Genomic DNA, 143,523 nt, shown 5'->3' on the forward strand with positions numbered 1-143,523 from the left:
GGGGGGCCCCCGAGCCCTGCGGCAGGGCCGTGGCCGGGCTGTGTCGGCCCCGTCCCCGCTCCGCGCCGGGCCCCGACGGGGCGCACGGGGGCCCGGGGGGCGTGGCCGCCGGGCGGCTTCCCCGGGCGGCGCGCGCCGCCTGGCAGCCCCGCTGCGATTGGCGGAGGGCCGCGCAGTGACGTCAGCCGGCCCACTTCCCATTGGCCGCCCGGTTGCTGGGACGGCCGGGCTCCCAGCCGGCCACTTAACCCGCCCGGCGCCGCTGCCGCTGCCGGGGGGGCGGCATCGCCGCTTTAAGGGCGGCGCGGCGGGGCGCGCGGGCTCGCACGCGGCCCGGCGCAGGCGGCGCGGCGATTGGCGGGCGGGCCGGCGGGCGGGCACGCCCCCCTGCCAAAAGGCGCCCGCGAGCGAGCGGCTGGGGCGGGGAGGGGCGGGGGCGGGAGGTTGGAGGGGGGGGGGGGAGAAGGTAAACACGGCGTCCGGCCCTGCCCGCTGACCAATCGGGGGGGCGGGCGGGGGGCTCCGAACCTGACGTGATGGGACGCGGCGCGGCCGTTCCCCGGCACGAGCGCGCGGGGCGCGGGGCGGGCGGCGCCAGGCGGGCGCTCTGCTCTCGGCTCCCCCCGCGCAGCCCCGGCCCCGCCGGCCCCGCCGGGCCGCTGCCGCTGCCGCTGCCGGCGCTGCCGGTGCTGCTGGTGCTGGTGCTGCCGGTGGTGCCGCTGCCGCTGCCGCTCCCCGCCGCCGCCGCCGCCGCCCGCCCCCCGCCCCGCCGCCCTGTCCCGCTCGGCGCAGGACGCCCCGCCCCCGGCGCCCGACGGCGGGCAGCGGCGGGGAGCGGCGCCGGGAGCAGCGGCTGAGGGCCCCGGGCCCCCCGCGGGGCGCGGCCGCGGCATGTCGGCCGTGGCCTACGTGGACTTCGTGGCGGCGCAGTGCCTCGTGTCCATCTCCAACCGCGCCGCCGCCGCCGGCAGCGGCACCGGCTCCGGCTCCGGCAGCGGCAGCGGCGCAGGGGGAGGCAGCGGCAGCGGCAGCGGGGCCGCCCCGCGGCTGAAGGCGGCGGGCGAGGGGGAGGCGGGCGCCCGGGACCCGCGGGACGCCTGGCAGGACTACTGCGCCCTGCTGGCCATCGCCAAGAGCCTGCTGGAGCTGAACAAGTACCGGCCGCTGCCCGCCCCCTCGGTCTGCAGCGACAGCCTCGAGAGCCCCGACGACGACGCCGGCTCCGACAGCGACGCGGCCACCGAGCCGGGCTCCAGCCCGCCCCGCAGCCCCGCGCCCGGGCCGCCCCCGCGGGCGCCCCCCGACAGCGCCAGCGCCGCCGGCACCGCCACCAGCGCCGCCGCCGCCGCCGCCTCCTCCGCCGCTGCCGGCGGCGGCGGCAAGGGGAAGCCGTCGGGCGAGAAGCGGCACAAGTGCCCGTACAGCGGCTGCGGCAAGGTGTACGGCAAGTCCTCCCACCTGAAGGCGCACTACCGGGTGCACACAGGTCAGCCGCGCCGGGCGGGGCGGCCGCGGGGAGCCGCGTGTCCTCGGGTGAACCCTGCCGGCAGCGCCGCGCCGCCCCCCGCGCCGCCCCCTCGCCCCGCCCGCCGCTTTCCGCCCGCTCCTTTCTTCCCTCGGCTTCCTCGCATTTCGCTCGTTTCGTGTCGTTTGTCTCACGCCGGCCCTTCCCCGGGCAGCACCGAGGGCAGGGGTCCCCCCCGGGGGAGAACGGGGGGATGAGGGGGGGGGGGGGCGTGACACCCCCCCACACCCCTCCCCCGGGGCGGTCTGCGGCAGCGGGGGGACGGGAACGGGGCTGCGGGGAAATGGGGAGGGTCCGGGGGATTTGGGGAAATGGGGAGGGTCCGGGTCATTTGGGGAAATGGGGTGCCCGGGGGTCGCAGCCAAGCCCCGTCGGGGGGCGGCCCCGCTCCCGCAGCGCCCCGCGCCCGGCCGCTGCCCTTGGCACGCCCCCGCCGGGGACGCGGGAGGGGGCGGGCGGGCACCGGGGACACCGGGTCCCGGGGGGCAGGCAGGAGGGGTCCAAGGGTCTTGTCCCGGCGGAGCGGCCCCGTCCCGGCTCGTCCCCCCCCCGCCGCCGTCGGGGACGGGCGCCCCGGGTGCCGCGGAGGGTGTGTCGGGGCGGCAGCCCGGCCGTGAGGCGTTATCTGCCGCGGCCGTGCCCGGTCGTGGGCTTTTTTATTATTATTATTTTTTTAATCATCATTTTTCGGTGTGCTTCAGCCCTTCGGTGCGAGGGGCTGAGTTCAAACAGCACCGCGCGTCCCAGCCGGGCTGCCCCACCGCCGCTCCCCGTGGACGGCAGGGAGGCAGAGGGGGGAGGCCAGGACCCCCCCCGACCGGGCGCACCGCGGTGCTTGGCACCGGTCTGCGCCTTCCCCGGGCCCCGTCTGTCGGCGTGGAGCACGGAGCGAGGCTGCCTGCGAGGGGAGGGAGCTCCGAGGGCTCGGCTGTGCCGCGGTGGGACGGGAGCGGGGGCTGGCAGGGGGCCGCAGGGCGGTGCAGGAGCCGTGCCGGGGGCTGCTGGGTTTATCAGCGCGGGGACCCGAGCCCCGGTGCTCATCTGGGGGCTGGATGTAAGCGATGCCTTGCCAAAAATCTGGCTCGCGAGTGGCAAACGCAATGGACGGGTGCCGGTTCCACCTACTGCCCGGTGCTCGGGTACCCACCCCGATCCGACACAGGCGCCAGCCGGGGTATGGTGCTGGGTGAGGACGGGCAGGTTGATGCACAGCACAGCCCTAACAGCTCGCTGCAAGCAGCAGCGTTACAACAGGGACCCCTGGGGCTCACCGTGCACCCCTGGGAGCAGGGGGCCAAGCTCCAAGCACGAGATGCCCGAGGTGGGCGCACGGCCGCGCCGCCGTGGCAGCCCCGTGTGATTAAGGACACTGCAAACATGCAGCAGTAATAAACTTTCAGAGCTTCCTAATGCGAGCAGTTAATTGGAGCCAACCGAAATGCTGAATGATACCGCTAATGCTAATTATCTTTATAGATGGCAGAACAATTCCTTAGCAACAGTGGGGCTTGATTGGATCGCCAGAGTTATTCATAGCGGTGTTTCTGCGGAGCACTAATACTCCCTCCTTCCTCAGTACCGTTTTCTTCCCTTTTTTGTATCAAGTTATTTCTGTCATTTCTGAGCCTTTTGAATCGCTTCCATCGGGCAACCAAACTGCCTTCTTGCTGCTTTGCAGCCCTTGGTTGAAGTACGTGCACAGCCGCTGGTGGAGGCTTCCTGGTCTTCAGTTTTCAGTACTTGTCCCCCAATCTCTCGATCCTGGGAAACGACTTCACTGTTTCTGTTCACACCCATGAGCGTGCTTGTGGCAACGCCTGTCTGTACTCGTGGACACTCACTGAGCTGGTTGGAAAGCTCTGCTCTGTGCAGTGTAATATATTGGAACCTAAAAGCTCATTAGAATAACGTTGGTGAGCTAATGGAAAGCGAGACGTGAAATACCAAATGAAGGTAGAAGACCAAAGGCTTGATGCTCAGAGGTTGCAGGTCTGGATCTTATTAATCACACTTTAAACTTGCTGGTTCAAAGGCACCCCTGACTTCAGAAACAAAAAGTATCCATCTTTGTCTTCTTGGAGTTTGAGCCTCTGAGTGTAGTTCAATTTCCAGAAGACCCAGGTCTACAAAGTGACCTTACCTTGGTCTCTGAAGTATCCATCCCGTCCCTCCTGGGACAGTGCTGTGGGAGCACGGGACGTGCACGCTCAGCTGAAGTTTGCATGCAGAGGCAGGGATTGCAGGAGCATCCTCTCCGCAGGAGAGGGGGCATGACCACGCCTTGCAGATGTTCCCCTGGGGGCCTCCAGAGCAGAGAAAAAGGCCCAGGCTCATTCTCGAGATGTGAACAAGACCGGAGCCCTGGAAGCAGTGCAAGAGGCCAGGAGAAAACAGATGTCCGTGCCGCACAGGAAAGCAATGAGTAGCAACAGATAGACAGAAGGTTGCCTTGAAAATTCAGGGTCTTCTCTGAACAGCTTGATTCGGAGGTTTGGTTATGGTTGGTAATGTGCAGCGTTATTACGAGCCTCAGAAATGTAGGGAGGGAGAGGGAAGCTTAGCAGAGAAGGATGTGCAGGGAGTGTTTCCAGGGGCAATGGGGAGAGGCATGCGAGAGCAAACAAGCCGCCTCGGTCAGAAGGGCAGGGCAGGGAGCACGGAGCAAAGAACAAGATCCTGAAAGGCAGAAGCAGAAAAACTGTCAGGAGAAGCTTAATTTAAGGAATGTACGCCTGCTTACAGTGTGAATACAGCCAGCTAGAGGGCTTGTGGCTGCCAGGAACAGGCCCTCCTGGCTAGGAGCAGAGCAGGTACCACGAAGCTGGTTCACGAGGTGCCTCTTACAGGACCTACAGGAGTTCACTTGCCTGGGGAGGCGAATCCCAAATGCTTCTCAACAATTTGTTTTCGTGGTTTGAAGAGAAATTCACGTTTACATCAGGTGCCCCTCGTGAAGAGGTTAGACACTCAAAAACCAGCAGTCGTGCTTCAAGTCCTGCCTTGTCAACCAGGCTTTTCACCCAACTTTCCCATCATGAAGACCAGGTCCGAGCCAGACAAAGGGTTTCGTGACATCAGGCAGTCGGCAGACCCCGGAGCTCCCCCAGCTCTTGGCTCTGGTGGAGATTCAGCAGCAGGCTGTGAGCAGAGGCGTGGGGCCGTGGGTCAGCATCTGGCACAGCGAAGCTCAGGAGCGATCCTGGTAGAAAGGGGAGATGAGCGCTGCAGCTGCCTGGTGCTGCGATCTGGATGCGATGGTGTCGATCCAGCCCCCGTATCAGCTTGGTTCCGACTGTGCTGCTTTGTTAGTTGTGTTCTAGGTTATCGCTAGCTTGACAGACTGCACGGATGATGATCAGTTGACAATCCTCTGCCTGCCGAGAGCTTTTTTGGGTGTTTTATGGGAGCATAATCTGAAATTTAGCATTTTAAGCCCCCCTTTCCCAGCTCATGCAATGTCACATTGCCAGTTCCTTTTAAAATAAGACTGAAGAGCAGGAAGTGGAGCCAGCAGGACACTTTTGCCAAAACCAGGCCTCCATCTGAAACCCCCGTTCTCAAGGGTTCACAAAATGTGTAAATTGCTAGAGCTCTGCTAGGCTCACTTCCAGGCCTTGGGGAAACATGACTGTGCTGACTGGAAGCCCTGCCAGCCGAGTAAGGTAGGCGCAGATCCTCAAGATTAAGTTCAGTGTTTGCTCAGTTGTTTTTATTCCCCCAGTTTTAAAAACACAAACACTAAGCAAGTGCGCGTGTCGCGGTGTGAAAGCACCCCAGGAAGGTGTTTATGGGTTACTTTAAACCAAAAATGAAGATTTAGAGCTGTGTAGGGCAGAAGCAGTGGGCAGGACGGGACTCCCGTTTCTGGAGGGACGTGCTGGGAAGGCAGCTCTGCCAGGCTGTGCACGCTGTGGCACCGACGGCCCCATAGTAGGTGTCAGCTGCTTCTGGTAGCTTGTACGTCTCACAGTCCTGGCAGCATGGATCCGAGCAGGAACAACCATTCCCCGCAATGGGCAGCCGTGCTTCTGCACTGTGCTGTCGTTCCTCGCCTCGCCGAGCCCCCAGGCTGGTGGCTGGAGGAGCAGGGAGGAGGCAAGGCACAGACCAAAAGGCCGGGCTGGAGGCAAGGCAGCTTCCAATGCCGGGTATTTGTGGTGCATAGTTCATCATCCAGCATCGAGCGAGGGCGGACAGCCTGGGAACACTGGCTGTAAATGCCTCAACCTGAGGGAAGAGTCAGCTGAATTATTGGCTAATAAATTCACACTAGATTAATGAGAATTATCTCCCTGAATGCATGTGAAGACGAGAGCCGTGACACGCTCGGTTTACTCAGGGTCAGTGGGAATGCATTAAGCACAGTGGCCGCCTGCGCTGCCGGCCCCCAGCACTACCCCGAGCTACACACAAGCAGTTTGGAAAGGCAGCCACCAAAAACCTTCCCTCCCACGTGTGTTTGGTCCAGCCCCACAGATGGTTGCAGTGCTGGTCTCTGAAGAGCCGGGTCACCCTGTGGAGGCCAAAGAAAGTCCTTCATCTGCCACCTGAGGGCACGGGCAGGGGCAGGGAGCCCCAGCTGTGTGCAGGGCTGTCGTGCCAGCAATTGGTGCCTGGCTGGAGAGAGGGGCTCCTCCAGGACATAAACCTCCTCCCGAGGCAAAGTGCCCGTGCCAAACTCTTCCTTTCTGTGCTAGAGGGGAGGAGTGGGGAAAGTCCAGGGTGCTGTGGTATCCAGCAGCTCGGTATCTGAGGGAATGGCCGTGGTCACTGGAAGACGTGTTCCCTGGTCCCCGCTCTGCTGGAGTTCGGAGAGAGGCTGCTCTGACTCAGAAAGTTTCTGCTCCTTCTGTCAGAGCTGTTCCCCCTTAGCAAGTACTCGGTCACTCAGACAGGACAGCAGCCCACGTCCAGTGCTCTGCGATCCCAGCTAAGTGCCCTGTGCACCAGATGAGGAGTTGGTCTCCCTGCATTGCTCAGTTAATGTTTAAGTATTACTGCAAGGCAGGGGAAGTTCACATGGAGGTAAGATAGAAAAGGGTAAGAGGTAGAAGCTTATTCCAAGTACCTAGGAGTCTACTGCTGAGGACACTCCTCTCAGCTACGAGAAGTGTGTGTTTAACTCTCTGGTGAGACCTGAAGAGGTCTCTCACAGCCCAGGTACCCTGCCTGACTGATAGATACAAGGAGGTACAATCCCAGAAGGAAAGCCTGTTGTAGGAAGGGGTGCTGGTAGAGAGGCTGCAGGGGTGCATCCCTTACTGCTGTTATCAGGTGTATCTGTGGCAGGACTGCGTCTCTCTGGGCTGTCGGCGCGAGCTGGGGCGCTCAGCAGTGGTGGGTTGTAGCAGGTGGTTTTGCATCTGCTCTTTTGAAAGAGACTCAGGCACCTGCAGATGGATAAAAGCAGTTGTTGGGTGGTGGCTTCGAGGATGTCACAGCAGCGTAAGAACATTTTTAGCAGCATTTTAACACCTGAGTTTTCCTGTGGTGTTCAGTCCTGGTGCTGGTGGAATAAACCCCTTGGTGCAACCCCTCTGTCCATCGTCCATCCTGTAGGCAGCATCTGATCTTCTTGCCAGACTGGCTGGCCATGGTTGACGTGTTCCGGGAACCCTTGTTCTGTACCGAGTCTCCTCTCTGCTGGACTTGCTCTGTGCTGTTTCTCACCAGCATCTCTACCCTGTGATTGCCATGCGTTTTAACACTCCAGTTCTGGAGTATCTGTCTTGGAAGAGTAAAAAAGGCAGTTTGAAAGCCTGTCAGCCCAGAACTGGGAGTACAGATGTCTGTAAGAGCCATCTTCATCAGAACACCTTGCGAGAGAACACTGGGTCAGCATCCAGTGTCTCACAGGGATCTGCTCCTTCAGGTATGCAGGGAAAGCAATGACACTCGAGGGAAAAAGAGGCCTGAAATACAGCTGTCTTGTGGCAAAAAGGAGTGACTGCCCTTATTCCTTTTTTTTTTTTTTTCTTGCAATATGCTTGGCCATGTTTTTGACACTTATCCATCTACAGGACCTGTGATACTTCAGGAGACACTGTGACGCTCGGGAGTGGTGGCTGAGTGGGGTCATAGAAGGGGGTCGTGGAGGGAAGCGTTATCCTTGTTGTATCTAAGCCAAGGATCATTGTTCAGGACCAGATCTTCCCAGGGTACCAAGATTGCTTTGGAAAGTTCAAGGTCCAGCAGCCACAGGGGTTCAGGAGGATCTCAGAAGATGAAGGTGGAGATTACATTTTTTTTATTTATTTGAACCATAAGGAGTTGGTCATGCCCACTGAAGCTCTAGGAATGCCTTTTTTCCCCCCTATTTTTGTCTTCTGCCTTCCTGCAAACAGCAGTCCTGTTTTCCTAAGTAATTTTGCTCTTGCCTGATGGAAAAAAGACAAATTCTTTGAGCTTTCCTCGTTTGTGTGCTTTCCCTTCTCAGCCTTTCCCCCCTCATCTCTGATGGGACGGGTCAGTGCAGCTGTCATGCAGTACGGCTGGGCTTTTGGGCAGGTGCCACGGGCAGAGGTGGGTGTTGCTGTGGCAGGAGATGTTGGCTAGCTGTGATGTGTCCTGTGGCCAGAGAGAGGGTGGGAGTCAAGCACAGGCACTGCATCCCAGAAGTCCAACTTGGCCCCGTTCTTCAGTTTTGGTACCTTAGTGTAGGTGCTGCTATGAGTACCTGGCAGAGCAGTCCTGTCCTACCGTGTTCCCGGTGGTCTCCTCTTTAACATGCAGGTCAGTCAGCAGTGTCTAATTAGCGGTCCATTCCTGCAGCTGTAGATACAGTCCATTTGGCTTTCTAATTAATATGTGAAGCATCATCATCATCATTATTTGATGGCAAACTGTTCTGTGTTAGCTAGCGTAGATCCCAGGCTCTGCTCATGGCTGCACCTAACTTCGTCTCTGTCAGCCAGAAAAACAATACAAGGCTAGCAAAGCGTTCATCTTGGCCAGACTTCCATCCACACCAACAGCAGTCTCTGAGCATCTTCCATAAAGTCAGTGCTCAAAGCGATTTAGCAATTCTCTTAAAATTAGTACTTCATCACAGAAACTCAGTTTGCTCCACTCCTAGGACGTGCCCTGCTAAAAGCCAAGAGAATAGCTCAAGTGTATGATAATAAACTTTGTCTTCAGCTTTGTCAAAAAACACAGCATTTTTTTTCCCCTGGGACAAAAAAAAGACACTCCAGACCTTCTCTATCACTTGTTTGCCTGAATGAAGTCATCTTTTCTAAAGCCAACACGAACTGCAGCTCCTAACCTCAGTCACCCATCCACATCTAGATCAGCACTTTTAGTGAGAAGGCAAACAACAAGTCAGGATACCAGTACTATCTGCCCTGTTAATGAGTCTGCTAATGCCCACTCCGTATTCTTATTTTCAGAAACGCTTCCTGCACAAGACTACCATGTGGGAAAATCTGGAATGTCTCTGGGCAGGGCAAAAAGCTGAATAGTTTTCAATCTAGTCAGGATAAAATGGAAAAAGAATAACGTTGAGTTGCCTCAGGTTTTACAAATCAGCCTAGACAGAGAGCTTAAACTCCCCAGAAGAAGTGAACCATGTATAGTGAAGAGTGGGGAGGATGAACAGGGAGAGAAGACTGGGTGAAGTGAGAGAGCACAGTTCGAAAGGATCTGCGATGGCCTTCGTATTTATGTGGGATTTAAAGCAAGTCAGGGCTCAGGAGCAGGGAAGGAGCTGTGCGCAGCCAACATCAGCTTGTGCTGTTGTGCCATCTCAGTGTAAACTGTGCCTCCCGCTGCACCCTGGTGTCAAACAGGACAAAGGGGAATTCTGCAATGAGTCGATTCCTGTAAACCAGTTTGTTTCAGTGGTTACTTCTGTGAGCTGCCACGGATACGTCTGGTGAAGAGAATTATTTACACCTTTTATCTCTGCGGTCAGATTCTGTTGCACACAGTTCTAATGTCTTGTGATCCATCAGTGGCCTTTCCCTCATCGATTGATAGAAATTCGCTCTCAGGCATGTCTTAAAATCGAAGTAGCATACTGCCACCAAAGGCAGCAGTGCATAACAGCACCCTGTTTTAGTGGTTCGTTTTGTTCTTTTCAAGCCCTAGCGGTACTGCTCCCAAAACCCAGGGGGAAGAATCATATGGAAAAAATACCTCTGGCTTGGACATGGCACAGACAGGGATGTCCCCCGGTGGAGGCAGCACTATGGGCATCACATCTTTGTGTCATGGCAGCTCGCCTCTGCGCTCCTGTGCTCCTCTGCTGCTTTAAGGAATGGCATGTCAAATACCACCAGCAACTGCAAGGTCCAGCTCTGCTGAGCACACAGTCATCGCATGCTATCAGGCGTCTCTGCGTTGCACAAAAACCCTTCCAAATTCACGCTCCACCACTGTGCTGCATCTGTTCAGTTGGTCACTGAAGCACCATCTCTCTGGGCTTGTGCAACGGGTTATGGCTTTGTAACCGAGGAGAACAGATCTTCAGGCTTGGAGACAAACACCCAGGGCCTGGAGAAGTCTCTCTCTTCCCCCTCGTCTCTCTGCTCTTTGAGTTTTAACACTTCCTGGTGTCACGGATTATGCCTGGCCTACTTTTTTTTTTTTTTAATGTGCGCGTTTCCAAAGCGTTTGTGACAGCCTCCTGGAGCTCGTACCACTGAGGTGATGAAATCACTTTCCATCGCTGTACTCGGTGGCAGAAGGTGGCCTGCAGTGGGTTCCCCTTCTCGCATGCTTCAGGACGCGTGACCGTCCCTGTCCTTTGGTGACAGCCGCTATGCTCGCCACCCTGAGCACCAAGCATGCCTCCACCCTGCTTCCTTCAGACCTCCGTGGCTGGGAGGTTCCCACAGGGAAGCTGTTTCCCCCTGCTCCCTGGGGGCAGTGATCTTGTCATCTTGTGATCACTGCGGTGCTGTGAACCGATGTGAGGGATCCCGGGCGAGAGCTGCCTCAGCCCGTGGCCTCGTGGATGCCTCGCAGCTCAACCATTTCCCCCGGCAGGTGAAGTGGTGGTGCCAGGCCACAATGGCGGAGGTCACCGCTCCCCGTGCGTTTCGGGAGGAACCAGAAAGCAGGCTCTGTTTCTTCTTCCCTTCTGCAAGTATTTAAAATAAAACACTGCTTTCAAGCAACCAGTTTGCATACTCCACCGCCTAACAAGCAGACACTGAGCACCAAAGGTCCATGTTACCCAGCCTAGGTACTCGGTCTCACTCTTGGTCTCTGTGAGTTAGGCACTTTGGCAGGCCGACGAGCTGTCCTGAGGTAGATGGTGGGAATGCAGCTTCTGGGGAAGGGTCAAGATGCCTGAGCTGCCCCCAGTGCTCTGGACAGAGCTATATATGAGATGCTTCCACACACGCGTGATGTACCGCACTTCTCCCACGTCCCCTCGGGATCTGGAAAGCTTTTCTGCACCGCCCACTGCTGCCTGTTTTGCAAAGCCATGACAGAAACCATAAGATGGATACTAAGAGTAGTACCCATAAAATGCTTGCCTGGGAGGCCAGATGTGGGCGCTGGGCAGAACAAAGGCAGATGAGATCTGTGAGACCATCGCATGGCACCTCCTGGTGCTGCGGTCTTGTAGCTATGGCCATGGCCTTCAAGCATGTGTGAGGGAATGCACAGCTTTAATTTCATTCACAAGGGCAGTGGCTGTTCAGAAGGGCTTCCAACCATGTTTAAAGGAATATAGCAGGGAGCCTGTACTTAAAAACAATTATAAAGCCCCATGGGTCAGGACCTATCTCCTCCGGGTTAACATGCAGGCACAGCTGGCGTCGTGCTACTTCTGCTTTCCCCTTCCCTGACCAGAGGCCAGCACTGCTGCCAGGTGAGGAGAGGAAACATGCAGGAAGCAGCTGTGCTATGGCTGGCCTGGCCCTAGAGGCTGCTTTGACACATTTGGTCTTGATCATCTGCCTAAAACTGAACCAAAAGCATGTCAGTCTGGGACAGAGCAGTCTGCCTGGCAAGGAGCACCACATAATTGGAAACTTAAGCCAGTATAGTGTCTGCTTTATTTCAGAGACTTTCACTAGGCTTTCAGGGCCAGTTGTGTGGCATAATCTCAGCACATCTGTCCTGCCGTCATCCTCCTTGGTGTGGCATCTCTTGGATGCCAGCAGACTGCCCCCCCAGCCCCCTCCCCACACCCCCATTCTCCTCCCAAGAGCTCTGCAGTACTTCCTGCTCGTGGTCGTCCTCCTGGCTGCTGGGGTGTTCATCCCAGTCTTCAGTCTTTTGTCCAGGCTGTTGTGTCTGGGGAGTTTTCCAAGGCACACTTCCTTGTAAATAACGCCTTTTCTTGCAATCTGCAAATGTAAAGTGAGCTTGCGTGTTGTGCCAAATTGCACCGTACCAAGAAGTACTGGAGCTCTTGAATTTCTTTCCAACTCTTCCAAGCTGGAAATCTCCTGGGATAGTTTCTATATTTCATGGTTGACTATAAATAGCTGTCACATAGCTGTCATTTATATTCCCTTCAGGAGGCTCTTGAGAAAAGGAATTAAGGCATCAAATGGCTCTGGTACATGATGTATCCTGAGCGTTTTTGATTTCCTTCTGTGACATGGAGTAGTCAGCTTTGCAGGTTGGGAGGTGCTGGGCCTGTGGCTGTGCGCGGGGTGCAGGCAGCCCGCAGGGCTGAGCCACACGGATCTGGGGTGCCAGGAGGATGCTGGTATCACTTGCTCCTCACACCCTGGGTTTTAAAACAAAGGTGTTCTAGGTTAAGGCATTTGGTTTGGTTCTTCGCCACCACAGCAAACATTTCTACTGATAGGGCCGCAAGTAACATCACAGTTTTCCTGTCCTCAAACTGGACATGTAGGAGATCGAGGGGAGACCATCATCTGCTGGCACAGCCCCGGGGAAGGGAGGAGAGGGGGGCAGAGGGCCTCTGCCAGCAGGCGCAGCCTTTCTGCTCTGCAGATTTACAGCTCTGAGGCTGCTCTGCTCTCCCAGCTCTCTTCCCCCCTCATCCCTTCCCAGGCAGGTAGTAAGTACGTCTTGTAGGTGAGGGTTTTTTTGGCTGCTTTTCTAGTGGTTGTGGATGATTTTATCCAGTCGAATGGAAGTGCCAGAGGAATAATAATGGTGTGCTCCTCTCAAACTAGCATAGTGCATTTGATATAAGAAGCGTGGGTGCATGGGCAGTGCTCATCCGTTGGGGTCAGTGTGGATGGAGGGTTTTTCGGCTTGAGAGTGGCGAGGCTGAAACCTGCCAAGCGAATCGGCAGCAGCTCGGCAGACCTGACATAAAGCAAGAGCTGTGTCCCTTCGGCAGCACGCTGCCCCCTTCTCTAAACACCTTCTTGTCCTTTCCTCCCTGCAGGCGAGCGTCCGTTCCCCTGCACGTGGCCCGACTGCCTTAAAAAGTTCTCCCGCTCCGACGAGCTGACCCGGCACTACCGCACCCACACCGGCGAGAAGCAGTTTCGGTGCCCTCTCTGCGAGAAGCGCTTCATGCGGAGCGACCACCTGACGAAGCATGCCCGCCGCCACACTGAGTTTCACCCCAGCATGATCAAGCGATCCAAAAAATCCAGCTCTGGCTCCTTGTGAAGGCAGGGCCGGCCCGGGGAGCGGAGCAGGGGGTGCAAGGTGCGTCCGGCAACTGGGGATCAAGCATTTGTAGCCGGTGTTCAGAACATAAGCACCTTGTGCTTCCCACTCACGCCCTCTCCCTCGCTGGGAGCAGCCGTCTTGATGAAGGGGATTCCGGGCAGAAGGACGGGACCGCCGCCTTCTGCCATTCGGCGCGTTGAGACTGGCGTACGTACGTCTCACGGGATGGTCCGGCCAGTGACACCACCGTAGCGTGACTCTGAGGTCTTTGTGATTGCTGTGTCATGAACATGTTTTGTTGAACAATGTAATGCTGCTTGTGTTTTAGAGTCTGTCGAGTAAAACCACTTTCCGAGTCACATAAGTAATTCTCAGATATAAAATCCATAGCACATTGTAGAAGTGGGTTTACTTCTATATTTCAGAATGATCCTTCATTTAAAAAGACTGTTAAGAGAAACATTACATGTTACTAATAGCATCTGATTGATATACTGAAATAAGGTGAATTTATACTCAAGAAGACCCATTAAAGTAAGGGGGTCTTTTTAATTTTTCTTTGTATTAACTATACTTTTGAATATAAGCTGCACTTTTCCAGTAAAAACATGTAAAATTCAAGCAGATACTTAAAGCAAAAAACACCAACACAACCACTCAGTCATTTTCTGACCATACGTGTATTTAGCTCTGTTGTTCAGTTACCTGGAAAAATACAAGTCAGCCTACATAACGTGGCGGGGGGGATGCGGGCAGAAACATACGTCTCTCAATTGATCTATATTTTCATTTGTCAATAAATACAGTACTGTACTATAGAAATGCCAGTAACAGTTCGTTATTCTGCTGTGTTTTGTTTGACTGGATGGATTACAGCAGCTACCATCTTTATAAACTGCTGCTTTTTTACAGGTTTTTTCTCTTCATACACTTGCCTTAAAGATTTATTCTCTTCATACACGTGCCTAACTCCTGCCACATCAATGGGAGTTCCGTGTGCTTATGGAGAGAGTAGACCTTTCCTTAGGAGCACTCTGCTAATGGAAACAGTTAAATTTATTGTAAAAGAGCACTTCAGAAGGGCTCCCGTATCTCTTGATCACTGTTTCTGTAGAGTATGAGGGAAAACCATGAGCTAATTGGAAATAAAACACCCAAGGTGTGTCACAATATTCCTTCTGGCATCAGCTTCCCTAAGTACCTTGCAGTCATACCTGTGTCATGCATGACATGCCAAATACCGATCAAGGCAATATTATGTTTAACTTAAAGCTATGTTTTGCTCTCTAAAGGGAGCAAAAAGATCACCGAAGTTGAACTTCCAAGTCATGGTCATTGTGCGAGTATTTCATCTTTTTTCATGTTAAAACCATGCACCATACCAGGTTACCAGTGATTATTTTTTTTTTTCCCTTCCCAGCTACTTATAAGGGGATAATTATGTTTACACATTTCTTCCAGAAGCATTCTTCTGCTGTTCTGTTTTTACTCCTTCCTCCAGAAGAGGAAGGGGAGGTGCAGCCCTACTATAGAGACTTAGGGCCCAATTCATCTCAGGAGTAATCACACTGAAATCTTAAGTGTTTCCACTGCAGATGAATTTAGGTCATCCTGTAAAATTCTGTACATAAAGATCCTGTTAGTACAGCTGCAGTTACCGTATCTTATTGTTTTAATTGATAAAAAGCTTGCTTCCTAGAAACAAACGTTAAAAAAAAAAAAATGAGCTCAGAGAGTAGGGTATTTTCTTCTACAGTTGTATAAGGCTTTCAGCATTAGAAATCAGTTTGCTTATAGTGTTTTTACCTGTGTAGTTCTTGATAAATTCTGTCTATGTGAAGAGAACTGCTTTTAAGGCATTAGGGATATTGAGCAGTCTGTGGAGTAAAAAGGGATGTGTTTTCTTCAGTGAAGACATCAGGAAACCAAGCACACTTTCTACCTCCGTTTCAGCTTTGTGAAACTTTTATTTTAGAAACCAAACTTTAATTTCTGGTGTTCAAATTGAGTTGTAGGGACATATGTTCTTCCTAACAAAAAATAGGTAGCCTCAGTATTTCTACTGATCTAGAAATACAGAAATGGTTCCGCTTACCATTACTGTTAATGCTGCCTTGTTAAGCGGAGTTAGGGCCACGTGTAGCCCAGTGAGATTCAATGGAGCATGCATATTCATTTTCCTTCTTCTCTGTGAAGATCACAATAACCTTTTGAGTCTGTCCTACAGTCTGGATTGTTGCCATTTTGTAGGACAAATGCAGTACTGGGAGTATTAAGGCCTGGTCCTGTGAAGTACAAAGCACCCCCACGTGCTGTCAACCACAACGGGAAGCCACAGCTGATAAGCAGCTCCTAAATCAATAGATAAATGGCTTGGTCACAGCTACCGGAATTAGCCTACATGTGGAAGCAAATGGCCAGATTCATAGATCCCAGCTTCGATACTTGGGGTAGAATGCGCATCTAAGGAAATATCATCATTAATTCTTCAATTTCTAAAAGAATTAACAGGCAGGGGGTTACCTTGGTCCACAGAACAAAGGGACATATAAACTCATGTCATCACCACTGGTGACAAGATCCTGTTTCTGAAAAAAACCTTCCTAAGCCGTAACCAATTTACTCTAACGTATGCTGTATTTCAGCATAGGACAGACGGGACTAATGTGATTTTTTAACCACTAACAGAATACATGGGGGATGATCAGGTTTAGGTATTTCATTTTATTGTATTGATGATTTGGGTCTTTTAGTTTTTCTTCTAGTAAAAGCAAACAACGGATCTAATACATGAAACAAACTCCAAGTTAGTTTTCTGCATCTTCAAGTTAAGTTTCAAAGAGTGCTGCAAATGTTGGAAAAGAAAAGGAAAATCGGGTTCTCTAATACCGTTCATACTTGTTGTACTATTTTGGAAATACTTAATAGTGCTGAAGTTAGGACAGCTCCTCTCCTTGGTTCAGAAAGCCCATTACTATAGTGAAGTCATGGCTTTAAAGGTATAGCTATACATACTTCAACATACTTTTTCAAAACAGTTTCTCATAACCTTTATTACAGATCTGTTTTCAGTTTGCAGATGGACTTAGTTCAACATACACCAGACTGGACACATTCTTCAAAATGCTGTTTTACAGATTCATGATCTGTAACACTGTAAGATACAAACTTCCAACAGTTTAATCAGTTTTATTTTTGTACAGTATTCGTATCCTTTATAAGTTATTTTGCTGTCCTGTTTTGTAAATCACATGAAATTGTAAAAAAAAGAAAAGGAAAAAAAAAGTAGGCATAGATGTTTTTGTACATATGTATATATATATTGTCAAAATAAAAAGAAATGAGTTAAAAAAACAAAGGCTGTTTTGAGTGATTGGAGTCAAAGAGTGATCATGTAAACCAATCAATATAAACCAAGTAATCATCCTGTTTAGATAATTAAAAAAAATAATAATTAAATAATTTAGATAATTAAAAAAATTCTGCTGCACACGGTGAAATCCCTGAGTTAAGTGGCATATGGACCAGTTTCAAAGGTCCCAGCCTTGCTTGTCATTATTAAGCTTAGGTCTTATTTCTCTACTTTTCCACAGTATTTTCAGAGATTCCTTCTCCCACTACTGCAGAGACAGCGTGCAGTGGAGCAAGAGTGTCCCTTCATGCACTTGCTGCACCACCTACGAGGTTTCCCACTGCTCAGCAGCTTTTGACCTCAGCCTGGTGCTCTCCCTTGCACCACCGCAGCCTGTACACCCAGTGCCACTGCCTTGAGGTTTCCAAAGGTCTGGAGGAGTTCGCTGAGGTAAGGAAATAAGAACACCATAGCTGTGCAGCCTCCAAAGGCCGGAAAGGCAAGGAGCCCTTCACCAAAACGCTCACTGATGTTTACAGTCAGGACTAGCAAGAAGCAACTACTTACACAAACTATCTTAACTTGGTGCATGAGAACTCAACCTGGCACCTGGGAACCACACTAGGGTGTAACTCCCCGGACCCAAGGAACATGTAACCCTGTGGCACTGTGGGCAGAGACAGAGGGGTAGACGTGTGCCCTCTGCATCTAGAACTAAATTTGCAGGCACATTTGGCTTGGATACTGCATTGGAGTTTTCTGTCCTTGGCTGGACAGCCAAAGGACAAACACAACAAACTCAGCACAGTTTTCTTTTTTTAGTTTGTCATTGTTTCTAGGAATAAAGGACAGAGGGCTCATTCCCCTGAGCTTATTCCGTTGCATTCCCATCATAAAAGGACATTCCAAGTGTTTTTTAGACTCCTCCTTAAAGTATTTAACATTTTCCCTTTGTGCTCCAATTGGAAAAACTACCAAAATCTTCCAAGTGTAGACAATGCCATAGCCTGAGGATGTTTCCAACCGTTGAGATCTAGTACACTATGCAGAATAGCCTTTCCAGGAGTGATGTAAATCTTGGCTGGAATAGGCAAGGTATGCAGACTGGAAGCGCCTCCATGGATGCTAACTAAGACTTCAGCACTGACATGTGGAAATGCGACCCTGAGCACATCCCAGCTGATTCAGAGAGTACAATTATTTCTACAAGGAGAAGTTTTACTACTTTCTGCTGAAGAGAGAAGAAAGGAAACATGCCATTTAATACCATGGAAGTCCAGTTAAATGTCTGCAGAGTGGTTCAGAAAAGGTTCACATGCAACCTGCCTGCTAGGATGCCCAGGCTGACTTTCTTTTCTGTGGGAGTCTAAAGCCATGTTGTTCAGCACTCACTCAGCCAGGGCTAAGGAAACCTGCCTGACTCCTTTCTGCATCAGACCTCTGTGAGAACTGCTACTTCCTCAAGGGCTTTTGCATTGGAAGCAAAATCTCTTCCAGCTTGAGCTCCTCACACCTGCCAGCCACATCTGACAAATTACATCAACAACAAAGCAAAGTCACAATTGTCAGAATAATGCACTTACTTACCAAAACCCTCTTTAATGGACTGCCTTAAATAAGCAAGGGAAGCTTTCCCAATGACAAGAATTTTCCAATTAGTGTTTTCTGTGTCATGTTGTCCTCAACTGAGACATCACGTCCCCTAAATTATCTCCCCAAGCACTTCCACAGGTAGTACAGAACACTTCTTATTTCAACCAGGGATCTGGCATCAGTTCTAATCCATAACAAACTTTTATTTCTGTATTATTATACACTTTTTCCACTTTATACATCTGTATATGGAGCCCATGTATTCCTTTTGGGGTGAGAGTGAGCAGAGTGCCTCTGCTGCATTCAGCTTGTATTTCTGACGTTTCAGTTTTTCTAACCAGCTCACTGCCCTCAGTTTACAACTAATTTACAACTGACAAACATCCTATTGCTTTCCATATCAAAAGCCATCCATTCCTCTATTCCTCTTTCAGTACTGTCTGTCGCCCTTTAGGTGATAACCCTGTTAATGAAATCAACACCTGGAAAACTGCACTGCTGAACACAAGGTACAAAGGTAATGGAGTATATACACCACAGGACTAGAAGCACCTAGTAGATGAGATTAACTTACCATCCCAACATCCAAAAAAAAAAAAAACCCACAGGAATTCAGAAGGCACAGGAAAAGAAAGCAAAGCGCACAGACAGTAACAGAGCCCTCTGTGGGCAGAGCCTACTGTGCTGAAAGGCTGCAAAGAACTGTCGTAGTCTTTCCAAGTGGCCTTTTCTTCTTCTGGCTAATGGGCAAGAGGTTGGTAAGACATCAGGTGAAGTTCCCGGAGAGATAAGGAGGGAGGTGTAAGTTAACCCATTTCCCTGCAGAAACCACATACAACATTTTGTGTTCTGCTGTTAACCACTGCTTTGGTGGTTTCTGACGGTGTTTCCAAGCAAAAAACGCTTTAGAGAACCCAAGAAAAGACATGCATAACTCCTCTGTCAAGAAACACAAGGCCAGGGAAAACCACAATTATGTTATTAGGCTATGCAATGTTGATGGTTAATTGTTGCATCCATTTTACTGAACCACAGAACGACAATCTTACCTAGAAGCAAAGCTACATTCAGCTTCTACATTCAATGAATCGTTTTTCACAGGGCTATCATTTTTCACCTGCTATACTTAACTGGGAAAGCCTTGCTGTAAACTCCTTCAAGCTGAAATAAAAGGAGATTCTCTCAACGTAACATACTATGATCATTTTTCATGAGAACAGTGATTTAAGGCATACCTATGCTTGGGGAACCGTATGCACTCTGGAACCTGTACCACTTTCATTACGCTGACATCAAACCAGCGCATTACGTACAGCAGAGCGTATTTTAAACACAAGGAGAATTCTGAACACAGAAATCCTTCATGAACAGCACAATCAGGCTCAGAAGCAGACAGAAAGTGGATCCAGATAGGGGCCCACAGGAAACCAGAGCATCATTGGCTTTTTACCTAAACAGACCTGTAAGTATCACTGCAGCAGCACGGAGTGGGACTGATACTGTTTATGGTACTTAAGAGCAAGTCCCTTTCCATGCTCTCTACTGATCATTTGCTTTGGATTTAGCTCATGTTCACAGTTCGTAATTCTTGGCAATCAAGGGGGGTAGGAAAAGGAGAAACACACACACACAAAAACACATTTTGTCATCCATGAAGATAATACACAAACTGCTACTAATAGAGTGCAGTCAAGATCAAGCAGTAAAACTTTCTAAAACTTTACTTAGCAACTGGTGAAGGAGGGAACTAGCTGACAAGTGGAAGGTCTTCTCATAGACTTTCTTTCTGGAATCCCATTTGTTCCTTGACTCTTCATATGACTCCAGAGGACACTAACTGCTCTTCAGTTCAACACAATAGTTCTCCAGTTCTCCCAAAGACACCTGCCTCTTTTATGCTACCTATTGCATAATGCTGTATGTCAGAAGTATCTGCTAAATAATATTGAGTTTAGATTTGCTCCTGCTCTAGCTTGTTTCCTCTGCTTGCCTTTCCCTCACTAATATCCTTATTTTCACCAGTCTTTTCTTTGTTAGAGGATTTCTCCACAGATGTCTAATAATATACCTTCCCTCTTTAAATTACTTGGTTCTGATTATTCTGAAGCATGTATCCACTTTGAGCCATCCATACTGCATGTTACCTGTGTCATCTGCTCTGTTCTTTTCCAGAGTTCCTTGATATCTTCTGCAACCATCTTCTCAGTTAGCATCTGTTCCTTCCTCCTTGCTTCTACCAAAGACAACTTTGCCCACTGCCATGCATAGTTACTTATTCTCAAAGATACTTTTGTAATTCTTTTTTGGCCTACTTGCAATATTCTCATCTCCATGCTTCACAAAAGACTGTCAGTTCTCAAGCAGGTGTCTTGCTTTTCTCCAAGTATGTGCGGGAAATATATGCGAAGATTTGATGTAGCTCCAGATGCAACAGTTGATGCAAACCATTTGCGATACTAAAATCTAGCCAGTGACATGTATAATGTCATTGTTTGGGACTAACATACTGTCAACAGTATTGGCTTTAGTAGAGACAAGTGATCAACAGAAGCGATACCAGATAACTAGAGAATTACTTTGGGAGCAACTGTGTAGCAGAATAATGAAGAATAATGAAGAAAAGGTGGTGAATTTGGTGGAAACCGGAGATGGGAATTGCTGTGGATCATGCTGATGGGATCATGGCTGAACCACAAGAGATGATGGCTAGCAGGCTGCTATAGTGGACAAATGAGCCATGCAGAAGAAACCTGATTTTTAGCACACATAATCTATGAAAGTTACAGAAGAGAAATATTCCTGCTATTTCCCAACGTTCAGGCCGGGACAAGGAATTTTTTTTTTTTTTTTTTTTTAGAACAGAGATAGATTTAATTCTCTTCCCCATCTCCTTCCTCACCAGATTATGATGTACTGAATCCTGGCTTTATTCTGATTCAGCAAGGCACTGGGAAAAATGCTTCTGTAACAAAAAGTTCTAGGAAAATTTATTTTGGACATTGTGTTTCAGTGAGTCAAAACCTAAGAGAGTAATTTTGGCTCAGAGTTATTTACAGTGAAGCTGGACTGCCAAGGTTCCCCCCGCCTGTGATGTAGGCTCTCCCTAGACACCTCCCATCAGGTATTACGCCAGTCAAATCAGATGAAACTACAGTGAGATTTTCAAGAATCAGGGCAACTAAAGCCAGAGGAGGAGATGGGGAACTGATGCACAGAACCACAAAGCTTCCATAAAATTACAAAATAATTTTATGTATTTATTGGGATACTGCTGAGTCGATACAGCCCTTCAGTTCAGTGTGGTGCTCCTTTCCCAACACAGGCACTGTTAAACATGATGGATGCAGTGACAAGACTGGGAATTTGCTTTGCCTGGGAATCGCATCAGCCACTCCCTGGGAACAGAGAGAGAATCCCTGCTCAGCTTAGTGAACAGTGAGTATCTTTCACTACAGATCTACCTCCCCCATTTCCGTCCCCCCAACATTAATCAAACACTAAGCATGGGAATGCATCAACACTATCAGACATTTTAACGCCATGCACATGTTTGTAAAAATAAAACAATGTAGAGTTAATTCTAAGTAGTATTAATTCTGAATAAAGTTTGCCAGCAGGCCTAGAGCAGATGCATATTCTGGCCTCTAGTGGGCACCTGCCACACTTGTCAGTAAGCATGCTGCAGCGCAGATCAGTTGTGTGTCTCACCACCTCTCACTAACTCCAGAGACCATAGAAGAGAAGTTCTGATAGCAAGAGCCTTAACATATTTCATTTAATTTTTCTTCCAATGAAAACACAAGTACCAAGAAAGCATTATAGTTATGCAAGTTATGCTCTTTGTTCTAGCCTGCTACTCCATCCAGCTACACAACCGTTCCTAGTTAACAGCATACATGCACAAATGACACTTTCAGTCAGGAAAAACGCTACTAAAAGCTGATTCATACAAGCTTTTTGGTATTTTGTTTCTCAAAATTGCTTTATTTCTCCCGGTAAGTCAAAACTTCCATGCCACTTCTTTGTCTCAATACTTGAGGATACACAAGTGTCAAACTGTGGATGATTATGGAAAAGGATCTTTACTGTAGTCTTCAGTTGGTCTAAATAACAGAAAGGAATACCTGTTTTCTGAGAACACCCAATTTATACTTCAGCTGGAAGGACCATTTAGTGACTTTCCACTTCTCTATCTGAGGTACTGTCTAGTCATCAGGAAAAGCTGGATACTGCATGTATATTTAACATACACTTCCACTCGTCCCCTCTTCCTCAGTTATACTGAAATTAAATCTTACCCATTTTTATAGCAAGAGGGCCTGAGGAGCTGAATAGCAGCAAAACAAGAACAGCAAAAAAGCTGACAGCAATGAAACACCCAATACATAAGGTAAGGAATGCTAAGAAAGGCTATTGCTACCCTAAGTCACTTAGTGTGGATAAGCATCCAGTCCAAAAAACTTTTCCATAAGCCAGAGGAGCTCTGTTCACGGACAAGGATGCAGCCATCACACGAAGGAGCAGGTCACCAATGGGAACGTGTATGGGAGGCACACAGTCAGGCTCTACAGCCTGTTTGCAAATGGCACTGGCTATACTGTACATATACACAGATGTGTTATAGGTCCTTTTTAAAGCCTTTAGCTAGCAAAGATCCTAGATAACAATTGGTCTGTAACATAACAGTATTGTATGGTTTTGCTACTTGTTACAATGTCTGGACAAAAGCAGTATGAATGACAGTGTCATGTTAGGACTGTAAACCAGAACCTCTGGTCAGTAGTGACACATATCTAAGGAAGAAGCAAACACTCACAAGCCCATCATTCTCTTCACTTTTGCAGTGCAACAGGCACATACCCAGAAAGTGGGATTTTTGAGACAGGATCTGAACTAACATTCTCTTGAAGGAAGTCAGATTTGCTTTTCATACTTCACTTAGTCTGAAACATGAGAAAGGAACACAACTCTAGGAAGAAAACCCATGAACTAGTTCTATGATGACAACATTAAGAATTGATAATCAGTGTTGTCTAGACACAGATGAACTGACGTCCCAACTTGTGTGCCTGTAAGTAGTTTCATCCGCTTAACATTGGAAAACAAATTGCACTTTTCATACAGCAATCCTCAGAGACTAAATGGAAGATGCTTCCATTTAATAATAATAATAATTACAAAATTAACCTTAAAAGTTTGTGGTTAGGAGAAACGAAGCATTCTGAAGTTCAAAGAACACATTTAAAACACAGATCTTAAAATAAAGTGGACAGATAGGCCTTGTAGCCTCAATTAAGTCAAGGATATTCCACCAGCCCACTCTGTATCTGGACTAGAGCCTGAGTTTCCACACTCGTTTATTTCTTCTGTCAAGTATTTTTGTAAGGACACTAATCCTCCTGGAGCTAATTCCAGGAATTCATTTCACAGAAGGAGCTTCACTGATCAACAGCAGCCAGTCTTCTGGCCCATGAGGTAGGAGTATGCAGTTCTTCCCTTAAAGACTCATTAATTCACAAACAAGAATTACTTACTTTTAATATGTGAAACGCTTCATATTCTAGCTTAAGTTTTGCAGTGTGTAACTGTATTTCTAACATCTCACTCTCATGTAAAAAGCCTGACATATCGATTTCACTGACAAAGTTCACTGGGCAGGATGCCAGTAGGAAAAACTCCCATTCAAAATAAAGCAGACACTGAATTATGTCTAAAATTCTATTGAGGGCTACTGTCCTGCTGTAAAAGAGGATACTGTATATTTTCAGATGCTGTCCTGGGACTCTTATTTTTTACGTACATTTTAGATAACAACCATAGTTTCCACTTCTTTACAGATCATACTCTTTACAATTAAAAAAAAAAACAAACCTAACACTGAATAGTTAACTAAATAGCCAGGATTTTATTTTGGGTATTTAATGGTCTATTGATAATATCTCCTTAACTATTAAACAGCTGTATTCAACATTCTATCGGTAACATCTACTTTGAAATATTTAACAGCTATAGAGAAAACTCTACTAATGAATTTTAAAGCTACCCTGTTAAAAAACTATTGTGTACTATCACTTCAATGCAGCTAAAGATGTGTAAAAAGCCTTCTGGTCACCTATTACCAAAAATATATCCAGTTTTACTTTAAAAAGTTAGACATTGCTTAGCTTTACCGCTGCAAGATAACTATCTCATTGTTTAATTATTAAACACCTGGCTCTCTGTCACTGCCTCCATGCCATAGAAAAATACATATCTTATCCTTCCAGGAAAACAAAATGGAAGGCTAGCTAAAAATAATCACAATAATAAACTATATTACTATAATTATAATACATTCCTTGTATCAACTTCAGGTGTATTTTCACAAAACAAAAAACAATACACAGCTACTTACGAACCACTCTCTTCCCATACATCTTCTGCTTCATTCGTTACAAAAAAAGGTTTCCCCCCCTTTCAATACGAGAAGTCTGGAGAACACCCTAAACTGTTAGGGGAACACAGTTCAACAAAAGCAAACTCCAGGTTTAGATAAAAAATATACTTTGGTTTAATCCAATATAACCTAGAAGAATTAACTGTATTTTTGATGTTGCGTTACCGGTATAACAGCAAAATACAAGAAACTCCCTTTTTATTTAAACATATTATTTTTAAAAAGTAGATTCTTTGAAGAAATAGACTATTACAAAAGACTTGAAAAAATACATACTTGAAATCCATTGTTTTTACATAAGCTTTTAAAAAAAACAAAGCTCTCAATCATTGTTTTTGTTTGTTTTTTTTTTTTTTACAGGTTCTCATCTTTCACAATTTCTGTGAGTCTTGAAAGCCTAATGTTCCAAAATGTTCTAAAAAAAATTATATTTCATATACACATGTACATACACATAAATATACATATATACGTATCACTGTTCATCCATCTTTCCAAGTCGCCGCCGCTGCCTACAGAAAGACTTTAAGTTCCATTTGTTTGTTTCCAACATACAAGGTCCATTGTAGACAAACAACACTGTCATCTTGTCATTGTAAGTGAGATTCTGTAGGAGCTGGGGAAAAACACAAAATCCGAAGTCAAAATTGCTATAAAAGATGATGTTGCCCGTTATCTAAAATAAGTTAAGAAGGTTAACATCAAGCCTTAGACCTTGAAAGGTCAATCCTGCAGGATCAATTTTATAACCTTTCAGGCAGATGATGTGTAATTTGTTCCCAGATGCCCCCAGAGAGAACGCATTCATCCTTCAGGTAGTTTCCATATTTTGCTATCCTCACTATGACAGTGTTTCTTCTTGCCTAATCTGTACCTTCTTGCTGCAAATGAGGTCATAACTTCTTTGCCCAATCCACTACATGCAGAGAATACTGACTGCTTTTGCTTTTCTCCTGCCAGGGCTAAGGAGAGCAGAAGGGGAGAATTACTTGGAGACAGTTATTATGGATTATCCTTCTCTTCAACCTCACACTCCTCTGAGCTAAGCAATTCCCATTACTTGGAACTCAAAACTTTCAAAAACTTTTTACAAGTTACATTGATGTCTTCTGAAATATCTCCAGCCAGTGTTCTGTTTTTTTGATGTGTAGCAACCAAAGCTGGACACCTACCACGGTTCAAGTTTTCACAAGTTTTGTCAGTGGCAAGCCCAGGAGACTGACAAATTTCCTACATCTCACAAGCCGTAAGGCTTTCTTCAGCACTAAGGATAACTTCTAGCAATTAACTTACAACTCATCACCCACAGTAATTCCTCTCTCTGCTGTAATTTATACCTTAGACCAGTTACGGTTGTTAATTATTGCCATTTAAATCCCATGTCCTAGGTTTGTGTGCTGAAATACATCCTGTTTTCAAACACAATTATCTAATCTAAGATTATTCAGAATTCTAATCTTGCTCTCCAGCAGAGACACATTCGCTCCCTGTATAGTGGTTATTTGTATCAAAAAATGCTGCTTTTCAAACCCAGGACTCACTTCTGAAGAATGCATTCAGTTCATCTACTTATTCTGATAATGAATCACAACAATTCAGAAAACAAACTTCCATAAACAACTCTACTGCATATTAATCTATGCCCCTTCTCTTCCATAGTTCGCATAAAAATTAGCTGGGAAAGGTGTCAACAAACTGAAACATACTGAAAAAAAAAACCAAGACTTTTTCCTGTGTACAACAGATACACATAAAGGAACATAGCTTAATATGGCAATTATTTTTTTTTTTAGTATGACATTAAGTGCTTACTTTCTATAAAGTAATTATATATAGCTTAGGCTCAGGAACTACAAGTAAGCCACTGAAAGCACTGGTGCAGATTCCAGCTTTCTCCTCAGCCTGTTCTGCACACCCTTGGATGAGGCCTATCTGAACAATCTTGTTTGCTAAGATCTATACATGAAGTACTATTTCAGTACTATTCATTGTAGTGGGCCACTACAACTTTACCATGTTAACTGTGTGCATGGTTAACTCCTACTTGTGGTTGATCTTTCTGGAAAAAATACTAGATTATGCAAAAAAAAGGTATTATTTTAAGTAATCTCTTCATAAAGCCATCTCTTGCCGCTGAATAGGGGTCCAACATGTTCCTTGATCTTCCTCTTATCAAGAATATTAAATGGATATATATTTAAAAAAAAAAAAAAAAAAAGCCTGTGAAGCTTCTTTCTACTTGTTTCTCGCTTTTGCTTTGATTTATTTGTCTGGCTCTCCACACACAATTTTCCTCCTTATCAATTAAAGCACTGATTAGACAGCATGCACAACCCTTAAAAGAAACTCTGAACCCCTTGACAGTCGTCTTCTAAGGCCCCATTTTGGATATTTTCAATATCCAAATTACTCCGTTGTTTCTTAAAGCAGGAAAGAGGTAAGAAAAGCAGAGCCAGTGATAAGGAGATGAATCACAAAAAGACAAAAGGAGACAGATACAAAACAAGACAGAACAATAACAAAAGCAGAAACAATCAAACTGCGTGGAGGTAAGTAAACTTACCTTCCTGCTACTTTCAGTCAGGTAAATGCAGTAGGTGGCTTTTCACAGGTCTTTCAACTGCTAATACTATAAAAGTATAGTACATACCACCAGATTTTCTACATTGCAGTAGTAATGTAGGAGATGTAAGAAAAGTGATACCTTAACAAAGTATACAAGTACTTATCATTTGCCTCCTTGGTGTACAAATATTTTTTTGTTGTTCTAGCTGTCTTGCATCAGGTTGAATGTAACATTCACCTCCATTAAAGGTGCAGCCAAACTACCATCCAACTCACTAGTCCCCTAAAGCTACATCATCCAAACTCATTAAGTCATCTAAATATTTTCTGTTGTTGTTTTTACATACTACATGCATGATTATGCACTGGCAACTCCTGACTGAAAAATCCTCATGAAACCATTCTCCATGGAACACAGCACTGATCCTTTCTAAGCTTATAAGCTTCTATCAATCAGCTTCTTGACAATTTTCCTCCGTTCCCTTGAAACTCCTCTGGTTCTTCATATGCCAGCAAAACTAGCCAGGTAGCCCACTAGGGTTACCTGACATGTTTGGTTTGGAAATTGTCTCTGCTACACCTACAATTCTTTGTGGGGTAGAGGCATTACATTTGATAGTCTTGTTAAATTATATCCCGATCCACTGGTCCTTAACTTGCAATTCTTCCACACAAGCCACAATTCCAGAATGCATTTAAAACAGCATAAGCCTTGGTATAGGTTGTATTAATTTGTGGCAGGACCATCCTTACAATAGGCAAATTATGTTACAGTTACCCATTTAATTTTATGGTCTGGCATAAAACAAATCAGACTCAAGCTATACTGTGCTTATAGGGATTCCACCACAGAAAACAACTGCCATTCACAGAAACTTTCATTTTTCAGCCACATACCTTTGGTGTAACAAGGAAGTACTGAGATGTGCTTTCTTTACAAGCAGTTTTCACAACCATTTCAAAAACTCTTCTCTCATTCACAGGATCCATTCCCTAAGAGGAAAAAAAAAAAAAAGGCTATTCTCTCCACAGTTTCATAAGCTTCTATATAACATGTGATTATTTACTGCACTAGATCCTCACCTGATTTATTTCATCTACAACCCTAAAAGGACATTTGTTGAGTTCCTGTAGAGCCAGCAGGTACAACATAGTTGAAACGCTTTTCTCACCTCCACTCTGATGATAGGGAGTCAATTCATGAAGTTCAGTGCTGCTGTGGAATTTTACTCTTATGCGAATCCCATACTTGTCATACTCATCCTATAAAAGTCAGTATCTGTTAAATTCAGTTGCTCTGTATTACAGTTTATTTGACAACGACATGCAAATGAAAGGAAATGTGAAATGTTCTACAAGAGTTAACAAACAGCACAGATTCAACTTAATATTCTTTCTGCTTCATACAGTTTCTTTAATTCTTATTTATTCTTGTTAGAGAGTTCCTCTATACTACTGTCGCTAAATATTGATTTGTTCATTTCCAAATTGCTTGTAAGAAAGACTTTGTGCACAATAAGGACACAGACAAGAAAAAAAAATAGTCTTTGCTTGAAACAGGAGAAATCAATGACCCTAAAAATTCAGTTTTTTCCGAAAAAAATAAAACATCAGGTGCATGATGTTACCTACTTAAACAGTGAGGTGAAAACCTACAGCCACACATTTGGCTCTGACCCCACCTAATGTTCTCCAAGTGCAAGCAGTGTAAGTATATCCATCCAAATCTCTGTGCTCCAAAGTAAAAACAGAAGCTACTTTTCCTCCACTAGCAGAATGAGATACAAATCCCCCAACCAAATGCACCATGACAGAAACTTCCCTTTCATTCACAGTCCAGAAAACAACACATGAGGCTTCCCACTGGCATCTTCAAGAGAAAATTGACCCGTCAACAGTTTGAGTTAATGAGACACAAGTGTGGGGAATAAATTGGTTCAAAGAAGGCCCATCCAATGAAATCTATTCATTATTTGATGAAAAAAAACATCTTTGGGAGTACCTGCTAATCTTTCAGAAGTGAAAAGCAGCTGAGAGCAGTTTTCACCTGCTAATCCTCAGAGATCCTCACACTGCAGAAAGTCTATACTGACTGCTTATGAAATCTACTTATGTAGACTGTTCAGTCTACACATGTTCCTTATCTGTATTTATCATATTAACAAATCCTACAGGGAACATTCAAAAGTTTCAGGAATTTGAGTTCTAAGAGGTCTAGCTGTATTCACTATGGAAGCATAAGTTCTGTGCCTGGAGGTCACCAACTGCTGTTCTTGTAATAGTACACAGCAGTGATGCTTAAGGTAGAAAAAAAAGGAGTGGAGGTGACGCACTGATGGTTACTTGCAAAATACATCTAGTATTAGAAAAGACAGGTGACACAAAAAGACAATGAGGAGCCCTTCCCACAGAAGCCAGCACACACCAGATTGGTTTAGAAGACCACGTACCACAGCTATCAAAAGGCATACAGAACCTAAGTGACCCAGCAGAGAGGAGTGACAGCGTAGGGCTGGCTTCTGTGAAGCGCAAGGTCTAAAAACTGCTAGGAAGGAAACAAGACACTCTTAAAACTCAATCTTAGAACTGTCTTAATGAACTTGAAGACTGTAGGAACAATGGTTGGCTTCTTTGATACCTCCAGGTTTTGCATATATAATGCATAGATGAGATATTGCATCTAACATTTGAGAGGATTTATTGTTTACATGCTAATCTGCTAAATCTGAACAACAAAACACCTTTTGGTGCTCCTGGTGTTTTACTCTATCTGCAGACAGACAAGCATCTTCAAGACTGAGATGTGTAAGTTATACTGGTATTTACTTTCACATACTACAAATCCCTGGTGCTACTGGCATACTGAAACTGTGGAAACATAGAACTGTGAGGCTGAGGTCAACCCGTATGTACTTTGGGAGAGACTGAAGGTGACCTGGCATAGCTGCATACCCACAACTGCAACAGTGCAAGCTTTTTCCGATTTTTGAAGACAGATCACCTTTCTTACCCTCAGTGTTTTCTCCCCTGCTGGCAATCAGTTGGCACTTCAAAGACAAATTGAAGCCCTGCCTTGAGGAGGAGTGCTATGTGACTGACAGACATGCTGGAACAAAGCAATACTTACTGCAACTCAAACCATTTACAAATTCTTTTTGGTTACCATTCCAATCTCTCCCACTATGCAAGAAGTATTTAATTTAGCATTTAATGCAGCTTAGCAGAAGAATAATTAGCTTCTCAGATTTTCAGATTGTACTTCAATAGCTATGCCTGACAGTCAGGAACCTAAGCAGGTAAATCAAGGGACATACTTTCAGAACACTCAAATGCAGCTGCACTGACCTTCCTGAAGGTGGTCTTTTGCTAAGGAGAGCTAAAACAAGGCTCTCCTAATCAGTGGAGGTAACAGCACTATTGCTTAGTCAGTCTTGCTCCATCTCAGAAGGATTTCATACTTGACTATCAGGAGCCATCTCAACAGACCCACAGTCTGACTTGCTTATGATCAGGAACTGTTATCACAGTGGAGGGAAAAATATGCTTAAGTGCACAATTTAGTTCCTGTTTGTTCTCTAAGAGATACTTAGAGAGCTTTTGCTGTACTCTCTGGAAAGTAACTGAGCTTCCTGTAGAACATGAAGAACACAACCATTTGAAGTAAGGAGAAATAAAAAACAAGACCTAAGGTCTCCAAGGCCCACTGTATTTTCAGATGCACTGGCACAGGCTGAAAGTAGGGTGGGAGAAGTGTACAAGGTTCATCCTGGAGGCTTTGCTAGCCTGTAAGATCAGCCCTCCACTTATTTACTGTTTTTCTGTGTACTCTCTCCCTCCCAACTTAGTTTTACACAGAAGACAGTATTTGTGTAATAGATTTGACTCTGAAATCAAAAGGCCATGTTTTAATGTCCTATTGTTTCTTACTACTAGTTTCTATACTAACATTTTAATGCACTGTTCACATACCAAGCTTTCCCTGTTACTATTCTGTCCCCAGTAATAACTACCACTAAATATTTTAGAAGCAGCTTGAGTAATTTACAGAAAAAACTGTCAGCTATCAGTGTAATAGAATGTATGTATTACTTAAAAGTCTTTAAGATCATCATTACAGAGATCAGTTTAAAACGAAATAGCTGATTTCTCTTCAGCCCACTGTGTAGAGCATCATTCCTCAAGCTACTACTGGTAATTCCCTCAGAGGTAAACTCTTCCTGTAACCATTACTAATGGTGTAACAGGCAGGTCCAGGTGACTGCTACTGCTCCAGAAAAGCCAAAACACCAGACTTGACTAGAAACTACAGGTAAAACCAAATTATTACAATATTAATAGCAGCTTTTAGCCACTATATGGTAATAAAATAGCACAAATTAGTCAAAAAAGTAAAATTAAATTACTAACATAACAAATGTGAATTACAGCTGAAGTGAACGCAGAGCTTCTAACTATGCCTTGTAACAGGAAAACAGAGGGAAAAATCAGAACTGAAATGCACACTTTCATCTACTACAAGAAAAAGAAGGAAACACAGACAATGATTTGAAATTTCAGATCATGCATCACTCAGAGTTGTTGCTTCTCTTGAAGAGTATTGCTCTGGCAGAAAGAGTAAGCATTTCCAAAAATGTGAAGTCTAAAAGGGCATTCCTAAAACCAATCTTTCATAAAAAGATGAAGAACAGCAATTTAGCATTTGAAGAAGTTGAGTAGTTAATTCAGTTACAAGAAACTTCCAAAAGTCAATGAGCTGAACTCTTATGCAACTGGACAAAGGCTCATTTTCCTTTAGTCAAACCAATCAGGCAGCTCTAGCACAAAGTGTGTGCGACAGTTACAAAAATGAAGAACTTCTAAAGAACATTTTCCCCACAATCCAAATGACAATTTGTTATTTTATCTCTGCCAACATATAAGATGTATGAAAATATGAATGCAATATTATGTATGAAAACTAAGTCATACCTCATTTTCCACATGAAGATCAACTTCACCAACACACTGCATAGAGCTAAAGAAGTTACTGAACTTCTCATTAATTTTCTCAATCAAGCTTTTCAAAGGGTTTAGCCACCTCTCTTTGACCTAGAAGTAGAAACATCCATGTAAAACTATTTTTAGTAAGCAAATTTTTCTTCACAGACAGTAATTAGTATTAAAAATATATAATTCCAGGAGCTAGGATTTCACTTTACACTCAAGAGAACTTTGAATGTTACCATTTGTTTTTGTACGTGTTCTGTTCTAATGAAGATATTCTCAAACAGAAAAACTAATTTCAGCTATTACCTGTGAAATGTTTTGCTTATAGTTATCCAGTTCCTTTTTCTTTTCCTCTAGATCTTCAATCAGTTGTTGTATTTCTTCAGTTTGCTTATTGTACTCTTCAACAACCTGCCAGAATTAAAAAAAGCAGTCACTAACCACAATGTTTCACAATTCTAACCTTGATTGTGAAAATATCACACTACACTGATCCTGTTCAAACACAACTATATGATTATTGCACTGTACACGAAGCAAGACTTGTTCCAAGCTTTAAGGCAGAGAAACTGAAGTATTTTTTATTTCAGGTTACAACTTTTTTTCTTTAAAAGACACAGAACACACTGTTCTTTTGGAAGAACCTACTTAAAATTCTAATAGATGCAGAAACTGGCATTTACAGAACATTGTTCCTGCTGTCTAGCTTGTTATACTAAGAGATCTAGTACAGAGTGGGAAGCAAGTACAATACGGGTGGAGGGGGAGGAAGGGAGGGCGTAGAGAAAGCAGTGAACATACCACAACATTCAGGCCTGTGAAACAGGAGGCCCTGCATTTCTCTTCATTCAGAAGAGCATCTATTTCCTCCAGTGTGTTTGGAAGATCCTGAAAAGCCTACAAGAGCAAAGATGCATATGTTTTACAGCAATGCTAATGAAGAACTCAAGTTTGCTAAAAAGAAATCCCATAAGCCAGAAAATGCTTACTTTTATTCAGGATGTCACATGTTCAAAATTTAACACAGCAACATTCCTTCACAAGCTATCCAGGACAGAGAGTTCTGCCTACAGTGATACTACAGATACACAAGCAATTGCTCCATACTTGCCTATTCTGTGTAGGTACAGATACTCAGACATGGTGTACGCCAGGGCTATTCCAGTTAAGCCATACAAATACTTCTAGACTATTGGAAGACTTCCAAGTAGGTAGGAAGATAGCCCAGATTTCAATACTTCCGTGTTACTCCATTAAAACAACAAATTAGAAGAATATAGCTTTGAATTATTTTTTACAAATACAAACATATGCATTTCAATTGAAATTTCAGATCACATTTTCTTCCCCTATGCACAGTCAGGGGATATCCCATCTTTTATAATCTAAATACTGAAAGGTGCTTTTAAAGGTTAAATGATAAGATGCAAGCCAATTCTAACAGAAATAGAGATGATCCTTTGCTAGTACCCTTACAATATTAAATTTAAATATTTTTTGCTAGAAAAATTAGAATGATATGAGGATCATCCAAAATTTAAAAGAAATATGGAGATTTATTTTTGTACATACAGTTTGAAATTCTTTTGGAAGATGTTGATCCGGACCCAGTTTGCACATCTGTCGAGCCTTTTTCAGCAATGCCCTGCAGTTTTCTGTAAGAACCCGCTTTTTCTCATCCAGCTCACAAAAAGTTTGCTATTAGAAAAGATATTAAAAATACACATCTTTTTTACTTTAAATTTTCTATTGCTTTCCATTATGGTCCCTGATTTTGCATTACACTTCACTGACTCCTTAAGAAATGTGCTGAACATCTAAATGTTGCAAGTCATATCCACACAGTTGAACTTCGGTTCCAACATGAGTTGATAAGAGCATATAAGCAACAAATGACTTCCAAATCAAGGAATATAGGTGAAATCATACTGCTTAACGACAGAAAATTCATCATTTCAACACGTAGAACTCCTTCTGCTTCTCTGTTCAAAGTCAACAGATGTCAAGGTAAACTGATCAAAAGCATGCTTTAGTAATATAATATTTTTTTTTCCCGTATATGTAGATTTTTGTAGGTTCAACATACATTTAAAATCAGACAATTTTACAGCAAATTTGCTACAAGGTATAGCAGAACTATACTGTGAGCCTTATTTGTTATTAGCTCCCATTTAACTGTATGTATCTACATGGTGGAGATTATCTGAAATTGTACAGAGCAAACTAATTACAAATCAGAAGTCCTCCTCTGCTGTTTTGTATTCTACCTCCTGTCATACAGTTTGCAAAATATAAAACAGGAACATCCACAATTTTTAAACCAACACTGGAAAAAAAAAAAAGTGAAAAACAGGTTCTGCTGTTGAACAGCTGTCTTGAAACTAAACTTTTTGGAATTCACCACAGGTAAATGGACAGCCAAGTCCTATTACTTTTGTAATTCAGTTCTCCCGCAACAGTAGTTCTCTTTCAGGACAGTGCTTTATGAACGTGTCGTATTCTCTGTATTGTATTTTATCTTGCAACATCAATATCCAGGCAAAAAAGCTTGGAGAGAGAAAAGTTTCACTGACTTCTCTCTGCACATGCAGCCCAGACCTCAGGCCTGCCACTTCAATACATGGAGCAGAACAGGCTTGGGAGTAACTGCTTGTTACTGATGCCCAGCTCAGGTGAGCACTCAGATGCAGAAAGCTGGGAGCTGCCAACAACTTAGAAGTGAAAATGAGTAAGTACCAAGAGACTGGAACTTTACTCCGAGTTATTTTACCATGCCCTTACTCAGTGACTGACTACACATGCAGTGTACCTTTTAATAGGCAGTTACACTGTGGGCACGCACCATTTTCACTTTTTTTAGAGTCACAAAATCACAGAATCACAGAATTTCTAGGTTGAAAGAGACCTCAAGATCATCGAGTCCAACCTCCGACCTAACACTAACAGTCCCCACTAAACCATTTCCCTAAGCTCTACATCTAAACGTCTTTTGAAGACTTCCAGGGATGGTGACTCCACCACTTCCCTGGGCAGCCTGTTCCAATGTCTAACAACCTTTTTGGTAAAGAAGTTCTTCCTAACATCCAACCTAAAATCCTAACTTAAAATCCATATGTACAATATTTTGCTTCAGTACTTACTTCTAACAGTTTGGTACGTTTAATTTTATTCCTAAACTTTGGAGTGCTTTATCTCCCCAGTTTGTATTTTTTTTTTTTTGTTTGTTTTGTGTTTTAGCTAAATATGGGAGCGCTCCAGTGGCAAAAAAAAATGACTTTTCATCTCAGGATTATACAATTGAATAAATATTCAGTAAATTGAATATTTATTCAATTGTATATTGAATGTTTTTTCAAACACAGGACACGGTCACTGTGTTAATGCTTTCAAAAAGATTAAAAAAGCACCATTTACTTTCCTCAATTTCTGTAAAGTCCATGCTAGAGAATGAAGGAAATGTCTTACAGGCAAGAAGGGCTGGCATTGGAGCTACACTGATAAAACAAGGGTAAGCGGAGGATGGCCCTCGTTTTGGTCACAGCCAGTATTTTATGTCTTTCTGAATTAACAAAAGCAAAACTGTACACCACAACACTTATGTTCCATTACATACCGGCATGTGACCTGTAACACACTCAAATATTTTAGGAACATTTCATAAGTTTCTGAATTCAAACTAGCCTGTACTTTTGGCCCTAGAAATTTAAAAGGCAACTGACTTAATTTAAACTGTGTTTGACCTCTTAATAATGAGAGCCAAGGATCCAGTGAAAGGATCCACAAGCCGTGCTTTATTACACATGAAACATCAATTTCATATTCAAGCATTTGATCATTCAGAGCCAAAGTCAGTTCTGAAAAAATCTGAAGTGAGGAATCTCGGTTTCAATTGCACGTATTGCTCACACTTGAAATCCTGCAGAGCTGCACGAAACAAGATTTTGAGTTGAACTCTAGGCACTGAAAATCTTAAATATACTTAAAATTGAACAGGCCTAATTGAAGTCTGAGGCAAGTAATTTTTTTCAGGGTGTGAAAAGGAAAACACGTTTAGGCAGAAAAAAACTCAACATTCAACAGGAACACTGGAAAGCAATAGACGTGATGTGGTTATGAAGATAGAATAAAAGCACTGACAGCTCATCAGGAAGGCAAGCCTCAGTTTTCGTTCAGTTTTTCCCGTTTGTTGTCATAGGCCTATGCTAAACATAAGTTAAATAATATAAAGAAAAACCACAAGCATTGAATCCTGCATCCTCTTAGATACTCAGAAGTGCACTGCAATGTAAAGGTTCTTGTGCACTTTCTGAAGGTGCCTCAATAAAACCCATGGAAAAATGTTAAGTAGAAAGAATTGCTACTTTGAACAGAGAGGCTACACCATGAAAGACACTGTAGCCTAGACAAAGCTTCAAATTTGCTTCAGCCAACAGCATACCAACTTGGAAAGAACTGTATCCTGGTCTTTCAGGATAATCCCATGCTAGCACAAGGCTGTGATTAGAACTTACTGAAACATTTACCAAGCAGCAGAGCCCACTTACGTTCTGTGTTTCTTATGGAGTTGCACTTAACAGTAGTGCAGTTGGTTTTGTGAAAAATGAGAAGCTGGTTGAAGAAAACAGTCACCAGCACCCAATATTTTCTCATGAATTAGTGTTTGAACACACGCCTGGTGACAGTACTTAGTTATTTCAAGTTTGCAAATTTATACACAGGAAAACAGAATTTGCATTTTCTTAAAACTTGGCTTAAGGAACAAGTGCTGCAATGTATACACTGAGTACTAATACTGATTATTTAAATTTACACCAAATGAACCTAAAAAATTAGCAAGCTATCGCAGCAAGTCAATTAGCAAGACTCTTTCCAACAATCACCATAAACATGCAGGCAATTGTGCCAATTATCTAATAAGCAGATGGGGCTAACAATTCTCCCTAACATTCAATATAGGTCACAAAACACAGATTTGCTTCTTAGTCTCATTAAATAGATTAAATACAAGAAGCTGTTAAACTAACACCAAGGTTCCCATTTGAACTGCAATAACAAAATATATACCCCAGAAATCTGTTGCTGCTAACTTGACTTGTTCAAAAACATGTACTGTTTTGGCCTTTACACCTAAGTGGTTAAAAAACACCCATAAAGCAACAAACATGCTGCTCTCTCCACGGTATCCCAGTGTCGAGCCCTCACAAAAGGAACATATGTGATCTTCTAGATGTAAGGGGGGAGGTTGTGCTTTCTTCAAATCTTAATCAGATATTTACTTATATATTACAGAGGCTCAAAATTGCTTGGGAGATAAACACCATGAATAAGTGCTAAGTTTCACGGTTTCTTTGGCTGATACCCTCCATTTCAATTTTAATAAATGCATTATAATCAGCACATGACCTAAGAAAGTGTCTGATGATCAAACAGAAAACTATTAGCCCCATAGCCATAACACTTAAATTTCAATTTAGTTTCACTTCCTAGCTTTTGTTCATCACACTTATTTCTATTTTTGTTTGGTTCCATACTTTTTGCAGGTTTATTTTATAAAAACATAAAGCAACTGTTAGCAAGACTTCTACACAGTGTTGTGATGGCATCCTCAAGGACAGTTTTGGAGCAAGACTACTTTAATGCAGAAAAAAATATCAGTCAGCCACTAAGGAATTAGAGTGAAGCAGACAAAATGAGAAAAAACAGTGTGCACAACATACATAGCTCAATGCAATACAAGAAAGAGAACCTTTTTTAAAAAAGGGGCCAAAGACTTAATTGAAAACTCATGGGGATGCTTGGCTTTGAACTTCAGTGTAAGAGAAAACCTAAGATGCATTTGAAAACTCAAAAAAGTTTTCCTCCAGAGCAGTTACATTTCTTCAAGTTCTAATATGGGAATTAATAATTTTAGGGTTTTGTTATTGTTGTTTTAATGTTCCTAACATCAAGTAAAGCACCCATCAAAAATACTAGCTCCGATACAGTGTTTCCTCTATGCAAGTGGCTGAATATAATGCAGTAACAATTATTAAGGGAACCTCAACTGACCCAACTAGCTTTTCACTAAGAAAGGAAGCAATTTTTGTTTAACTAAGAATTATCAGAATGTTCATCTTACCTGTCCTGTGTATTTACCTGACCAGACACCTACCTATGCACCAACTCAAAGCTAATCTCTAAAAGGGTGAAAAAGATTGGACAGACAGAACAAAAAAAGTATTAAATTTACCACTGATGACACAGACTATTCCTACATGGTTCATGGCTTTGTAATACATTTTTACTGGTTACTGAGCTCCACTAATGTAGCACCTTGCATTGGATTTTCATAGTCTGAGTAACACATGCATTGCATGAGAGGTCTGATGCAACCTGTGACTTTCCAAGCAACATACTGGATTGTCTCTACTTTCCAGACATTTTTTGCTCAAGTTCTCTTTTTTCTAATTGTCCTGCAAGTGATGATACCTATGCCTCCAAGTGGTTTTCTAAATATTTTCTAAAAAATTCCCATAGTAATTTTTTCTGAAACTGCTTATCAAACAAAAATGAAAATCATTTACCTTTTGAATTGCTTTCCAATTTAACTGCAATTACTTTGTCTATCAAGCTGAATTAGCATTAAACTACTGTTAACCTGAGTCTCTCAAGATAAGAAATAAACCTACCATACTGCAGTTTTACAGCTTTTTTCCCCTGGTACATTGAAAAATTGTGTGCTTACTAAACAAATGTGCAAATTGACCTCTAAATGCTAATCCACTAAAAAGAACCACATCCTCTGTAAGATTACTTTCCTGTGAAACCCATTACTCAAACTTTCTTTAAACCAGAATACTGCATAGCTGCCTAATATGATTAATCAAAAGACTAGTTATCACCTCTTCTGTCCACCAAAGGCATATAATTACAGTATGAGAAAGTCAGCTATGAAAGAAAGTACTGTGTTAGGGTCCAGCAGAGCTATCTTGACTCTGCATCTACCATGTGGATTGAGTACTGTTGTCTATGATAGGCTCAGAAGAAAGAGTACAGTTCCAAAAAAATAGCCAGGGTAAAAAAATCTAGCTAAGCATTAGAATTAAAAGCTTGAAGGAGGACATGATGACTGTCTATCATGTTTTCATGGCAGTTTAGACATCTTAATTGAGGAAGGAGAACCTCCTTTTCAGCTTTAAATTAAGATGCTGAAGTAATGAATCAAACCACTGAAATTAAGGCTACATATTTAACAATATTAATGTCCATTCCTAAAGAATGGCACAGAAGCATGCTCTTCTACACTATAAAGGTTTCCACAGAAGATATTTTCACAGTAGATATACAATCATTCATAGAAACAGTTACCTCTGAAGCTCTTAGCTGCGTACTTGCTGCTTTATACTCCAATTCTAGTCTGTTCTTCTCAGCAGCCACCACAGTGCTCTGAAGAACCAGATCTGTTTTGAGCATGTTCAGTGATACACAATGCTGCATAGGAAAAAAGAAAATGTCTTTTTTTTTTTTTAAACATCCCCAGGAGAAACTCAAAAATAATTACCATCAAGCTTCAGAAACCATGCATTTTCTCTTTAGTGATAGCATACAATCCCGTACTGTGCTCACCTTTTTGGAAGACTTAACACAAAGAAGAAAAGTGACTTTTTGGTGACTCAAACTCTTCAAGACATGGAATCCACCCACATTTTTAATCTGTAGGCATTCAGATATCACTTGCAACTAAACAATGTTATACCAAAAAAGCATATGTTCTCTCCCTACACCACATACTCCCATATGAAGTTCCAGAAAAGGTAAAGCTATCTCAGTTCTTTCTCAGAGACAAATTCCAACAGGTGGAGTTTGATGGATTTCACACATCACACCCAGAGATGGAAAAACAATCAAGAAATAAGCACATAAAATACATGCCCCTCTCACTGGCAACGCAAGAGTGAGTGAACATGAAGTACATGGCAGGAGCTGTGACATTCTCCCTTCGTGTTCTTTTACCCATGAATGTAAGAGCATGGTCTTAACACAATCAAAATCTACTAAGTATCATAAAAGCTCTGGATGCCCCTCAGTTAGTACAGTAACCATTTAGAAGGGGTCCTTGAGTGTCCTACCTTGAACAAATGCACAAGTACAGATGGAGGTTCTGCTTTGGAAGTTTTATAACAGACTTTAGTGAGCCTCATTCTCTGGTTAGGCAACTTTGACATTAAAATGATAATTTCTGTAAGTGAGATAGCCTCGGGAATGGTCTGGAAGACTTCAAAATCACCAACATTTTCTTGCCTATGTAAAGAATAGCTTCAAGTATAAAGCACTAAGAACCCAGGCTCTTTTTTTTTTTTTTTTTTTTAAATAATCAGCATATTAGAGAGGACCCCCCTTCTCTTAAGGTAAGGGCACACAAAGTTCCCACTGTAGACCTATGGAAATGAATATTTCAGTGTTAGCTTCCAACCCTAGTAGTAAGCCAAATGTATGAGTTCTTTACTACTTGTCATTTCAACACAAAGTTCCTACAGTGTGAACTTAGACACAGAATAAGTTTCCTTGTTTCCAATCCACTTAAATAATCTTAAAATTATCAGAGAAGCCAACTCAGAAGAGAGTTTTAATTAAAGGTGATGAAAAATAGAAGTTAAGCCTATTTAAGATAACAGCACAAGAGAGCTATATGCAAAATTTAAACCAGAATTTGAAACAGTGGAACAACTCTGTTTCTGTCAAGTGGTTGTAAAGAATTGACTCGTACCAGGTCTACTCTGCCTTGTATATTCCTATAAATATACATGCAGACCATCACTCTTGTTGACTGTTCCACATAACCCACAGAAACTCTTTAAAAAACAGATCACATTGCTACCATGCAAACAAAAATCCCATAAACATTTTAAGTTTCCTTCTGTAGCAGAAATGAGTATGCCCTGAACATAAGAATAAAAAAAAAAAAAAGCTTGTCACCTGAATAGCCTACAGCTAGCACAACTACAAAAACTACAGAACAAAATTGAAAAGATTCCCATAAACTTGGAAACATGCATGAAGTTTGGTTTGGGAATGAACAGAAATGCCTGGCATTCAGTAATTTTAATAAATCACATGCCAAAACATTTTTCTTGAAACAGATCATTTTAATCTCTTCTATAGGCACTAGCACATATTTCCTTGAGCACACAAGCCGTAAAAATTAAGCTGATACACAAAATGATACAAAAATACCTTTTGTGGTCAATAACTACTTCAAGCAAATACCATCCGTTCTGCCCTACACCCTGGTATACTAAGAAATCATACAGTATGTGTCAAATACAGTTTCTTATACCAGGGAAAAGAGACTTAAAACACTCCTTCAGACAAGTTTTACAACAGTCTATAAATTACTTCAATTGTCTTTACAACAGGAAAACACTTGGGACAGTTTACATACAGGGAAACGGGCACTAAACATAAAAGTGTCAAAACCCTTTTTAACATGGCAGATGTTTTCTGCCATTCTTTTGCATTTTCAAAGTTGCTGGCTAGCTGATTGAAAGATGCTCTCTCAGACACACCAGTCATTCCTGTCCAGGGCTATCAAACAAGCAGCTCATCCATTTGGAAGCTTTTTTTTTTTTTTTAAATAAATACCAACAACTGAAGAGTACTGAAATCATCATTATTTCAGAGGGAATATTCAATTCTTTTCAGGAGTAAGCAAGAAAACATTTCAATGTCGCTAAGACATGGCAAAAGAAGAGCATACAAGATCAAAGTTGTAGTCAGAATGGCACCGTTTCTTGCCAAGTGCGAAGCCACAAGCAGATTCCCTTAGAACTAGAAGTAATTGTTTCTTGCCCCTTACTTATTCAGAAGACAAATTAATGTAATTCACCTTCCAGCAGTTCCCCTTATTCAGGCTTACAAGGTAAACTAATGTAACAATTAAACACACAGGGCTTACTTTTATTTTTAATATTGAACTCTAAAAAAAAAAAAAAAAAAAAGACAACAAGTAACTCATGACACTAGAGCCTGAGAGTACTTTCCTGATTCTAGCCTTCCTTCACAGTCATGGGTCCTTACAGTTTCAGGACAGTTTTTTCATGTGGGTACAGGAAGAGTTCACATTTTCCTTAGTTTTAGCAGTAAGACAGACTTTTAGCAGACTAATGACTGTTCCTTTTTTCAATAGGAACAACGATATAAAAAAAGTAGATTATTAACTAAGAGGAAGAAACAGTTCACACGAACAAGCAGTATTCTGAAAAAGTACAGACTGAAATGATTACGCAGTTCATTTCTGTATTTACTGGATCAGTCCATAAAGGACTTTTGTCACCAACAAATAAACAGGTGCAAGTTCATTAAAGCTTTAGAAGGAGTTTATCATCAAGCAAGGTAGCTTGTAAACATTTACAGTAATGCATCCAAATGTTGCATAACTCCTTCTTACATGAATTAGAATCTTCACACTGGTGGAACATATACCATGAAAAAACACGTACCTTTATGAGATGCATTAATTCAGAAACAAGTCTTGCTTTTTGCGTATTTATTTCTTTGATCTTTACATTTGCCTTTTGAGATTCCTCTTCTAGGTTGATAGCATCCTGTTCCAGCTGTTTTATACTATGGAAGGAACCAATACATGATTAATCCTAATTAAAATAAATTGCAGAAAATACCAGAATTCTTAAATCTTGTATGTAATAAACCAACAGTAAGGAAGAATAGGTATTTTTGTTTCTAAACATTCCAAACATATTAGATGCATTCCCCATACATGAACTTTATGCCTAAGAAACTGAAAACACAAAAACTTTCATAATTAGAGAAATCTGAATTTAGGTTATTAAGGGCATCTCTCAGCAACCATATGGTTTCTATAAATTTCAGACTTAAAGCGTCAGTGCAAGGATGACATTCTTCCTCTGCTACTACTTGCTCACAACAATACAGCATCCAAGAGTTAAAGGCTTACTTAATTCTTGCTACACATACTAGTAAGTAAAATCTGCACCTTCAGCTTCCCGCATGTACTGCAGAAAATTAGAATTTTCACTCATTTTAAATACCAAAACTGCATAATTATGAAGAACTTCAAATGAAATAATCATGCTGTTTAGGTAGCTGCAGAGGGCTCCAAATGGAGACATTCAAAAAAGGCCAAATACATCAAGACAATAATCTAGAAAACTACAAACCAGTCTTCTCACTTTGATCCCTGGGAAACTGCTGGAGCAAGTCCCTTTCAAAAACACTCCTAGCAACATGAAAAGGCTGTCAAGAACAGTCAGCAAGCACTAACCAAGGGTTAACCTGACCACTCTGATTGTCTTCTATGACAAAATGACCAGATTTTGGATGACGGGAGATGAAGGGAATGTCATTTACCTTAATCTAGGCACGCTTCCTGTTAGGTTGTATAATAAAAGCTCACCTGCACGCCCATAAAGGAGTACAGAGAGATGCTGGCAGATGGGGGAAGCTCAAATAATGCCCTATCTTGGCTACTCCCAGGCCCATCATAGAAGTCTCCTACCTATCGAAGGCCCATCTCCACAAGCCCAGAGGAGCCAAGGACACCCCAGCTGGCACTAACCCAAATTAAAGATGAGGAGGAAAGGATATCCTGTTCCAGGACAACCTCAACCCCATCGTCCAGGTGTGAAAACCCATCAGGATGAGTCAATGTCTGAGCACTCCCTAGACTGTGACAAGTTCATGCCTGTGGTTATGGCACACATTATATGGTGCAGCAGAAAGCGTTTCACAATTGCACAGGACTTATGCGATACTGAGGGGAGAAATTGAAGGCAAGGAAAGCAAGCAATCTAGGTGACGTGGGAAGGATGAAGTGTGAAAAAAATAGAGGGATACAGGCACCAAGGGGCCAGTTACACATGAACAGCTGGCAGGTTGATACACTTGTACAGTCATGTCCCATGCCCACTCAGCACAGTCCGCTCTTTCTTGTCATTAAATTCCATTTGTCACTTTTCCTCAGCTGAGGGACTATTTGTTTGGCATTCACATGTGCATATGGGGGGCCTACCTGCAAGCAACTAGTCAGGATCACAAGTCAGAGGACCAGATGATCTGTGGTACCAGCAGCTACAAAGACCAGAGTTCGTGGACTTAAATACCAGGCACAGGTGTAGCACCACAGACTGGGGGCCCACGAGTCCACAGTGCTAGCACCTGGCATATAAGTGAGCTTTTGTTCCTTAGTGAAGATCAAGCCAGACTAGCTGGCAACTAGGTGAAGTGGCCAGGGAGTCAAGCATGTGTTTGTCTCTAAGGTTGAGACCACAGAAGCTGGATATCAGAGGGAACAGGGGAATCCAGGCCAGCTGCCAGAGAGACCATGGGGTTAGGTGTCTCCAGGGGTAAAACCCACACTTACATGTGCAGATCTAAGGATGAGAGTGCAGATCTAAGGATGAGATGACAGGAATGTTGATATGCTTCTAAACAAATTAATAAGGTCTACAATGAAAAGACTAGCCTCATGGATCAAGGGAAAGCAGTGGTTATTGTCTACCTGGACTTGAGTAAGGCCTTTGACCTGCTGGCAGTACCTTGCCTAAGGAAGCCAAGAATATTGTTAACCTTCTTGGCCAGGGCACACTGCTGGCCAGCAAAATCCTCCCCTGGTATACACTGGTTCAGTACTGACCTCCATATATCTACGCTGTGTGCCCTACTCACTGCCCCAAGGATCTTAAAGCTGCCTTTGCCTTTCGTACTACCAGCAAGTCCCTTCTGGTGTGCCAAGATGTGTGCTACCAAGAGAGAGGGCTATGGCAATCTCTAAGCAAATGAATGCAATGATTTCTCACTGGAATCCTATGATTTTATTAATTATTTAGGATATTGTTATATGGCTTCTCAACTACTATCTTAATCCCTATTTCTAAGCACCCTCTAGATCTTGATTATGACCTGTATCTGACACTTAAGTATTTTTTTATATTAAAAGCACGCTTCAGTAAGTGGAAGACAGTATACATTTATTATTAAAATTGTTCTCATTTCACACATAACACAATTTGTTTCCTACCTATCATACTTCACAGCAATTTTTGATTCCAATTGTCTCCTCTTGTTTCCTCTCTCTAAGAGTTCCTTCTTCTGTTGCCTGAGCTCATTGTCTCTCCGTTCCAGATGTTTATGTCTCTCAAGCAATGTTGTCAACTGCGTATCTAACGACTGTAACGTGCAATTGATAGCCTGAAATAAGAAAAAACACAACATTAGCATTCTTGCTTTAAACGTACCATAGTAATACATGGAAGCAGGCTATGCTTACTGAAAACAAATATCTGAAAACAAATGCCTACCTGCTGCTGTTTTTCTAGCTGCTGTCTTTCATCTGTATCCACCAAATTAGTGAGAAACTGGGCTGCTCTCAGAGACACATTACTACAGAAGGTTAGGTTTGTATAAGCAGATACTTTAACAATGTATCTTTCTTCTGCTGTGTACAGTTGCCTAAGTTTGGTTTCTTGAATGACCTAAAAAATGAAAAATACTCTTTTGACAAAAATGTTAATTAAGGCAATGCTTTTCAGAGCAAGGAATAAACTAGTTGAAATCCACAGTAAAGAATGTCAGCTTATGCAAAATTCTGATTTGTTAACAAGTTTTTGCAAAAAGATGATGTAACATTTAATGCATTTTTATACTTGTAATTCAGAACAGTCAGCAAAGAACTTTTAAGATACCATCACACAGCCTATGCGACTATAAACAATCAAACAGCTTCCAATTATTCTGATGTATAAGTTACTTCTAACCCTATTACGTGCTTTTATGGGTTTCTCTAACAATATTATAAGAACGAGCTTTGGTGAAAACTATTAACATCTGCACTTGTGCTTATTTATGGTACAATGAACAAATGCATTGTACTACGTGTAAATACATGCAAACATAGCCTGTGTACCTAACAACTAAAGGCACACAACTAAATGAATAGAGGAAACCATAAGGTGACCTGTAAAGCATGAACTTCAGTTAAGCAAGCATATTCATAGAAAAAAAACTATGGGAGATAAAAATACTTGAATAACTGTTTTTAGATTACTTGTGTCAAACAGGGTATTATAAATAACCAAACGTTTACCATAACACAAGGTAACGCAGTACTTCAGAAGAATGTAGAGTGCCCAGTAAACCAAGAAGAGCAAAAAGAGACTCCATGAGACAAAAGTTATTTTGACTAATGCTACTTTCAGATTATACACAAAACACCTCCAATATTGTGTTCACTTGGCTCCTGGACATTGCAAACTGTTTTAATTTTGCTTTACAGCTTATACCATGGTTGATGACATTTTCATCATAGTTCTTTTCCACATGTTCAGCTCTATAAAAATTGGTCTCCTTTTAAACTGGAACTTTCTGAGAAGTATGAAATACAATGTTGAAACACTGCATTTCTCAATCAAAAGTAATAAAAGCAGAAAAAACTTCACACAGCTTAACTGAGAAAATGCCACGTGCAAAACATTCATAATATTAGCTTATCTTTCCTGCTATATCAGTGATTTTACACTTGCTCACAGAGCTCAGGAAAGGACAGAGTATCTAACCAAGTAATTCTGAATGATCTACATAATATAACTCTCAGACCTATTACATAGGTATCTGCTTCATCAGGTAATAAACAGAAAACAGTGACATTCTAAATAGGAAATGCTTAAAAAAAACACCCTTTCTATTCCTGCTTTTTCTAATCTAGGTCTCCCTCCACTTTTATTTTCTTCCTCATTCTTAGCACTTGAGAAACGAAAAAGACAGAAAGGAGCAACAGCTATCCCAGCAAAAAACGTAGGAATTGTTCTCTATTTAAAGAGACTGTTCCCTGAGATTCTTGAAAACACAACTTTCATTGTTCTCAGAGAGCCCAAATAATTCCTTTTCCACTTGGAGACTTTATTCTTTATACAAGACAGAAAACAGGAGATCAGCATGGACAGATAAGTGAATAAGGATTAATGCCGAAACCAGTCATGTTACTTATTACAATCCAGCAATTATGAGCTTGGAAGACTATGTAAGAGTAAGGTAGTAAACTTACTCTGAATCTGAAGCCTTTTTATCCTATTTATCATATCAATTCTAACTGAAGTTGCACAGCTGTAGCAGCCAGAATCTGAACATCAGATGTAGAAAAAGTAAGAAAGAAGCACCTTCCTAATCATTGCTTTAAGACCCCATCTCAGGGATTGAAGGGGAAGAGGTCAGGACAAACCTCAATTCTCCACCCACCCATTTTCTTTCTAGGTCAGCTTTGTTATGTACTATTAACTGTTTGATTAGAACTTTGTCCACAATATTTCAGACACTTAATGTAGAAGTTATTATAATAAGAACAACTTCATATAACTGACTCAGAACAACACCTGGGTGGAAGACATTGAGCTTTCTGCAAAGTAATGCAGTAAGCTTATTGGATTTGTTAAAATGTCTTGCAGTATCATGAACTGCTTGTATATCATGAACTGTTCTCTCTTGTGAACTCCAAATAAAAGGGCAAAACATTTTTTGTTATATTCACTTTAGCTTGCCAAATAATTCCTGAAGTAAAACTTAGTTGACAGGTGTGTTTGTGCTATTTAGTACATCTCACCTTTTCGATCATGTTTCTGGTCTTCTCTGTTCCCACAGGGACATCATGAATAGAATACTGGTAACAAAGATAACTCATCACAAGAAGTGGAGCATCAAACAACTCTCGTAAATATGAAAAAAATCCGTATTGGCTAAAGAGAAGGAAAAAAAAGCAAGCATCACCAAAAAAAAAAAAAAGACATAAAAGCAAGCTGAATTTAATAAAGGGTCAGAAGTCCCACTAATCCCAAATTGAATTGGTAACAATTTTATTTGCATGGAAAAACCATAATACATAGCAATGACACAAAAACACTACATTTAAAACCCTTTCCCATTGATTTAATCTGATACATACCGTAATTCTTCAATAGGTCTTGAAGGTAAGTTTCCAGCACATGATACAGCAGGTGCACACACAGCATTCACTCTTAATTTCTGATGATCACGTGTCTAAATATAGATTACATTATTTGGTTAAAAAGAATGGAAAAAATTGCTTTGTGAAGGCCATATATTGTTCTTAAGAAGGATTTCACTAACTTAGAATTATTTTAAACTACTTAAACCTATGGAAGAACCTACAAAAAACTCCTCCTGCTCAAGAATGACTACGACGTACAAAAGCTTATTTTTATATGTAAAAATACTACACATTAGTTATAATAAAAGCATTCAAATCCAGTGCCATGTGCTGAATCTTAATAGCTAAGCTAGGTGGTAGTCTGTATGGATGTACTACGGAAGACCCTTCTTTCAGGCTGCATGGCCATTTTGCACAGATAATGGCAGATCACTAGCCACAGAGGCTTTGATCTTAATGGGGCAGAAAAGATTGAGTATACACATGAAAGATCGGTTTAGCTACCTAAAGCAGCCCAGAACTTCAGACAAAAATGGCTCACATATAAAAATGACTAGCTTCTAAGAAGAGCCAATAAGTCTTCAAAAACTGCAGAGTAGTTTGTCATCAATCAAACTACTCTAAGGAGTGTAGCTGGGAAGCACTATGACAGTTAATGTCCTGTCTTGTGACTTTTTTTTCTCCTACGTCATCTGTCTGGCTCTCAATGGGCACAATTTCCCCATGGCTCCAGGAAAGAGCAACATTAGAAAAATAATAAGCCTGATTTGTTGCTTGGACCATTATCTTCAAGAAAGATATCCTCTTGCCATTTTAGTCAGGAGGTACTGGAAATACTTGGTACTTAATTATCAGCTTCCTGCTCTTGTCATTTCCTTTTATCAGCACTTTTTTTGCCTCTGCAGTGATTATTACATTGCCAAGGAAGACAAGAGCTTTTTCTAAAGAGAAATATTTTCCTAATATTTCCACATTCCTCCAGTTTTGAAAAAAATCTTACTTACTAATCAGATTAAAGTCTTTGAATATTCTGTATTAGCTACTGCAGTGATCTTATCAATGTTTAGTAACTAAGACTCAGTACCTTCCTGCAATCCTAAACCCCTCTGTTAATTTTAAAAGAAAAACTAATCAAACTGTATACCATGCTTTCTTTCCCAACTTAGGTCTGTAGGACAGTGCTCCTAATAAAAGGAGCTACTGCAACCAGCAGCAAAGGTGGATGGATGTGCCATGTTGGCTAGTAGACAAACACACAAGCAAGTGGATGCCTTTTCCAATAAAGGTTCCAGATGTTGAGTTTTACCATGCTTGGAAGAGCAGAAAAAAGCCTCATGCCTCTCATCCTGGGCATATGCCAAACTAGCTGAAGCATCCAGATACTTCAAGGACGCTTCAAGTACAATAAATACAGATTGAATAATAATTAGGAAACATACTTTGGAGTCTACTACCCTTTGTGTTAGCTGCATATTAGTACAATCAACTTTTAAAATTACTGCCTACTTGCCTCCACAAGAAACGTATCCATATCTTCTGGACTCTCAAAAACGAAAGCCTTCATGTCATTGGCCGGAATGTGATTTTCAATATATTTAGCGTGTCTACTGTCTTTCATATTGATCTGCTCGCATACAAAAAAAAAAGTTAAGAAAAGGTAATGATAAGAGACTGTTTTAATACAACTGAACTTAACAACCCTTCCATGCCAGCAGTCAGCTGATATCCAAGCCTACAGTTCACCACCATTTCATGTCTGGTGGCTCTGCTCCAACGCTAGTAAAGATACCATACTGTTTAGAAGCAACTGGGATAATAAACCAAATACACAGAACTCCATGCTTTACGAATTATTCAAATGCAGTTCTCTTTGACAAACATGAATAAAGAATTGTGAAGCCCGAGAAAGACAAAGACTATATTAAACTTTTTTATTTAAGAATTTAAAGAAAGTATGAATGAAGCTTTTACTAACTGAATAAAACGTTAATATTAGAATTCTGCAGTAACTCACCAGTATTTAAGATATTATATCCATGATAAATGAAGACAAAATTACACAGAACCACACAATTTAACAGCCCCAAGACTGCCAAAGGCTGGATAAACTTACTATCAATTTGAAAACTAAAGCATCTAAGTAAGTGAGACTAACTTACATTTATCACAGAACAAAGTTCAAACATTAGTGGATTTTATAGATATTAGTCATTTATAGATATTAATGAGGCCTTAAAGTAAAAGCAAAAGCCATCATACCAAGGTATCTACAGAATTAATTTGATGTGATCTTACAAAAAGAATTGGAATATCTGGTAATAAGAGGAAATTCTAGGAGTAGGCTTTTCCTGTGCTTGTAGCTGGTTATGCAGAGCACACCACAAAAACATCTGAGGAGCACAGTGATATGATGAAATATTTGCTGAGCAGATTGCGCTTTAAGGAGTGGGCCCTCAGTTGCAACTACCACTGTATTTTTAGGAAGCCACTTAAACCTAAGTAATTAGATGTACTTTTGAGGAAATCTGCAGCATGAACCTTAAGAAAGAACTTCTTACTGGGGAGGGAGAGAGAAGGTATGATCTCATCTTACTCAAAAGGAACGAAAAATACAGAGTTCACCATACCATACATATTACATACATATACTGCATGCAATTGGCAGCTAACTTTAAGGTGTCTTGCAAGTTCTGAACTAATTCTCAAAGTCTTGCAAGCATAAATAGAAATTAATTGATTAGTGATATAGATGTAAATTTTCTTACCACAAGCATTATGGGCTCACAAACTGTTTTTTTAAACTTGTCTTTGTTCTTTCTTAGCCACATAAGAGCAGAGTGTGTATCTTGATATTTCCCTCTAAGAGTCTCTTCTTTCATACTCATTATATTATTAAGTTGTTCAATGCGATCAATTATTCCTGTGATTTAAGACAGTTTCTTAAACAGAGTCCATAGTAAAAATACATTATATTCAGTATTTTTCAATATTTATTGACTACGTTACCACAGGAGTAGGGCTGACAGGAGAGTATAAGAATTTAGAGTTTCTATTCCCACATTCAAAATCCCACTTATTCTAAAGGGATTTAAAGAATTATTCAAACTTAAAATTTAGAATAAAATTATAATTGTCCAAAGCATAATGAAATGTGTACAGCATTTATTTATATTAAAGAACATAAGAATTTAGTCCTAGAAGTATCTCTTCAATTCATGTTCTACTGTTATATTTAGAACCAGTAATACCCCAAGAGAAAAGAAACTGGGGGACTAGCAACATGAAATTTGAGTGATATTTCATGTTTGCAGAAAAATGAAGACATGACCGTAGACTGTGTAAGAAAGCATTTGGTACTGAGGAGAAGCAGAGGTTGAATACCTTCTATGCCTCTTGAAATAAAGTACATAGCCTCTCTCCCTCTAGGTCACTTGATCTTTCCCCAGGACACTTCAAAGTAATTTACTGAAATTAATGTTAGCTGAAGTTCTTCCAAAAAGGAAGAATCAGCATCAATAGCTAATATACTGCCACAGAGATCATTTTAAGCAACACATCTTTAAAACAAGCTTTTTTCCCCCACCTTCATCCTGCAAGTACAAACAAAACTGGCAAACCAGTTTCTTTACCCAGGGATCAAGGGAAACTAACTTCTTGTAAGAGTAGTTTTAATGTCAATTACTTCTTTTGAATTTAAGTGTTCTTATCTCTACAGCTGGTTTTGTTACTTTTAATAAAACAGTCAAGAGGGCTACTAAAGTAACAATCTGCAACTCTGAGGCTTGAGGTAAATGTCTCAAATTATTTTTACTATAGCAGGACAACAAGCAGATGCTGTAGGAGCAGTCTTAAAAAATAAAACAAAGAAAAACAAGTAACTTACTTCTCTTTTCCCGTTCTTGGTTATTTTTCTCTGTTGTTACATCACTAATATCACTCTCAATGTTTGCCCTTTCTCCTTGTAAATCTTTCAGTTCATTATTAACAGCATCAATTTGTGGCTGAAGATTCTCACAGTTGCTCGCTGTACTGAGTTCATCGTTCCATTCCTCTATCATCTTATGAGCACTTATTATTTTCTTCCTTCTATCCATTTCTTCATCTTTTTTCATTCTGAAAGCTTGATTAATTTCTTCAATCTAAGAATTTTGAATATTTTCAACATTGAGAGAGTTTAGTATGCAATATTATGACAAATAACTAGTATATCACTGAGACAGGTATTAAATACAGATGTAACCATGCATTAAAACCGTATGTTCTAGTTCTAATAGCCCTATGACAAATTAGAAGCTGAATAGATTTTGTTAAGGTTTAAGAACATTTAATCTAAACTAAAATCAAATTTTTACATCATTTTCAAAGATCCTTTATTTCTACAAAAGCAGAAGTTTAAAACATCTTTAACACATTTGTAAGCCAGTCTAGATTACATAAAGCCTACATCACAAAACAGCGTGCAACCTGAATTCTGCGCCTTGATGTGTAACTTAGAAATTTCTTGATGGAGTGCATAAGTGAAGAACAGCAATTCTTCTTTGCAACAGATTTTTGCAGCACCTTCTTTAAAAATGCTTTTAGTTAACAGAAGCAAAAACCAAAGTCTCTTGCACAGAGTATCTGAGGGAGTTTTTAATGTTGTGTGTATTACTGTACTACCAAGGCTGTAACTTTTCAAGAAAAGCCTGCAAAATATTGCTCATATACATACCATCCATTCTAAAAGTTTGTTGCAAAGTAACTGATTTTATGTAGCCTATAACTATCTAATAGCAATTGGTGTTTGGAGTAATGGGCATTTGATTCTCAGGAGATTCTGTTCTGCCCAGAAGGTGCAAAGATTCATTGTATACTAGAAGTGGAGTATAAAAATGCTGCTAGTGCTTGGAGAGAAATCTCTGACATCTGACTAAAGAGTAGACAAAAAAAAGTTTTACTGCAGAATTTAAGGAGAAGAATTCTACCTGCACGCAGGATGTGCCAAAGCTAGTACCAAATTAATATATTAAACAAAAAAGCACCAAAAAGTCAAAAATCAAGACTCTTACTTGCTTATCTTTCATCTCCAAAGCATCTTGCTTTTGTTTACATTTTTGGGAAACCTCCTTGATTTCACCAGCCTGCATACAACAACATATTTAAATCAGATAGTAATAAAATGCAGAATAAATGCTTAGTTATGTATATACTGAAAATTCCTTCAAGTGTGACTGATTCTTACAGATAAAGCTGTAAGTGAATTTTTATGACTGACAAAGACAAGCTCATCATCTTATTATTACTCTTACTTCTATCTGTAACACATACATTTTCAGCAATTTGTACAAAACTGAATATTGGCGTATAATCTGTTCACAGTCATGCAAGATCAGCTATGGATCTGCAAACTCTGGCACAGAGGAAGCATCCGAACCTAATCTTAATTAAAATAATTCCACCTTTGATTTAAACAAACAAAAAAGTTACACTCAGACCCTTAAACTGAAAAGGGTTACTGCCTCTTTTTCCAAATTGACTTAAAACAATACATGTTGGTAGGAACTCCTGGAAGTCAAGTCACCCTATGCAATCCCTTGCTCAAAGCAGGTCTTACTAAACCATGTTACTAAGGCACATGTCCAGTTGAGTCCTGAAAGCCTCCAATGCCCAATTAATTAACTGAGTCTGTGAATCTCCAAACCCTCCAAACCTTCCCAAATTCCAAATTGCCTCTGCTACTTGTCATAGCAATAGGAATAAGAGCAGTGAAGGCCCATTTGTCTAAGGAGGCTACCTAGGAAGTGCAATGAGAGGAAAAGACGTGAACTTGGCAACCTTCAGACTCCTCACATTATCTCAACGTGGTATTACAAGACTTGAGTTGTGGTGTGGCTAAAATTAACAGGTTTAAAAGATTCTCAGTTGGAAAAAGTAGTTAGAAAAAGCTACTAATTGCAAGTTGCATAATCAAATAGAATTATGATCACAGAGGAAGCGTGCTGTGCTTTCTGAACAAATTCAACTCCTCTCCTGAACTAAAAAGGCTGAAGGATGGGAATCCTGTGGGTAAATTCCAGTGCAGACAGGTAAATAAAAACAGCGCTCCAGCTGGAAGGAATTTCTTCCTATAAAATATGTCACACTGAAAAGCTAAGATGTGCGAAGAACAGAAAATAAAATTGTGCAACTCTTCTTCATCTCGCAACCTAAAAGGTGAACATAACTTAAAGGCCTTGACTCTGCAGTTGTTTGTACAGAGACAAGATGGAATGATATGCCTTGGTCTTGCAGTTGACCGCGATACACTAATGACTCCACAGCGCTGTCTGAAAAGTGCACAGGCTGGCACTACGAAGAAGAAAGCCTTTCCTGGGAAATTGATGCTAAATGTTCACAGAAAAAATTTGAAGCATCTCAAAGTCAGGAGAGTATTACAGAACTGGAATCCAATTTTTCAATTATCATTACATTTTCAGTTATCATGTATTTATACGTACCAACTTACTGAATAGATTAACGACAACAATCTTGTTTAAAGTTTTTGCGGTACAACCAAAAAACTCCTGCTTTATACTACGAAGTACTACACAAATTGCATTGCACCCTTTTCAGAGGTCCAAGAGTCTGGAGCATAAACTATTCCAGCATTCTCTCACACAATTTTATCAACCTCCTCCTCCACAATGGGCAGATTTATTTTCTTCAGAATCTGCACACCCCACCCACCCTAAGCACAAAACTTTACTCACAGTTCTTAATCTAACCAAACACTTACAAGGGTTTAAACACAAACAACAGAAATAGTCATGCACTCTCTCTGGGTACTTTAATTTCTTTCCAGATTTAACACTGTCTTTACTTTCATACTATAGGAAATCTGTAACACCATGACTGGCTTGAAATGCTACACTGCTCTCCCTTAATGCCCAACTAAATGTTTAATTAAAAAAAAAAAAAATTACACAAATAAAGTTACACTGCTTTGATAGTAAAAATCACTCAACTCATGCTGGCTGATAGTATAATTATCCCTGAAATACTCAAATCCTTGCATCTATAAGGACTGAATTTTAAGCTATAATGAATTCAAGCTGTGTCTTTAAAGAAGTGAAGAGTTTCTGAAGAACTAGCAGTCAAAGTAATTTGAAGGTATGGTACCTTAAAGCCATTGAGGTTTTGCCTTGGGTTAAAACTAGTGACAGTGCTGGCAGAACACACCCTGCTTCAAAAGAAACTAGAAAGCAAGATTAGAATATCTCGGTAAGTCTTCTGTGGTTAATTTACTTCAAATGTCACATCTCTCCTTCTTTGCAGCTTTTTGGCTTCTGGAATTCATAGATCAAAATGCACCTAATACATTCTCTGAGCCCAAAAGAAGCATGACTTCAGAATAAAGCTAACCTTGTGAATATGTAGTACATTGTTTATATAATATATATATATATATATATATATATATATATAAAAAAACACTTCACAGGTTTAGATTCAGTAGAAACAAGTTGATTCAAGAGTAAGTCCATCAAGAGCATGAGTCAATCAGGTAGCACACTCCCCCAGTTCCACTTTTACAGTTCCGTAGCGAACAGCCTATATAAGAACACTCTTTGCAAGTTAAAACTAAAGTGTTCACTATTTTTCCATAGGCTTCTGATGCAAACAGGGAGTAACTCCTAAATGAGTAGAGACCAATACCTCGAGGAACTGTGGAAGCAGCAGAACTCCTTCCTGTTCACAATATATACATATATAGAGATATAGATATAAGCATTAGTATAACATTAGTTAAAAATGAGATATGACTAAAACACAGAAGGATAACACTAAGCCATGAAAACAAAGCACAAAGGCCCTTTCCAAATTATGAAAATCAATTGAAGCTTTCATCCATTAACTTTCCTCTAAGGAAGACCACCTACTTTTTAAAAACAAAGAACATTAACAATAAAAAAAAAACAAAAAAGCCACACCCCACTTCAATAAAACCAACTTTTTAAGAAGTTTATATACATGTATGTCATATAACAGTGTAATAAACTCTTGCAGCACTGTGGAGCTCTGAATCCAAAGTCTGACTACAACTGTTCTTAGTAAGATTTTTGTTGTTCACACCAGTACCGCTCTTCAATCTGTTTTTTTGCTTGATTGCAATTTTGGGTTTTTGATTTGTTTTGTCTTTCAAAGAAAGCACATGGAGAGTGTAGTAACTCACAGTGCACTAAATTACATTCAAGTAAAGTGTCAGCCTGATTCTACAAGCTGCATCATGACAGCCGTGTCACAGGTGCCTTCACACCAAGTTATCTGATTTGAATTACAGTTATCTTCAAGTAGAACTCACTGCTGTAAATATTCTCATGTTATCAGTTAACTTTGATTATTCATCCAAAATTTTTTACAATTACTACTGGAGCCTGAACAGTACATTCTCCTGCAGAGAATTACAGTACTTTTATTGACATCTTCCACAGCTGTAGAGAGAACAGCTATTCAAAGCCAGATACCAAGCTGTAAAGCACAGGCAGGCTACCCATTTAAATTCTTCAATGCATAACAATGTTCACAACTGATGGAGGATTACTGTATACTAAAAAATAAACATATAAATACCCTACTTACAAAAGTAGATTAAACATTAGAAAAAAACCCTTATGCCAGAAAAGTTGCAAATTTGCTTAAATTAGCCACACAAACTGACCACATTTTTTCTAAGATACACCAAGTTGGAGAATTTGCAAGCTGACTAAGTTTTGCAAAGATACTACAGAACAGACAAAAACACAGGACTAATTTAATACTGTTATCTAACTTCAGGAACCTGTAACATGATAACCCTGAAGACTGTGAAGGTTCTTTAAAAGGTACATAAGTATCTTTAAAGATGCATAAGTATCTTTAAAGACGAAAAGTTCCTGTTCATGTAATACCAAGAGAGGAGACACTAGAGTGGCTGCCTAAGGTTTATTAAGAAACACAATCCTTAAGTTTTACTGCTTTTAGCGAAACACCAATATGCAGAACTCACTGAGAATCAATAGCAGGAGAACTTCAGGAAAACTTCTAGAACATATTAGGGCACACTAGAAAGACAGATGTCACTCTTCGCAAATCTGAACAAAGAACACCTGAATACTATAACTGAACTTAAATTACCTACCATACATTTTATCTTCTTATCCAGACTCTTAAAAGATTCTACAGTTTCTTCTATTTTTTTCACAAGTGGAGACTGCATTTCCTTCAGATTCTTCAGTTCTTCCCTGGCCTGGTCTCGGATTTGTTTTACTTCCTCATGCTGCTGACGAACAGTTTCATATTCCTTGGAAAAGTTTCAAGTAAAATAATTAAAGACTTCTGTCTTCCTTTCCAGTATTATTTATACTGCTTTAACATTTTATGTAATTGAACACAGGTTTTAAGAGAAAAGTCTCATACAGAAACCAGTGTTAGCATGACTACTTAAGTAATCCGCCTGTTAGTAGTGACGATGAGCAGAAGATACAGAGATCGTTCAATCCCCACTGAATAGGGCACACTTTTAGTGGCTCTCAACAGACAATGGAAGTAGCAGAAGATACGACCAACAGCTTTGCCTTTAAACCCATCTTGGATCAGCGTCAAAAAACTAATTTAGCCCCTTCTGTCTATACTTTGAGCATTAATTAGGCAGAAGTCCTCAAGCGAAGGAGCAAGTAACCACAGGAAATTTCAGGAGAAAGAAAAAGAAGAAGTTAGATGGATCAGAGCTAGGAACATACACTGAAGTAAACTGAAGGGGAGAAGGCAAGAACAAAACTTTCAAGGAGAAAAAAACATAAAGACACAACACATGCATACAAATCCTCCACCAAACACTACAATAACAAGTCACTATCTAGGGAGCCCTGAATTATTCTGATTTTTAAAATAACACACACAAAAAAAAAAGGGATTGCCTGCAAGCTCTGTCCATTTTGCACTATCTGCCACTGTACTGGGTTAACATAACAAGGCTATAGGAGCAGGAGGTGGGGGGCTGTAGAATACTGCGGACACTAAAACCAGTGCAGCAGGAGGTGCTCCAGGCAGGCAGCAGCAGTTCCCCTGCCGCCTGTGCAGGGAGAGGCCCCCGGTGGAGCAGGCTGTCCCCCTGCAGCCCATGGGTCCCACACGGAGCAGATCTCCACGCTGCAGCCCCCCCATGGGTGGAGGAGCCCCCAGTGGAGCAGGTGGATGTGGCCTGGAGGAGGCTGAGGCCCATGGAAAGCCCCCACAAGAGCAGGCCCCGGCAGCCCATGGAGAGGAGCCCACGCAGGAGCAGGGGTCTGGGGGGAGCTGCCGCCCATACTGGAGCAGTCAATTCCTGAAGGACTGACCTGATGGTACAGACCCATATTGGATTGGTTCTTGAAGAACTGCAGCCTGTGGGAAGCCCACATAAAATCAATTTAGGAAGGATGGCATCCTGTGGGAGGGACATCAGGCTGGAGCAGGGAAGACAGTGAGGAGGATGGAATGGCAGAGACAAAGTGTTAAGTACTGACCACAACCCCCATTCCCCTGAGCTGCTCAGGAGGAGAGAGGAAAAGTGTTTTTAGTTTGCTCATAGCTTCTTACAGCTCTTGTCTGTTAGCAACAGGCAATAAATTACATTGATCTCTCTATGCTGAGTTTGCTTTGCCTGTGATAGTGAGTGATCTCCCTGTTATCTCAACCCATTAGCCTTTTTTTCACCATATTTTATTCCCCTTTCCTTTTTAGAAGGGAAGAGCTGTGTGATTGAGTTAGCTGCCCATCAGCGTGAAACCAACACAGCCACTTTTTCCTAGTTAGTAATTTAATCACCACACTTGTAAACATAAAAAAAATAATCACAAATATATCTACTTAGACTACTCTGTCAAAATTCTTTCTTTGTTATATCTTTTCTTGTAAAGCAGAAAAACATTCGGAGAAAGATGTGATAATCCAATTTAAGATTAAAAAATCCCTTCAACACGACATAGTTCTAGTATTGCAGTTGTAAGAAAAACACATCAGGTAAGAGAAACACTGAAAATAAAATTAAATCTTACCACCCAAGGTCTTTTTCTCTGAAGCATGTCAATTAGGTCTAGATGGCGCTTGCATTCATGGTATCTCTCAACATCTTGTTTGTATCGTTCAACCCTCTGTTTCATTTTCTCCAATGAGTAAGCTTTTTCTTTGCACAAATTCTGTAAGAATATGCATTTCATAATTTACAGCATCTACTCTATGAAAACACTTTTCAGAAATTATCCATACCTGGACCCCTCGCTACAAGGGCATCAAGGTACTTGAGTGTGTCCAAAAAAGGGCTACAAAGCTGCAGAAGGGCCTAGAGAACAAGTTTTACAAGGAGCAGCTGAGAGAGTTGGGGTTGTTTAGCCTGGAGAAGAGGAGGCTCAGGGGAGACCTTATCACGCTCTACAGCTACCTTACAGAAGGCTATAGCAAGGCAGGAATTGGTCTCTTCTTCTCCTAAGCACCAAGTGGTAAGACAAGAGGAAATGGCCTTAAGTTGCACCAGGGGAGGTCTAGGTTGGATATTAGGAAAAATTTCTTCACTGAAAGATTAAAACACTTAAAGAAAAGATATCATCCCTACAGTTCATGGACTGATTAATCTAGAAGTTTCTAAACAACCATAACTGATTTTGCTAAATATAAGTTGTAAAAATACTTCTGAAAGTTCTTGTACAGACCTGTAACAGAAATATTAAGGTTGGTATTTGAATATAGTACGTATAAATGGAAATACATGCATTTGCACAAATACAAGGAACAGCAGAACAAAGAATTAAAATGGCCTGCACTGATAACGACAGGCACTGTTCCCAGAACAGTGCTCCCAAGACACCATTCCCAGCAGTAACATCTCTGTACAGATTACAAAGCCTGATAAATTCACAGCACAACTGAGTGTCAGGGAAAGATCCTGCATACTAACAAAAGGACAGCAACAAGGTTGCACCATACTGCTTACAATTATCTTTTTTCCTTTTAATATGTGACTACTACTACTACTAACCAGGAAAAAGTAGAAACAGGCAACAATCTCACCCATAATTTATGGAAAGCAAGATTAAAGCAAAAGGAACACCTCCTAACAGCTGCCAACTCTTAAAGGACAAAAAAGATACCTGTAAGAACTCACAAAATTTTATTATGTAAATTCTGTCTGTACAATGTGCATGTTTACCTCTAGTTCTCTTTCTTTGTCTCTGAAGTTTTTCAGTTCACAGTGATTTTTGTACATTTCTGGAGGACCAATGGATTTTTCAGTGGCTTCAAGCAATTCAACCTTAGTCAGTCTTGCAAATTCTCCAACTCTGTCCTATAAAATAAAGAAGTTGTAACAATACAGTTTTAGTTATAATAGTGTAGGACAGCAATACTGGATTTAAATAGGTTCACAAACACCTGATGTACAGTTCTTTGATAGTTCTGACATAATTAAGCATAGGACAACCACCTCTGGAATTTGTAAAATTTCATACAAGGAAATATCCACGTATGGAGCTGTTCTGGCATGATTTGAGCTTAAACCTTAGCTCTTGGCTTTTTCAGCAGCTTGAGGGTACCTGTTGAGGACAAAGGTTGGTTCATTGTTTCTGAATTGGCTATCATTCTTCCAAATGAGACAGCTCAGTTCAGAGAATTCACTTTTTTCAGCCTTTCTTCATGAACGCACTTCTCCTTGAAGAGGAGAAAAAAAGTCATGACTGGCTAGGCTCTGATAGGGTTCCCTTTTACTGCTATCTCTGACGATCCCCATGAGCTAGAAAGGTTTTTAGAGTCTTTAGAAACAACCCACCATAATTTTTTATTTTTTTTTTTTTTTAAGGGTATAACTGTGATCCAACATAGCTATCTGCACAGAAACCCTAACCTTCCCATGCATGGATCCAGCTATCAAAGCAGCACCTGGCATTCATTAGTCTTCTCCTTCCTTCATGAGCTATTTTCCATCAGGACAATTTTATTTTTTTACCAAGTTTGATTCTGAATACCATTAAGTCCTACCTTATGCTCAAAAAACAGTTTAAGCCACAGGAGCTTATAGGAAGGCTCTAGCAGCAGTCTCTCTTGCAACTACAAGGTCATTTAATAGGGCTACTTCCTGGATCTCGGAGAGAGAAATCCAGACAACTCTTTGCCTTCACTTGCCAAGTAGAGGACCTAGTCATGAGGAACTGTCTGGATATAACTAAAGAAAAGCACATGCAGACAATGACTGTGGAAGGCAGGGATGCAGGAACCACGCAGATAAATGCACAGAAATGGTGCTAGATCTCAAGACCTTATTTAAATAAATAAATTTCCCCACAGATTTGTTGCCGCATTAGCGGCAGGTCAGAGAGGTAATACTGGTATCATTGCTACCCAAACAACATCAGCAGCTTCCCTTTCAGTGACAACAGACAGCAGGTACAGAACTGTCCAGTTAAGAAACCCTAAAGGCCACATAGTTCCTTCCTTCTTTCAACATCCCACCAGTATGGCTATGTCCCCATGCTCCTCCTTTGTGTGGTCCAATTAAATTGCTGAAATGACACAGGATTTGGAAATAAACTACAGAACCCTCTCACTGCAACTGCATTGCCTCTCAAAATTCTTTCATACCTGAGGAAGAAACTGGCACAAATTGTCCATCTGGATGTTTAAGGCTGCGACCTGTTCCTCTACTGTTTTCAGAGTTGTTGGTTTTTTGTTGATAAACCATGTTGATGTGTTGTTCACCACTTGCATTTCCCGTGTGATAATGATATTCTCAGGTGCCTTAGACCTGATTAATAAAAAAAAGTATTTACATTTTTTGAGAGTATACAAGGGTCACCAGATGTCAGAATACATTAGTTACCATGTTAAAAACTTATTTGATACTTAAATATTTAAAAACTGAACAGCAGAGACAGATTCATATTGTTTCACATAGTATACAATATTTTCATGATGAATGAATCCCACCATGTCTCCTGTGCAACACTGATGACATTACAAATATCTGCAAATCTTAACTCAGAGGTAGCTATTTACATATATAACATATTCTTGATGAATGCATGAATCATTTAAAAGTTGTTACATATGAAGTAGTTTTATATATAAAAGTATTTTTAATTTGAAAGAGGAAGCTTTAAACTTGGTATGCAGGAACTGTACCAGCACCAAGTTCTTAAAGTTTAATATTAATGTACAGAACTCAATCAATAAGCTGTGTATACATATTCCACCTGAAAATACGAACAATATCATACTGAATGAAAAATAATTCCTTTTTCTGCTTTTAAAGAAGAGTAAAAAAGCATCAATTGCCCACAATTTAGTTTATATACAATTTGATCAAGGTGGCCAACTTTCATACAAATTAAGGATCTAAGTCATTTTATTAGCTCTACATTCTATTTAGTGTAGCCACATAGCAGGTTAAGGCTTATCAAGGCAACCTGCGCTATTGCACTGCTATTGCAGTTCCAAGTTAAGATCTCTACCCAAAAGCAGATACTGAGAAACTCTGTTAGGATAGTTTCTCTTTATCTTTTTCTGTTCAGTTTAGCACTAAATACTGGAACCATGTAGTATTACCCTGTAACCATAAAATAAATGCAAGTTACTAACCTGATTTTACAGGCTAACTCCAAATGATATTTCAGTTTCTCTATCTTGTATAAAATAGATTAATCTTATTCATTAATCTTACCTAGAAGACTACACTACCTGGAATTCTACATTATCTGGAATTAGTCAGCTCTACTTTTTTCTTCTGCTTTGCTTCAGTAACATTTATAGTAAGAATGCAGAGGAACCCCTCACATCAGGAGTATCAGTACAAGAAAGCAAAGACAGAACTTTTATTTTTTTTTTAAATATTATTGTCTATTTATTTTTAGAATTCAGACTTGTTTTTTATCCTTTTTAAATCACTTCCAACCACTACGACATGACAGCAGTACAGACTGCACATAAATCACCTGATCCTTGAGTATCATCGAAAGCTAAACACACCATACGCATCAGTCTTTGTCCTTGTATTGTTTTTGCATCAAGACAAGGTAAAATGCTTCAGAAAGTGAAATCAGAACAAACTATCACTGCTTATTTTTTTTTGAGTGATTTTTTAAAAGCTTTACAATTTTAAGTTCAGGGGAAACAACAATAAAAAAAAAAAAAATAAATCATCAGCTTAAATAAAGATCTCTGCACACTCTGTACAGATTTTGTTCTAGAGTTTTGCGAGCGACTGTGTGGGGAAATAATCTAATTAAAAATTAATAAGAAAATATAATTTTACTACTTACAGTTCAATTTCTACCACACCTTTCAGGCACCCCTGCTTTACAAAGAGACCAACCTACAAAATGAATTATGTAAGTTATTACTGCAAAGTAACTCTGTATTAAGTTGTAATCTCTTACAAAAACACGTATTTGTATTATAGAGTTGCAGTAATGGTGTATTTTACTGAAAACTGACAATAACAACAAAAAATTATTTTATCAGTTTACTGCCTCAGAATAAAGGAAGATGGTATTAACTTCCTCATTAACTAGCAGCATTAGAGTTTCCTCCACAGATTAACAGTTTGTTATCAATTTCAACTAAAAGGTTCATACTCATTGGATAGTAACATGAAATTGGATTAATTGGATAAATTAATTGGATAAACATGAAAATACCATCCAGGCAATTTCCATACTTAAGGTTTTCTCAAGACAGAGCTGCAATCACAGAATACATACAATCATTTAGGTAACCAGACTTAGAGCTCCAAAGAACTACCAAAATATGTTCCACCTAACCACAATATCGATGGAAACAAAAGGAAAAAAAAAAAAAAAAAAAAGACCACACAAATAAACTTTCTCCTACAATATCACTATATAATCTTTTGGGAACAAAAAAACAATGGATGCAATGAAAAAAACCTAATAGCTCAACCCCCAAATCATTTAAGTCGCTACATTAAATCATAGATGAATTTATAAAGGTAGCATGGCTCTATAAAAACTCTCGGTCACATCAGGAATATGTTATTTCTATTGGTGGCATTTTCCTATGCTACTGTGGAAGCCATCTTCAGAAATAACATCTAATCTACTCTAGGTTCAGGTACAATTCAGGTGTTTCCATTTGATAATTCAGACAAAACAGCAAGTATGGCCACCACTTTGGTAAAAGCCTTTGTCACTAGAGCAAGCCATTCTACAATCCCCACACCTCATATTCTTACAAAACAAAGTAAATCGAGGAAAACGTACCATCCATCCCTCCCCTTGGGCAAGACTCTCAATGAAATTTATATTAAACATGAAAATTAAGAAAGTTTATAGTCACCTTGTCAGCTCGTCCTATGAAAGAAGGTTTTCCAGCCAGTCCCAGACAGATGGCACAAACAATGCTAGACTTTCCCGTTCCATTGGCACCTACAATCATGTTCAAGTTGGGTCCCGGACGTACTTCACAGATGTCATAAGTTCTGGAAAACACAGTATTTTCTTGAACATTATACACAATAAATCACCTCAAAACCACTTTTTGACTATATTAAATACGAAAGATTATGAGTTTTATCAAATCTAGACTCATTTCTCAACCATTATACTGTAATTAAACCTCAAGAGTGAAAGCTGGAACTCCATTAAAACACTTGGGAAAAAAATTCCTACCTGCCAGAGCATTTACAGCAGTATTCTTCACAACAAATAAAGAATGAAACCTCAACACACACACAAAAAGAAAAGAGACAATTCCTACTGACTTTTTAGGACTTGATATAATCTGACGTTAAAACCAACCACACAGAGGGCGGTCAGTCAAGTCTGTTGAATTTGATGCCAGTTGCCACCTGCACTGCAGGCGCAGGAGATTCAAGCCTAAACCATATGATGCAAATGGGTTTTCAGCTCTGCAAGGTCTGTGGATTCTGTGGTACCTCGCACGGATAGGCTGGACAGTGTGCACTAGTGTCTGTTACTCACAAGAACCTGAAACGTTGGCCCAGAATCAGTGATTTACACTTTTTAACCTTGTATCAGACATTAGCTTTCTGCACGTGCATACTTAGTAATAGTAACCACAGAAAAAAATGCCACGGCAAACTACTACTGCTGGCACAACCCTTAACTCCATGTGTTTATAATAAAACCCACCGCTCGCTGTTCTCTTCACACACTGCACCAGGCAGAGAGGAAGTTGGCGGGCACCAGCACCAAAAAAAACAAACAAACAAACTCAAGTCTCTCAACACCACGACAGTCCTGCTGGAAAGGACGCATCTGAGCGCCTAGCCCTGAGGCTTACAACGGAGGTGTTTTAGGCTGGGCCGGTCTGGGTGCGGCGAGAAGCCATCAGCACAAAACGAAACGCGGGCTTCCACCGGCCGCCACAACAGCTCCAAATAAACGAATAAATACATAAATAGATACTTAAACACGCATATATATTTTCACCGAGGGGCGAGGGCGCCCAACGGCCGGGATCAGGCCGCCGCCGCCATCCCCTCACGGCTCCGCAGCCGCCCCCCAACGGCCCCCCGCAGCCACCACACCGCCCCGCCCCGCCCCGCAGCCTCTGTCGCGGCTCTGTCGCGACAGGCGGGCGGGCGGCGCGCACTCACAGGAAGTTCTTCATGAAGATCCTGACGATGGAGCCTTCCATGAAGCGCGGCCGCTGCCGGGCGCCCCGCGGCGCCCCGGCGGCGCCCGGCTCCGAGGCGCCCGCGCTCCGCTCCTCGCACGCCCCCTCCGCCGCCGCCATCTTGGGCCCCCACTCCGCGCGGAGGGCGAGGCGGGCGGGGCGCGGGCAGCGGGGCTCCGGCACGGGGGCAAGGGGGGCGCTCACCGGCGGGCTCAGCCGCCGCGGGGCCTCTCATTGGCCCGCAGCGCGCTCGGAGGGTTCCTATTGGCTGGGAGGGAAGGGGGCGGTGCGAGGGAGGGGGGGCCGTTCCCTGAGTGCCTTCGGCTTCGGAAGATAGGCCCCGCCCACCCGCGCGGCGCGCGGGCTCCCCTCGTGCGCCCGCAAGATGGCGGCACAGCCGGGCGGCCGCGGGGAGGCTTCGCGAGGAGCTGCCCTCAGCACCGCCTGGGGGGGAGAAGGGGGGGGTCGGCAGGCAGCAGGCAGGCTGCTGGAGGGAGACGAAATAAAACGAAATAAATATTAAAAAATAAATAAGTATTAAATAAAATAAATTAAAATAAATAAAAAATAAAATGGAAAAAATACATAAAATGAATAAATTAAAAAAAAATAAATGGAAAAAAGTAAAATAAATACATTTTAGAAATAAAATAAAATAAAATAAAATAAAATAAAATAAAATAAAATAAAATAAAATGTAAAATGAAATACACTTGTGCTCACGTGGAACTGCTCAGAGCACCGATACACGGGCTGTCAGTGCAGCTGACCTGCCTACCCCAGGATGCGGGGCAGGACTCTCCGTAAGGTTCATATCCAGAAGGGTACACGCACAACCAGCAGCAGCACACACTAGTAATATGACGTATCTAGGGAAGGATAACCAAACTGAGAGTATTTCTGTGCCATTCGTAAGATTTGTGGTAATTCATAACTTTGTGATTCTGTGTAACAGTGCAGAAAGACAGAGTTGTAAACCTGTAACACTAGTATATTTCCTTATTATATTACTTGTTGATTTATTAATTCCTAGTAATGTTCTGTATAATAAAAAGTGTCTCTTAAATTAGTTATGTCTCAAGCTCGCAGTCTAGAGAGGTAGAGTTGGACCCATGAATGAACAGTTAAGGCTGAAAGAGAAGGAGGCATTAGAATAAGGAATGATTTCAACATAACCTCCTGCCAGATTCTTCTGAAGAAATCTGCTTTTCCTAGTTTGTCATGGAGCATTTTCAAGGGTCTGATGAGAGTGGCTGCTAGTAAGAGCTAGAAAAAAAGAGCTTCTGAAGGCCACAAGGTAGGCAGTGCTCGGGGCTAAGAGGAGTTCTTCAAAGAATAGAGGGAAGATTTAAGGGCCAATACAAAATGTAAGAGCGGTGAGTTGGGACACAGTACTCAGTGGTAAGAAGTATGACTTGCGGAAAACGCACTCCACAGCCAGTCAGATTGTACAGTAGGTGTGTTTATTCAGCACTGGGCAGCAGAGGGGGTAGTCCCGCCAAAGTCGTGCACACCTGACGCAGCAACTTGCCTTGGTTATATGCAGAAAAGACTTACATATGCATAAAGTTTCCCAGTACGCCTATATGTATTCATAACCTGTCCCCACTTCGTATTAAAATTAGTTCCAAGGAGTCTTTTCCATAATCTCCTCCCATCTGCGTTTGCGCAGCATATTCTCTATCGCTACTTGATAAGATTCTCCTAACTCCCTCTCTCAAGTATGTGCAGTTAGCTAGCAATGAGAGCAAAATGCTCGCGATATTCACAAAGACCACGTGCAACATGGAAAAAGAGAAAGGGCATTGGGTGGGTGGGAGTGGCACAGGAGATGGACAGGAAAAGGACAGAGAAAACATGCAGAGAAATGGGGGAAAAAACAGCAAGGAGATGAACACAAACCAGAGTAACATAAAGGAATATTTAAGCTTTCTTCATTCTTTCCTAAGTAACTAAGAAGCTTGAAATAACAAACTGATGATTTTTGGTTTTCTCTTGCTTTGTCTTTCCAAAGGAAATGTTAAGATTAAGAAAAATTTACATCTCAGGATTAGTGTTTATTTGAGGGAGGATGAGACTGTTTCAAAGTGTGAGGGGTAGAAGCTTCTGACAGTGTGCCATGCTGCATGAAAAGTGTGCTATCCTTAGCATTTTACCTTACATGGTAGTCCTTTTGGAGCAGTGGGTCTCTCATGTGCTGGTACTCACACTTTTCAGCTGTGTTCAGATCTAGACTGATAAAGTGCCAGGTCTTTTAGTGCTTAGCTTGAGCTGTTCAACTGAAGCTTCAAGACTGTAAGCTTGGATTTACATTAGGTTTATGTTGATGTGATAAAATATTCATCCAGAATACAGTTTTGTGTACGTTGGTATAAAGCTATAATAACAGCAATATTTTATGTTGTTATTCTGGATTTCTATTGGTGCAACTGAGATGAGAATTTGGTTCTCTTTTCAGAAGTATAATTACAAAATGTCAACTAATGGAAAATATTTAAGGAATAAAAAGAGTATTAAACAAGAGGACATTAAAAAGCATTTTCTTCTGCTCTTAAGTTTGGTTCCACAGCAGCTCAAAGCTAAGTTTAGGGCAAATATAAGCCTTTTAGTGTCTGAGGTGTTATAGTTGCTTTTGAAGGCTTTCTCTTCATAGTTCTTCTATGGACTGTGCCACCACTGTGCTCAAAGCAATTACTTGTAGGTTCTCCAGTCACTCTTGAAGAAATTTTCAGACAGTGAATAGGCCTACTGCAGAACAGACAGAACAGACTCAGAACTGCTCTTTGCCGTGCTGTGATCCCTGTATAGCTACTGCCACAGTGAGAGGGGAACAAACAGCCCACAAAAAATGGATCCAGGGCAGAAATTAGGTGGATGGGGTATTTCCTAATTGAGCAGAGCTGATGGAATGTTTTTTATATAACCTAAAAAATGAAGTTTGCCAGTAGAGATATTTTAGTGAATCTTTTCTGTTTGTCAGGTGCTTTAAAACCCTTCTTTTCAAGGGACTAGTCTGAGAATTTGCTATTCTATGGACTGATATTCACTAGGCACTAAAGTAATTCAAAGCCACCTTTCAAATCCTCCCTTTGTTCTTCTGTTCTTGCAGAAGCAGAGGTGGGTGGAAAGGTGCTGTTGTTCCCTAGTGAGGGAAGAACCTAGAGTTTTTATTTGCAGCCAGGATAGTGCTTCACACATCAGGGATAAATGTTACCCTCAGTGATACCAACAAAATCATCATACCAGTGAGGTTCCTAAAGAATTGCTGTGAGCAGAACAGAGTAATTTGCTTATGTTCTTGTCCATATCAGTTGAAATCTGATTACTTTGGTGGAATGAAGCCACACTGCATAAAGGTGTTAGAGATAGGAGTACGATGGTTATGTCTTGTGCTTCATTTCAGTTATAGAGAAGTTCCACCAGATGTATGGAGAAGCACCAAGCATGGTGGTTTCAACCACTTAATTTTCACCTGTTTTCTATTTAAATAATTTGATCTGAATTTTGTTGATACCAAAACATAAGCTTTACAGAACAACCGTAAAACTGTGTTAACTCTAAGGAAAGAGCCCATTGATTCTGATTGATTTTATTTTCAAACTATAATATGAAGAATGATTGGTAACCAGCAGGTAGCTAGGATAGGCAGTTAAAACGTCAGTTCCTTTGGGCTCTCTCTCAGTCTCTAGGAAATAATAAACCACCTATGTCAGTCAATAAGCAAACGTAGATGTTATTACTGAATGTATTTAATGGAACAACCTCTTTAATTGTTTGTGTCACCAAAATGAAAAACCTAACAGTGATGCAAAGGGTTGGATCTTTTTTTATTTTTCCTTCTAAATGTACAGCTGAATGTACAGGGTGAAAGTACAGGGTGAAGCCAATATAAGGCATTCAGAGAATCATTAAGGTTGGAAAAGACCTCCAAGATCACCTGGTCCTACTGTCCCCCTACCACCACTATCACCCACTAAACCATGTCTCTAAGCACCATGTCCAACTTTTCCTTAAACACCCCCACGGACAGTCACTCCAGCACCTCTCCGAGCAACCCATCCCAATGCCCGACTACTCCTTCTGAGAGGAAATGTCTCCTAATTTCCAAACTAAGCCTCCCCTGGTGCAACATGAGGCCATTCCCTCTAGTTCCATCACTAGTTACCTGTGAGAAGAGGCTGACCCCCAGCTCCTCACACCTTCCTTTCAGGTAGTTGTAGAGAGCACTAAGGTTGCCCCTGAGCCTTCTCTTCTCCAGACTAAACACCCCCAGTTCCCTCAGCTGCTCCTCATGGGACTTGTGCTCCAGGCCCTTCTCCAGCTTTGTAGCCCTTCTCTGGACACGCTCCAGGGCCTCAATGTCCTTCTTGTAGTGAGGGGCCCAAAGCTGAGCACAGTACTCAAAGTGCAGCCTGACTAGAGCCGAGTACAGGGGGACGATCACCTTCCTAGCCCTGCTGGCCACACTATTTCTTATAAAAGCCAGGAAGCCTTTGGCCTTCTTGGCCACCTGAGCACACTGCCAGCAACCAGCACCCCAGATCCTTTTCCTCTACACAGCTTTCCAGCCACACTGCCCCACGCCTGTAGCGCTGCATGGGGTTTTTGTGGCCAAAGTGCAGGACCCAGCACTTAGCCATGTTGAACCTCATCCCATTGGCCTCTGCCCATCGCCCCGTCCTGTCCAGGTCCCTCTGCAGGGCCTTCCTGCCCTCCAGTAGATCAAAACTTCCCCCCAGCTTGGTGTCGTCTACAAACTTACTGAGGGAACACTCAATTCCCTCATCCAAATAATCAATAAAGATATTAAAGAGGATGGGTCCCAACACTGACCCCTGGGGAACACCACCTGTGACCAGTTACCAGCTGAATAAAGCCTCATTCACCACAGCTCTCTGAGCCCAGCTATCCAGCCAGCTGGCAACCACATCAGCCAGCTCCCTCAGCACCCTTGGGTGGATCCCATCTGGCCCCATGGACTTGTGACACTGCATGTGGAGCAGTAGGACTCAAACTGTTTTCACCTGAATCATGGGTGATTTATCCTGCTCCCCATCCCAGACTTACAAGTCAGGAGGCTGAGTACCCTGAGGACAATGTGAAACCTGATCCAGCATGTCCCAGGTGCTGTTGATTCTTAGAGCCCATTAGAAATGCTGCATCCTTCATTCTCAAAGTATCAAAGGCTGTTCCTATTTTTCAGGGCTCACATCTTGCAGAAACTGCTTAAATGTTGTGGCTGCAAGCACCACCTGTATGAGTCGATACTGGTGCTTCCTTCTGCTTTCTGTCAGATGTCTTACATGAAGTGACCCATTTTCTTCATATTCAAAATAATGAATGCAGGCTGTTACATGAGGTTCAGTTGTTTTTCGTTTTACCAATAACTAAAGTCCAAAGCAGACAATTTTCAAAGTTATATTTTATTAGGAAGTTTTAATAGTTTCAAAACAAAACCTTAAACACAAACACATTAAAAAATCTTAAAAATTAACAAGTTGTGTGAATTCAGTATCTTATCAATATAATTGCAAGACATTTGTGGTTGGGTAACGTGTAAGTACATTCTCTGTGCGTGTACAAATAAATTTATTTAGAAAAGAAGATTTGTATGCCAGAAAACACATGGTTTCAAAGGGTTTTGTTTCATATAGCTCAAAATGGCAATAGATTACACTGAATTATACTGGAGTACTAAAGGTGAGCTTATTATTGGTAAGGATGACAAAGATATTTGTTATAGTAAAAGAATACAAAAACACAAAAAATTGCCTGCAAAGTGTTAGAGTTTCCCAGAGGGAATTGTCTCATTAATAATTGCACTTAACCTGTAGGATATTAGTAGTATCTAATACAATTTTCTTTATTATTTAAAAATATTTATGATTTCCTTAACAAAAATCCATTCTGTACCCAACGCAAAACATTCACTGAATGCAGATTTAAGATAACACAATATTGGGTTTTAATTGTGTACCTTTACTTTCCCCTTTTTACCTATATACCAGAAAGATTTACACACAAAAATAAAGCACTAAAATACTGTGTTGAACAATCTGTGCAAAATGAGAAGCCTTTATATAATAATTGATACCTCATGCAAAAGAGAAAAAAATAACAACAACAACAACAAAAAACAGTCTAAGAAGCCCTGAGTCAATAATTTCATTGCAAAGGCGAGGAACATGAGTGCTCTGAGTTCTTCCTATACATTGTTGTATATCCAAACAAGTCCAGTATTTACTTAAAACACATTTTAAAATAGGCAGTTCGTGCAGTTTCTCATGTAAAAACCTTCTATGCACTCCATTCCTTTCAGCAGACTGTATTGTATTTAATACTCAATTTCATTTAAGCTGTCGGGATAGCCTGATGAGAATTGAATTTCTTCCACTTCTAGAATTAAAAAAAAAAGGGGGGGGGGGGGAGGAGAGAGAGAAAAATACTGTAATTTCTTTCATTTTTATCACACATAAAAAGACATAACAGAGTATAATTATCTTGTTGGATGTAAATGGAACTGCCATACAGCTAAAAGTGCTGTAAGATTTTTACTAGTATGAATTCTGAAGGATGGTCTCACATCTTAGTAAAAACTAGAAATTCTGCACTAACACAGCAGCATGATATTAAAAGCAGATCATCCAGTGGGGATTCAAGGGACGACATATCACCTGTGTAAGTACAAAAAATACTATGTGACTTGCTAGATGTCTCCTAGGAAAAGTAAAGCTAAACTTACCTAAACAGGGTCCTGCTTGGAACAGAATATCATCAATAGCCATGTCACTTCTTATCGACACCCCACGGATTGCTTCAAAAATAATCTGTAAAGATAAGATATAGCTTTTCATGGATCCCATGCCTCAAAAGAAGGGCTGAAAAAGAAAACCAACCATGCAGTCTATTCAAGGATCTAGTGTGTCCTGAAAGCCTACTTCTTGGGGGAAAAAAAAAAAAAAAAAAAGTTTTATACTCCATCACTGGACTGATTCCATCACTGGACTGATTTATTTGGTCAGAGAATTTGGAGATATATTCTGATGAAGGGAACAGATTTGCTTTCACAATTTGATAAGACATAAGACAGTGTTATAGACCATTGATAAATTTACTCCAATGATTTAGTATGTCTGTCGTGCTTTTTGGCCTAAATAGTCAGGTGTTGCCCAAGTGAAGCAAGACTTGAGGAGAAAAAAAAATAAAGTTACAGTATTCTGTTGTGGTCTTACTGATGAAGCTAAACTTGCTTTTACTGAAAAAGTTTTTTTTGTTTGTTTGTTTTTTAATTACTTTCCAGGGTCATAAGGCAAAGTGAAAAAAATAAATACAAATACATCTTTGGTTAGTGATCATTGCAGTATTCTACCCAGTGCTGTTTCAGTCAATAGCAGTTTAGCTTTCTCTTTGACAGAAACAGACGCAGACTTTGGCTCTGGCAATACTGAGATTCCCACACTGTTGAAATCAAAGGCAGAGCTCTAAATTTGCATCGTTCCTTGCATTTGGTGCCACCTCAGAAAGATCAGCCTGCAAGACAAAGGTTTTTTTATCACAGCTTATTGATAATATCAAAATTAGACAAGGCTTTAGACGGCAGAAGGAAAAAAATGCACAAGTGGCCTAAATAAAAACTACTGCTACTGGCAAGAAGTATGAGAAAATGGCATTTAAGTAATTTAAAAAATAATAATTTTGAATTAATGAATTCATGAACTATGCTCATGAAGTGGTCTAGATGATCTCTGAAGGTCCGTTCCAACTGAACTATTCTATTCTGTTCTGTTCTAATCTATTCTATCCCATTCCATTCCATTTGTAATAAATTATGCATTACTTCAGCTTGTTCAGATGTCCATTTAGTGCTGTCTGTGTTTTTTTTATGCAACCCAGAACTTAGCTTCTAGCACATATGCAGCTTAATCACCACTTTTACTGCATTGCGTTTGTTTTTTCTTACCTGGTAGGTTCTATCACTTTCATATTCTATTAGTGCCCTTAGCCATGAGATACTTTGTTCCCCTGTCCTTCTCCACAAAGGAATCTCTTCATCATCACCTTCTTTTTTTAGATAAACACTTAATAATCCAGTCCCAGCTCCATACATGTGGTAGAAAAATGTCAGGCACTGTTTTCCAGAGACCCCTCTTAGTGATCTTGAAATTAGGTATGCTCTCTGTCCATAGACCATGTCGGATGCCTCTATGTACATGTAGTATCCTTAAAAAGACATAAAATTATTAGCAAAGTAAAATACATTCTCTCAATCTGTTCATTATGCTCAACATACTCACCATATACAAAGCTATGACTGAAACCCTTGACAAGGAATATTTCCTTGTAAGTGACATATTTGGGTTTTTATGTTTGTAAATTGCAGTATTAGTGATACTATAATAGCTGTGTATTGTAGTTATTGTAAGTTTGTGAATGCTAATATAGGAACACAGAAACAAAAAAAAAGCTATGTACATGTATATCTGATGAAATACATAATAGAAAACAATGCAAAGTAAGAAAAAAGAATTACATTTATTCTTAAATCAGGAATGCACTCTGACAGTGGTCTATTTGCAGATCTGGAAGGATAGTTGCACATACATCTGAGGGTACAGCTTAGGCTATGTTTAGAGCCAATGCTATTAACAAAGCAAATGAACTAAAGTGCCTCTTTTAAATCACATATGACATCATTGATATTTCTGTTCTGTGACATAAGTGAGGAAAACTAGATTATCTAGAATCCATCAATGAACGAGAGATTGTCATGAACTCAGATCTGTGGGAAAATCAGTCATTAAGTGGTGGCGGAAAAATTATTCCCCCCACCTCCCTGAGATCCATCATTTAGAGATTTCCAACTGGAGTAAGCTCAATCAGAAGACTGAGAAACACCCCCACATCCCATCTGCTGCATGTGTCAGCTGTTTTGCGCTGTTTTGCAGCAGGTGGTGGATCCAGATTTTGCTGCAGCCCCTGATACAGTACCATTACTCCCTATTTGTCATGTTGGAGTGGGAAAGCTGCCCTTCTGCCACTGTGAGTACAGGAGGTGGGATGGTCCCCAAGAGGGTGAGGGGATTTCTGGGGATCAGTGAGGCAGCAGACAGACTGAGAGTGGCCAGAGCAGCTGGTAGATGTGTCTCTCAGGATACTCAAAGCCCTATTACCTAAACAAACACATGCTGAAGTCATCCTCTCTAGCCAGGATTGCAGTTTGGCGGTCTGCAGCACTAAAGAGAAAGGGTGATAAGGATGATTATCTACAGCTGCAGATCTGTAAAGGAAAGATCATTTGGTGCAGTCTGTTGGAGAATTCCTGAGGCTGTTTATTCCAAATCTAGTGCAAGTGACTGCAAGAATTTTGTTATTCACTATGCTTAAAAGTTACTTCAGTTAGACATCAAAACCTGCAGCTTACACTGCAGCATAAAGTAACTTGCCTTTAGTTTTTAGGCCTGAATCATATTATAAATGTATTGGAAAGACTAGATTATCTCTTGATTTTGTGAATTCAAACCCACATTACTTCTCAACACACTTTGCTGCAAACAGATGTGTGTTACCAGGAATAAACGTTTACATTGCTGTAAACATATTTTCCTGTCACAGGCCAGGCTTAAAGGATTCTCTTGCTTCACCAGAAACACAAACTGTCAGTCTCAGATCTCAGATTACTTAGCAAAGTACATAAACTGAAAATGGATCTGAAGTCAGAAACACATGCTAAAATCCCATTCTTTTTCATTGGCAAGAAACTCTTTAAGTCTTTCTATGAGTAGAGGGATATTGTCCTTGGAAACATGAGAATCAAAAAACTGAGTATTTGAAAGAGAAAAAATGGTATTATCTCAGGAATGTTCATAGGGAAAAAAAAAAAAAAAAAGGAAAAAAAAAAAGCAGCAAATGAACCTGAATGTTGAATCTTATGACAGATTTGAGCCTAGTTTCTTACCAAAATAACCTGCATTTTTAATATGATGTACTCCTTTTAGATTTTATTATGGAGAAGAGTCTGGCAGATAGTATAGAGCTAGCCTACAGACGCCTCTCCAACATTGTTACCCACATTTCAAAAAAACCCTCCCAAATAAACTTTAAAAAACATTAGGAAAAATCCTCGCCTATTTTAAGGCTGGTTGATGCAGAAAAACTGGACAATAAGGGTAGCGAAGACTTAGAGACAATTTGTCATCTAGTTAACTACCTAAATATAAGTTTTTCAGATATTACATTTACACCTCTTCTCTGCTTCTAAATAGAAAATGGACAAGAATTTAAATTATCCCTTTTGAAAATCATTCCACAGCACAAAGGTATCATTACTGGGAAAATGTTCTTGATTTGTACATAGACTGATTTTTTTATTTGCATAACTTATCTGATAGAGCTGGTCAGAATTTGCTCAGGTTTGTAAGAAATGCTTCTTGTTTTTTATTTCAGAACATGTAAGAGGAATTTCAAGCTTTAAAACTCCCTTATCTCTGAAGGCTATTCATATTTCTACCTAGAATCTGCACCTTTTAGAACCAACAGTGGAAGAATGTAATTTCTTTGCAGCCTGGTATTTTGTTCCTAAATGAAACATTTCAATCTGTATTCTCAATTTCATGTGCAGGATTTTGGCTGTACAGTCCCACAAACCACAGATTTGTCTCTGCAATTAATCTCCATGCCCTGGTCTGGATGCAAATATTCCATAAATTTTACTAGGGAATAGGAAGGGACTTTTTGCTGAATGTGCACAAAGCCATGCTTTTAGATAAAGTGATCAGAAACAGGGCAAAACATGTATTTCCTTAGCTAGAAGAAAATCCTTTTCCATAATATGTAGCTTGTAATAATAATGTAGTTTACACTCAATCACAGTTGATATACAATAATAGTGAATAATAATAATAGTTTTTGGTGAGACTTTTAAACAGGTCAACTGCTTTAATGACCCAGATAAAAATTTTAGCAGACCGCATTAGATTGCTACAGTATGTATGCTAGCTTGTCTGCAACGATCTTGTTGAATGGCTTGTTGAATGAATACTGTCCCTTGTGAATAAGGGCAAATCTAAAGGCAGCAAAAATAATTTTAAACCCATGTAAGCATTTAAAGTTCACAACCCTTAGGGCAGTTTCATTTGTTATACTGGCATCAGTGGAATTGATGTGGAGGTCTTCTGCAGGAACCCAAGTGCCCAACACAGTAATTCATTTCCAAAAGTCAGCAGGTACTATGGTTGGGAGAGTCGGGGGTGGGGGGGAATTTGGATGCAGTTTTGTGTGAACTCACTCATGATAATGGGGGCCCTACTCTCCTACATCATTCAAAGAATAAAATGGCATAAGTGTGGTGATGGAACAGATTTTCAAGATAAAAGCTCTGCAGGACTGCTTTTGTATTACCCATGTTTTGTTCTAAGTTCAAATAGGAAGTTGTTTATGTGGAAGAGATGAGCTCCCACCCAACTGTTTGCATTTTTGTTTTAGGGAATATTTGCAGAATCTAAGGGTTTGGGAGAGGGCTTTTTTGTAGGACCCAGGGAGTCACCCTGTCCTTTTTCTCCCAAGGGAAAGGGCTACTCTGAGATGTGAAGTTTGGATTCTTCACTTGGGCTGCAGATAATTCTGATTAAACATCACATTCTCAAAATATTGGTGGTTCCCTAAGAAACTTACTTACTTCGTTTGGTTAATAATTGTTCTGAACAGAAGAGTAAAAAATGTTTCTGTGTTCCAGGTTATCATGTCAAAGTATTTTGATTAACTCTAATATCTGTTCTGAAAGTTCAATATGAAGCTTAACTCACCTACCCCAGTAGTGTGGTCTCCTTTTGGTCCAGTGTAAGAGGTGGGAGTTGGGCCCCTTCTCCTGTGCCAAATTCCACGACCTCTCTTCTTCTGGGTAAACATACACTCATCTTTTTCAAACGTACACTTTCCAGGAGAGGGTGGCAATAGATCTATAATGAGATGTCATTGTTTAAAACTGTAAATATATTAGATAGACATATAGAGAGATTACACAAACAATACATTGCATCTGTTCACCTGCTGAGATCATTTACATCTGCCTAGCAATACTTAGGGCTGTCACAAGCCTGTAAAAATTAGCTTAAAACTGAAGTACAAGATTTTGTTTCATTTTCTTCACAGCTTTGGGCAAATCTGTGCCTTAGTCTAGCTCACTAACATCTATTAACATTCTTTAAAACATCTTGTATAGTTTATTGTAGCTCTGACTCTGTAAAGGGCTCTACCAGCCTTGTCTTCTTCACTACTGTAGCACCCAAGGCAGTTTAACGAGCCCCAGCTCGTGTAACATGCATATTAATAGATATGCCTTGGCATCTGATTCCACTGTCATATACAACAGACTGCTACAATTTTAGCTTGTACTACAGGAGTTGCCACCATAAAATGTGTTCCCCTTTTGAAAAGGAGGAAGCCTTTGAGCATCTCTCACTCAGGAGCTGAGTTTTTGCTGCCATCAGTGACAACAGTCACTGTATAATTATAAAAAAGTCAAAGTCATAGCCCTAGTATGACTATAAATTCAAATACCAGTTCTTCACCCTTCATCCATTTACAAACCCCTTAGGAACTACAAAGAGGCAAAATCAGCAACTTCTGGAAATACTTTAGAAAAATAGCATGTTGCTTTATATGTGTGACTTCTCTCTCTCTGTTCAGTAATGGCTAGCTGCCTGAATGCACGAAATCCAGTCTGAAGAGGTCATAAAATACTTATTATTACATGGCAATATAAATGGCATGGTAAATCTGCCTCATCACCATTTCAAAGGCATGGTTTTGTTCCAAAAAATAATGGGATTATAGATCGTGCCTGTCTTATGAGAATGGCTTCCAAATTAAGATACAATCGTTGCATTGTCAAACCTCCAAAAGCCCCAGAAGAGAGAGTTTGGGTGAGTTCAGCGAGGTTAGCCTGTGCATGTCAGAGTGTAAAGTCTCAGAAACACTGAATTCCTCCCACTATGGAAGTTAGGCTTGTCTTATCTGTGTACATTTCAGAGCTGCAGCTCAGATGAGGGACTGTATCTTGGCTTCACACAACTGTGCTTCTGGACAAAAAGAACAATGCTGTGTTTTGAAAATGTTGCTTTTGAGTCTATCCCCAGTCTCCTAAAGCCACTTTACTGTCAGTCTGACTTCTTTTATAAATGGGTGTGCCCCAAAAGTAAAGAGCCCTGATACACAACTGCACTGAAGTCAGTGAAGTTAATTAGGAGTTAGCCGGTACCCCTGTGAACAAAACCTGGTTCTCACTCTATGTAAAATACTCCAAAAATAGGATTAATGCAATACATATTGAAAAAAGAAAAGACACCCCAGTGGAATGAAGTCAGCTACTGGAAATGCTTGGAAAATGAAGGTATAAGATGTGCCCTTATTGAAAAGGGAACAGGGGGGTAGCAGCTGCTGAACAACAAATACACATGGTCTTACCAGCAGACTGGCAGCTTCCCAGACTCAGAGTTATATCATCCAGTGCCACAAGTCCACAGTCCCAGAAGCTTTTGCACCAACTCACAAAGACAACCTGCAATATATGAAGGAAGTTTCATGTATCTCCAAAAAAAGCTGGCATTGCTAAGGGCCTGAAATTTTAGATTTTTCCCACTATGCTACTGATTTAACATCTACAATACAGAAATGATGAACTAACTTTGATTCAGCACATACTAATACTGCCAATGACTGGCATTTAAATCCAGTGGGTTTAGATGTTTTCATTAAATAGAAAGTGTTTTCTCATTTTTATAGGCAAATGATGTATCTGTATGTAGCTGCCATTTTACTAGGAGAGTGCATTTTTAGTGCATGTCAAAGGATCATAGAATCATAGAATCATAGAATATCCTGAGTTGGAAGGGACCCTTAAGGATCATCAAGTCCAACTCTTCACACCACACAGGTCTACCCAAAAGTTCAGACCATGTGACTAAGTGCACAGTCCAATCTCTTCTTAAATTCAGACAGGCTCGGTGCAGTGACCACTTCCCTGGGGAGCCTGTTCCAGTGTGCAACCACCCTCTCTGTGAAGAACGCCCTCCTGACGTCAAGCCTAAATTTCCCCTGCCTCAGCTTAACCCCGTTCCCGCGGGTCCTGTCACTGGTGTTAATGGAGAAAAGGTCTCCTGCCTCTCGACACCCCCTTACGAGGAAGTTGTAGACTGTGATGAGGTCTCCCCTCAGCCTCCTCTTCTCCAGGCTGAACAGGCCCAGTGACCTCAGCCGTTCTTCGTACGTCTTCCCCTCCAGGCCTTTCACCATCTTCGTAGCCCTCCTTTGGACACTTTCCAACAGTTTCATGTCCTTTTTATACTGTGGTGCCCAGAACTGCACACAGTACTCGAGGTGAGGCCGCACCAGCACAGAGTAGGGTGGGACAATCACCTCCCTTGACCTACTAGCGATGCCGTGCTTGATGCACCCCAGGACACGGTTGGCCCTCCTGGCTGCCAGGGCACACTGCTGGCTCATATTCAACTTGCAGTCTACCACGACCCCCAGATCCCTCTCTGCAGGGCTGCCCTCCAGCATCTCATCGCCCAGTCTGTACGTGCAGCCAGGGTTTCCCCGTCCCAGGTGCAGGACCCGGCACTTGCTCTTATTGAACTTCATGCGGTTGGTGATCGCCCAGCTCTCCAACCTATCCAGGTCCCTCTGCAAGGCCTTTCCACCCTCATTCGAGTCCACAACTCCTCCAAGTTTGGTGTCATCAGCAAACTTGCTCAAAATACCCTCTATTCCTACATCCAGATCGTTTATAAAAATATTGAAAAGTACCGGCCCTAAAATGGAGCCTTGAGGGACCCCAGTGGTGACCGCCCGCCAGCCTGACGCAGCCCCATTTACCATAACCCTTTGGGCCCTGCCCGTTAGCCAATTGCTCACCCATCGTATGATGTTTTTATTTAGCTGTATGGTGGACATTTTGTCCAGTAGGATCCTATGGGAAACCGCGTCAAAAGCCTTGCTGAAGTCCAAAAAAATCACATCAGCTGGTTTCCCTTGGTCCACCATACGGGTGATCTTATCATAAAAGGAAATCAGGTTAGTTAGGCAGGACCTACCCTTCACAAACCCATGCTGGCTGGGACCAATGACTGCTTTGTCCCCCAGGTGCGCCTCAATGAGTCCGAGAACCATCTTCTCCATGATTTTACCAGGCACTGACGTGAGACTGACAGGCCTGTAATTGCTAGGGTCTTCTTTCTGACCCTTCTTGAAAATCGGCACAACATTTGCCAGCTTCTAAAGGATTTTTTTAATTTAATTTTATATTTTTTTACCTCCCCAATGAAACATCATTAAAAGTTAAGCATCCTCAGCCAACCCATCCTTACAACCAGGAAGTTTTATCTATGAAAACATAAATTTCATGGAGTAGTGCAGCGTGATGGCCAACAGGAATGGCCCAGGCAAAGTGCAAGCAAAGAACAACAAGGCAAAGGTGAAACTACTGATTCTTCAGAATTGACACAAGGCCACAATGTCATAAGGCAGGAGACTGAAAATGCTAAGCATCATTCACAGTGTTTATCTAGCTTTTAAGAACATTAAGAACAGATCCCAAGATGTTTTATTTGACTACACATTAATTCTGCCATGGAAAATCCAAGTCACTCCCAGAATGGCAAAATAAAATACAAAGAAACCACTGAAACTGTAAGATTCCTAGCTGCTGTTCTCCCAAGGTTGACACAGAACTGTTCAAATTACACAAGACGCAATAAGGTCTCTTTTGTGAAAATACGGCTGACAGTTTTCTCTGCCTAACTACTGCAAACAACTGTCAATCCATTCAGGTTATGACCATAATTTGTGTGGAGCTTTTGAAAACAATTCTTTTGTGATGAGGTCTGAGCTAGTGACTAGTGACAGGTAAATGTCACTTCTAAAATTTAATATTTTGGAACAACTGTAAATATCTTGGGTACATATTTGAGGTTGAATGCTGATTGACAGTTTCATGCTGATAGAAAAAGATTTTTAAGAGTACTTAATGCATTATCTGTTATATCCTCTATTACCAGTGTAAGTAACATCTTCAATGTAGTCATCATACAGTAATTTTCTAGACTGTTTTGCTTAGTTATATTTATTTATCTATCTGCTTATAAAACAGCCTTTTAAGAATGCCCTTTTAAGACTGCCCAGCATGGAGCACTTTTCAAAGCCATTTTACATTCCAATCATCCAAACCATTCATTCCAAACCATTTTACATACCAATCCTGGTAGCAGGGATTATCAATCTTGCAAAATGTTAGAGGTATGGACTTGTCAGTTGCCTCTTCATAGCACACAGAGGTGCTCAGTGTATAGTAGCCTAAGAGTGGTCTTAGATGTTTTTTCTGTAGAGCTGCTCTCTCAGTCGTAAGGTTTAACAGGGCAAAAATTTTTTCCTAATTTGTAAGGCCATTCTCAAGAAACAGATGCACTTTTTTAAAAAAGTGGTAGCATTTCTTTGAATAAAGAATACAATAAATACTGACGTTGAGTGGACGTCATTCACTGTATTTTTAATAAATGCATTCTGGTGAACATTTGTAATAAACTAAAGACATATTACAGTTCTAAAACCAAGAATATTCAGAAAACCACACATGCAAGGGTGAGGTCAGTTCTCGTTTGCGAAACAACATTTCCGCACTGTGGAATCATGTTCTAAGCAATGTTTTCCAATTGACATCACTGGGACCAGAATCAAGTTCTTTATTCTTAAATTGCAATAATTTGTTCCATACAAGGTATGCAACTACCCATTGGATCCTGCAGAAAGCGCACCATTTTAAAAGCATCACAACCATATAAGATGGTCTGACAAAGGCCACTGAACAAGTATGCTTTGTACAAAGGATCGACCTGTTTCTGTGACATTTGTAAACTCGTTCAGTCTTGTCATCTGCAGCTTTAGCATTACTGATTCTCTGCCTGCTTTTTGTGGTACTGGGTGACATATTGCCATGAGCAGACTTTATAATTGCACAGGGTGCGGGAGGCGGTGCTCGAGTATGCAGAATTTCCAATATGAGCTATAGCATTATATACTATAATTGTTCATTTTCCTCTTGGCTTATTTTGTTATGTTCTTGATTTATTTTTAAGCAATGGGGTAGAAGATATTTTTCTTCACAGGTCATCTATTCACTCTTCTTTTGTCCTGAATGTCCCATTTTTTGTCTTAAATGACTATTTTGGGGTACTTGAACTTTACCTACCAAAATTCCATCAGTTTGGATTGCACTCAGCCAGTCTTTTTAACCCTATGTCAGAACTCAATCCTTCCTACATTCTCAACAGCCCTAGTGTCTCATGGTGCTTTACATTTGCTCTTGTTTTGAATGAAAATATTTCCTGGGTCAATTGTTCCAAAAGAAATTTTTATGAAGTTATCTCATGCCTTGGAGAAGAAAACAGCAGGATCTTTGTTCTCAGCTCACACTTTTTTTCACAAACCATGCCAAACGAACAATATGCTAATTGTTTCAAACTAGGTAACAAATCTTTCTGGACTAGCATGCTATCTTGGAGGCTAAATTAAAAACATTGTCAAATGCAGGCAGTTCTACTGAGACTGCCTGAATACTGAAAAATAAATGTATTTTTCTCTCATGTCTCTTATTCAACAAACAGATATTTAATGCCAGGGCATTAGTCTCCTTCCATATCATTACCCTGATTTCTGGAGGCTGATTTGTTTATTTTCCAGTGCTTAATCAATGTTCCTGACCTGCAGCCTCAAAAATAACAATGAGCAGGTCTTATCATTTATCCAAGATTATATATACCAGTAATGAGTAGCACCAAATGAGAACTGGTAGATTTCACTTCTCCTATGAGCTGCTTTTGGGTTGTGGCTCAGACATCAAGTCAAGTGGAATGGACTTCTCATCCTTACCTCTGCATCTCTACTAGTTGATGTGAGTTGAAGGTATGCATATGAAGTGTGTATCAGTGTGCATCTGCTTTTGAAGGAGAGAGGAGTAGGACATAAGGAGTACAGAGAGAGGAATAGGGAAGTTTGTAAACAGCAGCTTGAGGGTATTTGGATTGAAAACAGAAAACAGGAGAAAAGGATAGAAGATGTCCCTACATCCCTATGGGTCCAGTGCATTTTCTTTCCTGCTTGTCTATCCCAGAAAGTATAGCTGTTGCTCAATTAAAGAGCAGGAACATCTAATAATAATAATAATTAAAAAAAAAAAAAAAAAAAGAAAGAAAGAAAAAAGAAAGAAATAGGGACAACAGCCAAATCTGGTGTCTGAACAGCAGGCTATGCCTCTGCAGCAAATTAGTTTACCCGATTTTATCCTACTGAGTATTATGTTTAATCTATGCACTGTATATCTGCCTAGACTCAAAACTCATTCTGGCAGTTAGATACATATTTAAGACAAACTTTTTTGAAAACCTTTCCTGTCCAAGGCCAAATGGGTTACAGAAACAAACAATGAAAGAGAAACATACTAAGAGAACAAGGTGATGCCACAGGCTTCAATATTTATCGTAGTTATTGCTACATGTATATTCAATGGATTGCATTGCCTAGTAGAGAATACTGCCTGCATGGTGATGTATACAGGACACTGATATCATGCACTGTCCTCCAGATCCTTCCTAGATTTCCAGTAATGTCCTATTATTGCTCTATTTCAATGAAATTGGTTCCTTGGCTCTTTCTGTTAGAGGCAAAGGTTCTTGCTTTTAGGATGAAGAGTCTTTTCTGATGGCGTGGCACAGTAATATCACAATATTAATTACCCAGAACAAAAATAGAAAAGAAAAAAAAAAAAGAATATCAATTAAGTAACAAACTTAATTGTGTCCCTACACATGCAACGTATTCCCTTGCTTAATGCAACGTATTCCCTTGCTTAGCTACTGTGAAGTTGCAGGCCACTGAGGAAGAACTTTCTAATATTTTCTGAGTAAGTTTTACAGTTCTTTCCAATATATCATTTCCATAACTGTATATCAAACACCACAGACAGCGGGGTACACATTTTGTAAGTATTAATGCTACTGTTTACAGACCCTAATATTGTTATTTCCAGTGACTGTTCTTTAAGACGTTTCTTGTTTTAGACATCACAGAAGGTATGTCTAAAACAAGAGAAGGTGACAGAGAAGGGTCAAAATATAAAATGCAGCTGATTCAAACAAAATAATCAACCGTTATTTGACACAAGTGAGAGATTTTAAGAGGAGCAGGTGAGGACTAGGATGTCAGCCCTCCTTCACCTGGTACCTAGCTGGAAAACTGTATCCTCCCATACTGTTGACTTGGCTATGGTGATACAGGTTTTTATGGTATTCAAGACAACATTAGTCATTTACCAGTGACTTCTGTGGACAAGTAGGAGGCATGCTTTTATCAGTAGTAAAAATAAATCTCAGAATTAATTAATTTAATTACTACAGATTTTAAAAGACTACTCATTTCACTGAGCATTTTCACAGGGAAAAAGTGAGAACAAGGTCCAAAAACACTCATGTCAAGCCCAAGGATGGTGGAGAGTGGGTTGATAATGGATGTTTAGGGAAAACAGTACAAGAAACAAATCAACCATAAAGGAATTTGTCTCCTACTGTAACATGTTCACCTCCTAGAGATCTGAAGAATTTGCTGAACTGGAGGTCACACATATACCACTGTGTTTACTGGTCACTGCAATGTCTATTTTCCATGAATTTGCCCAATCCCTTCTGAAATGCATGTATACTATTAGCCTCTATAGCATCCTGTGGCAAGAGACTTCATTGTCTAGCTGTTCCTGAAAAAGTCCTTCCTTTTGTTTGTTTAAAAAAATAAATAAATATTGAAGTGTAACACTCAGTCAATTTCACTTTCTCACAACTGTAACTAAAATTAGTTATTGGAAAGGGGTGAAAACAAACAGATGAACTCATAGAAAGAGGATGAGAAAAAAAAAAAGACATTAAAGAAAAACACACTAAAGAGGAGGAAAAATAGAAAGAATAAAACCCCAGGAAATGCTGCCACAACTGGTCTGAGGAAAGTAAGGTAGATGGGTTATGATGCCAGCTACCCTCTTGAGGATTTCTATCTTAACTCTTTGGGTGGTATTCAGACACTACAGTGGCATCATACAAATCTGTATGAATGGAGGATAAACAACATGAGATTTTTGCTTTGTAAAATCAGGGGATGAGAATGGTGAATCAATCCAACAGAAATAAACAGAACTGATGTGAGCAGACCAAACTGCACTCAAATCTTTATTTTAATCTAGGCATTAGAGATTTATTCTGTAGTTTCATGGAAGCAAAATCTTTCCATGGTTGCTTATGCACACAAGCACACACACACACAATATTAAAAATAAAATTCATGCTCTATGGTGCACGTGAGCATCTCCAAGCTACACATGGCATAAGCAAATTGGTCTTTCAGTTAGCACTGACCTTTCCCTGCCAGGTATTAACCTGGAAGATTAGATTCAGTTCATTCAGTGAGATGGAAAGAATCTACATATTTCAGAGTCAGATTTTTATACTGCACTTCAAGATATTTATACAATAAGACATGGAGGGTTTCATTTATTTTAATAAATGATAGGAAAATCTTATTTTATATTAATTGTCTCACATTTATTTGCTGGGTATAGAGAGTATAAAAATACTTTTTATGCAAAGGACTATAGCTGTATAAACAGAGTGTCTCAAATGCAAAGGGAAAAATTGGAATTTAAATTTCCTGCCTTTTCACTAGCTTCATATAAAACATATATTTGCATTATTTACATATATACATATGCAAACATATATGTATAATTATATAAAAGTATATATAAATATAAATGTTTATGACTTACTTAGTTGGATCATACCCACCTAACCTTTTCAATGTGGTATTTTGAAAGTGTAAAATAAAAGCCTGTTGGCCAGCTTCAAATTTCCTGCTCAAAGAACTCAAGCCAAAACTCTGTGCCAGACTGAAGTTAGCTAATTCCAAAAGAACTTGCAAAAACTATTACATGAACCAAAGGGTGAAAGTCTGAGACTTTTTACTAGCCTGACACTCACACACAAAAAAAAATATATATCAAAATTAAAACTTATCAGATGGATTTTAAAGTATTGTTTTCAAAGCTCTGAGTGTAATATTCATAGTGAGAAGAATGATGAAAGACATACATATTCAGGTATTTTAGAAAAATTGTCTTCTGGCTGCAAAATCTTTATGACCTCCAGGACTCTCCAGCCAAAGGAACATAACGTCTGCCTCGCTGACCTAGCGGACCATTAAGGAGCAGCCAGGAGACTGTTTACTCTTTCCACAGACACTGAGCCAACCTACAAGTCACCAGTAACCAAGAACTTGATCAGCCAAACTACTGTGCACGCCTACAGCTTCATATCATTTACATCCAGATGTGATGCACCTCAGAAAACAATGTGATAGTCACATCAGCCTCCCAGAGAAAAAGTTGTAGCTCCACCTTATTTTAGGAACACCTCGCTCCATTAAAAGACTGCATTTTCACTTGTTTATAACATTGCCAAGTTGCAATTATTTTAGCTCAGACTTTCCATTCTGGGTGCTTGCTTTAAGCTTGTTTTGGAAGATTTAAGCCAAAACAGTTCCATCGTTTCCAAGAACAGGGCTAGGAAAAAAGGCATTATTTTGCCCCTATTTTAAAAATTCTTTGAAAAGCTTGGTCACTCTGAGACTGGAGTAAGACAATGAGATGTTTCTGGGTTTGGTCTTTGTACCAGAATTGTGCTTTTTGTCAATTCATTACTTTTAGAAAACCTAAAATTTGTAAGAACTTGTACAGGCAGGGACAGTGGAGAGTGGGACATGGACAGGATCTGAGGGACCGACTGGAGCTGCGGAGCCAGAAGTAAAATGGGGAATATGAGTGGGGTGTTGCTGCCTACAGGGCAGGACAGAAAAGACAAAGATGCCCCCACAAGGCACCAAGAGACACGAGTACAGGTTAGAGGAGACAAGACAAGAGATACCAAGTTTCACTGAGCAGATAAGGGTCTTGGATTCACAATCTCTCCCCCCAGAACCTGCAGTGTAATCCCTGAGCTGCTGTCTCACACCACTCCTTACAGTCAGGCAAATGCACTTCCACCAGCTGCCTACACTGAAGATGGCAAATGACTATCCCTTGACAGCTATTTCATTAGGTCCTTGGCAGATATCCTTACAGATAACTAAGTGAATGCTTATATAATGCCACAGCATGCTCCTTCACAGAAAGATATGGGGCTGTTAGAGTGGGCCCAGAGGAGGGCCACAAAGTTGATCAGAAGGCTGGAGCACCTCTCCTGTGAAGAAAGGCTGAGAGAGCTGGGGATGCTCAGCCTGAAGAAGAGCAGACTCCAGGGAGACCTCATTGCAGCTGTTCACTACTTAAAGGGGGCTTATAAAAAAAAGGAAGGTAACTTCTTCCTCAGGCAGATAAATAATAGGACAAAGGGGAATGGTTTTAAACTAAAAGAGGGGAGATTTTGATTAGAGGTTAGGAGGAAACTTTTCACTCAAAAGTTGGTTAGGCACTGGAGCAGGTTACCCAGAGAAGTAGGGGGTGCCCCATCCCTGGAGGTGTTCAAAGCCAAGCTGGGGCTTTGAGGAACCTGGTCCGGTGGGAAGTGTCCCTGCCCATGGCAGGGGACTTGGAACTGGATGAATTTAAGGTCCCTTCCTACCCAAGCCATTCTGTGATTCTATGAAACCACTGAAGGTTTTTGAGAATTGTCAGATGCCAACTTAACCCCCTTCTGCAGAGCATGGGGTTCGTAAAGCCCCTCCAGCAGACCTTTAGGCTCAGAAGCAGAGAGTATATTCCTTTGACTTCTTCTCTCCTGTACCACTCTCCCCATCTATTACTGCCCACAGGCAGGCTAGTGGCTACAGACATGAAAGCTGAATTTCAAGAAAAGTTTTACAAGCTTTCCATCCTAGGCAAGCTTCTTTGCAAGTTTTTTAGATACACTAATTTCTAGGAAAACATAAAAATAGTTCTTCATAAATCCACACTGAAAGAAATTTTCCATGCAAATGTCAGATACTAAAAAAAAAACCTGCCACCTCCGCGGCTATAAACCATTTGTAAGCAGTTATGTTGAGCTGTCATCACTACTCACACAGTGTTACACTGCTCAAGCTACTGAGCCTTTTTAGAAGTAATAAAAATATATGGAAACAGGAGATGGCAAAAGTATATTATAAACTCACCTTTTTGACCAGTATCGTTTCATGTTTTAAGGAAAAGAAAAATGTATTTTTCTGCAAATATTTTGGGTTGATACTAAGAGAGTTTTCTATTGCTCACTTTCTTGGCAGTAATAAAATTCAGAAATCACTTCTTTCTGTATGAGTTGAAAGGGCATTAGAAATGAATTTAAGTTTTATGTGTAAAAAATATAGACATAAGAATTTTTTATTATTATTTAACAGATGTCTAGAGAAAACTACCCAACAATTAGGATTGAAACTTTCAGTGTAAACTTCCTTTTTAACACATTCTAGCAAGTTTTCTTTTTTACAGGGCATTTACTTCCAGACAAAAAGTTGTTTGTTTGTTTGTTTGTTTTTCCCAAGGAGTTAAACTAAGTAATTCCTGTCGTTTCAAAAATTACTTTATTGTGAGGAAAAATGCTTAAGATTCTTATCTATAATTTAGAAATACTTTTATTTGAAGAGGTACTAATCACAGAATGGGCAGGGTTGGAAAGGACCTCTGAAAATCACCTAGTCCAAACCCCCTGCTGAGCAGGATCACCTGGAGCACATCGCATAGGATGACATCCATGTGGGTTTTGAATATCTCCAGTGAAGGAGACTCCACAACCTCTCTGGGCAACCTGTTCCAGTGCTCTGTCACCCTCACAGTAAAGAAGTGCCCCCTCATATTGAGCCAGAACTTCCTGTGCTTCAAGCAGATAATAATAATAATAATAATAACAACAACAACAACAATAATAATAATAAAGCTGTATTTATCTCAGTGTTCTCAGGTAGTGATCTATCTGGTCCTCTTCTGATGACTCAAAGATAGTAAAAAAACATTACAGATATTGGGATAACTGCCAAAGTAGCTCCTATGCAAATTTGAGCAAGTCACCTGAGAAAAGCAAGTCTTTGTAAGAAGAGTGGAGATGTGGAAAAATAGTAGTTTGAAGACTTATTCAGGAGCTGATATAAAATATATCATTATTAACTTGGTGAGCTATTAAAATGACCTCTCCAACCAGACTCTGCCAATGTTTCAAGTCTACTGCTCTAAATTAGACTGACTTCTGTTTTTATATGTTAACCTAGTAGCTTACTGTAGGACCAACTCCCCATTTTGACCAGAACTTTGACTGTCACTGAATTTTTTAAATAATTACAATCTGAAATTCACTAAGGTAATTGGAATCGCACAGGAAATAAACACAGAAGTATATAAACATAGCACTGAGAAACCAACATACAACCAGCTGTTGTTCCATGTCCTCCAATGAAGTCTCTGAATACTGTGCCTGTGCTCCAGGGCACCGCCCTGTGCCCCATGCAAAGCTGCTTTACTGGGGCTCACTTGGGAGCTAGACTGCAAAGAAGGCACCTACCTGCTCTACTGCCCAGGGACCTTTATTTCACTTTGGAGGTATGATTCACAGGATTATTCACTGGATAAGAGAGCTCCCTGAAAGGAAGAGGCAAGGAAAACCTCCATCTGTAACTCTGCAGATGTGAAGAGCTGGCTCTTACCTTGCAAGGCATAGGCTTTTTGAAGGAGATTTCAGCTTGAGTCCAAACTCCCTTTGGAGAGTCCAGCACAGACCAGATTTTCTCTTGAACCACGTGATTCTCCTCAAAAATATAAACAGTGAGGGTGCCGCTCATTTTGAAAAAACCATACAAGGCATAATAAAAACGTAGGCAAAACTGCAGGTTTCCTGGCAGGGTTGGGCCGTACAGACGTCCAATGTACCCAGGCTGTGATGTAAACTTCGTGTTTGCCAGCAAGTAATAACCTGCAAGACATTGCAGTTATTGAGTATTTCTAATAGACAATTAGCACAGCTTATTTGCTATTAAAGCAGCTTCCATTACTGCAGCAGACTTTGGTTGTAAAAGCAAATCCTACTGGCAGGAAACAGATACTGAAAGGAAGTAAGATTTTTTTTTCTAAAAACATCCCTGTTATTTCATATTAAACTGGCACACAGCTAAGTTACTAGAAATAAGTACTTTTCAAATACACGTGGAAATATCCTCTGGCCTGCTGGATCCTTCACTATTTCAAAGGTACTGCTCTGAGAACAAAGAATGAAGAATGGGGCACCAAGCACATTATTCCCTGCAACGAGTATGAAAGAGATCAGGCTTTAGCACACACGATTAATAACCACAAATACTCTACATAAGGGGATGTGTGAGAAGCACTACATCAGTGCAAAAGACATTTTCAGAGCTTATTAGCAGGCCTTTTACTATGTGGTTTCACTACGCAAAATTTGACAGTTTTCCCTTAAAATGCCAACAGTCCTATGCCTGGAAGAGTTAGGAGCCCCAGCTCTCCTCTATATGAAAAGCAATTCATTGAGCCACTATCATATTTGCTTGCATGTTTTTGTGGAGTGTAATAATAATAATAATAATAATAATAATAACAATAATGTGTACAAACAAATGATGCACAATGCAATTGCTCACCACACGCTAACCGATGCCCAGCCTAATCCTGAGCAGTCCAGCCCTCCCACCGCAGCTAGCCACCCCTATATATTGTTTAGTGTGATGTCAGATGGTATGGAATACCCCTTTGGCCAGTTTGGGTCAGCTGCTCTGGGTCTGTCCCCTCCCAGCTCTTGCTGCACCCCCAGCCTGCCCGTTGGCAAGACAGAGTGAGAAGCTGAAACGTCCTTGGCTTGGTGTAAGCACTGCTCCGCAACAATTAAAACAGCATGTTATCAGCAGTTATCTTCTCATCCTAATCCAAAACAGAGCACCCTACCAGCTACTAGGAGGAAAATTAACTCTGTCCTAACTGAAACCAGGACATGGAGTCATGTCCTTAGTGACTGCAGATCAGTGCCGCCTGGTGACACTATTTATGTCCCTGTGTGGCCATTCCACATGTGACACTGCCCCTGCACATGCAGGTACAGTCTGAGTCCCAGCTAGGGATCAGCAGCCTGCCCTGATTTCTCACTGCAGGGTTTTATAGTGAGGCAATCTAACCAGCATGACAATGATGTTATTTAACTGAGTAAAAATTTATGCAACAGGTTAAGCTTTATGCAGATTGGTTCTTCTAGGGAAAAAATTTGATTTACCGAACCCAGTAGTGTGATCTCCGACTCTATACACATTACGCTTCACTTTCACTCTGCTCCATCCTGGGCCATCCTTGTGATCCTGGTAAAAATTACACAGATCTTCTTCAAAATTGCAGCTTGCCTCTGCAGGATTGAAGGATATTCCTAAAAGATAAATGCATATGTTCTGTTAGGAAAAGTGCAGTATGACAAGTACAGGCATTTGAAGCACAAGTGTGCCAAAGTATACTCTGTTTCATATTTCTTTGCATTACAGAAGACAAGAACATATAAAGATGTTACACATACATGATGCAAAGTCACACTAACATCAAGCTATCATTTTTCTATCACAAGTGGATGTTATTTTCTTATATTGCTACTGGAGGGGGAAAAAAATCTTCCCTCTCTGACCCTATAAAAAACAAATAAGCTACAAACTTTAAAAGAAGATTCCTCCTTCAGGACATAATGCATGAAGACATTGAAGTAATTCTTTTGATCCTTCTCCTTCACTCAGAATATATTTGGACTAAATGAGTGTGTGTGTGTGTGGCTGTCATATTTTCATTTCAGTTTCCAAGGGGATAGCTTTCTAGTATAAGAATTCAGTATTTTTTAAAAAACAGCACCTCTCAAAAGCCTTTTGCAGTAATGGATTATGTGTGTGCATATACATACCCTGAGTCTGTAAGTCAAATAGCTTTTGTGTACCGCCTTATGGCTATAGACTCATTTTAGCACTGCAACAAGGAAAACTGCATCATTTATAGCACAGTTTATTAAAAGTTTATCTAACCTTCAATCCTACTGACAGCTCTCTCCTGACCTGTGGTGAAAGGGTGTTTTTTAAGTAAAATATCTTGACTTTAAAAACTTCATCAGTCACTTGCTGCAGACACTGTGTGAAGGAAGAGACACAACCCAAAGTGACCATGTGATTTTTGGCTAGGCCAGGAGTCAGCATCAGTTTACAACAGCACAAATGACCCTTGTGCACAGAGGCTAAGCAGGATTTTCATGCAAGGACAGGGATAGAGGCTTCAGGACAAGAAAAATTTTGAGAAATGCCTCTTTTTAAATTTTCTCTTTTGTCCTCAAATAAGCCAGATCTATGCACTGGTATTTTTCTCTGCCTACAGAGAAATAAGTGGCAGGTATTGTCTCTATCTGAGACAAATAATACCACCTGGAACAATGGAGACAGGAAGGCAAGGCTCCTGCTTTGGTTCTCAAGAACACCTCAGGACATGTGGCATGGTGGAAGATATTCCCTACATTGGCAAATGTGGAAAGCCCAGGACATCTGCTTCCTCATACCTTGGGAAATCCCTCTCTCTTTCTGGTGCAGGTCTGCATATGGTAATTTGTTTTAGCACTGGGGAGATGCAATTGGAGCATTCAGTCCAGCACAGTGGATGCAGATCCCTGAGGCAAGGTAACTGGAAAGGAAGCACTAGGGATTGGTTTCTAGATCAACTGATCAAGTGAATGGCCTTAGTCTTTATCTGCCTTACACTGCTATTTTGTCACTAGTAGGACAAGAAGCCCAATGGTGTTGCTCAGCTAAGAAGGCAGCATCTTCACATCACTACAAAATATTGCACATACTGACACAGGCAGGTCAAAGGGACAGAGCAAAGGGAGAAAATAAGGATGGTAAATAGCAATAAGAACTCATACCTGTCTGATTGCTGCAGTAAGACGGAGAGAAGGAAATGTCATCAAGGGCAACATAACCTCCCTTGGCACTATTGAAAGCAACTTCAAATACTACCTGGAAATAATAATCATTTGTTATTCATTTACCATCTACACAACAATAATTTTGTTACACACCTTCTTATTACAGAATTCTGACCAGATCTCCCAGACAGACTTCATGTACCTCAGATAGCATTACAGGTGTTGGGACAAATTGAATTGTATCACTGATTCATGATATAAGTCCAAGTCTGACCCTTGAACCAGATCTTTGTCCATTTAAGGTCAAGGAAAAATCAAGGAGAACAGAGCTTTTCTGCTGCTTTATGAACCATCAATTTTAAAGATGCAGTCAGGCTCCTCCAATTATACCATACCAAGATAATACTCAGGGTTATCACCTTTTATTGGCCATAACTCCAATGCTGCCTCATTATGACTGTATCTAGCATCTATCTTAATCAAGAGCTAGAACAAAACTGCATGGATTATCCTGCATGAATTGTTGTTGTCACGTTAACTTTTCACTAAACATCCTCAGACATTGAAACCCATGCCTTGGAATCAGCAGGAAAGGAAGTTTTCCTTTTCAAAAAATCAGTTAAGAACCAGAAAAGCTATCCCTGTATTTTGTTTACGAGAAAATCAAACACTGTGTGTACTTTGCCACTCCCAAAGGAAATTATTTCCTCTAGTAAGTGGAGGACAGTCCATAACTCTTCAGGAAGTGTGCTAAAAATTATCTGAAGTATCAAAGCACTGAGATACAGGAAAACTTTGAGAAAAAGCCTGAATCACAAGACAACCCCAGGGACAAAACAAGGATATATGGACAAATGCTTCCAGATTGAGATCTTCTCTAGTGATAGCAATGTCTGTGATGTGTTGCCTACAGATGGGAGCCAAACTAGAAGAGCTGTGTAAGAAACCTGAAACATTTCCTTGAGCCAGATGAAAAAAGAGAAGGATCCTCATGAAGCAACTGAAAAAATTATATGCAAAGTTTAATCTTATTTCTGTAAAATTATATCTAAAATAATGAGAATGATGGATTACATAAAAATTCCTGGAACAGAATAAACACACAGTTTTCCCACTATCTTGTTTTGAGCAGAGGTCACCTACAGAACAACTGTTTATGATGACAAGCTTCCACTTCTTCTGTCACACTGCATTCCCAATGGTTTCTTTTCTTCCACATATTTGTCTAATCAGCTTTTGAACAGGTCACAGGAATGGTATCTATAGTATGTTGTGGCATTGATTTCTACAGTTTAGATATGCTACGTATGAAAAATCTCCCTTTTGGTTTATTTTTGAAACTAATCCGAATTATGAGAAACAGTGAACAGTCAAACTTTCCTGTGTCATGATTTTTATAAATTTCTAACATATTCTACTTTAGTCATGTTTTTTGGAGGCTAAGAACTCTTACTTTATTAATGTAAATTGATTATCCCCATCTCCCTCTTGTAATTTTGAGGATATTCATTGCTAACTGAAAGGACTGGAGTTGTGAATTCTCCTGAAGGCAGGGATACCATGAGCATTCATTCATTTAGTGGTATGACATCCCATGGTTTGCTGTATATTCCTGTTAAACAATTTCCAGCATTCCAGGTGGCCAGTAAGAACTGAGGTAATGTTTTCATAAAACTAACCACAGTAACTCCAAGGTCTAAGTGATCATTAACCAATTTACGGCCAGTGATGCTGTAGTGGCCACAAAATAGTGGAGTCAGGTATGTGAGAGGAGGCAGGGAGAGAGGAAGGCAAGTAGCAGGGCCAGGCCCTGGGCTTCAGCAGAGCAGATTTTGGCTCATTCAGGTACTGATAGGTGGGATGCCATGGGAGGCAGGGAGGCAGCTCTGAAGGGCAAATGAGCCCAGGAAAGCTGCTCTGCCTTTTTTTGTTTGTTTGTTTGTTTGTTTGTTTTTTTACATACACATGCACTGACACATTAAGATTCTAAAGGAAGACTGCAGTGTGGGAATTCCTTCACAGGACACACATGCAAAAGATGCATTCGTTTTTTCTGCTGTGGTTAAGTATTCATACACTTCCTCTATTTCACCTTGATTGGACCGCCAGAGACTTAAACATATCTTCAAATTCCAATGTTGCTAAAGGCTTTGTAATTAATGTCACTGATGCAGAATGACATTCCCACACATTCTTTTCTACCCGCCAGATCATGTGGTCTCTTCTGTTTTTCCCATTTGCACACAACTCCTGTTTTTTGTGGAATGTTTTTTATTTTTTTAATTTTCTAACTCTCTTCACTTCATTGTTTAATCATTCCAATTTTCTGACCCTTTTAATCTTTTCTGACCTTTTTTTTTTTTTTTTAATAACTTGTACTTAGTTTCAAATATAGTGTTTTAAAATTATGACCATGATATCAGCAAATGTTATACATCTTCTGTTCCTATTGTCCTGGGTTGACGTGTACTTTGCTATCAGATCTCATCTGGTTTCCCTTACCATTTGAAGTCTGACAGTTTCAACAGATGACTTGGTCACTGACATTACTGTGTATGAACCAAGTATGTAACATTTAATGAAAATTAGTTTTACTCCTAATATTTTCTGAAAATCTGTAGGTTTACACTGAATGGTGAATAAACTATGTAGAGTTAACGCAAATACATTTAAATCTGGTTTCTCTGTAATCTTAGTATTATATATCTATATATCTATAGCATATACAGATATAGGAATATCTGTGCTATATATATAGATACATATGTATAATGTGTATAATATGTATATATATTATTTGTAAGTACATATATGCATATATAGCCCACTGTTTATTCCAAACATCTTAGATATTTATATATGTATATATACTATATATAATATGTATACACACACATACAAACTGTTTATTCCAGTCTTCTAAGGTATTTGTTTTTCAGTAAACATTAGGGAATAAAAAAATCTACTTTTTTCTGTAATTTGGTCGTTAACTATAGCTACCATAGAGAGATAGCTTTCACATCTAAGGGCTGCTGTACTATTTAGACCCAAGTTTGGACTCCGTCTCATAAAAGCAAAAACAGATTATATAAGACAGATATTTAGAACATTTTTTAAAGTTTTTCTTCTACGGCGTGAGGCATGCATAATTTTATTATAGTCAGCATCTTAAAAAATGAATTATCAATTCACAGAAATATGGGACTGAAAGGGCAATGACATTAGTTGCTAGGAACAAAAAGATTTCACGTTAGTAGGACTCTACAACCTCCCATGACAGTCGCTTCAAGCAATTCACCACCTGACTTCATCTTTACTGAAAAACAAAAAGCAGCATGAAAAGTGATTTTTCCTTGACCTTTATACAGTGGACAAAGGAAACAACAAAGGAAGAGACAGATCAGGAGCATCATTATTAACATCTTTCAGATACTGGAAGGCCACTGGAATGTTCCCAACTTGGCCTGAGTCAGCAGTGATGTCTGATGAAACCTGTAATTCATAGCTGGACTGGATAGGAATGATTGTTTTACCTCCATTGGGTACGGTGCGCTAAAGTCAACCTCCGCTAACTCCCAGCCTGCAGACAAGGCACTGTCTGTTTTCCAGATCTCTTCATAAAAGCCATTCGTATCTCTCAAGTAAAGGGTAAAAACAATGCTGCTCTCCTGCTTAAGTTGATAATAAAACGATAAGCAACCAGACATTGGGGCTGTGGTCTTTGGTGAGATTAGCTGCGCCACTTCCTGAAAATGTTTGACATAAACAGAGTCCACATACATGTAGTGACCTAAAAGTGTAAAAGAAACGTGGCATGAGGACACCCTTTAATGGACACCACTTAAAACAAGTTGCAAGAGGTGGGCAGGGACAAGTTATGTATTTCTGTGACTTGGAAAACAAGTAGTTCAAATAATTCTTTTCTCCTTTCCTTCTACGTACAGCCCAAAGTTGTTCAGCTGATACCACAGGCAAAACAGCTCATCTCTTTCTTAAGTCTTTAATCAAAACCTTTACAACAAAGAAAGTAATAAACTCTCTGAATTTTGAGATTCATACATAAATGGATAAAAAATGTTACAACTGAGCAAATTCTCTGCCCCTCAACAGCTTGGTATGGGGTTTAGTTTATCCAAGTGTTGAGGTAAACTAAGTAAATGAACAAGAATATGAACTATGTGTTTCCTCACATATTTTATACAGCACATCATTTATTTAATGTAACAAATGAGTTGGAAAACATCTTGTAATTCTGTACATTTCACTACCTGTATAAAGCTGTTTGATCTACCTAAAATTTGGTTTCTAAATCTTTTATATTTACTGTATAGATTGTTGTGTTTTCTTTTTTGTTTGTTTGTTTGTTTGTTTGTTTTTTCTCAAAATCCCTAAAAATACTTTTAAGAGAGATTCATTAACAGAAACACGCAATACAGATGGGTAAAAACCCTTCCCCTGAACAGCCAATATGATGTACTAGGCAGGATTTTCAAAGGGAAGAGACTGTGATTTTGGGAGAGCTATCTTGATGTAAGGATATGTGCATGTTCATGAATAAGCTGTGCATCTGTAGTTTTTCCTTTTCTACTGTCAAGAATACAGGATCAAACAGTGCCTGTTGATCAATGGAAAAATGGTTCTTCACAAGAAGAAAACTCATAGGAGAGTGAAATGCTAAATCGGCAGGATGCATCAGCTGGGACACTGCAAACTCTGCTCTTAGGTTTGTATCTGCTTCTATCTACACAACTACAGCCAATTATCTAATAGTGTTCCCAGTCCTGGAGTTGTCACTTCTCACTTCACTCCAGTGGAAAAAGGGAAAAGGGTTGCTGTGGCTGTGGGTCTTCTCCAGCTTGGCCACTGTAAGGGACTGGTGACACTTCAGTGAAACTGGCCTGAGAAGTTCTGGGCTTCATTTTCTTCTGCAGTTTTCATATATCAGTTAAAGTTTTCCTTACAAATGGTTGCTGTATCTTCATAACACACTTCTTGCAAAATGAAAGCTCTCCTGTGAATTTTTGTTTCTTGGAGTCTTCTCAGACAATGGTCATCAGTGAGGCCTTGGTGTGAACAAGAAATAGTGTGGCTACAAGAAAAAAAATCACTGCCAGCTGCCACCTTTTGCTCTCATTTAGCACTTTCTAATGTGTAGAACCACTGTCTACAGAGTTCGAAGCTGTGGCAAGTTCAACTTCCATCAACATTTTACCAGTATTTAAGTGACTTGGGGTTATGCAGGGCTAGGCTGACACTCTGTACTCAACTCACACAATTGTGAAATAAAATTAAAAGGCACAGCGGCATGAGTTAAGGAAAGAGTACCAACCCCACTTTTCATGATGCAGTTCCTTGCACCATCAAAAACTCCACATTGTCTGAGATGCACATTGTGTTGCAGAAAGCCAGATCTCCCAAGTGTCATCTGCTGTGGCATTTCATACAACAAACACTACATCAAAGACTAAGATATCCACCAGACTTTCTCCATGATGATTTTAAGTGTTGTGTCAGTAAGGTGGCCAGAGCAAGTATTTCACATAGGGACAGTGCTAAAAAAAACTTTAAGCCTTTACAGAGTGCTGGACAGCATTAACAGCACCCCATTTGACCGAAAGAAACACCACTCCTAAATCCCGTGCAATTTAACATGAAATTCCCCAAACATGTTTCAATCCCTTAGCTTTCCTACTCACTTCCAATGGCCACTGAGAAGAAAATCCCTGCCAGATGCACAGGCCAGTGGTACAAGTTTTTGACACACTGTGGGCCATACTTTTAGAAGCCACCTTCCCTGCACCATACAAAATTTTATCACAAAACATCCTAAGTGGGAAGGGACCCACGAGGTTCATCAAGTCCAACTGCTGTCTCCACAGAGAGCCATGCAAAAATCAGACCATATGTCAAAGAGTGTTGTCCAAACACTTCTTGAACTCCAGCAGGCTCAGTGCTGTGACCAGTGTCCTGGGCAGCCTGTCCCAGTGCCCGAACCCCCTCTGGGTGCAGACCCTTTCCCTAAACCCCAGCCTGACCCTCCCCTGTCCCAGCTCCATGCCGTTCCCTCGGGTCCTGTCGCTGTCCCCAGAGAGCAGAGCTCAGCGCCTGCCCCTCCGCTCCCCTCGTGAGGGAGCTGCAGGCCGCCATGAGGCCTCCCCTCAGCCTGCTCTGAACAAACCAAGGAGCCTCAGCTGTGCCTCATACGTCTTCCCCTCTAGACAAAGATTCAACATCTTTGTAGCCCTCCTTTGGACACTCTCTAATAGCTTTATGTTCTTCTCATATTGTGTCACCTAAAACTGTACACAGCCATTGAGGTGAGGCTGCACCAGCTCAGAGCAGAGCAGGACAATCCCTTCCCTCACCCAGCTGGCAGTGCCGTGCCCGATGCACCCCAGGGTATGGCTGGCCCTTTTGGCTGCCAGGGCACACTGCTCCCAACCAGAACTCCCAGATCCCTTTCCGTGGGGCTGCTCTCCATCCTCCCATTCCCCAGTCAGTCTCAGTCCATATGTATAGCCAGGGTTGCCTCATCCCAGGTGTACAATTCAGCACTTGGTCTTGTTAATCTACATACAGTTGTTGATTACCACTGGTCTGTCAAGATCTCTCTGCAATTCCTTACTACCCTAGAAGGAATCAACAGCTCCTCCTAGTTTAGTGTCATCTGTAAACTTACCTAGTATGCATTTGAGTTATGCATCCAGATTATTTATGAAAACATTGAAGAGAACTGGCCCTAAAATGGAGCCCCGGGGAACCCCACTAGTGATTAGTTGCCAGCCTGGTGTAGCCCCATTCACTATAACCCTTTCAGCCTGACCCGTCAGCCAATTTTTCACCCATCACATTATGTATTTGTCTAGCTGTATGCTGGACATTTGGTCCAGAAGCTTAGTGTGAGAAACAGTACTGAAATCTTTGCTGAAATCCAAAATATGACACTTACTGGCTTCCCCTGGTCAGCTAGATGGGTAACCTTATCATAAAAGAAAATTATGTTTGCTAAAAAGCACTTTCCCCTCATGAATCCATATTGTGCAATGACTATACTGTCTTTCAAGTGATTTTCAGTAACTCCCTGAATAATCTTCTCCATCATTTTAACAGGCACTGAAGTGACACTGACAGACCAGTAATTATCAGGTCTTCTTTCTTACCCTTCTTGAAAACTGGCACAACTGCCAGCTTTCAGCAGACTGGGATCTCTCTAGACTCCCAAGACCATTACAAAAATAATTGGGAGAGGTCTCACAATGACCTCAGGCAGATCTCTGAGTATCCTGGGATGAATAGAGCCCTATAGACTTCAGGGCATTCAGCATCCAGCTCCTTCTCCTTATTTTGAAGCAGAGAGAAAGGCATAGCAACCTTATTATAATGCGTATGGGAAATTTTGTGTGGCCTTCTGCAAGTTCTCTCCATCTCTTTCTGATCTCTATTTACACACGAGTCATTCTTCCCCCACCTAATGCCAGGATAAAAGAAATAGCATATAAGTATACATAAACAATATAAGAGTCTTATATGAATCCACTATATTTCTGTTTTATATTTGCTGCTTACCCAATTCACTGTTAAGTGTGTGGTCTTTGGGAAGGATGGACTGGGAATTGCGAATGTTTCCTCCACCAACAAACCAGTTCACATTGGGGTTCCAGCGGTTCACAAAGCCACAAAGATGATTTTCTTCAAAGTCACATTCTGCAATTGCAAACACCAGTTCAATGCACACATTTTCATTACGGAAACTAAAAGAAAGGCCAAGCAGTGGGCTTGTTTTACATACAGTAGCACAAAGAACACTACATTTATAAAAATGGACACATTGCTTAACAGCTCATAACAAACAAAAGCAAGCTAAGACACAGTTCCTGATCACTGCTATCCTCATTTCTGTCCTGATTAGTCCAATCTCTCTGTTCATTATTTGGTAATATACATCTGCTGTAATTTAGAACCAAATACAATAGATTTACAAGATAACACCTTCTATATAGAAGAGCAGAACACCCACTTGCAAGACAGGGATGCCTGGAAGTACAACAGGATTTCCTAGTGGTGATAAAGCTATTTTGTTTCTTTTGCAGAGCCAAAGAATTTTAACTGTTTGGTTGGACTCCACCAGAGCTTCCCAGAAATGGGAAGGTGTCCCAGCATCTGAGCCACTGACTTAGCAGTTTTTGGCAAATGTCATGAGGAAATAAAATCAGTGTAAATATTGACACTCTGTAGCCTTAAAGGTGCCTCTGTAAGGAAACATGAGGCAGCAGACAGCAGACATAATGTTGCAGCTCTTATGCTTAATGTTTGCAGACATCTATTTTTGTGAAAATATAACACTTGGTCCTGTTCAAACAATAAGTAGCTTAAGAACAGAACGGGTTACTGAAATTCCACATGAATTTATATGAAATGTCTATATATACTAGAGAGGTAGGTACATACATACGCATTTTAATGTGCACTGTCTTAAATTAAAAACAATGAAATATCTGTATCAAATGCAACCGTCAAGTTTTCATTAAGAGAATACCCCTTGCCTTTTTCATAAAACAGAATCTTTAACTTGGTTTTAAAGCAGCCAATGAGGCATTTTGTGCTATGCAGAGAATATGAGAGCTGAGCAGACATTACTTACCAATGCAATACCCAGGAGTTATTTTAATTTCAAAGATGGCTATACTGGCAGATTTATCTTGTCCCATTTCACCTTCTAGTACAATCTGCACAATATAAATCAAATTGTAGATTTTAGGGTGTCAGAATGGCCATTATCAACCTAAACACTTAAACTGGCTAAACAGGTGAACTAACAGAACATATGTAGGGACCTCAACACCCTTACAGTCAGCAGAAGTACTTTTGATGAAAGGCTTGGCAGAATGTATTAAAGACAGTTAATGCCCTTCTCTGAGGAAAAAAAGGCACACTGAAGGACAATGAGACAAGGTCAAAATAGCTTGCACTTCATATCATTCACTGCAAATAGATAGCTTTATATTCCTCATCTTTGGCTATACAGGAAGTTACTGTGAGAAATGCATCATAAGAGGATTTGGGTAGAAATACTCTGCCCTAACCTTCTGATCCTTGTTTCTTCCAGAAGGGTGCAGAGGACAGCATTGAGAGCACATCTGCAGAACTAAGACCTGGCAGGTCATGTATCTCCCATGAGACAACTGCAGCTATGTCAGGCTGCCAAGAAGTGAGGTATCTTTGCTGCTTGGTTTCAGTCTGCTGTGATTTCCAGTGAGACAGATGCCTTTGCTTCGAAGAGTATTAACTGCCTGACTCAAAACAGCATTACTCACCGACTTTATGGATAGAAGGGGACAAGTGATTCACATGCTGCTAGCCTGCATCAGTTTTAACCCAGAGATTTTAGAACAAGCACTCAGCATCCCATCAGTATGGAGTGCATTTCTCTTCTGTCCAGGAAGTGCATACTGAAGACCACATATTCCATGGAGTCAGAATAGGAAGAGTAAGGCCAAGAGTGGAAATGCTTGTAAATTAGTCCATACACCATAATGCATACTGATTATACGATACCATAATGAAAGCTTGTGGTGTCTTCCAAAATTGGGCTTACCTTGTACTTCTTTGTGCTGTTTGTTAAATCTAAACTAGCTATGAGCCAGCTATCTGAAGGCTCCTTGGCTGACCACATCAAACGATCAAAGCTCTCTCCTTCTTGCCTCAGATACAGGTTGAGCCTGGCATGATCAGATGAAGTCCCTGAAGTAGTTGCTATCTGATAAATCAGTCTGATGCAGCTCCACTCTTCAGAATATAGGTCAGGACTGAAAAGCACTGCTTTCTCACCCTCATAAGATGTGTCCACGGAAATGTAATGTCCTAGGAACAAAACACATCAGAATTTTTATTTAAGCATTGCCCTCCAAAACAGGTAGCTGTAGACAAATCATTTGATTAGACTCTCTCTTAAGCAGCAATACCAGCAGGTACAACTATACTGATTCAGAAATAGTGCTCAATGTAAAGTTATATTTAAATGTATCAGCGATGTCAATGGAACTATTTCAAAATTAATTTCCAGATGGATATTTTAAGAGCAGGGACTAAAACATCAGCTCCTCTATAAAAACAAATGAAAGGAAGTGATGAAAGGATAAAAAGACATGAAGATGCAAAAACATACCAAAGAAACATTATGTAGGAAAAGTTGACAATGATAAATAAATCACAGTAGAATGGATGCCTGTTCTTAGAGAGTTCATTAACACATCAAAACCAAGATCGAGAGTGTGCAATGGCATACAGTAGTCATAGAAAGCTGGAGTTGCAAGAGCTCTTGAGGACTGTCACATCAGTCCTTCACACAGCAGGGCATCACCCTACACTCTTTTCTCTCCTCAAGGCATATATTTCTTCAATTTTATTCTACTTGACCACAGAGCCCATTCTTAGGTCCTACACATGTGTAAGCATTTGCTTAACTTGGACACAGCAGGAATTAGAGTGATGTTGTATACATTGTTTGCCTTTAAGGCACACTCTCCTCTCTGAATTCCCACCTGAACTCTTCAGCTCAACAAAACTACCTTGAGGTTTCTTACTAGAAGCTCTGCTATTGCCTCTCAGATTCACAAGTATTTTCTCTATTGTGAAAAAAAATCATAAGCATGGACAGTCACCACCCCACAAAACAAACAACAAGCACAGATTTGGTCTATGCAGTTCCCAAAATCCTCTGCCCAGTGCATGATGATGGCAGGAGCTCTGATGATCCCTGGTTCCTTAAGCAGTGTATGCTACAATATCCCACTTTATCTGCTCCCTCTCTTACTTGGGGACACTGCATAGGAAACAATCTAACACATTTGTACTGTGCATTTTTGTTTAGCAGATGTAAGATAAATGATTGCTACTTACTTATGGGATAAATGTAGCCCTAAGCAGTATAAGGGGCTGTGTGGACACAGAAAAGCTGCATTTTCTTTCCCTTTTTAGGGAATGGAATGTTTATTTTTGCCTCTTACCAGAATTTCTTCTTATATCTGCTGTGCCTGGTTTTAGTCTCTTGAAGGAAAACACAAAATCACTGGTCAAGTGCAAGTAACCCATTATTGCAACAGCACATCAAAGAAAAAAAAATAAAGTACATATTTAGAAATAGGCACCTAATGTGCCTTCCATATACTTCATCTGCCACTAACTGCAATGTGAGTGTATAAAACATCCACCTGCACACAGCTACCAACTTAGTCCACAAGAGATTTATTTGTATTTATTTGCTGGCATGATCTAGTCCAGGGCGTGCATGTTTTTTCATGAGGGTGGGTGATACAGGGAGATTACTAAGGCTCTACCAGAAGTCAAATGCTTCTCACACGACACTTGTTTTACATTGATTTAAGTGGAATTATCCAGTTCAGACACAAAATCTGTGTTTTTAAGCTAGCATGAATTTGGATCATTTTGCCTGCAAAGAAACCTGTAATTCAGAATCCATGCTTGGCAATTTCAGTTTAGAATTCAACCCTATTTTTTTCTAGACATCATGAGAAAACCCACAGGAAACAGAACATTCTTATAATATTCACCTTTTTTTTTTTTTCTTCTTTCTTTTTCAGAAATAAATTAATGTTGACATAGAAAAATATTCCCATGAATACCTCAAATTACCAGCTGTGAGGTTCAAATGGCTGCCTGGCTTTAAGGCTTAATTATAAGTAGACTAATGTTCTTCTACAGAAGTACTCATTTAAAAAAGAAAGAAAACCTCTTAAACTTTCCAGTCAGGATTGGTCTGAATCCCCACTGATACGAAAGTAAAGATCATGAACTCTTTTTAATCAGAATCTCTTCGTTCTTTTTGTTTTTAAGATTAATTTGACTTATTCATCAAAGTCTCCAGAAAAAGTGCTCTCACCCCCAATTTACTAATCCTTTTAGCCTGTTCTGGAAGGATCAGAGTGTGATTGGCTCCACTGAAATCAATGGGACCACTGATAGAGAGTTTTATCTGTATGTTAAAATGCTTTGCTAATGAGGATCAGAGAGCCTGGCACTTTGCAGAATCAAGCACAGAAAATGCTAATGGTAAACTTCGTACAAATGAATGCTGCCATTGACTAAGTGCCCTTTAAACTAAATTGTGTTTCAATAATAGCTACGATGTGCTGCTGCTGCAGAAGGGAAGGTCCCACAATGCAGACCTCAAGAACTGACACAGAGCGATTGTGAGAGCAAATCAATGCAAAGAGAGGGCTCCTTGGAGTAAAGAAGCAGATAACTTTCCACACTTGTCTGTGGGAGTAACAGAAGGATATTTAACAGTCTATGGAGAACTGGATGAATGCACACTGATGTACCCAGAAATCTCTCATTAAAAATGCAACATGCAGCTTCATTTGCAGCATGTCATAATGGATTTGTTTTTGTTTTTGTTTTCCCTCAAAATCCTCCTCCCTCCAATCACCTACAGTCACCTAATTTATAGAATTCACTCAGGAGTTGTCAGAAGAGGGCTACTTTTCCAAACCACAGAAAGTCACAAAATGCTGGGAAAAGTCTGATGACGCAGAAACACAAACATATTATTTCTTGCAATTTCTGGCAATGACTTGCTTAGGGGGTAGATACAGCCCTAATCAGTATAATTAGTTTTGTAAATACAGGCAAGCTGCTCTTGCTTTCCTAATTTATGGAATGGCCTTTTTGTTGTTGTTGTTGTTGTTGTTGTTGTTGTTGTTGTTATGGTGAAGAGAACTTACAAGCTATTTTACAGGTGACAACAGACAGGGATGGCTACCTACATTTAACTACTGGCAGTTAGCAATTACCTGGTGATGGCAAACATGTACAGCTAAGAGAAGAGTTGGGAGAAAGGGGACTCTTGGATGTATTTCTCTGGTGATGCACTCACTGTTCCAGCTGGCAAGTAGTGCACTTTCCAACCCAGGTTTCTGTAATGACTGCTTACCTACTGTGTAACTTGTCTGCTTTCTGCCTGACAGCTGTATCAAACTCTGTACAGGACCAAGAATGTGCTCATTTTACATTTCTGCTTGTCCAAGCAAAATATTGAGCCCCAGGGGGGCTTAGGACCCAATACTGCAAATCAGTGTGACTACGCATCGCATCTGTAAGACTTGCAAAATGAGACCTTTAAAATCCTTCTGTGTGCAAGTCTCTGATCTTGATGCTGTAATAAGTAGTTCCTTACAAAGTCTCTCAATTACAGTTGGTTATATTGTAACTCTATGAATCATTCACTCAGATTTTCCTAATCTATATTTAACCTTTTTTTTTTTTTTTTTTTTTTAATTTACTTACTAAATGGCCATCTCTACATCAGTCAGCAGCAATTATATCAATGGTTTGTGGGGGTTTGGTGTGAGACCAGCAATACTACTTTTTCCCCCAGTTCAGTAAGGAAATGACAGTGATTGCTCTCCCTGTAAATAACACAAACAAGGCACAAAGCCAGACACTGGCTAATAAACTAAACCAAATCCCATTAAGAAACCTAAAAAAAAAAAAAGGAGGGGGCGGAGCTAAAATTACCAACTAGCTTTTCACATTTAGAAGCATAACCACAGAAATTTTACACCCTTCATGGGGCTTATGTCTGACACAGCTGTTTGCTCAGTTCAGCAACAGTGAAGCTTTACAAGAAAAATGTATATAAACAGCAAGTTCCAAGAGAAACATTATTAAGGAAATATGAAGCAGAAAAAAGTCTGGAAATTTACATTTGATTAGACATTTATTTATAGACAAAATTTGCAAGAAATGCCAGTTATGTTTGGATTTCCTCTGTACTTTCCCTATGGAAACAGAAAAGAATATTATCAGGGATTCTTACAACAAAAACTGATACTTCTTTGGAATACCAGTGTCTGGATTTTGGGGAGTGCCTTTAGGGTGTTTTGTTTGTTTGTTTATTGTTGCTGGTTTTTTTATATTCTACTCCAAGAAAAAAAAAAAAAAAAAAAGAAAAACAGACAGTTTTTTATGACCTATTATTCCTTACTATATCACCAGGAAAAATTGGTTTAAAATATTAATCATAAAAACATATTAATGATCATTTTGCAAATTAAGTTTTTAATTGGAGGCTATCCTTGGGTGCAGATTGTGTTTAGATGAGACTTTGAGGTAAGAACACATAAATTCTCCCATATATTTGAATGAAATTTTGGCTGAAAAGGAGAAGGGTTGTGGATATTGGATACAAAAGCCTCAGACTCAACACACTGCTTTTGGGTCAATTCCTTGTCAATATAAAGGAAACTTTTCAACTAACATGGGCATTTTTTGCTGACCTGGCAGTTGTTTTGAAAAACAGAAGCATATGGATCACTGTTTAATTTGTTTAACCCATGAAAAGCTGAGATTTTCTGGAGAAAACCTTTCCTCTTCCCAGGAAGAGTTACCATGCATTTTGGTAAGGCTTTTTGGAGAAAAGTGGAAGAGAGGAGCTTTTCAAGTTTTTTTTAGGTAGTGTCTTGGGAAAGCAAAAAATGGCATGATAAAGTCACCTTTCAATAGGAGGAAAAACTTTTCTTGCTACAATCCTATGAAAAAAAAAAAGTCAAAGAAACTTTCAGACTGATCAACCACACAAAAGCCTTGGTCAGGGTGTTACCCTATGGCAGTCTCCTGTGAGCAAGGCCTCACGTGTGACCAGCATCTCTGGGCAGTGTCAGCATCAGTTCAACACAGGCTGCTGCAGAAAGCAGCACTGCTCACCATCGATGCCTGGCCAGGGGAGGAGGAGGAGAAGGTAAAGAAAGAAGAGGAGGCCTGTCCATCTGCCTCATGTCCCTAGCAGCGGCAGGGACAGTGTTTGACCAATTCTTCTTGGTCCCCAGAGGATTCGCAGCAGCAGTTTCTGGCACAGGTGGACAAAAGCTCACACAGTGTGCACTGGGCTGAGCAGCAAAGGCCAGCCCATGTTCACAAAGGTATAGGTTCAGTCCCAAAATGTCTGAAACATCTATGATTAAAGTTACTTGACAAAGCAGAACATAATCATTATTTCCATTCTTGCTAAGCCACAGTGGAGTTCATTTCTGGTAAGCTGTTAGATTCGCATCAGAAGAAATGCACTGTTCCACTGGGACCTATTGCTGTAGGAAAAAACTTTTTGGTCTTTAAACCTCCTTGTCTCATCTGTGGTTTCTTAAAAGCAGCTCTGTGAAAACAGCTGAGGGAAAGAGATGCAGGAGGTGGTCTGTGTTTGCTGTCTGCAGGGACTGATGTCCAGCACTCACCACAAAACTGGACAACATTGGCTGTACTCATGCACAGCTGCTGTCACAGGGTTTCCCTCTTGTGTGTCCATAGGGGCACCTTAGGCCTAAGGCTGCCACTTTCCTGCAGCAAAAGCTTGTGGTCCTGCCTGGCCACTGGCATCCCTCTTGTTGCCCATCAGGGAGGGCACCTGAGGAGGACCCCCTTAAATTTACCTCTGTACTATTCCACTTCAGGAGGAACAATGGGGTTTCCAGGCAACTTTTGCAAAAGCAAGTAACATTTACACAAAACAAGAGCATTTTGTAGGAAACCACAGCCCTGGATGATAAGCAGACAGGTAGCTCTTCCCAGCAGCCACACACCTTCCTCCACTGCACCAACAACCCTGACAGCAGGAGCCCTGGCAGCAGAAGCTGCCCCCAGCAGCTCTCTTCACACACAAGCTCACTCTGCTTTATAGACTGAATCTGTCTCTGAGAAGAGAAACTGATTATTGGGATCTTTGGTGGTCAAGGATGCCAAAGCAGTCAGAGCAATGGGTTTTCAAACCAGGGGAAAGAAGTTTCCAAAGGCTTGTTACTGATACTGTTTCCATGCAGAGAGCTTGGAAAGGGAGAAAGGGCATGACTACCAGCCCCTTCTCCTGCACTGTCCTTTGCTTCTCCAGAAAGTGCACAAAGGCAGCTGTTAGTGAGCCTGTCAATAAAGGTCAGAGTAGTACAATAGCCCTGAAGCCCTCTGTGCGTTTGGCATCTGGTCACAACTACTACCATACTGGCAATGCCTTCTCATCTTGATCCATCAGCATGGCTACAAGCTCCTGGCAGGGGTTCAGCTTGTGCTGCTGTTTTCTGTTTTTAATTTAGAGCAGTTGCTCCACTACAGTAGTCTCACTGGGGATGCTTTAACTGCAAGAGTTTTTGGCCACAGATGGGTTGTCTCCTCACCCTCCCTCTTTGAGTCCCAAGATCCTGACATCATGTACCAATTACACCAGATTTTCTGTTTGTTCCAAGCACAACCATGTGGGCTTGTTTTCTCTCACAGTGACCTCACAGATGCTTATGCACTTTTCAAGTATTCTTTCTGCTTGTTCCAAACACAGCCTTGTAGGCTTGTGAACAATCCACCAATTCCAATGAGCAATTGTTCAAACCACTCACATCTCCCTTTCACACTGTTCATTATATCATTTTGACACTTCTTTAACTGCTGACATAAAGGGTCCCAGATTGTAGTCTATTATCTCTGCTTTTACTTGCAAGAGCTCTTTCAAAAATGCTGTGTGATTCTTATTAGCCGGTACACTTGAGCAGAACACAAGTAAGATTTAGGTACAAGATACTCCGCTGTGAATTTCTGAACTGTAAAGAATTATTTTAGAAAAGCCTTTCTTTTATTCTTTGGCACCCTAAATCAGTTTCCATTGTTCCATAGGGAATATCAAAGACAAGAACCAGGTAAAGCAGAAATCATCAGGCATGTATTTGCTGACAGCGCTCACCTCCCTCGCTATGAGTTCTGCCCCTTTCATCCATCATGTTTCCCCAGGATCAAACACAGAGGAAAGTGCTGCAACTGCTCCTTCAGCCCAGCTGTTTCTTCTGGCAGAGTGTAGCACAGGGCTGCCTTTCCTCAGAAAAAGAGGAATGAAATCTTGCTCCTACAGTATTCCCTTGAGTTATGCTGCTTATTTACATTGTTGATGTGTGCCATGGATGCACTGGGGTGTGCCCAAGGCGTGTCACTAGCTCTGCCCCCTCTGTTCTGCACTGGCCACATTACACCTCGGCGTGCCTACAGCCAGCTGACTGACCCCCAGTCCACGCTGCAGTGGCTCTTTTTTGAAGGAAAAGCCATCAGATTTGCACCCCTGACCAAGCTGTTGGCTCATAGGCCACAGAGCAAGCAATGGGATGACAGCCGTGGCCCAGGAAGAGAGAGGACAAGCAAGCCTCGGGGCTGGGGCCTGTCAGAGAGCAGAGCAGGCTGGCTTGGATATTGTGGGGTCAGGGCGAGCAGTGGGGTCCTGGGCCAGGCCACATCACATCACCACCCCTAGGGAAAGAAAAAGCCATCTGGCAGCCTCCTGGAGTGCGTCTGCAAACCACAGGGGTGCGCTCAGTAAGAGATTATAAAAGCAAAGCTTTTCTACTGCACGGATCTGCTTTCTCAGCATCTGCCAAATCACTTGGCCTACTACATTACCCCAAAAAATTGCTCATCTGCCTAAGTACTTGTCTGTTTCTCCCAGCTACATCAGATCAACTAATAAAACGTAACCTTTGCCCACAGCATTGTCCCTCCAGTAAAAGTTGTAAATGTGCTTGGCCTAGACAAATTACATTTACTCTGATGTTCACCCAGGCCCTTGCTTTTGCAAAGACTGAAATATTATTTAGTGTTGAAATATTTGAGATATTTGTTTGGTTTCACTGGCTTCAAAAGTTGAACTCCCATGAGTTCAGTTTCCTGCTTTTTGTAAGCTTAGTGTTTTTATAGTTCTTGTGTATTCCAGGATCATTAGGACAATTGGCAGACTCCTGGTGGAGTGATCACTGCTCTCACATCAAAAAACACAAACGGTACTACTAACAGACCAGGTTTGTGTCTAGATCCAGGCCTTGAAATAGCTGGCTACACGAACTGCCTAAAGGTATGCTAATCAGATCCTGATGGGTGCTAACAGTAACCCGGAAGAAGGGTGCCCAAGCAAGCCAGCCTCGCTACACCATCACTTTTGAAAAGCTGCTGACAGTCACTGGCTCCTGACTTGTTTATTGTTGGCAGTCCCTTAGTTGCTGCCATGTTTACTCAATGGCTACTCTCGAGTAATCCACTCTAAGTGAGAAAGCAGCCACAGTGACTCATTTTCTGTCTCAGCAAGACTCATCCTGGACCAGGAGCATGTAACAGTGAAGATTCAGCATCTGCAACCACAAAACCTGCAGCCAAGGAACATATCTATTGATCTTGAACATAACAAACACCAGGACCACTGCTAATACTTCCTGAAGCTCTGCAAAACTGCATCCAACAGTTATCCACTTCAAAGATCAATATCTGTGGCTTCAGTTTACCAGGGATGCCTCTACTCCTACAGTCCTGTACACGAATCTTGTCTGGCAGTCAGCTGGTTGCAATTGAGGATGTTTGTGAATGTGTACAGACTGACTGAGCCAAAATCCACAAAATCAGAGAACGAGAGTTTTCAAGGGATTATCAAAATAGCTTCAGGTTAGATAACTGTGAGCACACGCACATTTTACATAAATGGAAAGTAGTTGTACAGTTAATCCTGAAACGCATATTTGCCATTTGAACTTTAAATATAACCTGCTGTACAATTACGTTCTTTGGGTATCAAATCCCCTATGTTCAGAGATGTTTAACAATGTATTTTTCATTCAAATATAGAGCATGGGGGTTCTGGTCACAATCCTGCTCCTGCAAGGGAGCTCCTTTCCAAGAACTCGAGTAATGTTTTCTGGCTGAGTACCCTGAAACTGTTAAAACTGGGAAAATTAAGCTAAAGTTGGATTTAACAGCCCAGGAAGACTGGAATTCAACCTGTCAGTGCTGCTGCAATCTTTGGTTGGTTTTGGTTGTGTGTTTGTTTTTTTGTTGTTTTTGTTGTTGTTGTTGTTGTTGTTGTTGTTGTTTTTTGTTTGTTTGTTTGTTTTGTTTGGTTGGTTTGGTTTGTTGGTTTTTTTTGTTTTGTTTGTTTGTTAGTTTTTGTTTGTTTGTTTGCTTGTTTTGGTTTTTGTTCGTTAGTTTGTTTGCATGTCTGTTTTTTTCCTCCTCAATTATTACTCTCTATTCCTTTTTGTTAAGGGAATAGCTTTAAAAATATGAAACACTGCACATCAAAATGCATGACTGAAAGCTTGCCATGTTTTTTTTTTCGCGAAACTCGGATGTATTTATGAACCCTAGGATGACTTTCCAAATTTTACAGGGATTGTAAACAATTGTACATTTATAAATTCCCTGCTGGTCTCAAAATTCAGAAGACCCCAGAACATTTTGCAGGATGGTGCGGTCCTCTGTGGCAGGGGCTGGTGCCCTATGACTACATCCCTTTTGCCTCTGTGGTTTCAGTCTCCAGTGCCACTAGAAGGAGACTCAGTCAGAGAACTTTGGCTCCCAGTGAGACATTTGGATTTTCCAGAAACACATTCATAAGCATCACTTGGTACCAAAATCAAAAGACACTTCCTTGTGCAAACTCCAGTCTGAGGGAACAGGAAGAAATGTATGCCAATGAATGTTCAGAAATTTAGGAGATTTAGGAACAGAGCCAGTGTTTTGCTTTCCACAAGGTATCTAATTACTGACCCTAGCCAATAAAGGTCTGCTACATTTGTTGTTTCTTGGGGTTTCTATTTTAATTAAAACAGTTAATCAAATTCTTCATTGGGACAGCATCCAACTGAGTGAATCCCCTGATATCTGAAGTCCACTCAGGCCACCAGTCATCACCCAAAACACGCAGAGGACTCTGCCATCTGTCTGACCCCCTCCACTCACACATTTGTCCTGTCATGGTGGCCCCTGTGCTTCCTCTGTCTTGGTGATGACCAAGTGTGAATTCTTTCCACCAGTCCCTTCTCACACTCCTCCAGCTGCCCAGGGGCACCTGTCATCACAGATGCTCAGGCTTTCAGGCTTTATTCTTGACAGAGGCCCCAAATATTTCCCTTTCTTTCTGTAGAGATGACTTTGGAAATGAAATGCTGAAACTTTTGGTGAATTTTAGCACACTCTTACTGCAACTTCATTCCATGAATAGCCAGTATTAATTATTCCGAGGCAATTGTTTACAAGGGTATTTAGCATATGTCATCTGAGCTGTAACACAGAAATAACACATGAGAGATATACTGGTCATTAGAAAAAAAAATATCATGCTGGTCCTGCCAGTTCACAACACCATTTCCTTCAGGATATCCTCACTGAATCTTATTTCACAACAAAAAAGTTTGGCAAAACTTTCCAAAGTATTGGAGTTTATGGGTCCTTGTTAGAGTTTTATTTTCCCCTAGCAGACAATTAAAGCTAATTGGCCTCATTCTACCTACTTGACACCTTAAGTATCCTAGGGTGGTCACACAGATTAGTGAAGTTGAGGTGATCCATAAAACACCTTTCAGGTGACCCTACCTTGGTGCACCTAGGCTGCCAAACCTCACCAGACACTGAGCACCAGTCACAGGGAACAGTTCTCTTGCAAGTGTGCACCTGATTTATTGCTCAAAATATAATAAAAGAACTGTGACTGGCTCCCACAGATCCAACCCTGCATCCACCCACTCTGGTGGAACCTGACTGTGGTCACAGATGGACACTTGATAAAGAATTAAGTGCAAAACGAGCTTATTTAGATACTTCTGCCTGTGCCCTCCCAGTCTCAGCCACTTTTTAGTTTGGAAGACTTGCTGAGCTGGTTATGGTATCAACTGTATCAACAGATGAGCCCGTGCTCAACTTAGCAGCATGTGCTCTGTACACATTCTAAATCAAAATAAACCATGTATATAATAAACTCTACAGAAATTATTTTGCTCTACGTGCCAAGCTTTGTGTGGTCTTTTTAAAAGCAGTCCGTAGTCTAGTTTTACTAAGAAAGCCAATTTCTGAGTGTTGTATTTGCCATAAAATGTAGTTCAGAAGTCACTTGAGACAATAATATTGGAATATTTGAAGGTGTTAGAAAAGTTCATAAACAAATGCAAACAAACACATTCATCACCGGTCCCAACACATTTTCTGTATTTTTTAGTCTCCCCAGGAACAGTGAATTCTGTACTGGAAAAGTATTTTATGCAAACATAATACATTTTGGTGGAAAATGAAGCCAAAAGCTAGCATCTGGCACATGCAAGTGCTCCAATACATTGCTTTCTGCTCTTGACAACGCCGGCTGGAGCTCTGGTGTGTCTGGCTGGTCACTGACAGTGACTCACTTCTTTGTTTCTGATGTCAAGAAACAGATTTTCAAGTCTCAAACTGTCCCGGCAGCTGATCCCAAAAGGGAAAGAGGTTTTGCCTGTTGCCCTGCAGAGTCGGAAACTTGTGCTGCCTGCAGAGAAATCTCATTGTTTACTGAAGACTTTTGTAGCCGTGTTTGCCTAAGAAATATCAATGGGCATCTTGGGGATTATGGAGGCAATTTACTAATTATTAAATGTTAACAAGTGATGAGACTAACTCCACAATTTCATTTCAGGTTCAACTTTCACATATACCGAAAACCCTGCTGCAGGCCATCTCTCAAAAGTGAAGGTGTAGAATTGTCTTTTCCAGTCACTGCTCCAAGCTATAAACCCAAATAACATTGACAGCTGCTCTGCAACTCACATACAAGAAATATTTGTCAACATGTTATCAACTTCCTTACGCTGTGCCCAGACTCTCCCTTTACTGTTGAGCAAGAGAAAAGACCATTTCCACAGCACAGCAGGAGTGAAATTCCCACTTTTTCTGCTCCTTCTCCAAACCTCAAAAACTCAGATTAAACTAGGCCACAAGAACAGCTGCTTGCCAAGTTTTATCTTGGAAAACAAGGAAAATATTTATGACTGTTGGGAACTTGGAAAAAAAAAAAAAAAAGTCAACTTTTCAATGTGTGATACTGAAGTAACCCCAAGTACTGAGCCAGAATTCGTATAACTGGAGTACTCTGAAAAAGGAAAACACAAGATCTCAAACACCAGCCTTCAAAGTCTAGTCTCTAACACTACCAAGAGGCTGATCTAAGCTGACCTAGTATATGAAAGCGATCTAGGGCCAAAACTCTTCACATTCAGAACTTAGGTAGATGTTATTTCATAAGACTACTGCTAATAAACAGGTTTTTTTTTAATTTTCAGTTAAAAAGTGTTAATGAAGGTGGGAAATGAATAAGGTACATTATGTAAATAGTTAACTAATTTTTCTGTAGTGCACATCAGATTTTTAAGAAGGAAAAAATGTACAAAAAGCTGTAGAGAGCAATGGATACAGCATGCAACACACACACAAATACAAGCAGAGATATTTCCTTGCTTTTAAAAGTGTTCTACTTTCTTTTCCATAGGAATTTATTTTCACAGGATTTTAAAAAATCTGCTTGAAAAAAAAAAAATCAGAGTTTTCAATACCTTTACATTTTGAAAATAAAGAAATTATTTCCTTGTTATGGCTCAGATTATTTGTATCAGAGAAAAGCAAAGTATAAGACTATTAACAGTCAGGAAACTGGCCTCAAGGAATACCCGTGGTTGTCCTTGAAACCCTCTGGGGAGGAAAATGGCTCTGCTTTCCAGCTATTCTCAGGAAAATGCAGATTGGTTCCAACAGGAGAAGCATACAAGGAATATTAAACCTGCCTTCCTCCTCCACATCTCTGTGCCACGTGAAACCCAGTTAGGAGAGAATTAAACTCGCAGTGCCTCACTGAAAACAAATCTAACTGTGTAACCCAGCATCCACACAGCTATGTCATGACAGAATAAACATGTAGGTACTTCTTTGTATCTCCCTGTGTAAGTACCTCAGTAATATGCAAGGGCTTAATTTCTGTATCAGGTACAAGAGCAGAAAGGTAAAGGTGTCAACTCAAAGTTTTGTTTATCACTGCCCAAGGGACTGATGATGGACCACTGGATAGGAACTGTTAGCACAAGCTAAATTATCTCTTGCATTAAGCTGTGTCTGCCTGCCATAGGGTGCCATGAGAAAACAACATATGGCAAAGAGGTCTGCAAATACGCAGGTGGAATGCAGGCAGCTACCAAAATGCTCCGCACCTCTGTGTAGATCTCTTGGCATTTAGCACTTTTTCTTTGGCATGGAGGAAATGTGTCACAAGAGTTGCTGGCAATCCCATATGAACAGGAAAGGAGTCCCTCCAGTGCAGGATCTGAGGCAGACATGCATTCCCTACTGACTAATTCTTGTGGTTGCCACAACTGATGATGGCTCTCCCCAGTAGGCACACAACTACACAAGACAGTGAGCGAGTTTGCTGTTGCTAGTGTGATCTGCACAAATGCAGCTTCTCCCATCAGGGTAATTACCTTCTTTACTGGCTTGCTGAATCCCCAGGATATAGAAAATTCTCCACGTCTAAATTTCCTGTTTCTTCCAGGCATATTTTCCCTCTGAAATGTATTTCCTTTCTTATCAGGGAGAAAAGAAATACAGAAGTTTGAAGGACAATAAAAAGGTTTAGAAAATCCTCCTTTTTGAAAAGCAAATATGAAGCACTTTTTTAAAGATAATAGTCCTCCTTTGGAGAGTATAGTATTGAGTTTCTGGATACATCACTTGAGATTAACCAAACTGGGCACAGTTTGACCGTGTTTGCTTACTATTATCATTTATTTTTCCTGCAGAAGCAACAATGAGGAAGATTCCATAGCTTGAATTTTCAAATAAAATCTAACCTCACCTTTCTGAATGTCCTTCCACAACAGCTCAGGCAGAGTTAACCACTAGAACTCATCATCAGGATGGTCTTTTAAAAAATATTAATTGAAAAGGTGAAGTATACTCTCTGCTCCAGGATAGCCAAAACTTTGATATCAGTTTGTATATTGTGCATTGGTACAAGTGCTGCCATAAAATTACAATTGTTGGCAGCAACATACGGAAACCCAGGCAACAAACCATGCAAACAGACAATAATCTGAGTAACGAAGTATGTAAATAAACAGAAAGTGATTTCCACTTCAACCAAGCTGTACTTATCAGACAGACCTGTTTTACTGCACTTCTTTGCCAGCTGTGAAAGAAAAGTGGGGGCAAAACTGAGTACAGAACTATAAAATTCAGTGACTATTCAAAATAAGTTAAATGTTTATTATGACTTTCATAACTAGCTGGCCTTAGTTAACCTCTGAAAATTGTCAGATATTGAGTACAATCTTTGACATTAAGTATAAACATAGTTGCAGAGTAAGCTGCTGGAGCAGGGGAAAATAGCAATTAATATAGAGTACTTCACTACAGTTGGATTTCAAAATCAATTAATTTAATTAATGTTAGTTGAAAACTCAAAATATGTGTGACCACTGTAAACAACCACAATATCAGCTATTTGGAGAAATACTTATGTCATTAGTTTGACCAGGGAATGAGTTCACATACTTAACTCCAGAATAGCAGTGTGGAGTTGAACATCCTATTTCAAGCTTGTTTCTGATGCTTGCTGAAGATGTCATAGAGTGGACCCATCTCTCCCCATCCTCAAATTATCGCTCTTTGGCTATGTACATGTACGCTTGCAGACACCAGGCTATATTATAAATTAAAGATGGTGGGCAGCAGATGCAACTGGACTGGACTGGACATTTCATAACTTATAAAATTTTCTCAACTTTCTGGTAAAATCTTAAGTTTTGTCCTTTGGCAACTCACATCCAGAAAATGTTGAAGGAGCTAAAGAAATTGTAAAGCAGAGCCATGGCTGTAGATTAAGTTTAAATACTTCATGGTGGATACCAATTCCTATTTGACCTGAACTTCTTCTTCAGCATCCCTCTCAATGTATTTACTGTAATCTAAATATCTAACATGTTCAAGACTTGGGACAATGCCTGTCACTCTACACCCTCTTCAGTGTCCCTGCAGGGCTGTATTTCTTGTGGCTTTCGGGTAGCCCAATGGCTAACAGTGACCATAGGAGCACTAATGGAAACCCTGCAGCAGGTTTCCCACGCACATCTTGTAACCCCCTCAGCAACACGTAGAATCACAAGTAAAATGTACAGGGAGAACTGATTTCACCCAGACACACCATGCAGGTACAGCTTGCAAGGATATCTTTGCAGAAGATCTGACAGGCTGCCTTCTTCCATCAGCCTAGAGCAAAGCATTATTATAAGCACCATTCAGACTACCACCTTCCTCTCTCAGGGAGTTTCTTGTAGTCCAGTATGGACCATACATATGCTGTACAAACTAGGATGGTACAAGAACCAGATCAGGAAAGGCCTCAAGAGGGAACTTCATCTAGAGCAGTTGTCCAGCAGGCAGCAATAGAATTTTCCAGCCAGTTTCAAAGATTCAGTTTTGTTTTCTTTCCATAGAACAATTTGAATGTTTTCAAACCATGGACTTAGTCTGAAACTTCCACTGCTCTGGGCTTCCACAGCTTAAGCTCTTCCTCTGTCTTGCACTTTGTCCCTCTCTTACAAGTAGGAAATTTCTCTCAAGAATAGTGGACTAACTTGGGAGTTGACTAATGGCATAGCAGTGAATAACTAACAGAAAATTCAGAATGATCTGTCATAAAGAAATAACATAAAAAATAAATGAGTCTGGAAAGTGTATCAGAAGACCTAGCTGACCCAGCACAAGAGGAGACTATTGGGATTCCTCTGCTAGTTAGGGGCGATTGATCATTTTAACTGTTTTTGGCTTCAACACCCGTCAGATGTGAAGTCTACTCCAAATTTGTGAGTGTGTTTTCATACAAAAACAAACACTGATTGCAACTCTGCTTCTTACCTACATGTGGCGGTCCAAGCTACACATACCACTCATCTTATTTCCATATATGACAACTTTGCTGTGCAAAGTTCTCTCTTCTTTTTCAAACAAACTACAGTTACTGCCCTAATAACTCTCCAGTTTGACACTTAGTTTAAAATAAGCAGTAGAAGTGGCTATATTTAGAGAACAATCTGGTATTGATATAAATCCTCTCATGTTTCCACTTAAGTACACAAGAATATTCTTGGCTAGGAAAGAAATCCCTCTGCAAAAGGCCTCACAAGAATTAAAATTCAAAGCAATGACTAAATAGGATCTAGTTAAGATTTGTGCATTTAAACTCCTGCTGTATGTTACTAAACATCAACTAATCTTATACAAAGCAAAAGCTTACATCAGCATTGCCTCACTGTAGCTATATGTATGCATATTTTGTATGTTACAAGTCATCCTACTTGAAATACTAAAGCAACAACTTAAAATGAAGTGTTCATACAGTTATTTACAAGTTTTCAAGGATGCATATGAAGACATTAATAACTGGATTTCTAACAGTAAGTACTGTGATGATGAATATGCAACTGCACATTCAGATGTAAGCCAGTAAACTGGCACAGACCTGTAAATAGACATTACTCCTCACACTGACAGAGTTTATCATTGTATATGCCCTGGGCCTTTTCTTGTCTCCAAGGCATATCTCTAGTGGATAAAGATCAAGTGAACTGTTTTTTTTTCTTGAATATATTTTTTGTTGCTGTGTTAAGTATGCTTTAAAAATCTGTGAACCTAGATGCTTGTATTCCCAGTTTGCATTTGTGTATCTTTATGCACACTTGCACTCAAGGCAGCCTTTTCCTCCCCTTATGAAGACTTAGGAATTTAAACAACCAGAGATGAGTTTTACACTTAGGAAGACTGTAACCATAGATCTTCTGCTTACTGGGTGGGCTCAAATTTGTTCACAGCAATAGAATTACACTGTTGCTCAAGCCATGGCCCAAAGCCTGAGCAGTACTAAAAGCTCCACATTTTCTTGCTGCCTGCTTTGAATAACTTCTCCACTGAACTCTTAAGGAGGGCATGAAATCACAGGGCTCTAGAATAGAAAGGCATAGAGTCACAGAGTCATAGAACAGTTTGGGTAGGAAGGGACTTTAAAGACCACACAGTTCCAATCCCCGTCCCGTGGGCAGGGACACCTCCCACAAGACCAGGTTGCCCAAAGCCCCATCCAGCCTGGCCTTGAACATCTCCAGGGATGGGGCATCCACAGTTTCTCTGGGCAACCTGTTCCAGTGACTCACCACCCTCACAGTAAAGAATCTCTTCATTATCCCTGGGGCCTTCTCTTCTTCGGGCTGAACAAGCCCAGCTCTCTCAGCCTGTGTTCATAGGAGAGATGCTCCAGCCCCTTGATCATCCTCATGTCCCTTTACTGCACCCACTCCAGCAAGTCTGTGTCTTTCTTACACTGGGGCCTCAGAGCTGAACGCAGTACTCCAGGTGGGTTGTCCAATGACACTTAGTGTTAAGTAGAGGCAAGAGATAAAAACAATAGCATTATCCCAGCTCTGGTACAAATTTCCACTGTTTTTCAGCTGTAATCATGCAGAATAAGACTGCCTACCACCTGACATCTGGGCAATCAGCTACGGTTTTCCGTGGATGAGATGGATGTCTCAGTCTCTAGAACACTAAGTTAGTGAAGCACGGCTTGAGGCTTTTGTCTTTAAGCCCCTCTTGTCTTCTTTTTTGAGTCCCCACTTAAAAATTTTTGTGACTGCTTGACAGAAGTGTGTACACGTTTAAGGCAGGAAATATACTCTCTGTATGCTTGGCATCTGGCATGTGGGGGAAAGAGAAAAGAACAGACTCGCTAAAACCAGACAACAGTGATAAATAATGATAATAAATAAATACTGATAATGCAAATTAGCTTGGCGATAGATGGCCGTGGAGAATAAAGACCTCTATTTCCAGAACAGATGCAAGACAGACAGCACAGACAGCTACATCTGCTTCGTCACTTGCTTATCTGCTGGGAGCAACCCATAGCTCCTACCCACCCATTCATCTGTCTCCCTGCTGCATCCACTAAACATAGACACCAATTAATGTCCAGGGTCATAGTCACAGCACCAAGCCTGTCAGAGTTTAAGCGTTCAGACTATGCTCTCAGTCATATGGTCTGAATTCTGATTTTTTCTGTCGTGTGTCCTTAAATGAACTCAGCTCACTTTGACTAAACAGCTATGAGATTGCACTTTCAGTCAAGGAGATTCATTTGCAGAAAGTTCTACAAAGACTGATGATATGCAACAGAAGTATTTTGCTAAACCTTCCTCAGCATAACAACTATGTCTAAAACAGCACGCAACAAAGACCAAGAAGTCTTCAAATAGAAATTATTAAAAAGTTGGAAATGTTGAACAGACCGTTCTGCAAAATGCAGCAGAATGCTGCATTTAGCTTATCTGTTTCCCATGAAATCTTTCAGTCGTGCATTAGAAAAACTCAGCTACATGATAATCAATCCTGAAAAATACCAATAAGGAAAAAAACTCTCCACATCCTGTTAGTAACAATTGAGAGATCTCTTATCTAACAGGGTACCTGCAAAGAACTTTTATTCTCTCTCAAATGAGGGTGCAGAGTTTATACACATGTACATATACTGTGTTTAGTTCTTACCTTTAAATACCAGAAATTCTCACATTCCCTGATGTGTGTGGAGATCTCTTCACTCAAAACCTGACTACAGAAGGGCTTTTCTTATCTTTCACTTGAAAAAGTGAAAATACCACAGAGTCACATAATGATTAAGGCTGGGAGGAATCTCTGTTGCCCAGGACCATGTCCAGGTAGCTTTTGAAGATCTCCAAGGAGGTAAAAACCAGTCTCTCTGGGAAATCTGTTCAAGTTCTCAGTCACCTGCATAGTAAAGTCTTTCCTGATGTTCATACGAAAGCTCGCGTTTCAGCCTATGCCCATTGTGTGCTGTCCATGGGCACCACTAGAAAGTACCTTGCTCTGTCTTCTAGGCGTTCTCCCTTCATGTATTTCTATACACTAAAAAACTCTGCCCTGAGCCTTCACTTTTCCAGGCTGAACAGTCCCATATATCTCAGTCTTTCCTCACATGAGAGGTGCTCCAGTACACTCATGAACTCTGTAGCCCATCACTGGAGTCTCTTCAGTGTGTCTATGTCTTTCTTGTGGTAGGGAGCCCAGAACTGGGTGCAGTACTTCAGCCAAGGCCTCACCAGTGCTGAGGAGATCATTTCCCTCAACATCCTGGTAGCATTCCTCTTAATGCTGCCCAAAATAACATTGGCTTTTTTTTTTTTTTTTTTTTTTTTGCCACAAGGACACACTGCTGGCTCATGGTCAACTTGGTATAATACAGCAGGAACACCAGCCCCTTTTCTGCAAAGCTGTCTTCCAGCTTGTCAGTAGTGACATGTACTGGTGCCTGGAGTTGTTCCTCCCCATGTGCATGAAGTTCCCCTTATGGAACCTCATGAGATTCTTGTCAGCCCATCTCTCCAGACTGTAAAAGTCCCTGTGGAAGGTATCAAAACGCTCTCATGTATCATCCACTCCTCCCAGTTTTATGTCATCAGCACACTTGTTCAGGGTGCACTCTACCTCATCATCCAGATCATTAATGAAGCTAACTAAGGCAGTCCCAGTATTGACCCCTCAGGTATAGCTCCAGTTACTGGCCCCCAAGTGGACTTTGTGCCACTGACTACCAGCCTCTGGGCTTGGCCATTCAGCCAGTTTTCAATCCACCTTACTGTCTGCTCACCCAACCCATACTTCATCAGCTTCTCTGTGAAGAAATCCTTTGTGAAGAACTGTGAAGATACTTAAAGTCAAACAACAACAGCAACAAAACAAACAAACTAAAAACCACAGAACTTCCTGGTGCAAAAATATGCAGTAGGTGCTAAAATTGTTCAAAATGTATCAAATGAAGACTGGAAGCCCTCTTTCCCTGTTCTTCAGTTTCTAATTGCATAGAATGCCACAGCCTCAACAGCTAAGTTTCTAGTTAATTCATCATCAAAAGAAGCCAGAACTTCGTATTTCTAAACTGATTACAACTAAAGTTCATTAGTACACCAGGAGAGAAATAATTTTTCTCCACTTTGAAAAAAACTGTGAAGTATTCCTTTGGCCATTTCTGCTGTTCACCTGCAGCACACATGCAGTGGAAGAGTAGCCATGCCACAAGGCAAATCTATTTCTACATCCCCCACACCTTGGCTGCAGCTCTTGTGGCCTTCTCCATAATGTAGAATTATTGAATTACAGAATCGTTCAGTTTGGAAGAAGAGCTCTAAGATCAAGTCCAACCATTAACCTAGTGCTCCCAAGTCTACTACTAAACTGTGTCCCTAAGTACCACACCTATATGTCTTTTGAACCCCTCCAAGGACTGTGATTCAACTATTTCCCTAAAGCAACTACACCTCTAAGAACATAGTCTTGCAAATATCAACAGTACTAAAAACAATAATAGTAATCTCTGTTGCCTCAGAGTTTTAAATACAGAACACAGTGATTAGTTCTACCCTCCCTTTCAAGAGGGTACATTTCTTTAAAGGAAAATGAAGCAGATTTTCCTGCTGTTTTTTCCTGTTGTATTTTCCTCCATTCAGATTTTCTAGATAAAGCCCTTAATACCCCACTCTGTACATATGCATTTTCTCTACAGCATGTATATGAATTAAAGTGAACCAAGATATTTCTGAAACAGAAAAGGCATATCAGCAACAGCTCAAAAATCCAAATGCTAGCCAAAGTTTTCTGGCTGGGATGATGTTATACCCAGTCATAGCAATAAAGCTGTGCCCTCCAAGATCTGCCAACATGTGAAACAGGAAACAGAGTCAGGGAAAAGTCAGAATGTTATTTATACCTCCCCGAGAAAGTCAGCATTATTGATTTCCAAAGAAAATATGCCACAAACTTTATCATTCTTTTGCAAAATACATACATAAAGAAAGGAAAAAATAAGGCAGAACTCATGGGTTTTACATGTAAATCTGACAGGCTCAGGAACATTCTGTCTCCTGAGGGGAGGAGATTCCTGTGAGGTTTAGTGGTATGGCACGATAGCCACATAAACAGAGAAAAAAAATCTATTGTCCACTCAGACTTTCCACACTATTTCCCAAATATATCTTATCCCCATCTCATGCAATGAAGAGTTTGTGTTCCTCCCTTTATAGCTCCTGGGTCTACGGTTTCCTTCCACCCTGCTATTCTCAGATTATGCCCAGAAGAACTGATGACTCCTCTGCAACACACTAGAAAATAATTACAGCAGTTCAGTTTATCACAGCACAAAAACCTTGAAATATGTTCCCAAAGGAGTTCCCAGTGCTCCCAATACCCATGAAGATTTTAACTCAGTTGTGACTTCGTTTTATGGCTATCTATATGAAAATGAGACTAGCCTGGATTCTCATAGCCAGGCACAAACCTCATCATCTGCCTCAGGAGTGAAGAGAGAGCCATAAAATCCCAATGGCATCCTTTCCATATTTCACGGCCCCTTATTCCAAATAGTATTAATCCTACCTGCTGACAACAACCGTATTCAGTGTGTTTCTCAAATCATGTTCATGATAGCTACTGAAATGGAAAAACAAAACAAAACAAAACAAAACAACAACAAAAAAAAAACTCTACATGTTCCAGGCTGGAAGAAATATGGCTCAGCAACTGTAAAATGGACCTATGAAAGGAGGCACATTCTCGTTGCAAGATCTACTAGTGAATCAGAGAGTGACACTGGACAATTTAGTTTATCCATCTCTACATCTAATGTAGAGATGAGTAAGTGTTCTTCATGATTAAGTGCTCTTAAAAGCTTTTTGAAGTACTTAGAGCTTTATTGAACTGTTTACATAGTTAATCTAAACTTTGTTCTTAGATACAGTGTATTAAAACATGATCTTTAGAGTTATTATCAGAAAACAGTGAAATATCCTGCTTATTCACAGAGCAGGTAGGAGGACTATCTGGCCTCTTGGCCTTCTAGACATGACTTTTTAACACAAATACATCTCCTTCAAAACTGAATGTGATATCATTCACACTGTGACACCATTGTCACACAGAAGTTTGCTTTGACCTTTGTCCAACCTGAGTGCTACAGGCAGCAGTTGTACCTTCAAATTAGTTTTGGTCAATTGTTATGATGTAACAGTAAAAAATTGAGAATCAGTTGGTGGAGAATAACTTCCATTGAAAACTACATCTCACTATGGGTTTCTGTACAACAGATGTAATCTGCCCTTTTCAGAAGCTCTTCCAAAATTTTTAATATGAAATACCGTTTAAGGTCTAGCAAATGTGAAGAAACACCTACAGTCATAATAGATCTTCTTTAAGTATTTTAACAGTTTGCTAATTAAAAACAGGGAAGTCTGTATTTTCTAAAAGTCTTTGACTGATTTCAAATGGAAATCTAATTACTATGATTCATGGATCTTTTCATACTAGGACTTGTAAGGTTTTCAGAACAGAACAACATGTTAGTAGTATGCAGCTCACACTTTATCAGACAATACATCTATTTAAAACAGCTTCCAAAGTACACCAACACAATTACACAAATTACAGGAGTTGTCTAATAAGCTGACCTTGAGCTGTGTCTGCCAAAAGAAAATGTGTTGCAGGAACAGCTATATAGTGTAGGGAGAAATAACCTGTTTATTAAAGAACACTTTTAAGGTGCCATGCACTATATTGTTACATAATATTTTAGGAATCTTTGGCTTTATTATCATTCAGACAAGAGCTATAATAATCAGACTTGAATCTTTGGCTGACTGGAACCATTGGGAGATACAGGGCAAATGATGCTCACTCTCTTAAATGAGAGTAATAAAATATGTTCGAACAATACAGAGGCTTCGGAGCAATCAAAGCATTGTATGAAGTTACACAGATGACTACACTGCCCTTTTATCTGGCCTTCTGTTACACTACTGTTACAAAGTTATATTAAGACAATAAAAACAAAAAGATTAAAGGAAAATATCCCTTTTTAAGTATATATTCTTCAGACATAACCTTCTTCAGAAGGTTTGACCTTGTTTGATAAATTTAATCAGTCATCCAAATAGCATTGCCTGTACTGCTCTTGCGAATGGTGGCTGAGGATGAAAAATCTCAGAACATAATACTACAGAACTATTAAAAAAAAAAAAAAAAAAAAAAAAAAGTAGAAAGGAAAGACAAGCATGATTGAAGGAAGAGGGGATGCAGGAAGGAAGGAAGGAAGGAAGAAAGGAAGGAAGGGGAACACAAGACAAGTAATTGTCACTGCATTTGGCTTATTTTTTTCAACAAATTTTTAAAGTTTCCCACTCAATAGCATTCTATATATGACTATTAGAACATTCTCAGGATGATTCTGTTACAATTCTGCACAGAGTCGAAGCCATACACAAAATGAACATTTGTTGTTGTTGTTGTTGTTCCTAGTAGAAATGCTTCTGAAAAATCTGTGGTAACTCATCCATGCAAGTACAAACTTTTTTCCTCACTCACTACAAATCTTGACCCATGTTGACTCCATAATTTATTGTGGAATTTGAGAGTTCTGAAAATACTTCCCTTTCCATACAAAAAATGAACTGGCAAATGGTTGGCTTTCCTTTTCTTTTTCAAGACAATTACCTATGTAGAGTAATAAGTTCAATGACCACAAAGTGGTTTATACTGCCTGTCAGCAGTTTCACTGATTGCCTGTATATAAAAACTCATGCCATACATGCACCCTAAAACTGCTAGAAAGAAACTTTAGTTCAAATTGTTTAAATCATGCATTTTTTCAGAAAACTGAAAACATTTCTAGCTGTTTTTGGCAAGTGATTTTATAGATTTGTGTATGTATTTTGTCAGTTTCAACAGTATGTACAAGGTCAATATCCATCCAGTTTCACAGAATCACAGAACTGTAGGGGACCTCAAGAGATCATCGGATCCAACCCCCCTGCCAAAGTAGGTTCCTTAGAGCAGGCTGCCCAGGTAGGTGTCCAGAAGGACCTTGAATATCTCCAGAGAAGGAGACTCCACAGCCTCCCTGGGCAGCCTGTCCCAGTGCTCCATCACCCTCACCGTGAAGAAGTTCTTTCGCATGTTGGTGCAGAAGTTCCTGTGCTCCATTTTTGTGGCCATTACCCCTTTTCCTGTCCCCACAAACCACTGAAAAGAGGCTGGCCAAATCCGTCTGTCTCCCACGCTTAGGATACTAAGATACTACATTGATAAGATCCCTTCTCATTCTTCTTTTTTCCAGGCTGAACAGACCCAGGTCTCTCAGCCTTTCCTCATAAGGAAGATGCTCCAGGCCCTGTATCATCTTTGTGGCCCTCCGCTGGACTCTTTCTAGGAGATCCCTGTCTTTTTTGTACCAGGGAGCCCAGAACTGGACACAGTACTCCAGGTGAGGCCTGACCAGGTCAGAGAAGAGGGGGAGGATCACCTCCCTTGACCTGCTGGCCAGGCTCCTTTTAATGCATGCCAGGATCCCATGGGCCTTCTTGGACACCAGGGCACACTGCTGGCTCATGGTCAACCTGTCATCCACCAGGACCCCCAGGTCTTTCTATTTCATATCCAGCTTATTACAGAATCTGAAAATATATTGTTTAAATATTTTAACATTATATTACATTATATTATACTACATTTAAGCAGTGTGTTAATACATTGACATTATATTTTATTAATATGTTTTATTAATATAGTAAGATCTAATATTCTTAGTAATGAAGAACAAAAACACACAAAGGTAGATGAATTTCCTAATACTGGTCTCTGTCCTTCCCCACCAGTCAGCCACAGCAGCTGTGATTTCAGGCAGGAAGTCATGCCTCACCCTCCAATGTTCAACTGAGACAAGCCCAGACCCTGCAGCCCTTAGCATAAACTCTGGGTATGGTCACCTTGCCTACACACGCAAGCTGAAGTGTTGTGACACCAGTCTGTCTGGGCAGGTTGTGCAACTGACACACACAACTTGCATGATAACATAAAGCTAGCCCAGGTAATGTCCGAATGAGCTGGTCACATATGAAGTGGCTGCAGTACAGTCATGGGACTAGTTTTTCATGTCTATCTTCACTGTTCAGACATGTGAAGATGCAATGCAGTTTGTAATATTCGTGGTTTATTTTGCTTTATTGGTGGTAGAGAACCATACAAGTTGTCCTGTCCTAATGGTAGAGAACCATACCAGTTGTCCCATTCTAGTAGTGAATTACAAACCTTTATACTCAGAGGGAATCAGTTTTTCTACGGGTTTGCATGCCAATTATTTTTTGGCAGAGTTGCTTTGGCCTACATCACCTCTCCTAAACATTCTTTTGACCTCATCCAGTTTTCTGTTTCTTTTCTTTTTTTTTTTTTTTTTCCAAATTCTAGTGTTACATTTTACCTATTTTCAGTTGTTTCCAAGCTAAGTAAAGTCTAGCCCATTGTCAGCATTTGCAGGTATATTCAGTAAACAAGATCTTTTTAACAGCTGTCCTCCCTCTCTTGTCCTCCACAGCTTGGTGTAAAATGCACCAAAATAGTTCGTTGATTCTCTGAGTGCTGAATCACTAACAGCTGTAAGCGAAAATACACTTCTGAAGACATTTCTGTCCTGTGGAGGAGGAGGAATGCTTTGAAACTCATCTTTCATGCAGTGATTCACTGATAACAACTTAGGATTTGTTTGTTCTCCCATGAAAATGGAAAGCCAAAACTTATCAAAAGTCTCATGAATAGCCAGCTGCTGATGAAGACCTCCATGAATGTGAAGTACACTTGGCCATCTATTTCCACAAGACAAGCAAAAAGTATATTAATAACCATTATTTGGACACAGTCCACCATAAATGCTGTTACTCAGAAGCCTGGGACAGGAAGTTATACCTGGCTGAGCAAAATGTCAGATGTCCCACTCATGTCTGCAAGACAAGGGTGAGGCTGGAACAAGGCTGAATCCTACTCACATGTAGTACTATTAATCTGCTGTTGACAGACTGAGCAAGAAAATTGGAAAGAAAAAAAAAAAAAAAAAAAAAAAAAAAGGGAGAGAGAGAGAGAGCTGTTAAGAGAAGAGTAGCAGCTGAGCAGTCAACGTGGAATGAACAGGAAACACAGCACCAGAGGTAAAGAAGAAATAAGAAGAATGGAAGAGTCTGAGTGTGCCAGAAGTATGTGAGAGTGTCCTTTTTTTTTTTTTTTTTTTCCTCAGGACTGACTGGGAAGGAAAGTTGTCACTCAAAATGAAATTATTTTGGCCATAAAGACAAACATTTTAATTATCAGGTCAAGGGAAAACAGACCATGTGCCAGGTCTTTGGGCTTCTCCACTCTGCAAAGTAGCATGCAGTGAAGAGATATCCAGGCTACATGTATGGGAACCCAAAACAACAAGCTCACATGGCAGGGTGGATTTACCAGCTGAAAACTTTGCCAGTGAGCTACCATAAGGTATGCCATCCTGGTGTTGCTGCAGCTAGGTACAAGCTGGTGCAAGTCTCCCTAAATTACCCTGCTTTCCTCCCAGTTACGGTTATTGTGAACACGTGAGACCACTTGTCTCATCTGAGTGTTGCATAAAGGCAGAGATATTACAGAGACACTTTAAAATTTCATACTGTCCCATGTACAGGAAAGTACTGCAGGTAGAAGTAGAGAAAACTGAGACTACTGATGTGCCAATGTATCTGCCAGCGGGTTTGTAGCTGAGCGAGAGGTAGCACTTATCAGACATGAACTGTGTTTGCTGTGCAACAACAATTAGGATCACTAATGATGACCTGCTTCATTACTCCACATGTTGCATCCAAGCGAGCTGGCATTCAGGATAACAGAGCTTAGGTCAGTAAAGGTCAGTTTTAAGTCCTATGGCACAGCTGTGAATGCAAGCTATTTAAATGGTATGCATGCCGTGTTTGGATTAGAGATTCTGTACGCTGCTGCTCTCGTGCCTGTGTTACTTGATGCCCTGGAAGAGTGGTCTGCTGCTTGAAATTATTTACTATCTCAAAACCATTTAAAAGTGTATCTAAATGACAAGTATGCCCCAAAAGGCAGTGTCACTTTCCTCATACTGTTGCTTGAGATGTTGCTAGCTTACCTGCTTACTGTAAACCATTACCTGACATTTAAAGTATACCACAGAAACAGAGCCTTGGACTGGTGCAGCAAAATGCAGGGACCATTTATGGAGAAGAAAACCAGGCAATTTTTAAGTACATTGTAATTTATTACATCACTTTTCTGAATGAAAACTTTTCTTTTAGGGATGGGACCCCCCTTTGGAGTACTGCAGAAGGAGAAAATGTTATTCCAAAACTCTGAAGTGCATGTTATTAAAAATATGTCCATGGAAATGTGAGATTTGAAGTAATTTACACTTCCAGAATTTAGAAAGGAAAGCAACACACACACACCAATGTCTATTTAGAGTAGTCAATGAGTCTAAGAGATGAATTATGGCTATATCAACTACCAGTCACAGCCTCAGTGGCTCAGTGCTGCATAGCTCACTATACATCAACAGTGAAAGCTGTTTGACAACACTCCGCAGAAGAGCAAAGGTGATAAGGAGACAACTGTACAAAAACTACTGACACTACTACTAAAATAGCTCCAGGTCCGCTGCAGCTGGCAGTGCAGGGGCAGATTTGACAAAGATCACCTGCTTTTCAGAGCACTTTGTTGGGATAAAAAAGCTCTCTTCCCTGTAGTTTGCAGGGGTAATAGACACATTTCTTATCTAATGCTTAAATCCAGGCAAACAGATGTAGCACAACAAACTCTCTGAGGGCAAATTTGAGCTGACAGTCCAAATTAATTCTTGCACTATTAAAATGGTCCCCATTAAAATAAGGGAAGTCTGAGAACAAAACATACCCACAGACACAGGCACACAAAATACTGCACAGCTATTCTTGGCAAAAATGTAAACAGACTTTCCAGAGTCGCAAAAGAAATGTGCCATGGTTATTGTGTCTAATGAAACTTATTTACAATGTTGCTGTGAGCAGGCTGTTCTTACAGTCAGGTTATGGCTTGCTCTGTGCTGGACAGAGGTGGGAGGAAAGTAAAAAAGGCCAAACCCAGCCCTGCAGAATGATTGGGACAGGCTGGAGACTGTGTTTCCTGCTCCCATTTCAAGTGGAGCTGAGCAGCTTTACTTACTGCTCTGCTCTGGTTTATTGCCTATTACATGTGTTATCGTCCTTTGTTTTAAAGCACAATGAAAGAAAGTAGTCATGCTTGGTAAAGAGGAACATTACATTTACAAAGGATATATTCCATTCTGAAATGCTACCTGACCTGGTTAAACAAAATCTCAAGATCATGTGATGAGATCCTACTGCATGAAGTTTTACACGATGCATTAAAATTAACTATGTCTTCCCCTCACAACTCATCTCTAATTCTGACACATCCACTGCTGACACAGAAGTGTCTGTGGAAGCTGGCCACTGTGCTTCTGCAAAGCTCTATGCCCCAGCATAACTGAGCATGAACTCGGGCTAAATTTACCCATGGATGTTTGTGGTGAGTGGCATGGTATTCCAGTTGTCCTAAAATAGCATAGTGGTGATGAATGCAGGTCTGCTTTCTAAGTTTCTGATCACTTAATTTACTCCAATGAGTTCTTTCACTGTCTTATACTTTATTACTGTTATTATTTTTCTGGGTTGTTTTTTGGTACATAAACTTCCTGTTCAGAGGACTCATGAATGAAGAAATATATATGCTAGAATGGGATCATACTTCTCTGAAGCTAAAGTGGGCCATTGACATCTTGGTTTATCTATACTACCAAGTGACTTGAAGTCTTCAGAGTTTATTGCTCCATCCATCATACATGCACATGTTCATCTGCTGCTCATCAGGTTTCAGTTCCATGCTTTACGTGATGCAGCCCTTTTCCAGAGCAGCCACATCAGCATGCTTCTTGTGTAGCTGGTATCCTACAAACACCCCCTCATGAAGCACACCATGTTTGCATGGGATTTCCCCATTCTTCCCACAGCATACACTGAAAGCAGAACTAGCACATTAGGAAACAAGATGCCACAAGCATGGTGCTATATTTACCCAGCCTGTGCTACAGACCTCAGCTGGGCATGCCTCTCAGTCATAGGTAAGCTTGCAAGAAAACTGTATCCTCAGCTATTTCTAATTTTTTACATTTTCCTTTGCACAGTGATTGTCTGCTAAAAATCTTTACCATTCTAAAATGTGAACACCAGAGATGTTGGCAGATGACTGACTCAAAAAGCTAACAGCTAAGGACAGTATCTTGATGGTCAGACTTGAAGGCCCTTTTCCTGAATTCAGAGCCACATGAGGGAGCATGAGCTTACAGAGGGTTTCAGTGAAGCGGGAGTTTATGGGACAGGTATTAAGGGAAGATATCCATTGGACAGATATTAAGGGAAGATGTCCTAATCATTTCTTGTGTAGCTGGTATCCTACAGACATCCCCTTTGTTAGGGCCCAATTCAACAGTTCTGAGTAAAGCAGAAGAGCTATCCATTTTAGCACTGAGCATTTTTGTTTTGGTTTTCTTTTTGCACTTACACAAAAATGGACCCTTAAAACTCAGTCAACTACAGGTGTCAAAGCTTCATCTAAAAATAAATAAATAAATAAATAAATCTTTCCAATTATATAAACTATACTGTTAAACAAACAAAGGTCTCTTTCCCCATTACTACCAGAATACTAAAGAGAAGCCAGAGATATTTATTAAAAAAAAATAATAATAATAAAAAAAAATAAAACCTTAGAAACCTGCTGGTTTTAGTAGGAATGCACAGCTGCAAACAAAAGCAAAATTCAGCCTCCTATTTCCTATCTGTACCTGGCTGTTCACAAGATGTTGGTTTCCTCGGCAATGAGGCAAAAAGCTTTCAAGTATGGAGTGGAAATTTCTGGGCAGGATTTTAGTTGTATTTACATCATCTTGACAGTTTGGCATGGGACCACAACGCTGAGAGATTTATAAGATGAAAGAATTTACACTGCAAGTCAGATAATCCCCAGAAGAAATTTGCTGCATATAACTGTATTCCAAATCATATTTTAAAATTATAAAACAATGTTGAAGCAATGCAAGGAGACGTGGAACAATTCAAAGCTAAGTTGCCCCTCCTATCCTCAACTTCCTCTGTTGTACCAGCAGAATGCCACACGCACATACACTGACCTGCAAATACCAGAGGCTGGCGCTACCAAAAGAAACACGGTTTTACTAAGGAAAAAAGAAACTTGGTTTGCACACCTGCCACATAGATCTGCATCATTTGAGTTTAGAGTTCTGTGAATGCATTTCCAAAGAGGCTAATACTGTGTGTGCCAAAGGTTTGCATAGAATGACATACTAAATATTAAATGACATATGAAATATCAGACCACAGAAAAAGGGTTTATAATGGAAACACTGACTGAACTATACCAATTACAAGTGCTGGTACACCACATGTCCGCCCAGCACATGACAGTTCATCTCTCTGAAAAACAAGATCTACAGTGACAGAAGCTTAGCAGTGGTATTGGCCTCTGGTATGTTGATGGTCAGACACAAGAAGCAAACTACAACAACCAAAGTACGGTTCTGCAGGCCAAAAAATGCCAGCAGTTGATGATCCAAACCTCTGACAAAATTTCCCTGTTTTCTGAAGTACTGTGGCATGAATGGGCACAACACTGTGCTCACTCATCTGTGTAGGTACTGCCCCCAGCATCCCACAGCCCTGTGGAGCTGAACCAGTACCACGACTGTGTAGTTTCCCATTAATCATGAGCGGTGCTGCTGCCGAGCTGGGCAGCTTGAAGGAGCATAAAGTTAACAGGAACAGCAGGGAAAGCAGAGATGGGCACCAAATTTTCAGTAGTATCCTCAAAAGTGCAGGAAAACCTATGTATCCTTAAGTAAATGAGAAGAAGACAAGAATTATTTTAATGTCAAATCAAGACATCTTCACAGCCTGTTCTAAGTTGGCACTCTCTGGCCATTCCCAAGCACTAATGACTAATAGTTAAGGTGACTTGCTTTGCATATGTGGGAACTGGGTACAAAACAAACAAACAAACAAAAAACTCATTATAAACGGAGTGGCAGGTAAAATGACCAATCTGGACCATCCTGCTTTGAATGGTGCACTGATAAGCAATGATGAAGGGTCTTGACCTCTTTTGTATCTGTACTCACCTCTTCATTGTTCTTGGTGACCCTTTTGGAGCTTAGGAACATCTGAAACCTACAGCTCCTTTTACTGTGTGAAAACAACTTTCACTTTATGAATGACATTAAGGCCATAAAATCAAAAGCAATTAAAAATACAATGGTTATGGTTATTATATTAAAAATACAATGGTTAAATTAAAAATACAGTGGTTATAACCACTTTGTGTCTATATTTGTCTAGTGCCTTGTCTGCTCACATTGATTCTATCAAAAATAAGAGCCTACACTAAAAACTTATCAGGTAGGGGCTACAGTTGCAAGGAAATTCTGAATATTGACTGAATTTTGTTCCTTTGAATGGCAGTCAGTCTCACTAAAGTCTAATACAACTTGAAATGGTAATGCATGTGTTTCCTGTTGAACTGTGGGTTCCATAGACTGGATTAAAGCCTTAATACTACGAAGATACTCTTCACACAGGTTGTCTTCTGCCCTGAAAATGCACCCACTCGTAGAGCAGAGCCCAACACACGCTCAGGGAAAAGCAGTGCTGCTCAGTAGGAATTTGACAGATGCGTGGGGTTTGGTGGTGGCAGTGTTTTGTATTTTGTTTTTTTGGGGGCGCGTTTTTTTGGTCTTCGATAAGCCTCCTGTTCCCGGCAGGGACCGAGAGCCGAGGCAGGGCTGTTCCGGAGGCATCCCGCGGAGAGCGGCGGCGGAACCTGCGCGGGGCGGCGCACGGTGACACGGGGCGCACGGCGACACGGGGCGAGCGGGAGCGCGCTCGGGGGCGAGCGGGGACCCGGGGCTTCCCCGGGGGGATTCCCTGCTCCGCCACCGTCAGCGGGGGGTCTGCAGCGCCCCGAGGGGTGGGTCAGCGAGCCGGGGTGCCGGCGGCGCCCTTACCTTCGCCGTGCAGCGCCCAGGGCAGATGCGCGAAGTCCCACTCGTATCCGCAGGCGCTGTCCTCAAAGGCGCACGACCCGGGCGACAGCAGGGCGGCGCCGGCCAGCCGCAGAGCTGCAAAGGGACAAAGCCAGCCCCGGTCACGGCACGGCCGGCTCGGGGGGTGGTTGTGGTGGGGGGGGACGGGACTCGGGCTCCGCTCCCCCCCCCACCGTGGGCAGCGCCCCCCAGCCCCCTGCCCGGCCGCCGCTTACCGTGCGCGGCGAGCAGGCAGAGCCGCAGCATCTTCGGCGCCGGGGGAGCCAGGGCTGGCGGCGGCGGCGGGGCGGGAGCGCGGCGGGGCGGGGAACGAGCGGGGCGGCGGCGGGACCCAGCCCCGGATCGGGGCGGGGGGGCTTGGGTCGTGTCGGGGATGGGGGCGCCGCAGCCCCCCGGGGGCGACCCGCTGGGTAGGAGCAAGGTCCGGGTCGGGTTGGGGGGGGTGGTCTCCGTCTTTGGGGTCGTGCTCGCTGCTGGGCACTGCGAGCGGAGCCCGGCTGTGCCTCGCTGTCCTCCGCCGCCGGGTATTTATGCTGCTCGGTGCGGTGCCCTCTCGCACCCGTCTGCGGAGCACAAAGCGGCTCCCACCCCCTGTGCCGCCCCGGCCCGCCCTGCCCCTCTGCTGCCCCGCGGGGCTGGCCGCCCGCCCTGGTACCCCGCTCCTCTGCGACCTCCGGGCTGCGCAGGGATCGGCAACCTCCGCCTCTGGGCTGTCCCCATCGGGGAAAAGTTTCCTCCTCACCGCCGCCCCGAATTGCCCCCCTCTGGTGTCAGCCCCGCGGCTCTCACCTGCACCCGGACCCGCACCGCTGGGCACACACACACACACGCGCGCGCGCGCGGGGTTTTTCTTCAGCCCTCGTGGAAAATGTGCAGCCTGCACAGGCTGCTTCAGTTACGTGGCTTTTACTTTACTTATTGTTAGCAAATTCCGGCGTGCAACACCAGTTTTAAAAGGCTCCTAGCAAAGGCACATGAACCCGGTAAAAATATCTCTTGCACCCGGTGATCCCTAAACGCATCCCTAAATAACTGTCACGTAGCCTCTAATACACTTATCATAAAACCACTCCTGAATCCCATACGGTATCTAGAGCCTTTCCCCATAAACTGACAGAGGCACTAGGTCCCTATAACCACACTGATGTCTTGCACAATGGCTCCAGCCCTCACACAGTTCATGCTTGGTCTGAGAAGGGTTTTGGCTGACAGGCTTTTTTATTACTATTATTTATAATATCAGATTACCCACACATGTAGTCTACCTCTTGAATAATCCCTCCCAAATGTGTTCTGTTTTAAAGGCATGCTTTTGTACCCAGAAGAACAGACTGTGCTCTCATGGGTAGGGCATGCCTGCTTGCTTTGGGGAATGGCAGAGAAAGGTTCATGGCCCATTTCATAACAAACATAATGATACTCAATATTTTTTGTGCATGAAAGAAGCAGGCATCTAATTTTCAGTCCTTCCATTGTAAGAGGACTGGAGCAGCATCTACCTTGGGGATAAACATTCACAGTTTAATTTTGATTTTGCTGGGTATTAATTAGTGCAATCTCTTCAGTTTCCCACAGACAATTTAATAGTGCCTGCATCCCTCATTCATTTGTTCATACAATGGTGCTCTCAGGTTTTTTGTTGTTGTTGTTGTTGTTGTTTGTTTTTGCTCAGCTAGCTGGGTAACACAGCATTTCCTGCACAATACACCTTCCAAAAACTCTTTGTCTCCTTTCCTTTCCTGTAAGGGCCAGGACTGTGGCAGTGCCCTGGGTTCTTCTGCTGTGACATTTACCTGTACACTTTGCAGTATTCACAGTACTTCTGTAACACAGCATTCACAGTTGTTAGTTTAGCTTTGTCTTGAAGTCAAAGATACAAACTTTCTCAGACCCTTCAATCTTGCTTCTCTGCCAGCATCCCAAACAGAGGCCATGTGTGTTCAGGCCTGAGCACCCACAATAAAATCAGGAAGTTATTGTAATTTCCAGTGAAACACTTCACACTTGAGCAGCAACCCACTCGCAGCATGTGGAAGTGGTGTGTCCAGAAACAGACTCTGAATGCCCACACAAACATATTCTCTGCTCCTCCCAGGGACACGTGCCAGGCCTCCCTGGAAACACTGTGAAATGAAAATTGGTGTCAAAAATATCTGGCACAGGCTTCTCCCAGAATGCTTCTTCTCAGGTAGTAGAAAAACTTTCCCACTTCAGAAATTAACTCATCTCATGTGGGTTTTTAATAAAACCCGTGGTCTTGAGCAGAACAGGTAATCTTTAATTTTTTTTTATTTATTTATTTATTTTTTTTCTGTTTGACCTGTGGTTTCCAGAACAAGGAGACTTCTAGTACCTATTTCAGGGAAAGTACAGGGGTATAAACAATCAAGAAGAGAGGGCACCCCCAGCTCTGCTCTGAACTTTGGTGAAAGCTGCATTATCCCCTTGAAAAAGTTCACAAAATATTCCTCTATTTTCAGGGTTCCCCATTCCATCTCCTCCTTCAAGGGATGAAGCCTTGACGAGATCCAGGACTCAGATCATTTTAACTCTATTTATGCTCTGCTTTTAGCATGTTTTGTATTTTCAGGTTTGTTTTTATACATTTCAGGCTCCTTGGGTAGTTTCTTGCAGTATGGACTTCATCAGACTCCAGGCATGAGTGGATCTTTTCTCAGGGATTTGACAAATCCCAAAAGTGGCCCATCAGGCACAAGATCATCATAAACATGTTGTGTCTTCTGTCTTCCTTTGCATTCTCCATTTGAAAAGATAACATTGTCATAATTCATTCTTTTTACTGTGTGCAGAACATCACAACTTGTTAGACAAATTAAGTGCTTCACAAACAACTTCAGAAACAATGTCAGCTTTCTTTATTTCTTTTATTTTCAAGGCTCTGTTCTTCATGCATGTATAATTAAGCACTCTTTTCCTTGTTTTCAGGGTGTTCCCTCTCTCCTACAGCTTCAACCTGCCCCAATCCCTATTCTGTATTTCTTAGTTTATTTTTGTTCCTGATAGTCTAGACAAAAGACCCTGTTAAGATGCAAAGAAATCCTTTTGGTTCCATGCTTTCTGTCTTCCATGAATTAGATTTTTGTCTGAAAAATGAGCACAGGTAGAGATAGGCCTAAGGCTGCCAGTTTTTGCAGCAAGTTAGCTCCTACAGAGTTGAAATGGTGCCTGTATAGCATCCAGCTTTTTCAGTCATCCCTTTTTCTCTTGTGCCTTAACATCTCTACCTTAGTGTGAGCCAAGCCCCACAGACACATGAACTTAAAAGCAAGGAGTTTATAGGCTAAAATCCAAACAAACAACAACAACAAAAAAAAAAACAACAACAAAAAAGAACAAACTCCACAAGACAAAACGTAGCACCTTACAACTTTTCCCAGCTGGCTGGAAAAATTACGTGGCTCCTCATCAGAATAAAGTCTATAGGACTACAGCAAAATGGTCACTTGCTCAGAAATATAACTAATAAAAAAAAAAATTGTCAAAGATTTTTCACAGTATTATATACAAAGATTATTTTTTTTCCTATTTTTAGCAGAAGGAAGAACCACATTTCTTTAGCCTTTTTAGATTTTTGATCTGTTACAGCTGCAAGTTGTATAACGATGATGTCTCACTTGAGATGACCAAAGCATTTTCCGACTGCTGCAGGAAAAACAAAACCTGACACACTGCATGCCGTTACGTTTTGTTATAAGGCAACAACAGATTCAAAATGACTTCTGAAGGGATAAATGCAGAAACTCCATGCCTGAAGTAAGAAAATTGAAAGAAATACCTTGCTTATTGTGATTATTTTCCTCTTCCTCTGTTCCAGCACTGTTGTTGCAAGTTTCCTATAACACTAATTGCTCAGTTAAGACTGACTGCTATTTTCTCTTAGATGTAACCAAGACAACTTAACTAGCTATGACCATTAGCTCTCCCCTCTCCTTCTGTTAAATCTAGACTGCAGGTTTTCGTTTTCAAAGTCTTTCATAGTCTCCTTCCCCCAGAAAGGTTTTTCCTCCACATTGACATCAGCTTCCAGACCCTTTGATCCTCTCACATGTAAGAAGGTCTCCATAATCATCCACATTGTTTCTTGTTTATACTTCTTCACATTCCTCCTTAAGAGATAGTTGTTGTTTGATTTTTTTTTCTTTTTTTTTCTTTTCTATGAGACCTCTAATAGACTGACAACAGGAAACTGGTGTGCTGAGACCAACATAAGTCATGCAGGGTAGTTGCATTATATTTACTGCCTCTCTGTCTTTATTTATCTACCACCCTTTTTCTTAGGCAGAAAACATTTGGGAGCGGCAAGGATTTTTTTTCAGGGTGCAGTTTAATAGAGGTACTGATCTTTGATGATGTTTCCCAACTGCTATGGTAACATGCAAACAATAAGAAATAACAAAGAATTCAGGATCACTTCATTTGTTACGTAGCAAGTACTGAAATTCTACATTATTTGTCCACCCAATCTATAGACAGAGCAAACTTTGCAGATCTTACTAGAGGCACACAAAAATGTTTAAAATACAGACTTACATTTTAATATCATTCTCTTGCCTTCTCTGTAAGACCTTACCTAGGATTTATCTAGTCAAAGACATACACAATTCTAATTTAAGTTTCTCGCTGGGGCCAAACTCTCATAACCAAAATCTTCAGAGACTTAAATGATCCCATTTCAGGCATATCTGCTGCAAAGTGTCTTTGACAGATGGCTGACTAATATCTCTACCTAATCTTCTAGAATAAATGGATTTATTCTTGATTCAAAGAACACCAAGCTTGAGCAAGACAAATGATTCTCTCAGCATACATTTTAACAACATCTTCTGAAGCCAGATAAACACACCTAACATGAATTAGCTGCAATATCAAGGCAGCTGATTAGCTATATGTCTCCAACATTTTAAAAATTTTATACATATAGAACCAAGTATTGTGCAGTATGCAGTATATACCAGTTTTGTGGCCAGATAGGCTGCTGATGCTGGTGACTCACCACTATCAGTACTCATCTGATTTCCCCACCAGTCTTGCAGATGGTGTGGCTTTTATCAGGAATGACAGAGCCACACATGCCACAGTTCTTCAGCCACCAAAGTTTATGTCCCCCTGTATTAAACTGGTTATTAATCTGGCAACTCCAGGTTGCTGCAAACTCTCAGGAGCCTGGAAAGTATCAGAAGTGTGTAATGGCAGTGGTGGGTGTGGATGGGATATTCTGAAGGGCAAAGGGAGAAGGTGAGCAGACATGCAAATAGGGGGTTTTGTTGGGAAGGCAAAGGGATATGTGGCAGATACAGATACTTTGTGTAGGGATTTGAGAAAATATTAAAGTAATGAGAGCAATGGTTAGGTCAGATATATATTTTTTGGGGGGGGGGCGGGGTAAATTAGATTTACAGATTAATTTAGAGGACTTGGAGGAGAAGGATAGAGAATTTATGAAAGTCTAGTTAACTCAAATAGTGACAGGTAAAACACATCAAAATCTAGTGTCAAAATCTAGCCAAGGGTCTTGAGAGAGTCAATATTCAAATGACATAAAAATTCCTGAAACTGATGCAAACCCTCAGAGTGTCCCCTTGGGCTTTTTCTTCCAAGAAATGTGTGGAAGAGGATAGAATATTTTCCTTTATAATGAATTCATAAAAGCAGTTTGCACCTTGTTAACTCAGATTTCCTGAAGTCCCACCCTGTCCTCTCCTGCTGCTAAATGAATTAGGTTGCCCTCTTCATGTCAGGGAGGAGTGTAATCGTGTATATGTTAACCAGCCTCCCTCACAAGTGAGAACAAATATCAGGAGTGCCATTAATCATTTTATATGAGTGTCTGAGGTGTACAGAAGCCCTCTACAATGGCAGGTTTTAATTCCATTGGCACTTCCCCAGCTCAATCCTCACCAGCCAGCAAAGGGGCAAGCAGGACACGATTGTGTTTGTTGCCTTTTAAGATGGGGAATGCAGAAACACACAATAAGGCAGAAGGCCAATTACATCTTGGTAAATCATGTTATTAAGTGAGCTTGCTTTAAGGACTAATTTGATTCACAGGCCTCAATTTGCCTTACTTTAATTTGACTCCTTTTGTACTTCCAGATTAACACCAGAGGAGCAGAAGGATGATGATTACATTCTAAGCTTTTCCACATTTTCTGCACCCCTAGCTACAGATACTCTCCTCTGCAGTGTTTGTTTTGAAATCCTGGAAAATACACTTTGTAAAAAGATCTCACCAAATGCCCAGGCACATCCAAACTTTCCACTGGATCTCAGACATTGGACACCGGTACTGTTTTGAGTTGGAATGGGATATCAGGGCTGGACAAGGAAATGAGGTCTTGTCAAACAGTTCAGTGTTCATATTTCAGTCTCGTCACACACATGTGTTACTGTTATTAATATGCTTTAATGTACTATAATCACACATGGCACTTTGCAAGTCAAATTAGACAGAAAACCTGGCATCGACTTCCTTCATATTTATCTTCAGTATGAAAAATGCCAGTAGTTTGAGCTAATCCAATTATGCTACAACAATTAAACAGTGTAACTGCCGTGGTGTATCTGCAATGCCTTGTGCCCATTGTCTCCAGTGCTTCACAGTGCAAATTGGCTCTGATCTGGTTTATGAGCCAGTTTCTGCAACTACTGTAATCACCCTTCTCTGGAAGAACCTCATGCTGTAGGAATATTTCCTCTGGTTTTCACTGTGCTTCTCACAGGCACGACTCTGCATAAGGTCTGGGTTTGTCTTTGTTAGGACATGACGGCACTGCACCACAGGGCAGCGTTAACAGAGCCGTGCAGTCATGCCCAGTTCAGCATCAATATCTGGCTTTTTGCAGCCCTTGCATACAATACACTTCTTGTTTCCAGGGGCTGGTTAGCCCCTATGGGCAGAGCTATGTCATAAATCAAGCAGAAAATGCTCAAAGTTTTGCTTCTCTGTATACTATGTAGATGCAGTAAGAGGAATGAGGAATCCCCTTTTGTGCTGCTTAGTAAGCGATGACACGTAGTAGGGAGAGTGGCTAAAGGGAGTATACATGTGCAATATTTTTCTGAGGGATTTAATTTCTAACAGAAAACCAAAATGAGGTTGGGCAGAGGGTACTAGTATCCAGTGACTGTGCTGGCTATTTCTGCTGCCATACAGCATATGTGCCCTTTGGGGAGGTAGAAAGATGAGCAGGAAAAATGTCATGACAGTTTTATTTGATTTTTCTGATTGCTATGATGTTGCACTACTAGCAACAAACTGCAATTTCGAAGTGAAGCAGTGGGGAAAGCTCCTGCCACTGCCATCTGTAGTATGAGCCACATGCATACATCAGCACAGCAGGTACATCTCCACACGTTTTAGAACGGCTTACGGAGGAATTTTTTTCTTCTGTTCTGTTGGACTGGTTCTGTGTAAAGTTTTGGAGGGCTATGCTCTGAGCAGCCTGGTATGGTTTAGTACTAACAAAGTACATGTTTTTGGCACATTGTTCTGGAATATTGTGTCTTCATTCAGTATATTTCCTCTTCCCTGTTGCTTCCAGTGATTAATGCCCCAAAATTTCATGCAGAAACCACGCAGCTGCTGCTGCTTGGTTTGCTGGAGGTTGGTGACTGGTCTTACTGAGGAGAGTAAGAAAGACACCTGAGGTTTTTAAGGACCTTGTGGTTGATCTGGTGCTGATTCATCAGCAAGCACTTCTGGGACTCAGTACAGGAACTGTGCTGCAGCTGAGCTCAGCAAGATCAGCTGGTCCTGAAGCTGGTCATGCAGAAACATGAGAACAGACCAGAGGAGATCATTCTGTTGTGTGTGTGTAGTCAGCATCCATCTGCACTGCAGTTACTTCTAGGTAAAGATGTAGCTAGCCACTGAAATGAGCAATTAAAAAAAATAATAAAATTAAATTAACAATTCTTCAGTTTGCAGATTGTCAATAGTATAGAAAAGAACAGGAGGCCAGTCTCAGAAAAGGCAAATCTGGGCATGAGGTAACAGCACACTAAAGCAGGCTCTTCCTTTGTGGGTG

The 143,523-nt window shown here is 41.1% G+C and overlaps 3 protein-coding genes across 4 annotated transcripts; 1 reads left to right on the forward strand and 2 right to left on the reverse strand.

The window, feature by feature from the left end:
* The first annotated feature begins 579 nt into the window (after positions 1–579).
* On the forward strand, positions 580–14,790 carry KLF9 (KLF transcription factor 9). Its single transcript, XM_082784213.1, has 2 exons — positions 580–1,486; positions 12,852–14,790. Exons 1-2 carry the CDS (start codon positions 892–894, stop codon positions 13,079–13,081), a joined length of 825 nt encoding a protein of 274 aa, XP_082640339.1. The 5' UTR covers positions 580–891; the 3' UTR covers positions 13,082–14,790.
* A 6,697-nt stretch (positions 14,791–21,487) lies between these two features.
* SMC5 (structural maintenance of chromosomes 5) lies at positions 21,488–65,775 on the reverse strand. Its single transcript, XM_082784212.1, has 24 exons — positions 65,571–65,775; positions 64,289–64,430; positions 63,253–63,305; positions 61,577–61,739; positions 60,153–60,287; positions 59,005–59,145; positions 57,108–57,269; positions 53,020–53,091; positions 51,855–52,110; positions 50,737–50,891; positions 49,482–49,595; positions 47,966–48,060; positions 47,627–47,759; positions 45,333–45,506; positions 45,053–45,222; positions 42,495–42,618; positions 39,364–39,486; positions 33,589–33,714; positions 32,818–32,913; positions 32,323–32,427; positions 31,999–32,118; positions 28,114–28,293; positions 27,928–28,023; positions 21,488–25,081 (listed from the first exon to the last, which is right to left on the reverse strand). The coding sequence occupies exons 1-24, from the start codon at positions 65,708–65,710 to the stop codon at positions 24,941–24,943; spliced, it is 3,216 nt and encodes a 1,071-aa protein (XP_082640338.1). The 5' UTR covers positions 65,711–65,775; the 3' UTR covers positions 21,488–24,940.
* A 5,250-nt stretch (positions 65,776–71,025) lies between these two features.
* On the reverse strand, positions 71,026–136,082 carry MAMDC2 (MAM domain containing 2). Of its 2 annotated transcripts, XM_082782492.1 has the most exons (14): positions 135,691–136,045; positions 135,437–135,550; positions 103,181–103,446; positions 102,227–102,311; positions 101,152–101,289; positions 97,119–97,375; positions 93,583–93,676; positions 91,918–92,064; positions 90,347–90,612; positions 79,052–79,145; positions 77,392–77,544; positions 73,551–73,810; positions 72,333–72,417; positions 71,026–71,986 (listed from the first exon to the last, which is right to left on the reverse strand). In XM_082782492.1, exons 1-14 carry the CDS (start codon positions 135,719–135,721, stop codon positions 71,925–71,927), a joined length of 2,052 nt encoding a protein of 683 aa, XP_082638618.1. In that variant the 5' UTR covers positions 135,722–136,045; the 3' UTR covers positions 71,026–71,924. The 2 variants fall into 2 exon arrangements, with proteins under 2 accessions (XP_082638618.1, XP_082638619.1); XM_082782493.1 differs by lacking the exons at positions 71,026–71,986; positions 72,333–72,417 and having other exon boundaries at positions 73,643–73,810; positions 77,396–77,544; positions 135,691–136,082.
* Between the last annotated feature and the right edge of the window lie 7,441 nt (positions 136,083–143,523).

Source organism: Aythya marila (genome assembly GCF_965140915.1).
Source record: "Aythya marila genome assembly, chromosome: Z".
NCBI lineage: Eukaryota > Metazoa > Chordata > Aves > Anseriformes > Anatidae > Aythya > Aythya marila.

Bases quoted from the DNA above. Each gene is read 5' to 3' on its own strand.
- KLF9 (XM_082784213.1), top strand. From the start codon at position 892: ATGTCGGCCGTGGCCTACGTGGACTTCGTGGCGGCGCAGTGCCTCGTG. The intron at 1,487-12,851 runs GTCAGCCGCGCC...TCCTCCCTGCAG, and splicing joins GCACTACCGGGTGCACACAG to GCGAGCGTCCGTTCCCCTGC.
- SMC5 (XM_082784212.1), bottom strand. From the start codon at position 65,710: ATGGCGGCGGCGGAGGGGGCGTGCGAGGAGCGGAGCGCGGGCGCCTCG. The intron at 45,223-45,332 runs GTAGGCATTTGT...TTCTTATTTCAG, and splicing joins AGCTAGAAAAACAGCAGCAG to GCTATCAATTGCACGTTACA. The intron at 32,119-32,322 runs GTAATAGCTGAA...TTCTACTTCTAG, and splicing joins ATAAGCAAAACATTTCACAG to GTCAAAGAGAGGTGGCTAAA.
- MAMDC2 (XM_082782492.1), bottom strand. From the start codon at position 135,721: ATGCTGCGGCTCTGCCTGCTCGCCGCGCACG. The intron at 103,447-135,436 runs GTAAGGGCGCCG...TTTTGTTCCTAG, and splicing joins CTGGGCGCTGCACGGCGAAG to GACATTACATTTCCGTGGAC. The intron at 92,065-93,582 runs GTATGAGTTCTT...TTTATCTTTTAG, and splicing joins TTACTGCAGCAATCAGACAG to GAATATCCTTCAATCCTGCA.